Source organism: Myotis nattereri (genome assembly GCF_964212035.1).
Source record: "Myotis nattereri genome assembly, chromosome: 4".
Taxonomy (NCBI): Eukaryota; Metazoa; Chordata; class Mammalia; order Chiroptera; family Vespertilionidae; genus Myotis; species Myotis nattereri.
Genome location: NC_138079.1, coordinates 114360209 through 114504387, shown reverse-complemented (window position 1 = coordinate 114504387; position 144179 = coordinate 114360209).

Genomic DNA, 144179 nt, shown 5'->3' with positions numbered 1-144179 from the left:
GAAATTCGGCCTCAATTGTAAACATAAGCAGTATAGTCCTCACTTACAGTCTTTCTACACAAATTTTGAGCTGTATAAACATGAATTCGTAATATTTTAAAGGAAATTCAAGTGAAAACGCTCTGTAAAGTTGCTGGAGTTGTAAATATTATCAGTTTTCTGGTCATTTCCTTGCTTTCCACGGGTAATGTCAGTGATTGAAAACGGCAGGGTATGTAGTAAGAACCTACTTACTTTTATTTCAAGTGCTTATTACAAGTTTTAAATCATTTCTGGAAACTCTAAATGCGTATTTTAAGAGTTATACCACAATTAGAGAGTTTCTTACAAGTGTGTACTGGAACCGTCAGGATATTACCTGATTCACCAATAAGACGCTCGAGAAATTCCACCTCAATTATAAACATGAGCAGTATAGTCCTCACTTACAGTCTTTCTACACTAATTTTGAGCTGTATAAACATGAATTCCTAGTATTTGAAAGCAAATTCAAGTGAAAACACTCCCTAAAGTGCCCGGAGTTGTAAATATTTTCAGTTTTCTGGTCATTTCCCTGCTTTCCACGGGTAATGTCAGTGATTGAAAACGGCAGCGTATGTAGTAAGAACCTACTTACTTTTATTTCAAGTGCTTATTACAAGTTTGAAATCATTTCTGGAAACTCTACATACGTATTTTAAGAGTTATACCACAATTAGAGAGTTTCTTACAAGTATGTACTGGAACCATCAGGATATTAACTGATTCAGCAAAAAGACGCTTAAGAAATTCGGCCTCCATTGTAAACATAAGCAGTATAGTCCTCACTTACAGTCTTTCTACACTAATTTTGAGCTGTAGAAACATGAATTCCTAGTATTTGAAAGCAAATTCAAGTGAAAACACTCCCTAAAGTGCCCGGAGTTGTAAGTATTATCAGTTTTCAGGTCATTTCCCAGCTTTCCACGGGTAATGTCAGTTGTTGAATACGGCAGTGTATGTATTAAGAACCTACTTACTTTAATTTCAAGTGCTTATTACAAGTTTTAAATCATTTCTGGAAACTGTAATTGCGTATTTTAAGAGTTATACCACAATTAGAGAGTTTTCTTACAAGTATGTACTGGAACCGTCAGGATATTAACAGATTCACCAAAAAGACGCTCGAGAAATTCGGCCTCAATTGTAAACATAAGCAGTATAGTCCTCACTTACAGTCTTTCTACACAAATTTTGAGCTGTATAAACATGAATTCGTAATATTTTAAAGGAAATTCAAGTGAAAACGCTCTGTAAAGTTGCTGGAGTTGTAAATATTATCAGTTTTCTGGTCATTTCCTTGCTTTCCACGGGTAATGTCAGTGATTGAAAACGGCAGGGTATGTAGTAAGAACCTACTTACTTTTATTTCAAGTGCTTATTACAAGTTTGAAATCATTTCTGGAAACTCTAAATGCGTATTTTAAGACTTATACTGTAATTAGACAGTTTTCTTACAAGTATGACTGGAACCGTCAGGATATTAACTGATACACCAAAAAGACGATCGAGAAATTCAGCCTCAATTGTAAACTTAAGCAGTATAGTCCTCACTTACAGTCTTTCTACACTAATTTTGAGCTGTAGAAACATGAATTCCTAGTATTTGAAAGCAAATTCAAGTGAAAACACTCCCTAAAGTGCCCGGAGTTGTAAGTATTATCAGTTTTCAGGTCATTTCCCAGCTTTCCACGGGTAATGTCAGTGATTGAAAACGGCAGGGTATGTAGTAAGAACCTACTTACTTTTATTTCAAGTGCTTATTACAAGTTTGAAATCATTTCTGGAAACTGTAATTGCGTATTTTAAGAGTTATACCACAATTAGAGAGTTTTCTTACAAGTATGTACTGGAACCGTCAGGATATTAACAGATTCTCCAAAAAGACGCTTGAGAAATTCGGCCTCAATTGTAAACATAAGCAGTATAGTCCTCACTTACAGTCTTTCTACACAAATTTTGAGCTGTATAAACATGAATTCGTAATATTTTAAAGGAAATTCAAGTGAAAACGCTCTGTAAAGTTGCTGGAGTTGTAAATATTATCAGTTTTCTGGTCATTTCCTTGCTTTCCACGGGTAATGTCAGTGATTGAAAACGGCAGGGTATGTAGTAAGAACCTACTTACTTTTATTTCAAGTGCTTATTACAAGTTTGAAATCATTTCTGGAAACTCTAAATGCGTATTTTAAGAGTTATACCACAATTAGAGAGTTTCTTACAAGTGTGTACTGGAACCGTCAGGATATTACCTGATTCACCAATAAGACGCTCGAGAAATTCCGCCTCAATTATAAACATGAGCAGTATAGTCCTCACTTACAGTCTTTCTACACTAATTTTGAGCTGTATAAACATGAATTCCTAGTATTTCAAAGCAAATTCAAGTGAAAACACTCCCTAAAGTGCCCGGAGTTGTAAATATTTTCAGTTTTCTGGTCATTTCCCTGCTTTCCACGGGTAATGTCAGTGATTGAAAACGGCAGGGTATGTAGTAAGAACCTACTTACTTTTATTTCAAGTGCTTATTACAAGTTTGAAATCATTTCTGGAAACTCTACATACGTATTTTAAGAGTTATACCACAATTAGAGAGTTTCTTACAAGTATGTACTGGAACCATCAGGATATTAACTGATTCAGCAAAAAGACGCTTAAGAAATTCGGCCTCAATTGTAAACATAAGCAGTATAGTCCTCACTTACAGTCTTTCTACACTAATTTTGAGCTGTAGAAACATGAATTCCAAGTATTTGAAAGCAAATTCAAGTGAAAACACTCCCTAAAGTGCTCGGAGTTGTAAGTATTATCAGTTTTCAGGTCATTTCCCAGCTTTCCAAGGGTAATGTCAGTGATTGAACACGGCAGGGTATTTATTAAGAACCTACTTACTTTAATTTCAAGTGCTTATTACAAGTTTTAAATCATTTCTGGAAACTGTAATTGCGTATTTTAAGAGTTATACCACAATTAGAGAGTTTTCTTACAAGTATATACTGGAACCGTCAGGATATTAGCAGATTCACCAAAAAGACGCTTGAGAAATTCGGCCTCAATTGTAAACATAAGCAGTATAGTCCTCACTTACAGTCTTTCTACACAAATTTTGAGCTGTATAAACATGAATTCGTAATATTTTAAAGGAAATTCAAGTGAAAACGCTCTGTAAAGTTGCTGGAGTTGTAAATATTATCAGTTTTCTGGTCATTTCCTTGCTTTCCACGGGTAATGTCAGTGATTGAAAACGGCAGGGTATGTAGTAAGAACCTACTTACTTTTATTTCAAGTGCTTATTACAAGTTTGAAATCATTTCTGGAAACTCTAAATGCGTATTTTAAGACTTATACTGTAATTAGACTGTTTTCTTACAAGTATTACTGGAACCGTCAGGATATTAACTGATTCACCAAACAGACGATCGAGAAATTCAGCCTCAATTTTAAACATAAGCAGTATAGTCCTCACTTACAGTCTTTCTACACTAATTTTGAGCTGTATAAACATGAATTCCTAGTATTTGAAAGCAAATTCAAGTGAAAACGCTCGCTAAAGTGGCCGGAGTTGTAAATATTATCAGTTTTCTGGTCATTTCCCTGCTTTCCACGGGTAATGTCAGTGATTGAAAACGCCAGGGTATGTAGTAAGAACCTACTTACTTTTATTTCAAGTGCTTGTTACAAGTTTGAAATCATTTCTGGAAACTCTACATACGTATTTTAAGAGTTATACCACAATTAGAGAGTTTCTTACAAGTATGTACTGGAACCATCAGGATATTAACTGATTCAGCAAAAAGACGCTTATGAAATTCGGCCTCAATTGTAAACATAAGCAGTATAGTCCTCACTTACAGTCTTTCTACACTAATTTTGAGCTGTAGAAACATGAATTCCTAGTATTTGAAAGCAAATTCAAGTGAAAACACTCCCTAAACTGCCCGGAGTTGTAAGTATTATCAGTTTTCAGGTCATTTCCCAGCTTTCCACGGGTAATGTCAGTGATTGAACACGGCAGGGTATGTAGTAAGAACCTACTTACTTTTATTTCAAGTGCTTATTACAAGTTTGAAATCATTTCTGGAAACTCTACATGCATATTTTAAGAGATATACCACAATTAGAGAGTTTCTTACAAGTATGTACTGGCCCCATCAGGATATTAACTGATTCAGCAAAAAGACACTCGAGAAATTCGGCCTCAACTGTAAACATAAGCAGTATAGTCCTCACTTACAGTCTTTCTACACTAATTTTGAGCTGTATAAACTTGAATTCGTAATATTTTAAAGGAAATTCAAGTGAAAACGCTCTGTAAAGTTGCCGGAGTTCTAAATATTATCAGTTTTCTGGTCATTTCCCTGCTTTCCACGGGTAATGTCAGTGATTGAAAACGGCAGGGTATGTAGTAAGAACCTACTTACTTTTATTTCAAGTGCTTATTACAAGTTTGAAATCATTTCTGGAAACTCTAAATGCGTATTTTAAGACTTATTATGTAATTAGACAGTTTTCTTACAAGTATGACTGGAACCGTCAGGATATTAACTGATTCACCAAAAAGACGATCGAGAAATTCAGCCTCAATTGTAAACATAAGCAGTATAGTCCTCACTTACAGTCTTTCTACACTAATTTTGAGCTGTATAAACATGAATTCCTAGTATTTGAAAGCAAATTCAAGTGAAAACGCTCGCTAAAGTGGCCGGAGTTGTAAATATTATCAGTTTTCTGGTCATTTCCCTGCTTTCCACGGGTAATGTCAGTGATTGAAAACGGCAGGGTATGTAGTAAGAACCTACTTACTTTTATTTCAAGTGCTTATTACAAGTTTGAAATCATTTCTGGAAACTCTACATACGTATTTTAAGAGTTATACCACAATTAGAGAGTTTCTTACAAGTATGTACTGGAACCATCAGGATATTAACTGATTCAGCCAAAAGACGCTTAAGAAATTCGGCCTCAATTGCAAACATAAGCAGTATAGTCCTCACTTACAGTCTTTCTACACTAATTTTGAGCTGTAGAAACATGAATTCCTAGTATTTGAAAGCAAATTCAAGTGAAAACACTCCCTAAACTGCCCGGAGTTGTAAGTATTATCAGTTTTCATGTCATTTCCCAGCTTTACACGGGTAATGTCAGTGATTGAACACGGCAGGGTATGTATTAAGAACCTACTTACTTTAATTTCAAGTGCTTATTACAAGTTTTAAATCATTTCTGGAAAATGTAATTGCGTATTTTAAGAGTTATACCACAATTAGAGAGTTTTCTTACAAGTATGTACTGGAACCGTCAGGATATTAACAGATTCACCAAAAAGACGCTTGAGAAATTCAGCCTCAATTGTAAACATAAGCAGTATAGTCCTCACTTACAGTCTTTCTACACAAATTTTGAGCTGTATAAACATGAATTCGTAATATTTTAAAGGAAATTCAAGTGAAAACGCTCTGTAAAGTTGCTGGAGTTGTAAATATTATCAGTTTTCTGGTCATTTCCTTGCTTTCCACGGGTAATGTCAGTGATTGAAAACGGCAGGGTATGTAGTAAGAACCTACTTACTTTTATTTCAAGTGCTTATTACAAGTTTGAAATCATTTCTGGAAACTCTAAATGCGTATTTTAAGACTTATACTGTAATTAGACAGTTTTCTTACAAGTATGACTGGAACCGTCAGGATATTAACTGATTCACCAAAAAGACGATCGAGAAATTCAGCCTCAATTGTAAACATAAGCAGTATAGTCCTCACTTACAGTCTTTCTACACTAATTTTGAGCTGTATAAACATGAATTCCTAGTATTTGAAAGCAAATTCAAGTGAAAACGCTCGCTAAAATGGCCGGAGTTGTAAATATTATCAGTTTTCTGGTCATTTCCCTGCTTTCTACGGGTAATGTCAGTGATTGAAAACGCAGGGTATGTAGTAAGAACCTACTTACTTTTATTTCAAGTGCTTATTACAAGTTTGAAATCATTTCTGGAAACTCTAAATGCGTATTTTAAGAGTTATACCACAATTAGAGAGTTTCTTACAAGTGTGTACTGGAACCGTCAGGATATTACCTGATTCACCAATAAGACGCTCGAGAAATTCCGCCTCAATTATAAACATGAGCAGTATAGTCCTCACTTACAGTCTTTCTACACTAATTTTGAGCTGTATAAACATGAATTCCTAGTATTTGAAAGCAAATTCAAGTGAAAACACTCCCTAAAGTGCCCGGAGTTGTAAATATTTTCAGTTTTCTGGTCATTTCCCTGCTTTCCACGGGTAATGTCAGTGATTGAAAACGGCAGGGTATGTAGTAAGAACCTACTTACTTTTATTTCAAGTGCTTATTACAAGTTTGAAATCATTTCTGGAAACTCTACATACGTATTTTAAGAGTTATACCACAATTAGAGAGTTTCTTACAAGTATGTACTGGAACCATCAGGATATTAACTGATTCAGCAAAAAGACGCTTAAGAAATTCGGCCTCCATTGTAAACATAAGCAGTATAGTCCTCACTTACAGTCTTTCTACACTAATTTTGAGCTGTAGAAACATGAATTCCTAGTATTTGAAAGCAAATTCAAGTGAAAACACTCCCTAAAGTGCCCGGAGTTGTAAGTATTATCAGTTTTCAGGTCATTTCCCAGCTTTCCACGGGTAATGTCAGTTGTTGAATACGGCAGTGTATGTATTAAGAACCTACTTACTTTAATTTCAAGTGCTTATTACAAGTTTTAAATCATTTCTGGAAACTGTAATTGCGTATTTTAAGAGTTATACCACAATTAGAGAGTTTTCTTACAAGTATGTACTGGAACCGTCAGGATATTAACAGATTCACCAAAAAGACGCTCGAGAAATTCGGCCTCAATTGTAAACATAAGCAGTATAGTCCTCACTTACAGTCTTTCTACACAAATTTTGAGCTGTATAAACATGAATTCGTAATATTTTAAAGGAAATTCAAGTGAAAACGCTCTGTAAAGTTGCTGGAGTTGTAAATATTATCAGTTTTCTGGTCATTTCCTTGCTTTCCACGGGTAATGTCAGTGATTGAAAACGGCAGGGTATGTAGTAAGAACCTACTTACTTTTATTTCAAGTGCTTATTACAAGTTTGAAATCATTTCTGGAAACTCTAAATGCGTATTTTAAGACTTATACTGTAATTAGACAGTTTTCTTACAAGTATGACTGGAACCGTCAGGATATTAACTGATACACCAAAAAGACGATCGAGAAATTCAGCCTCAATTGTAAACTTAAGCAGTATAGTCCTCACTTACAGTCTTTCTACACTAATTTTGAGCTGTAGAAACATGAATTCCTAGTATTTGAAAGCAAATTCAAGTGAAAACACTCCCTAAACTGCCCGGAGTTGTAAGTATTATCAGTTTTCAGGTCATTTCCCAGCTTTCCACGGGTAATGTCAGTGATTGAACACGGCAGGGTATGTATTAAGAACCTACTTACTTTAATTTCAAGTGCTTATTACATGTTTTAAATCATTTCTGGAAACTGTAATTGCATATTTTAAGAGTTATACCACAATTAGAGAGTTTTCTTACAAGTATGTACTGGAACCGTCAGGATATTAACAGATTCACCAAAAAGACGCTTGAGAAATTCGGCCTCAATTGTAAACATAAGCAGTATAGTCCTCACTTACAGTCTTTCTACACAAATTTTGAGCTGTATAAACATGAATTCGTAATATTTTAAAGGAAATTCAAGTGAAAACGCTCTGTAAAGTTGCTGGAGTTGTAAATATTATCAGTTTTCTGGTCATTTCCTTGCTTTCCACGGGTAATGTCAGTGATTGAAAACGGCAGGGTATGTAGTAAGAACCTACTTACTTTTATTTCAAGTGCTTATTACAAGTTTTAAATCATTTCTGGAAACTCTAAATGCGTATTTTAAGAGTTATACCACAATTAGAGAGTTTCTTACAAGTGTGTACTGGAACCGTCAGGATATTACCTGATTCACCAATAAGACGCTCGAGAAATTCCGCCTCAATTATAAACATGAGCAGTATAGTCCTCACTTACAGTCTTTCTACACTAATTTTGAGCTGTATAAACATGAATTCCTAGTATTTGAAAGCAAATTCAAGTGAAAACACTCCCTAAAGTGCCCGGAGTTGTAAATATTTTCAGTTTTCTGGTCATTTCCCTGCTTTCCACGGGTAATGTCAGTGATTGAAAACGGCAGGGTATGTAGTAAGAACCTACTTACTTTTATTTCAAGTGCTTATTACAAGTTTGAAATCATTTCTGGAAACTCTACATACGTATTTTAAGAGTTATACCACAATTAGAGAGTTTCTTACAAGTATGTACTGGAACCATCAGGATATTAACTGATTCAGCAAAAAGACGCTTAAGAAATTCGGCCTCCATTGTAAACATAAGCAGTATAGTCCTCACTTACAGTCTTTCTACACTAATTTTGAGCTGTAGAAACATGAATTCCTAGTATTTGAAAGCAAATTCAAGTGAAAACACTCCCTAAAGTGCCCGGAGTTGTAAGTATTATCAGTTTTCAGGTCATTTCCCAGCTTTCCACGGGTAATGTCAGTTGTTGAATACGGCAGTGTATGTATTAAGAACCTACTTACTTTAATTTCAAGTGCTTATTACAAGTTTTAAATCATTTCTGGAAACTGTAATTGCGTATTTTAAGAGTTATACCACAATTAGAGAGTTTTCTTACAAGTATGTACTGGAACCGTCAGGATATTAACAGATTCACCAAAAAGACGCTCGAGAAATTCGGCCTCAATTGTAAACATAAGCAGTATAGTCCTCACTTACAGTCTTTCTACACAAATTTTGAGCTGTATAAACATGAATTCGTAATATTTTAAAGGAAATTCAAGTGAAAACGCTCTGTAAAGTTGCTGGAGTTGTAAATATTATCAGTTTTCTGGTCATTTCCTTGCTTTCCACGGGTAATGTCAGTGATTGAAAACGGCAGGGTATGTAGTAAGAACCTACTTACTTTTATTTCAAGTGCTTATTACAAGTTTGAAATCATTTCTGGAAACTCTAAATGCGTATTTTAAGACTTATACTGTAATTAGACAGTTTTCTTACAAGTATGACTGGAACCGTCAGGATATTAACTGATACACCAAAAAGACGATCGAGAAATTCAGCCTCAATTGTAAACTTAAGCAGTATAGTCCTCACTTACAGTCTTTCTACACTAATTTTGAGCTGTAGAAACATGAATTCCTAGTATTTGAAAGCAAATTCAAGTGAAAACACTCCCTAAACTGCCCGGAGTTGTAAGTATTATCAGTTTTCAGGTCATTTCCCAGCTTTCCACGGGTAATGTCAGTGATTGAACACGGCAGGGTATGTATTAAGAACCTACTTACTTTAATTTCAAGTGCTTATTACATGTTTTAAATCATTTCTGGAAACTGTAATTGCATATTTTAAGAGTTATACCACAATTAGAGAGTTTTCTTACAAGTATGTACTGGAACCGTCAGGATATTAACAGATTCACCAAAAAGACGCTTGAGAAATTCGGCCTCAATTGTAAACATAAGCAGTATAGTCCTCACTTACAGTCTTTCTACACAAATTTTGAGCTGTATAAACATGAATTCGTAATATTTTAAAGGAAATTCAAGTGAAAACGCTCTGTAAAGTTGCTGGAGTTGTAAATATTATCAGTTTTCTGGTCATTTCCTTGCTTTCCACGGGTAATGTCAGTGATTGAAAACGGCAGGGTATGTAGTAAGAACCTACTTACTTTTATTTCAAGTGCTTATTACAAGTTTGAAATCATTTCTGGAAACTCTAAATGCGTATTTTAAGAGTTATACCACAATTAGAGAGTTTCTTACAAGTGTGTACTGGAACCGTCAGGATATTACCTGATTCACCAATAAGACGCTCGAGAAATTCCGCCTCAATTATAAACATGAGCAGTATAGTCCTCACTTACAGTCTTTCTACACTAATTTTGAGCTGTATAAACATGAATTCCTAGTATTTGAAAGCAAATTCAAGTGAAAACACTCCCTAAAGTGCCCGGAGTTGTAAATATTTTCAGTTTTCTGGTCATTTTCCTGCTTTCCACGGGTAATGTCAGTGATTGAAAACGGCAGGGTATGTAGTAAGAACCTACTTACTTTTATTTCAAGTGCTTATTACAAGTTTGAAATCATTTCTGGAAACTCTACATACGTATTTTAAGAGTTATACCACAATTAGAGAGTTTCTTACAAGTATGTACTGGAACCATCAGGATATTAACTGATTCAGCAAAAAGACGCTTAAGAAATTCGGCCTCAATTGTAAACATAAGCAGTATAGTCCTCACTTACAGTCTTTCTACACTAATTTTGAGCTGTAGAAACATGAATTCCAAGTATTTGAAAGCAAATTCAAGTGAAAACACTCCCTAAACTGCCCGGAGTTGTAAGTATTATCAGTTTTCAGGTCATTTCCCAGCTTTCCACGGGTAATGTCAGTGATTGAACACGGCAGGGTATGTATTAAGAACCTACTTACTTTAATTTCAAGTGCTTATTACAAGTTTTAAATCATTTCTGGAAACTGTAATTGCGTATTTTAAGAGTTATACCACAATTAGAGAGTTTTCTTACAAGTATATACTGGAACCGTCAGGATATTAGCAGATTCACCAAAAAGACGCTTGAGAAATTCGGCCTCAATTGTAAACATAAGCAGTATAGTCCTCACTTACAGTCTTTCTACACAAATTTTGAGCTGTATAAACATGAATTCGTAATATTTTAAAGGAAATTCAAGTGAAAACGCTCTGTAAAGTTGCTGGAGTTGTAAATATTATCAGTTTTCTGGTCATTTCCTTGCTTTCCACGGGTAATGTCAGTGATTGAAAACGGCAGGGTATGTAGTAAGAACCTTCTTACTTTTATTTCAAGTGCTTATTACAAGTTTGAAATCATTTCTGGAAACTCTACATGCATATTTTAAGAGATATACCACAATTAGAGAGTTTCTTACAAGTATGTACTGGCCCCATCAGGATATTAACTGATTCAGCAAAAAGACACTCGAGAAATTCGGCCTCAACTGTAAACATAAGCAGTATAGTCCTCACTTACAGTCTTTCTACACTAATTTTGAGCTGTATAAACTTGAATTCGTAATATTTTAAAGGAAATTCAAGTGAAAACGCTCTGTAAAGTTGCCGGAGTTCTAAATATTATCAGTTTTCTGGTCATTTCCCTGCTTTCCACGGGTAATGTCAGTGATTGAAAACGGCAGGGTATGTAGTAAGAACCTACTTACTTTTATTTCAAGTGCTTATTACAAGTTTGAAATCATTTCTGGAAACTCTAAATGCGTATTTTAAGACTTATACTGTAATTAGACAGTTTTCTTACAAGTATGACTGGAACCGTCAGGATATTAACTGATTCACCAAAAAGACGATCGAGAAATTCAGCCTCAATTGTAAACATAAGCAGTATAGTCCTCACTTACAGTCTTTCTACACTAATTTTGAGCTGTATAAACATGAATTCCTAGTATTTGAAAGCAAATTCAAGTGAAAACGCTCGCTAAAGTGGCCGGAGTTGTAAATATTATCAGTTTTCTGGTCATTTCCCTGCTTTCCACGGGTAATGTCAGTGATTGAAAACGGCAGGGTATGTAGTAAGAACCTACTTACTTTTATTTCAAGTGCTTATTACAAGTTTGAAATCATTTCTGGAAACTCTACATACGTATTTTAAGAGTTATACCACAATTAGAGAGTTTCTTACAAGTATGTACTGGAACCATCAGGATATTAACTGATTCAGCAAAAAGACGATTAAGAAATTCGGCCTCAATTGTAAACATAAGCAGTATAGTCCTCACTTACAGTCTTTCTACACTAATTTTGAGCTGTAGAAACATGAATTCCTAGTATTTGAAAGCAAATTCAAGTGAAAACACTCCCTAAACTGCCCGGAGTTGTAAGTATTATCAGTTTTCAGGTCATTTCCCAGCTTTCCACGGGTAATGTCAGTGATTGAAAATGGCAGGGTATGTATTAAGAACCTACTTACTTTAATTTCAAGTGCTTATTACAAGTTTTAAATCATTTCTGGAAACTGTAATTGCGTATTTTAAGAGTTATACCACAATTAGAGAGTTTTCTTACAAGTATGTACTGGAACCGTCAGGATATTAACAGATTCACCAAAAAGACGCTCGAGAAATTCGGCCTCAATTGTAAACATAAGCAGTATAGTCCTCACTTACAGTCTTTCTACACAAATTTTGAGCTGTATAAACATGAATTCGTAATATTTTAAAGGAAATTCAAGTGAAAACGCTCTGTAAAGTTGCTGGAGTTGTAAATATTATCAGTTTTCTGGTCATTTCCTTGCTTTCCACGGGTAATGTCAGTGATTGAAAACGGCAGGGTATGTAGTAAGAACCTACTTACTTTTATTTCAAGTGCTTATTACAAGTTTGAAATCATTTCTGGAAACTCTAAATGCGTATTTTAAGAGTTATACCACAATTAGAGAGTTTCTTACAAGTGTGTACTGGAACCGTCAGGATATTACCTGATTCACCAATAAGACGCTCGAGAAATTCCGCCTCAATTATAAACATGAGCAGTATAGTCCTCACTTACAGTCTTTCTACACTAATTTTGAGCTGTATAAACATGAATTCCTAGTATTTGAAAGCAAATTCAAGTGAAAACACTCCCTAAAGTGCCCGGAGTTGTAAATATTTTCAGTTTTCTGGTCATTTTCCTGCTTTCCACGGGTAATGTCAGTGATTGAAAACGGCAGGGTATGTAGTAAGAACCTACTTACTTTTATTTCAAGTGCTTATTACAAGTTTGAAATCATTTCTGGAAACTCTACATACGTATTTTAAGAGTTATACCACAATTAGAGAGTTTCTTACAAGTATGTACTGGAACCATCAGGATATTAACTGATTCAGCAAAAAGACGCTTAAGAAATTCGGCCTCAATTGTAAACATAAGCAGTATAGTCCTCACTTACAGTCTTTCTACACAAATTTTGAGCTGTATAAACATGAATTCGTAATATTTTAAAGGAAATTCAAGTGAAAACGCTCTGTAAAGTTGCTGGAGTTGTAAATATTATCAGTTTTCTGGTCATTTCCTTGCTTTCCACGGGTAATGTCAGTGATTGAAAACGGCAGGGTATGTAGTAAGAACCTACTTACTTTTATTTCAAGTGCTTATTACAAGTTTGAAATCATTTCTGGAAACTCTAAATGCGTATTTTAAGACTTATACTGTAATTAGACAGTTTTCTTACAAGTATTACTGGAACCGTCAGGATATTAACTGATTCACCAAACAGACGATCGAGAAATTCAGCCTCAATTGTAAACATAAGCAGTATAGTCCTCACTTACAGTCTTTCTACACTAATTTTGAGCTGTATAAACATGAATTCCTAGTATTTGAAAGCAAATTCAAGTGAAAACGCTCGCTAAAGTGGCCGGAGTTGTAAATATTATCAGTTTTCTGGTCATTTCCCTGCTTTCCACGGGTAATATCAGTGATTGAAAACGGCAGGGTATGTAGTAAGAACCTACTTACTTTTATTTCAAGTGCTTGTTACAAGTTTGAAATCATTTCTGGAAACTCTACATACGTATTTTAAGAGTTATACCACAATTAGAGAGTTTCTTACAAGTATGTACTGGAACCATCAGGATATTAACTGATTCAGCAAAAAGACGCTTAAGAAATTCGGCCTCAATTGTAAACATAAGCAGTATAGTCCTCACTTACAGTCTTTCTACACTAATTTTGAGCTGTAGAAACATGAATTCCTAGTATTTGAAAGCAAATTCAAGTGAAAACACTCCCTAAACTGCCCGGAGTTGTAAGTATTATCAGTTTTCAGGTCATTTCCCAGCTTTCCACGGGTAATGTCAGTGATTGAACACGGCAGGGTATGTATTAAGAACCTACTTACTTTAATTTCAAGTGCTTATTACAAGTTTTAAATCATTTCTGGAAAATGTAATTGCGTATTTTAAGAGTTATACCACAATTAGAGAGTTTTCTTACAAGTATGTACTGGAACCGTCAGGATATTAACAGATTCACCAAAAAGACGCTTGAGAAATTCAGCCTCAATTTAAACATAAGCAGTATAGTCCTCACTTACAGTCTTTCTACACAAATTTTGAGCTGTATAAACATGAATTCGTAATATTTTAAAGGAAATTCAAGTGAAAACGATCTGTAAATTTGCTGGAGTTGTAAATATTATCAGTTTTCTGGTCATTTCCTTGCTTTCCACGGGTAATGTCAGTGATTGAAAACGGCAGGGTATGTAGTAAGAACCTACTTACTTTTATTTCAAGTGCTTATTACAAGTTTGAAATCATTTCTGGAAACTCTAAATGCGTATTTTAAGACTTATACTGTAATTAGACAGTTTTCTTACAAGTATTACTGGAACCGTCAGGATATTAACTGATTCACCAAAAAGACGATCGAGAAATTCAGCCTCAATTGTAAACATAAGCAGTATAGTCCTCACTTACAGTCTTTCTACACTAATTTTGAGCTGTATAAACATGAATTCCTAGTATTTGAAAGCAAATTCAAGTGAAAACGCTCGCTAAAATGGCCGGAGTTGTAAATATTATCAGTTTTCTGGTCATTTCCCTGCTTTCCACGGGTAATGTCAGTGATTGAAAACGGCAGGGTATGTAGTAAGAACCTACTTACTTTTATTTCAAGTGCTTATTACAAGTTTGAAATCATTTCTGGAAACTCTACATACGTATTTTAAGAGTTATACCACAATTAGAGAGTTTCTTACAAGTATGTACTGGAACCATCAGGATATTAACTGATTCAGCAAAAAGACGCTTAAGAAATTCGGCCTCCATTGTAAACATAAGCAGTATAGTCCTCACTTACAGTCTTTCTACACTAATTTTGAGCTGTAGAAACATGAATTCCTAGTATTTGAAAGCAAATTCAAGTGAAAACACTCCCTAAAGTGCCCGGAGTTGTAAGTATTATCAGTTTTCAGGTCATTTCCCAGCTTTCCACGGGTAATGTCAGTTGTTGAACACGGCAGGGTATGTATTAAGAACCTACTTACTTTAATTTCAAGTGCTTATTACAAGTTTTAAATCATTTCTGGAAACTGTAATTGCGTATTTTAAGAGTTATACCACAATTAGAGAGTTTTCTTACAAGTATGTACTGGAACCGTCAGGATATTAACAGATTCACCAAAAAGACGCTCGAGAAATTCGGCCTCAATTGTAAACATAAGCAGTATAGTCCTCACTTACAGTCTTTCTACACAAATTTTGAGCTGTATAAACATGAATTCGTAATATTTTAAAGGAAATTCAAGTGAAAACGCTCTGTAAAGTTGCTGGAGTTGTAAATATTATCAGTTTTCTGGTCATTTCCTTGCTTTCCACGGGTAATGTCAGTGATTGAAAACGGCAGGGTATGTAGTAAGAACCTACTTACTTTTATTTCAAGTGCTTATTACAAGTTTGAAATCATTTCTGGAAACTCTAAATGCGTATTTTAAGACTTATACTGTAATTAGACAGTTTTCTTACAAGTATGACTGGAACCGACAGCATATTAACTGATTCACCAAAAAGACGATCGAGAAATTCAGCCTCAATTGTAAACATAAGCAGTATAGTCCTCACTTACAGTCTTTCTACACTAATTTTGAGCTGTATAAACATGAATTCCTAGTATTTGAAAGCAAATTCAAGTGAAAACGCTCTCTAAAGTGGCCGGAGTTGTAAATATTATCAGTTTTCTGTTCATTTCCCTGCTTTCCATGGGTAATGTCAGTGATTGAAAACGGCAGGGTATGTAGTAAGAACCTACTTACTTTTATTTCAAGTGCTTATTACAAGTTTGAAATCATTTCTGGAAACTCTACATACGTATTTTAAGAGTTATACCACAATTAGAGAGTTTCTTACAAGTATGTACTGGAACCATCAGGATATTAACTGATTCAGCAAAAAGACGATTAAGAAATTCGGCCTCAATTGTAAACATAAGCAGTATAGTCCTCACTTACAGTCTTTCTACACTAATTTTGAGCTGTAGAAACATGAATTCCTAGTATTTGAAAGCAAATTCAAGTGAAAACACTCCCTAAACTGCCCGGAGTTGTAAGTATTATCAGTTTTCAGGTCATTTCCCAGCTTTCCACGGGTAATGTCAGTGATTGAACACGGCAGGGTATGTATTAAGAACCTACTTACTTTAATTTCAAGTGCTTATTACAAGTTTTAAATCATTTCTGGAAACTGTAATTGCGTATTTTAAGAGTTATACCACAATTAGAGAGTTTTCTTACAAGTATGTACTGGAACCGTCAGGATATTAACAGATTCACCAAAAAGACGCTTGAGAAATTCGGCCTCAATTGTAAACATAAGCAGTATAGTCCTCACTTACAGTCTTTCTACACAAATTTTGAGCTGTATAAACATGAATTCGTAATATTTTAAAGGAAATTCAAGTGAAAACGCTCTGTAAAGTTTCTGGAGTTGTAAATATTATCAGTTTTCTGCTCATTTCCTTGCTTTCCACGGGTAATGTCAGTGATTGAAAACGGCAGGGTATGTAGTAAGAACCTACTTACTTTTATTTCAAGTGCTTATTACAAGTTTGAAATCATTTCTGGAAACTCTAAATGCGTATTTTAAGAGTTATACCACAATTAGAGAGTTTCTTACAAGTGTGTACTGGAACCGTCAGGATATTACCTGATTCACCAATAAGACGCTCGAGAAATTCCGCCTCAATTATAAACATGAGCAGTATAGTCCTCACTTACAGTCTTTCTACACTAATTTTGAGCTGTATAAACATGAATTCCTAGTATTTGAAAGCAAATTCAAGTGAAAACGCTCGCTAAAGTGGCCGGAGTTGTAAATATTATCAGTTTTCTGGTCATTTCCCTGCTTTCCACGGGTAATGTCAGTGATTGAAAACGGCAGGGTATGTAGTAAGAACCTACTTACTTTTATTTCAAGTGCTTATTACAAGTTTGAAATCATTTCTGGAAACTCTACATACGTATTTTAAGAGTTATACCACAATTAGAGAGTTTCTTACAAGTATGTACTGGAACCATCAGGATATTAACTGATTCAGCAAAAAGACGCTTAAGAAATTCGGCCTCAATTGTAAACATAAGCAGTATAGTCCTCACTTACAGTCTTTCTACACTAATTTTGAGCTGTAGAAACATGAATTCCTAGTATTTGAAAGCAAATTCAAGTGAAAACACTCCCTAAACTGCCCGGAGTTGTAAGTATTATCAGTTTTCAGGTCATTTCCCAGCTTTCCACGGGTAATGTCAGTGATTGAAAACGGCAGGGTATGTATTAAGAACCTACTTACTTTAATTTCAAGTGCTTATTACAAGTTTTAAATCATTTCTGGAAACTGTAATTGCGTATTTTAAGAGTTATACCACAATTAGAGAGTTTTCTTACAAGTATGTACTGGAACCCTCAGGATATTAAGAGATTCACCAAAAAGACGCTTGAGAAATTCGGCCTCAATTGTAAACATAAGCAGTATAGTCCTCACTTACAGTCTTTCTACACAAATTTTGAGCTGTATAAACATGAATTCATAATATTTTAAAGGAAATTCAAGTGAAAACGCTCTGTAAAGTTGCTGGAGTTGTAAATATTATCAGTTTTCTGGTCATTTCCTTGCTTTCCACGGGTAATGTCAGTGATTGAAAACGGCAGGGTATGTAGTAAGAACCTACTTACTTTTATTTCAAGTGCTTATTACAAGTTTGAAATCATTTCTGGAAACTCTAAATGCGTATTTTAAGAGTTATACCACAATTAGAGAGTTTCTTACAAGTGTGTACTGGAACCGTCAGGATATTACCTGATTCACCAATAAGACGCTCGAGAAATTCCGCCTCAATTATAAACATGAGCAGTATAGTCCTCACTCACAGTCTTTCTACACTAATTTTGAGCTGTATAAACATGAATTCCTAGTATTTGAAAGCAAATTCAAGTGAAAACACTCCCTAAAGTGCCCGGAGTTGTAAATATTTTCAGTTTTCTGGTCATTTTCCTGCTTTCCACGGGTAATGTCAGTGATTGAAAACGGCAGGGTATGTAGTAAGAACCTACTTACTTTTATTTCAAGTGCTTATTACAAGTTTGAAATCATTTCTGGAAACTCTACATACGTATTTTAAGAGTTATACCACAATTAGAGAGTTTCTTACAAGTGTGTACTGGAACCATCAGGATATTAACTGATTCAGCAAAAAGACGCTTAAGAAATTCGGCCTCAATTGTAAACATAAGCAGTATAGTCCTCACTTACAGTCTTTCTACACTAATTTTGAGCTGTAGAAACATGAATTCCAAGTATTTGAAAGCAAATTCAAGTGAAAACACTCCCTAAAGTGCCCGGAGTTGTAAGTATTATCAGTTTTCAGGTCATTTCCCAGCTTTCCACGGGTAATGTCAGTGATTGAACACGGCAGGGTATGTATTAAGAACCTACTTACTTTAATTTCAAGTGCTTATTACAAGTTTTAAATCATTTCTGGAAACTGTAATTGCGTATTTTAAGAGTTATACCACAATTAGAGAGTTTTCTTACAAGTATATACTGGAACCGTCAGGATATTAGCAGATTCAACAAAAAGACGCTTGAGAAATTCGGCCTCAATTGTAAACATAAGCAGTATAGTCCTCACTTACAGTCTTTCTACACAAATTTTGAGCTGTATAAACATGAATTCGTAATATTTTAAAGGAAATTCAAGTGAAAACGCTCTGTAAAGTTGCTGGAGTTGTAAATATTATCAGTTTTCTGGTCATTTCCTTGCTTTCCACGGGTAATGTCAGTGATTGAAAACGGCAGGGTATGTAGTAAGAACCTACTTACTTTTATTTCAAGTGCTTATTACAAGTTTGAAATCATTTCTGGAAACTCTAAATGCGTATTTTAAGACTTATACTGTAATTAGACAGTTTTCTTACAAGTATGACTGGAACCGTCAGGATATTAACTGATTCACCAAAAAGACGATCGAGAAATTCAGCCTCAATTGTAAACATAAGCAGTATAGTCCTCACTTACAGTCTTTCTACACTAATTTTGAGCTGTATAAACATGAATTCCTAGTATTTGAAAGCAAATTCAAGTGAAAACGCTCGCTAAAGTGGCCGGAGTTGTAAATATTATCAGTTTTCTGGTCATTTCCCTGCTTTCCACGGGTAATGTCAGTGATTGAAAACGGCAGGGTATGTAGTAAGAACCTACTTACTTTTATTTCAAGTGCTTATTACAAGTTTGAAATCATTTCTGGAAACTCTACATACGTATTTTAAGAGTTATACCACAATTAGAGAGTTTCTTACAAGTATGTACTGGAACCATCAGGATATTAACTGATTCAGCAAAAAGACGCTTAAGAAATTCGGCCTCAATTGTAAACATAAGCAGTATAGTCCTCACTTACAGTCTTTCTACACTAATTTTGAGCTGTAGAAACATGAATTCCAAGTATTTGAAAGCAAATTCAAGTGAAAACACTCCCTAAAGTGCCCGGAGTTGTAAGTATTATCAGTTTTCAGGTCATTTCCCAGCTTTCCACGGGTAATGTCAGTGATTGAACACGGCAGGGTATGTATTAAGAACCTACTTACTTTAATTGCAAGTGCTTATTACAAGTTTTAAATCATTTCTGGAAACTGTAATTGCGTATTTTAAGAGTTATACCACAATTAGAGAGTTTTCTTACAAGTATATACTGGAACCGTCAGGATATTAGCAGATTCACCAAAAAGACGCTTGAGAAATTCGGCCTCAATTGTAAACATAAGCAGTATAGTCCTCACTTACAGTCTTTCTACACAAATTTTGAGCTGTATAAACATGAATTCGTAATATTTTAAAGGAAATTCAAGTGAAAACGCTCTGTAAAGTTGCTGGAGTTGTAAATATTATCAGTTTTCTGGTCATTTCCTTGCTTTCCACGGGTAATGTCAGTGATTGAAAACGGCAGGGTATGTAGTAAGAACCTACTTACTTTTATTTCAAGTGCTTATTACAAGTTTGAAATCATTTCTGGAAACTCTAAATGCGTATTTTAAGACTTATACTGTAATTAGACAGTTTTCTTACAAGTATTACTGGAACCGTCAGGATATTAACTGATTCACCAAACAGACGATCGAGAAATTCAGCCTCAATTGTAAACATAAGCAGTATAGTCCTCACTTACAGTCTTTCTACACTAATTTTGAGCTGTATAAACATGAATTCCTAGTATTTGAAAGCAAATTCAAGTGAAAACGCTCGCTAAAGTGGCCGGAGTTGTAAATATTATCAGTTTTCTGGTCATTTCCCTGCTTTCCACGGGTAATGTCAGTGATTGAAAACGGCAGGGTATGTAGTAAGAACCTACTTACTTTTATTTCAAGTGCTTGTTACAAGTTTGAAATCATTTCTGGAAACTCTACATACGTATTTTAAGAGTTATACCACAATTAGAGAGTTTCTTACAAGTATGTACTGGAACCATCAGGATATTAACTGATTCAGCAAAAAGACGCTTAAGAAATTCGGCCTCAATTGTAAACATAAGCAGTATAGTCCTCACTTACAGTCTTTCTACACTAATTTTGAGCTGTAGAAACATGAATTCCTAGTATTTGAAAGCAAATTCAAGTGAAAACGCTCGCTAAAGTGGCCGGAGTTATAAATATTATCAGTTTTCTGGTCATTTCCCTGCTTTCCACGGGTAATGTCAGTGATTGAAAACGGCAGGGTATGTAGTAAGAACCTACTTACTTTTATTTCAAGTGCTTATTACAAGTTTGAAATCATTTCTGGAAACTCTAAATGTATATTTTAAGAGGTATACCACAATTACAGCGTTTCTTACAAGTATGTACTGGAACCATCACGATATTAACTGATTCACCAATAAGACGCTCGAGAAATTCGGCCTCAATTGTAAACATAAGCAGTATAGTCCTCACTTACAGTCTTTCTACACTAATTTTGAGATGTAGAAACATGAATTCCTAGTATTTGAAAGCATATTCAAGTGAAAACGCTCGCTAAAGTGGCCGGAGTTGTAAATATTATCAGTTTTCTGGTCATTTCCCTGCTTTCCACGGGTAATGTCAGTGATTGAAAACGGCAGGGTATGTAGTAAGAACCTACTTACTTTTATTTCAAGTGCTTGTTACAAGTTTGAAATCATTTCTGGAAACTCTACATACGTATTTTAAGAGTTATACCACAATTAGAGAGTTTCTTACAAGTATGTACTGGAACCATCAGGATATTAACTGATTCAGCAAAAAGACGCTTAAGAAATTCGGCCTCCATTGTAAACATAAGCAGTATAGTCCTCACTTACAGTCTTTCTACACTAATTTTGAGCTGTAGAAACATGAATTCCTAGTATTTGAAAGCAAATTCAAGTGAAAACACTCCCTAAAGTGCCCGGAGTTGTAAGTATTATCAGTTTTCAGGTCATTTCCCAGCTTTCCACGGGTAATGTCAGTGATTGAACACGGCAGGGTATGTAGTAAGAACCTACTTACTTTTATTTCAAGTGCTTATTACAAGTTTGAAATCATTTCTGGAAACTCTAAATGCGTATTTTAAGACTTATACTGTAATTAGACAGTTTTCTTACAAGTATGACTGGAACCGTCAGGATATTAACTGATTCACCAAAAAGACGATCGAGAAATTCAGCCTCAATTGTAAACATAAGCAGTATAGTCCTCACTTACAGTCTTTCTACACTAATTTTGAGCTGTATAAACATGAATTCCTAGTATTTGAAAGCAAATTCAAGTGAAAACGCTCGCTAAAGTGGCCGGAGTTGTAAATATTATCAGTTTTCTGGTCATTTCCCTGCTTTCCACGGGTAATGTCAGTGATTGAAAACGGCAGGGTATGTAGTAAGAACCTACTTACTTTTATTTCAAGTGCTTATTACAAGTTTGAAATCATTTCTGGAAACTCTACATACGTATTTTAAGAGTTATACCACAATTAGAGAGTTTCTTACAAGTATGTACTGGAACCATCAGGATATTAACTGATTCAGCAAAAAGACGCTTAAGAAATTCGGCCTCAATTGTAAACATAAGCAGTATAGTCCTCACTTACAGTCTTTCTACACTAATTTTGAGCTGTAGAAACATGAATTCCTAGTATTTGAAAGCAAATTCAAGTGAAAACACTCCCTAAACTGCCCGGAGTTGTAAGTATTATCAGTTTTCAGGTCATTTCCCAGCTTTCCACGGGTAATGTCAGTGATTGAAAACGGCAGGGTATGTATTAAGAACCTACTTACTTTAATTTCAAGTGCTTATTACAAGTTTTAAATCATTTCTGGAAACTGTAATTGCGTATTTTAAGAGTTATACCACAATTAGAGAGTTTTCTTACAAGTATGTACTGGAACCGTCAGGATATTAACAGATTCACCAAAAAGACGCTTGAGAAATTCGGCCTCAATTGTAAACATAAGCAGTATAGTCCTCACTTACAGTCTTTCTACACAAATTTTGAGCTGTATAAACATGAATTCGTAATATTTTAAAGGAAATTCAAGTGAAAACGCTCTGTAAAGTTGCTGGAGTTGTAAATATTATCAGTTTTCTGGTCATTTCCTTGCTTTCCACGGGTAATGTCAGTGATTGAAAACGGCAGGGTATGTAGTAAGAACCTACTTACTTTTATTTCAAGTGCTTATTACAAGTTTGAAATCATTTCTGGAAACTCTAAATGCGTATTTTAAGAGTTATACCACAATTAGAGAGTTTCTTACAAGTGTGTACTGGAACCGTCAGGATATTACCTGATTCACCAATAAGACGCTCGAGAAATTCCGCCTCAATTATAAACATGAGCAGTATAGTCCTCACTTACAGTCTTTCTACACTAATTTTGAGCTGTATAAACATGAATTCCTAGTATTTGAAAGCAAATTCAAGTGAAAACACTCCCTAAAGTGCCCGGAGTTGTAAATATTTTCAGTTTTCTGGTCATTTTCCTGCTTTCCACGGGTAATGTCAGTGATTGAAAACGGCAGGGTATGTAGTAAGAACCTACTTACTTTTATTTCAAGTGCTTATTACAAGTTTGAAATCATTTCTGGAAACTCTACATACGTATTTTAAGAGTTATACCACAATTAGAGAGTTTCTTACAAGTATGTACTGGAACCATCAGGATATTAACTGATTCAGCAAAAAGACGCTTAAGAAATTCGGCCTCAATTGTAAACATAAGCAGTATAGTCCTCACTTACAGTCTTTCTACACTAATTTTGAGCTGTAGAAACATGAATTCCAAGTATTTGAAAGCAAATTCAAGTGAAAACACTCCCTAAAGTGCCCGGAGTTGTAAGTATTATCAGTTTTCAGGTCATTTCCCAGCTTTCCACGGGTAATGTCAGTGATTGAACACGGCAGGGTATGTATTAAGAACCTACTTACTTTAATTTCAAGTGCTTATTACAAGTTTTAAATCATTTCTGGAAACTGTAATTGCGTATTTTAAGAGTTATACCACAATTAGAGAGTTTTCTTACAAGTATATACTGGAACCGTCAGGATATTAGCAGATTCACCAAAAAGACGCTTGAGAAATTCGGCCTCAATTGTAAACATAAGCAGTATAGTCCTCACTTACAGTCTTTCTACACAAATTTTGAGCTGTATAAACATGAATTCGTAATATTTTAAAGGAAATTCAAGTGAAAACGCTCTGTAAAGTTGCTGGAGTTGTAAATATTATCAGTTTTCTGGTCATTTCCTTGCTTTCCACGGGTAATGTCAGTGATTGAAAACGGCAGGGTATGTAGTAAGAACCTACTTACTTTTATTTCAAGTGCTTATTACAAGTTTGAAATCATTTCTGGAAACTCTAAGTGCGTATTTTAAGACTTATACTGTAATTAGACAGTTTTCTTACAAGTATTAATGGAACCGTCAGGATATTAACTGATTCACCAAACAGACGATCGAGAAATTCAGCCTCAATTGTAAACATAAGCAGTATAGTCCTCACTTACAGTCTTTCTACACTAATTTTGAGCTGTATAAACATGAATTCCTAGTATTTGAAAGCAAATTCAAGTGAAAACGCTCGCTAAAGTGGCCGGAGTTGTAAATATTATCAGTTTTCTGGTCATTTCCCTGCTTTCAACGGGTAATGTCAGTGATTGAAAACGGCAGGGTATGTAGTAAAAACCTACTTACTTTTATTTCAAGTGCTTGTTACAAGTTTGAAATCATTTCTGGAAACTCTACATACGTATTTTAAGAGTTATACCACAATTAGAGAGTTTCTTACAACTATGTACTGGAACCATCAGGATATTAACTGATTCAGCAAAAAGACGCTTAAGAAATTCGGCCTCAATTGTAAACATAAGCAGTATAGTCCTCACTTACAGTCTTTCTACACTAATTTTGAGCTGTAGAAACATGAATTCCTAGTATTTAAAAGCAAATTCAAGAGAAAACACTCCCTAAACTGCCCGGAGTTGTAAGTATTATCAGTTTTCAGGTCATTTCCCAGCTTTCCACGGGTAATGTCAGTGATTGAACACGGCAGGGTATGTAGTAAGAACCTACTTACTTTTATTTCAAGTGCTTATTACAAGTTTGAAATCATTTCTGGAAACTCTACATGCATATTTTAAGAGATATACCACAATTAGAGAGTTTCTTACAAGTATGTACTGGCCCCATCAGGATATTAACTGATTCAGCAAAAAGACACTCGAGAAATTCGGCCTCAACTGTAAACATAAGCAGTATAGTCCTCACTTACAGTCTTTCTACACTAATTTTGAGCTGTATAAACTTGAATTCGTAATATTTTAAAGGAAATTCAAGTGAAAACGCTCTGTAAAGTTGCCGGAGTTGTAAATATTATCAGTTTTCTGGTCATTTCCCTGCTTTCCACGGGTAATGTCAGTGATTGAAAACGGCAGGGTATGTAGTAAGAACCTACTTACTTTTATTTCAAGTGCTTATTACAAGTTTGAAATCATTTCTGGAAACTCTAAATGCGTATTTTAAGACTTATTATGTAATTAGACAGTTTTCTTACAAGTATTACTGGAACCGTCAGGATATTAACTGATTCACCAAAAAGACGATCGAGAAATTCAGCCTCAATTGTAAACATAAGCAGTATAGTCCTCACTTACAGTCTTTCTACACTAATTTTGAGCTGTATAAACATGAATTCCTAGTATTTGAAAGCAAATTCAAGTGAAAACGCTCGCTAAAGTGGCCGGAGTTGTAAATATTATCAGTTTTCTGGTCATTTCCCTGCTTTCCACGGGTAATGTCAGTGATTGAAAACGGCAGGGTATGTAGTAAGAACCTACTTACTTTTATTTGAAGTGCTTATTACAAGTTTGAAATCATTTCTGGAAACTCTACATACGTATTTTAAGAGTTATACCACAATTAGAGAGTTTCTTACAAGTATGTACTGGAACCATCAGGATATTAACTGATTCAGCCAAAAGACGCTTAAGAAATTCGGCCTCAATTGCAAACATAAGCAGTATAGTCCTCACTTACAGTCTTTCTACACTAATTTTGAGCTGTAGAAACATGAATTCCTAGTATTTGAAAGCAAATTCAAGTGAAAACACTCCCTAAACTGCCCGGAGTTGTAAGTATTATCAGTTTTCATGTCATTTCCCAGCTTTACACGGGTAATGTCAGTGATTGAACACGGCAGGGTATGTATTAAGAACCTACTTACTTTAATTTCAAGTGCTTATTACAAGTTTTAAATCATTTCTGGAAAATGTAATTGCGTATTTTAAGAGTTATACCACAATTAGAGAGTTTTCTTACAAGTATGTACTGGAACCCTCAGGATATTAACAGATTCACCAAAAAGACGCTTGAGAAATTCAGCCTCAATTGTAAACATAAGCAGTATAGTCCTCACTTACAGTCTTTCTACACAAATTTTGAGCTGTATAAACATGAATTCGTAATATTTTAAAGGAAATTCAAGTGAAAACGCTCTGTAAAGTTGCTGGAGTTGTAAATATTATCAGTTTTCTGGTCATTTCCTTGCTTTCCACGGGTAATGTCAGTGATTGAAAACGGCAGGGTATGTAGTAAGAACCTACTTACTTTTATTTCAAGTGCTTATTACAAGTTTGAAATCATTTCTGGAAACTCTAAATGCGTATTTTAAGACTTATACTGTAATTAGACAGTTTTCTTACAAGTATTACTGGAACCGTCAGGATATTAACTGATTCACCAAACAGACGATCGAGAAATTCAGCCTCAATTGTAAACATAAGCAGTATAGTCCTCACTTACAGTCTTTCTACACTAATTTTGAGCTGTATAAACATGAATTCCTAGTATTTGAAAGCAAATTCAAGTGAAAACGCTCGCTAAAGTGGCCGGAGTTGTAAATATTATCAGTTTTCTGGTCATTTCCCTGCTTTCCACGGGTAATGTCAGTGATTGAAAACGGCAGGGTATGTAGTAAGAACCTACTTACTTTTATTTCAAGTGCTTGTTACAAGTTTGAAATCATTTCTGGAAACTCTACATACGTATTTTAAGAGTTATAACACAATTAGAGAGTTTCTTACAAGTATGTACTGGAACCATCAGGATATTAACTGATTCAGCAAAAAGACGCTTAAGAAATTCGGCCTCAATTGTAAACATAAGCAGTATAGTCCTCACTTACAGTCTTTCTACACTAATTTTGAGCTGTAGAAACATGAATTCCTAGTATTTGAAAGCAAATTCAAGTGAAAACGCTCGCTAAAGTGGCCGGAGTTATAAATATTATCAGTTTTCTGGTCATTTCCCTGCTTTCCACGGGTAATGTCAGTGATTGAAAACGGCAGGGTATGTAGTAAGAACCTACTTACTTTTATTTCAAGTGCTTATTACAAGTTTGAAATCATTTCTGGAAACTCTAAATGTATATTTTAAGAGGTATACCACAATTACAGCGTTTCTTACAAGTATGTACTGGAACCATCACGATATTAACTGATTCACCAATAAGACGCTCGAGAAATTCGGCCTCAATTGTAAACATAAGCAGTATAGTCCTCACTTACAGTCTTTCTACACTAATTTTGAGATGTAGAAACATGAATTCCTAGTATTTGAAAGCAAATTCAAGTGAAAACGCTCGCTAAAGTGGCCGGAGTTGTAAATATTATCAGTTTTCTGGTCATTTCCCTGCTTTCCACGGGTAATGTCAGTGATTGAAAACGGCAGGGTATGTAGTAAGAACCTACTTACTTTTATTTCAAGTGCTTGTTACAAGTTTGAAATCATTTCTGGAAACTCTACATACGTATTTTAAGAGTTATACCACAATTAGAGAGTTTCTTACAAGTATGTACTGGAACCATCAGGATATTAACTGATTCAGCAAAAAGACGCTTAAGAAATTCGGCCTCCATTGTAAACATAAGCAGTATAGTCCTCACTTACAGTCTTTCTACACTAATTTTGAGCTGTAGAAACATGAATTCCTAGTATTTGAAAGCAAATTCAAGTGAAAACACTCCCTAAAGTGCCCGGAGTTGTAAGTATTATCAGTTTTCAGGTCATTTCCCAGCTTTCCACGGGTAATGTCAGTGATTGAACACGGCAGGGTATGTAGTAAGAACCTACTTACTTTTATTTCAAGTGCTTATTACAAGTTTGAAATCATTTCTGGAAACTCTAAATGCGTATTTTAAGACTTATACTGTAATTAGACAGTTTTCTTACAAGTATGACTGGAACCGTCAGGATATTAACTGATTCACCAAAAAGACGATCGAGAAATTCAGCCTCAATTGTAAACATAAGCAGTATAGTCCTCACTTACAGTCTTTCTACACTAATTTTGAGCTGTATAAACATGAATTCCTAGTATTTGAAAGCAAATTCAAGTGAAAACGCTCGCTAAAGTGGCCGGAGTTGTAAATATTATCAGTTTTCTGGTCATTTCCCTGCTTTCCACGGGTAATGTCAGTGATTGAAAACGGCAGGGTATGTAGTAAGAACCTACTTACTTTTATTTCAAGTGCTTATTACAAGTTTGAAATCATTTCTGGAAACTCTACATACGTATTTTAAGAGTTATACCACAATTAGAGAGTTTCTTACAAGTATGTACTGGAACCATCAGGATATTAACTGATTCAGCAAAAAGACGCTTAAGAAATTCGGCCTCAATTGTAAACATAAGCAGTATAGTCCTCACTTACAGTCTTTCTACACTAATTTTGAGCTGTAGAAACATGAATTCCTAGTATTTGAAAGCAAATTCAAGTGAAAACACTCCCTAAACTGCCCGGAGTTGTAAGTATTATCAGTTTTCAGGTCATTTCCCAGCTTTCCACGGGTAATGTCAGTGATTGAAAACGGCAGGGTATGTATTAAGAACCTACTTACTTTAATTTCAAGTGCTTATTACAAGTTTTAAATCATTTCTGGAAACTGTAATTGCGAATTTTAAGAGTTATACCACAATTAGAGAGTTTTCTTACAAGTATGTACTGGAACCGTCAGGATATTAACAGATTCACCAAAAAGACGCTTGAGAAATTCGGCCTCAATTGTAAACATAAGCAGTATAGTCCTCACTTACAGTCTTTCTACACAAATTTTGAGCTGTATAAACATGAATTCGTAATATTTTAAAGGAAATTCAAGTGAAAACGCTCTGTAAAGTTGCTGGAGTTGTAAATATTATCAGTTTTCTGGTCATTTCCTTGCTTTCCACGGGTAATGTCAGTGATTGAAAACGGCAGGGTATGTAGTAAGAACCTACTTACTTTTATTTCAAGTGCTTATTACAAGTTTGAAATCATTTCTGGAAACTCTAAATGCGTATTTTAAGAGTTATACCACAATTAGAGAGTTTCTTACAAGTGTGTACTGGAACCGTCAGGATATTACCTGATTCACCAATAAGACGCTCGAGAAATTCCGCCTCAATTATAAACATGAGCAGTATAGTCCTCACTTACAGTCTTTCTACACTAATTTTGAGCTGTATAAACATGAATTCCTAGTATTTGAAAGCAAATTCAAGTGAAAACACTCCCTAAAGTGCCCGGAGTTGTAAATATTTTCAGTTTTCTGGTCATTTTCCTGCTTTCCACGGGTAATGTCAGTGATTGAAAACGGCAGGGTATGTAGTAAGAACCTACTTACTTTTATTTCAAGTGCTTATTACAAGTTTGAAATCATTTCTGGAAACTCTACATACGTATTTTAAGAGTTATACCACAATTAGAGAGTTTCTTACAAGTATGTACTGGAACCATCAGGATATTAACTGATTCAGCAAAAAGACGCTTAAGAAATTCGGCCTCAATTGTAAACATAAGCAGTATAGTCCTCACTTACAGTCTTTCTACACTAATTTTGAGCTGTAGAAACATGAATTCCAAGTATTTGAAAGCAAATTCAAGTGAAAACACTCCCTAAAGTGCCCGGAGTTGTAAGTATTATCAGTTTTCAGGTCATTTCCCAGCTTTCCACGGGTAATGTCAGTGATTGAACACGGCAGGGTATGTATTAAGAACCTACTTACTTTAATTTCAAGTGCTTATTACAAGTTTTAAATCATTTCTGGAAACTGTAATTGCGTATTTTAAGAGTTATACCACAATTAGAGAGTTTTCTTACAAGTATATACTGGAACCGTCAGGATATTAGCAGATTCACCAAAAAGACGCTTGAGAAATTCGGCCTCAATTGTAAACATAAGCAGTATAGTCCTCACTTACAGTCTTTCTACACAAATTTTGAGCTGTATAAACATGAATTCGTAATATTTTAAAGGAAATTCAAGTGAAAACGCTCTGTAAAGTTGCTGGAGTTGTAAATATTATCAGTTTTCTGGTCATTTCCTTGCTTTCCACGGGTAATGTCAGTGATTGAAAACGGCAGGGTATGTAGTAAGAACCTACTTACTTTTATTTCAAGTGCTTATTACAAGTTTGAAATCATTTCTGGAAACTCTAAATGCGTATTTTAAGACTTATACTGTAATTAGACAGTTTTCTTACAAGTATTAATGGAACCGTCAGGATATTAACTGATTCACCAAACAGACGATCGAGAAATTCAGCCTCAATTGTAAACATAAGCAGTATAGTCCTCACTTACAGTCTTTCTACACTAATTTTGAGCTGTATAAACATGAATTCCTAGTATTTGAAAGCAAATTCAAGTGAAAACGCTCGCTAAAGTGGCCGGAGTTGTAAATATTATCAGTTTTCTGGTCATTTCCCTGCTTTCAACGGGTAATGTCAGTGATTGAAAACGGCAGGGTATGTAGTAAAAACCTACTTACTTTTATTTCAAGTGCTTGTTACAAGTTTGAAATCATTTCTGGAAACTCTACATACGTATTTTAAGAGTTATACCACAATTAGAGAGTTTCTTACAACTATGTACTGGAACCATCAGGATATTAACTGATTCAGCAAAAAGACGCTTAAGAAATTCGGCCTCAATTGTAAACATAAGCAGTATAGTCCTCACTTACAGTCTTTCTACACTAATTTTGAGCTGTAGAAACATGAATTCCTAGTATTTAAAAGCAAATTCAAGAGAAAACACTCCCTAAACTGCCCGGAGTTGTAAGTATTATCAGTTTTCAGGTCATTTCCCAGCTTTCCACGGGTAATGTCAGTGATTGAACACGGCAGGGTATGTAGTAAGAACCTACTTACTTTTATTTCAAGTGCTTATTACAAGTTTGAAATCATTTCTGGAAACTCTACATGCATATTTTAAGAGATATACCACAATTAGAGAGTTTCTTACAAGTATGTACTGGCCCCATCAGGATATTAACTGATTCAGCAAAAAGACACTCGAGAAATTCGGCCTCAACTGTAAACATAAGCAGTATAGTCCTCACTTACAGTCTTTCTACACTAATTTTGAGCTGTATAAACTTGAATTCGTAATATTTTAAAGGAAATTCAAGTGAAAACGCTCTGTAAAGTTGCCGGAGTTGTAAATATTATCAGTTTTCTGGTCATTTCCCTGCTTTCCACGGGTAATGTCAGTGATTGAAAACGGCAGGGTATGTAGTAAGAACCTACTTACTTTTATTTCAAGTGCTTATTACAAGTTTGAAATCATTTCTGGAAACTCTAAATGCGTATTTTAAGACTTATTATGTAATTAGACAGTTTTCTTACAAGTATTACTGGAACCGTCAGGATATTAACTGATTCACCAAAAAGACGATCGAGAAATTCAGCCTCAATTGTAAACATAAGCAGTATAGTCCTCACTTACAGTCTTTCTACACTAATTTTGAGCTGTATAAACATGAATTCCTAGTATTTGAAAGCAAATTCAAGTGAAAACGCTCGCTAAAGTGGCCGGAGTTGTAAATATTATCAGTTTTCTGGTCATTTCCCTGCTTTCCACGGGTAATGTCAGTGATTGAAAACGGCAGGGTATGTAGTAAGAACCTACTTACTTTTATTTGAAGTGCTTATTACAAGTTTGAAATCATTTCTGGAAACTCTACATACGTATTTTAAGAGTTATACCACAATTAGAGAGTTTCTTACAAGTATGTACTGGAACCATCAGGATATTAACTGATTCAGCCAAAAGACGCTTAAGAAATTCGGCCTCAATTGCAAACATAAGCAGTATAGTCCTCACTTACAGTCTTTCTACACTAATTTTGAGCTGTAGAAACATGAATTCCTAGTATTTGAAAGCAAATTCAAGTGAAAACACTCCCTAAACTGCCCGGAGTTGTAAGTATTATCAGTTTTCATGTCATTTCCCAGCTTTACACGGGTAATGTCAGTGATTGAACACGGCAGGGTATGTATTAAGAACCTACTTACTTTAATTTCAAGTGCTTATTACAAGTTTTAAATCATTTCTGGAAAATGTAATTGCGTATTTTAAGAGTTATACCACAATTAGAGAGTTTTCTTACAAGTATGTACTGGAACCCTCAGGATATTAACAGATTCACCAAAAAGACGCTTGAGAAATTCAGCCTCAATTGTAAACATAAGCAGTATAGTCCTCACTTACAGTCTTTCTACACAAATTTTGAGCTGTATAAACATGAATTCGTAATATTTTAAAGGAAATTCAAGTGAAAACGCTCTGTAAAGTTGCTGGAGTTGTAAATATTATCAGTTTTCTGGTCATTTCCTTGCTTTCCACGGGTAATGTCAGTGATTGAAAACGGCAGGGTATGTAGTAAGAACCTACTTACTTTTATTTCAAGTGCTTATTACAAGTTTGAAATCATTTCTGGAAACTCTAAATGCGTATTTTAAGACTTATACTGTAATTAGACAGTTTTCTTACAAGTATTACTGGAACCGTCAGGATATTAACTGATTCACCAAAAAGTCGCTCGAGAAATTCAGCCTCAATTGTAAACATAAGCAGTATAGTCCTCACTTACAGTCTTTATACACTAATTTTGAGCTGTATAAACATGAATTCCTAGTATTTGAAAGCAAATTCAAGTGAAAACGCTCGCTAAAGTGGCCGGAGTTATAAATATTATCAGTTTTCTGGTCATTTCCCTGCTTTCCAAGGGTAATGTCAGTGATTGAAAACGGCAGGGTATGTAGTAAGAACCTACTTACTTTTATTTCAAGAGCTTATTACAAGTTTGAAATCATTTCTGGAAACTCTAAATGTATATTTTAAGAGGTATACCACAATTACAGCCTTTCTTACAAGTATGTACTGGAACCATCACGATATTAACTGATTCACCAATAAGACGCTCGAGAAATTCGGCCTCAATTGTAAACATAAGCAGTATAGTCCTCACTTACAGTCTTTCTACACTAATTTTGAGATGTAGAAACATGAATTCCTAGTATTTGAAAGCAAATTCAAGTGAAAACACTCCCTAAAGTGCCCGGAGTTGTAAGTATTATCAGTTTTCAGGTCATTTCCCAGCTTTCCACGGGTAATGTCAGTGATTGAAAACGGCAGGGTATGTAGTAAGAACCTACTTACTTTTATTTCAAGTGCTTATTACAAGTTTGAAATCATTTCTGAAAACTCTAAATGCGTATTTTAAGAGTTATAGCACAATTAGAGAGTTTCTTACAAGTGTGTACTGGAACCGTCAGGATATTACCTGATTCACCAATAAGACGCTCGAGAAATTCCGCCTCAATTATAAACATGCGCAGTATAGTCCTCACTTACAGTCTTTCTACACTAATTTTGAGCTGTATAAACATGAATTCCTAGTATTTGAAAGCAAATTCAAGTGAAAACACTCCCTAAAGTGCCCGGAGTTGTAAATATTATCAGTTTTCTGGTCATTTCCCTGCTTTCCACGGGTAATGTCAGTGATTGAAAACGGCAGGGTATGTAGTAAGAACCTACTTACTTTTATTTCAAGTGCTTATTACAAGTCTAAAATCATTTCTGGAAACTCTACATACGTATTTTAAGAGTTATACCACAATTAGAGCGTTTCTTACAAGTATGTACTGGAACCATCAGGATATTAACTGATTCAGCAAAAAGACGCTTAAGAAATTCGGCCTCCATTGTAAACATAAGCAGTATAGTCCTCACTTACAGTCTTTCTACACTAATTTTGAGCTGTAGAAACATGAATTCCTAGTATTTGAAAGCAAATTCAAGTGAAAACACTCCCTAAACTGCCCGGAGTTGTAAGTATTATCAGTTTTCATGTCATTTCCCAGCTTTACACGGGTAATGTCAGTGATTGAACACGGCAGGGTATGTATTAAGAACCTACTTACTTTAATTTCAAGTGCTTATTACAAGTTTTAAATCATTTCTGGAAAATGTAATTGCGTATTTTAAGAGTTATACCACAATTAGAGAGTTTTCTTACAAGTATGTACTGGAACCCTCAGGATATTAACAGATTCACCAAAAAGACGCTTGAGAAATTCAGCCTCAATTGTAAACATAAGCAGTATAGTCCTCACTTACAGTCTTTCTACACAAATTTTGAGCTGTATAAACATGAATTCGTAATATTTTAAAGGAAATTCAAGTGAAAACGCTCTGTAAAGTTGCTGGAGTTGTAAATATTATCAGTTTTCTGGTCATTTCCTTGCTTTCCACGGGTAATGTCAGTGATTGAAAACGGCAGGGTATGTAGTAAGAACCTACTTACTTTTATTTCAAGTGCTTATTACAAGTTTGAAATCATTTCTGGAAACTCTAAATGCGTATTTTAAGACTTATACTGTAATTAGACAGTTTTCTTACAAGTATTACTGGAACCGTCAGGATATTAACTGATTCACCAAAAAGTCGCTCGAGAAATTCAGCCTCAATTGTAAACATAAGCAGTATAGTCCTCACTTACAGTCTTTATACACTAATTTTGAGCTGTATAAACATGAATTCCTAGTATTTGAAAGCAAATTCAAGTGAAAACGCTCGCTAAAGTGGCCGGAGTTATAAATATTATCAGTTTTCTGGTCATTTCCCTGCTTTCCAAGGGTAATGTCAGTGATTGAAAACGGCAGGGTATGTAGTAAGAACCTACTTACTTTTATTTCAAGAGCTTATTACAAGTTTGAAATCATTTCTGGAAACTCTAAATGTATATTTTAAGAGGTATACCACAATTACAGCCTTTCTTACAAGTATGTACTGGAACCATCACGATATTAACTGATTCACCAATAAGACGCTCGAGAAATTCGGCCTCAATTGTAAACATAAGCAGTATAGTCCTCACTTACAGTCTTTCTACACTAATTTTGAGATGTAGAAACATGAATTCCTAGTATTTGAAAGCAAATTCAAGTGAAAACACTCCCTAAAGTGCCCGGAGTTGTAAGTATTATCAGTTTTCAGGTCATTTCCCAGCTTTCCACGGGTAATGTCAGTGATTGAAAACGGCAGGGTATGTAGTAAGAACCTACTTACTTTTATTTCAAGTGCTTATTACAAGTTTGAAATCATTTCTGAAAACTCTAAATGCGTATTTTAAGAGTTATAGCACAATTAGAGAGTTTCTTACAAGTGTGTACTGGAACCGTCAGGATATTACCTGATTCACCAATAAGACGCTCGAGAAATTCCGCCTCAATTATAAACATGAGCAGTATAGTCCTCACTTACAGTCTTTCTACACTAATTTTGAGCTGTATAAACATGAATTCCTAGTATTTGAAAGCAAATTCAAGTGAAAACACTCCCTAAAGTGCCCGGAGTTGTAAATATTATCAGTTTTCTGGTCATTTCCCTGCTTTCCACGGGTAATGTCAGTGATTGAAAACGGCAGGGTATGTAGTAAGAACCTACTTACTTTTATTTCAAGTGCTTATTACAAGTCTAAAATCATTTCTGGAAACTCTACATACGTATTTTAAGAGTTATACCACAATTAGAGCGTTTCTTACAAGTATGTACTGGAACCATCAGGATATTAACTGATTCAGCAAAAAGACGCTTAAGAAATTCGGCCTCCATTGTAAACATAAGCAGTATAGTCCTCACTTACAGTCTTTCTACACTAATTTTGAGCTGTAGAAACATGAATTCCTAGTATTTGAAAGCAAATTCAAGTGAAAACACTCCCTAAAGTGCCCGGAGTTGTAAGTATTATCAGTTTTCAGGTCATTTCCCAGCTTTCCACGGGTAATGTCAGTGATTGAACACGGCAGGGTATGTATTAAGAACCTACTTACTTTAATTTCAAGTGCTTATTACAAGTTTTAAATCATTTCTGGAAACTGTAATTGCGTATTTTAAGAGTTATACCACAATTAGAGAGTTTTCTTACAAGTATGTACTGGAACCGTCAGGATATTAATAGATTCACCAAAAAGACGCTCGAGAAATTCGGCCTCAATTGTAAACATAAGCAGTATAGTCCTCACTTACAGTCTTTCTACACAAATTTTGAGCTGTATAAACATGAATTCGTAATATTTTAAAGGAAATTCAAGTGAAAACGCTCTGTAAAGTTGCTGGAGTTGTAAATATTATCAGTTTTCTGGTCATTTCCTTGCTTTCCACGGGTAATGTCAGTGATTGAAAACGGCAGGGTATGTAGTAAGAACCTACTTACTTTTATTTCAAGTGCTTATTACAAGTTTGAAATCATTTCTGGAAACTCTAAATGCGTATTTTAAGACTTATACTGTAATTAGACAGTTTTCTTACAAGTATTACTGGAACCGTCAGGATATTAACTGATTCACCAAAAAGACGATCGAGAAATTCAGCCTCAATTGTAAACATAAGCAGTATAGTCCTCACTTACAGTCTTTCTACACTAATTTTGAGCTGTATTAACATGAATTCCTAGTATTTGAAAGCAAATTCAAGTGAAAACGCTCGCTAAAGTTGCCGGAGTTATAAATATTATCAGTTTTCTGGTCATCTTCCTGCTTTCCACGGGTAATGTCAGTGATTGAAAACGGCAGGGTATGTAGTAAGAACCTACTTACTTTTATTTCAAGTGCTTATTACAAGTTTTAAATCATTTCTGGAAACTCTACATACGTATTTTAAGAGTTATACCACAATAAGAGAGTTTCTTACAAGTATGTACTGGAACCATCAGGATATTAACTGATTCAGCAAAAAGACGCTGGACAAATTCGGCCTCAATTGTAAACATAAGCAGTATAGTCCTCACTTACAGTCTTTCTACACTAATTTTGAGCTGTAGAAACATGAATTCCTAGTATTTGAAAGCAAATTCAAGTGAAAACACTCCCTAAAGTGCCCGGAGTTGTAAGTATTATCAGTTTTCAGGTCATTTCCCAGCTTTCCACGGGTAATGTCAGTGATTGAAAACGGCAGGGTATGTAGTAAGAACCTACTTACTTTTATTTCAAGTGCTTATTACAAGTTTGAAATCATTTCTGGAAACTCTAAATGCGTATTTTAAGAGTTATACCACAATTAGAGAGTTTCTTACAAGTGTGTACTGGAACCGTCAGGATATTACCTGATTCACCAATAAGACGCTCGAGAAATTCCGCCTCAATTATAAACATGAGCAGTATAGTCCTCACTTACAGTCTTTCTACACTAATTTTGAGCTGTAGAAACATGAATTCCTAGTATTTGAAAGCAAATTCAAGTGAAAACACTCCCTAAAGTGCCCGGAGTTGTAAATATTTTCAGTTTTCTGGTCATTTCCCTGCTTTCCACGGGTAATGTTAGTGATTGAAAACGGCAGGGTATGTAGTAAGAACCTACTTACTTTTATTTCAAGTGCTTATTACAAGTTTGAAATCATTTCTTGAAACTCTAAATGCGTATTTTAAGACTTATACTGTAATTAGACAGTTTTCTTACAAGTATTACTGGAACCGTCAGGATATTAACTGATTCACCAAAAAGAGGCTCGAGAAATTCAGCCTCAATTGTAAACATAAGCAGTATAGTCCTCACTTACAGTCTTTCTACACTAATTTTGAGCTGTATAAAAAAGAATTCCTAGTATTTGAAAGCAAATTCAAGTGAAAACGCTCGCTAAAGTGGCCGGAGTTGTAAATATAATCAGTTTTCTGGTCATTTCCTTGCTTTCCACGGGTAATGTCAGTGATTGAAAACGGCAGGGTATGTAGTAAGAACCTACTTACTTTTATTTCAAGTGCTTATTACAAGTTTGAAATCATTTCTGGAAACTCTAAATGTATATTTTAAGAGGTATACCACAATTACAGCGTTTCTTACAAGTATGTACTGGAACCATCACGATATTAACTGATTCACCAATAAGACGCTCGAGAAATTCGGCCTCAATTGTAAACATAAGCAGTATAGTCCTCACTTACAGTCTTTCTACACTAATTTTGAGCTGTAGAAACATGAATTCCTAGTATTTGAAAGCAAATTCAAGTGAAAACACTCCCTAAAGTGCCCGGAGTTGTAAGTATTATCAGTTTTCAGGTCATTTCCCAGCTTTCCACGGGTAATGTCAGTGATTGAACACGGCAGGGTATGTATTCAGAACCTACTTACTTTAATTTCAAGTGCTTATTACAAGTTTTAAATCATTTCTGGAAACTGTAATTGCGTATTTTAAGAGTTATACCACAATTAGAGAGTTTTCTTACAAGTATGTACTGGAACCGTCAGGATATTAACAGATTCACCAAAAAGACGCTCGAGAAATTCGGCCTCAATTGTAAACATAAGCAGTATAGTCCTCACTTACAGTCTTTCTACACAAATTTTGAGCTGTATAAACATGAATTCGTAATATTTTAAAGGAAATTCAAGTGAAAACGCTCTGTAAAGTTGCTGGAGTTGTAAATATTATCAGTTTTCTGGTCATTTCCTTGCTTTCCACGGGTAATGTCAGTGATTGAAAACGGCAGGGTATGTAGTAAGAACCTACTTACTTTTATTTCAAGTGCTTATTACAAGTTTGAAATCATTTCTGGAAACTCTAAATGCGTATTTTAAGACTTATACTGTAATTAGACAGTTTTCTTACAAGTATTACTGGAACCGTCAGGATATTAACTGATTCACCAAAAAGACGATCGAGAAATTCAGCCTCAATTGTAAACATAAGCAGTATAGTCCTCACTTACAGTCTTTCTACACTAATTTTGAGCTGTATTAACATGAATTCCTAGTATTTGAAAGCAAATTCAAGTGAAAACGCTCGCTAAAGTTGCCGGAGTTATAAATATTATCAGTTTTCTGGTCATCTTCCTGCTTTCCACGGGTAATGTCAGTGATTGAAAACGGCAGGGTATGTAGTAAGAACCTACTTACTTTTATTTCAAGTGCTTATTACAAGTTTTAAATCATTTCTGGAAACTCTACATACGTATTTTAAGAGTTATACCACAATAAGAGAGTTTCTTACAAGTATGTACTGGAACCATCAGGATATTAACTGATTCAGCAAAAAGACGCTGGACAAATTCGGCCTCAATTGTAAACATAAGCAGTATAGTCCTCACTTACAGTCTTTCTACACTAATTTTGAGCTGTAGAAACATGAATTCCTAGTATTTGAAAGCAAATTCAAGTGAAAACACTCCCTAAAGTGCCCGGAGTTGTAAGTATTATCAGTTTTCAGGTCATTTCCCAGCTTTCCACGGGTAATGTCAGTGATTGAAAACGGCAGGGTATGTAGTAAGAACCTACTTACTTTTATTTCAAGTGCTTATTACAAGTTTGAAATCATTTCTGGAAACTCTAAATGCGTATTTTAAGAGTTATACCACAATTAGAGAGTTTCTTACAAGTGTGTACTGGAACCGTCAGGATATTACCTGATTCACCAATAAGACGCTCGAGAAATTCCGCCTCAATTATAAACATGAGCAGTATAGTCCTCACTTACAGTCTTTCTACACTAATTTTGAGCTGTAGAAACATGAATTCCTAGTATTTGAAAGCAAATTCAAGTGAAAACACTCCCTAAAGTGCCCGGAGTTGTAAATATTTTCAGTTTTCTGGTCATTTCCCTGCTTTCCACGGGTAATGTCAGTGATTGAAAACGGCAGGGTATGTAGTAAGAACCTACTTACTTTTATTTCAAGTGCTTATTACAAGTTTGAAATCATTTCTTGAAACTCTAAATGCGTATTTTAAGACTTATACTGTAATTAGACAGTTTTCTTACAAGTATTACTGGAACCGTCAGGATATTAACTGATTCACCAAAAAGAGGCTCGAGAAATTCAGCCTCAATTGTAAACATAAGCAGTATAGTCCTCACTTACAGTCTTTCTACACTAATTTTGAGCTGTATAAAAAAGAATTCCTAGTATTTGAAAGCAAATTCAAGTGAAAACGCTCGCTAAAGTGGCCGGAGTTGTAAATATAATCAGTTTTCTGGTCATTTCCTTGCTTTCCACGGGTAATGTCAGTGATTGAAAACGGCAGGGTATGTAGTAAGAACCTACTTACTTTTATTTCAAGTGCTTATTACAAGTTTGAAATCATTTCTGGAAACTCTAAATGTATATTTTAAGAGGTATACCACAATTACAGCGTTTCTTACAAGTATGTACTGGAACCATCACGATATTAACTGATTCACCAATAAGACGCTCGAGAAATTCGGCCTCAATTGTAAACATAAGCAGTATAGTCCTCACTTACAGTCTTTCTACACTAATTTTGAGCTGTAGAAACATGAATTCCTAGTATTTGAAAGCAAATTCAAGTGAAAACACTCCCTAAAGTGCCCGGAGTTGTAAGTATTATCAGTTTTCAGGTCATTTCCCAGCTTTCCACGGGTAATGTCAGTGATTGAACACGGCAGGGTATGTATTCAGAACCTACTTACTTTAATTTCAAGTGCTTATTACAAGTTTTAAATCATTTCTGGAAACTGTAATTGCGTATTTTAAGAGTTATACCACAATTAGAGAGTTTTCTTACAAGTATGTACTGGAACCGTCAGGATATTAACAGATTCACCAAAAAGACGCTCGAGAAATTCGGCCTCAATTGTAAACATAAGCAGTATAGTCCTCACTTACAGTCTTTCTACACAAATTTTGAGCTGTATAAACATGAATTCGTAATATTTTAAAGGAAATTCAAGTGAAAACGCTCTGTAAAGTTGCTGGAGTTGTAAATATTATCAGTTTTCTGGTAATTTCCTTGCTTTCCACGGGTAATATCAGTGATTGAAAACGGCAGGGTATGTAGTAAGAACCTACTTACTTTTATTTCAAGTGCTTATTACAAGTTTGAAATCATTTCTGGAAACTCTAAATGCGTATTTTAAGACTTATACTGTAATTAGACAGTTTTCTTACAAGTATTACTGGAACCGTCAGGATATTAACTGATTCACCAAAAAGTCGCTCGAGAAATTCAGCCTCAATTGTAAACATAAGCAGTATAGTCCTCACTTACAGTCTTTATACACTAATTTTGAGCTGTATAAACATGAATTCCTAGTATTTGAAAGCAAATTCAAGTGAAAACGCTCGCTAAAGTGGCCGGAGTTATAAATATTATCAGTTTTCTGGTCATTTCCCTGCTTTCCACGGGTAATGTCAGTGATTGAAAACGGCAGGGTATGTAGTAAGAACCTACTTACTTTTATTTCAAGTGCTTATTACAAGTTTGAAATCATTTCTGGAAACTCTAAATGTATATTTTAAGAGGTATACCACAATTACAGCGTTTCTTACAAGTATGTACTGGAACCATCACGATATTAACTGATTCACCAATAAGACGCTCGAGAAATTCGGCCTCAATTGTAAACATAAGCAGTATAGTCCTCACTTACAGTCTTTCTACACTAATTTTGAGCTGTAGAAACATGAATTCCTAGTATTTGAAAGCAAATTCAAGTGAAAACACTCCCTAAAGTGCCCGGAGTTGTAAGTATTATCAGTTTTCAGGTCATTTCCCAGCTTTCCACGGGTAATGTCAGTGATTGAACACGGCAGGGTATGTATTAAGAACCTACTTACTTTAATTTCAAGTGCTTATTACAAGTTTTAAATCATTTCTGGAAACTGTAATTGCGTATTTTAAGAGTTATACCACAATTAGAGAGTTTTCTTACAAGTATGTACTGGAACCGTCAGGATATTAACAGATTCACCAAAAAGACGCTCGAGATATTCGGCCTCAATTGTAAACATAAGCAGTATAGTCCTCACTTACAGTCTTTCTACACAAATTTTGAGCTGTATAAACATGAATTCGTAATATTTTAAAGGAAATTCAAGTGAAAACGCTCTGTAAAGTTGCTGGAGTTGTAAATATTATCAGTTTTCTGGTCATTTCCTTGCTTTCCACGGGTAATGTCAGTGATTGAAAACGGCAGGGTATGTAGTAAGAACCTACTTACTTTTATTTCAAGTGCTTATTACAAGTTTTAAATCATTTCTGGAAACTCTACATACGTATTTTAAGAGTTATACCACAATAAGAGAGTTTCTTACAAGTATGTACTGGAACCATCAGGATATTAACTGATTCAGCAAAAAGACGCTGGACAAATTCGGCCTCAATTGTAAACATAAGCAGTATAGTCCTCACTTACAGTCTTTCTACACTAATTTTGAGCTGTAGAAACATGAATTCCTAGTATTTGAAAGCAAATTCAAGTGAAAACACTCCCTAAAGTGCCCGGAGTTGTAAGTATTATCAGTTTTCAGGTCATTTCCCAGCTTTCCACGGGTAATGTCAGTGATTGAAAACGGCAGGGTATGTAGTAAGAACCTACTTACTTTTATTTCAAGTGCTTATTACAAGTTTGAAATCATTTCTGGAAACTCTAAATGCGTATTTTAAGAGTTATACCACAATTAGAGAGTTTCTTACAAGTGTGTACTGGAACCGTCAGGATATTACCTGATTCACCAATAAGACGCTCGAGAAATTCCGCCTCAATTATAAACATGAGCAGTATAGTCCTCACTTACAGTCTTTCTACACTAATTTTGAGCTGTAGAAACATGAATTCCTAGTATTTGAAAGCAAATTCAAGTGAAAACACTCCCTAAAGTGCCCGGAGTTGTAAATATTTTCAGTTTTCTGGTCATTTCCCTGCTTTCCACGGGTAATGTCAGTGATTGAAAACGGCAGGGTATGTAGTAAGAACCTACTTACTTTTATTTCAAGTGCTTATTACAAGTTTGAAATCATTTCTTGAAACTCTAAATGCGTATTTTAAGACTTATACTGTAATTAGACAGTTTTCTTACAAGTATTACTGGAACCGTCAGGATATTAACTGATTCACCAAAAAGAGGCTCGAGAAATTCAGCCTCAATTGTAAACATAAGCAGTATAGTCCTCACTTACAGTCTTTCTACACTAATTTTGAGCTGTATAAAAAAGAATTCCTAGTATTTGAAAGCAAATTCAAGTGAAAACGCTCGCTAAAGTGGCCGGAGTTGTAAATATAATCAGTTTTCTGGTCATTTCCTTGCTTTCCACGGGTAATGTCAGTGATTGAAAACGGCAGGGTATGTAGTAAGAACCTACTTACTTTTATTTCAAGTGCTTATTACAAGTTTGAAATCATTTCTGGAAACTCTAAATGTATATTTTAAGAGGTATACCACAATTACAGCGTTTCTTACAAGTATGTACTGGAACCATCACGATATTAACTGATTCACCAATAAGACGCTCGAGAAATTCGGCCTCAATTGTAAACATAAGCAGTATAGTCCTCACTTACAGTCTTTCTACACTAATTTTGAGCTGTAGAAACATGAATTCCTAGTATTTGAAAGCAAATTCAAGTGAAAACACTCCCTAAAGTGCCCGGAGTTGTAAGTATTATCAGTTTTCAGGTCATTTCCCAGCTTTCCACGGGTAATGTCAGTGATTGAACACGGCAGGGTATGTATTCAGAACCTACTTACTTTAATTTCAAGTGCTTATTACAAGTTTTAAATCATTTCTGGAAACTGTAATTGCGTATTTTAAGAGTTATACCACAATTAGAGAGTTTTCTTACAAGTATGTACTGGAACCGTCAGGATATTAACAGATTCACCAAAAAGACGCTCGAGAAATTCGGCCTCAATTGTAAACATAAGCAGTATAGTCCTCACTTACAGTCTTTCTACACAAATTTTGAGCTGTATAAACATGAATTCGTAATATTTTAAAGGAAATTCAAGTGAAAACGCTCTGTAAAGTTGCTGGAGTTGTAAATATTATCAGTTTTCTGGTAATTTCCTTGCTTTCCACGGGTAATATCAGTGATTGAAAACGGCAGGGTATGTAGTAAGAACCTACTTACTTTTATTTCAAGTGCTTATTACAAGTTTGAAATCATTTCTGGAAACTCTAAATGCGTATTTTAAGACTTATACTGTAATTAGACAGTTTTCTTACAAGTATTACTGGAACCGTCAGGATATTAACTGATTCACCAAAAAGTCGCTCGAGAAATTCAGCCTCAATTGTAAACATAAGCAGTATAGTCCTCACTTACAGTCTTTATACACTAATTTTGAGCTGTATAAACATGAATTCCTAGTATTTGAAAGCAAATTCAAGTGAAAACGCTCGCTAAAGTGGCCGGAGTTATAAATATTATCAGTTTTCTGGTCATTTCCCTGCTTTCCACGGGTAATGTCAGTGATTGAAAACGGCAGGGTATGTAGTAAGAACCTACTTACTTTTATTTCAAGTGCTTATTACAAGTTTGAAATCATTTCTGGAAACTCTAAATGTATATTTTAAGAGGTATACCACAATTACAGCGTTTCTTACAAGTATGTACTGGAACCATCACGATATTAACTGATTCACCAATAAGACGCTCGAGAAATTCGGCCTCAATTGTAAACATAAGCAGTATAGTCCTCACTTACAGTCTTTCTACACTAATTTTGAGCTGTAGAAACATGAATTCCTAGTATTTGAAAGCAAATTCAAGTGAAAACACTCCCTAAAGTGCCCGGAGTTGTAAGTATTATCAGTTTTCAGGTCATTTCCCAGCTTTCCACGGGTAATGTCAGTGATTGAACACGGCAGGGTATGTATTAAGAACCTACTTACTTTAATTTCAAGTGCTTATTACAAGTTTTAAATCATTTCTGGAAACTGTAATTGCGTATTTTAAGAGTTATACCACAATTAGAGAGTTTTCTTACAAGTATGTACTGGAACCGTCAGGATATTAACAGATTCACCAAAAAGACGCTCGAGAAATTCGGCCTCAATTGTAAACATAAGCAGTATAGTCCTCACTTACAGTCTTTCTACACAAATTTTGAGCTGTATAAACATGAATTCGTAATATTTTAAAGGAAATTCAAGTGAAAACGCTCTGTAAAGTTGCTGGAGTTGTAAATATTATCAGTTTTCTGGTCATTTCCTTGCTTTCCACGGGTAATGTCAGTGATTGAAAACGGCAGGGTATGTAGTAAGAACCTACTTACTTTTATTTCAAGTGCTTATTACAAGTTTGAAATCATTTCTTGAATCTCTAAATGCGTATTTTAAGACTTATACTGTAATTAGACAGTTTTCTTACAAGTATTACTGGAACCGTCAGGATATTAACTGATTCACCAAAAAGACGCTCGAGAAATTCAGCCTCAATTGTAAACATAAGCAGTATAGTCCTCACTTACAGTCTTTCTACACTAATTTTGAGCTGTATAAACATGAATTCCTAGTATTTGAAAGCAAATTCAAGTGAAAACGCTCGCTAAAGTGGCCATAGTTGTAAATATTATCAGTTTTCTGGTCATTTCCCTGCTTTCCACGGGTAATGTCAGTGATTGAAAACGGCAGGGTATGTAGTAAGAACCTACTTACTTTTATTTCAAGTGCTTATTACAAGTTTGAAATCATTTCTGGAAACTCTACATACGTATTTTAAGAGTTATACCACAATTAGAGAGTTTCTTACAAGTATGTACTGGATCCATCAGGATATTAACTGATTCAGCAAAAAGACGCTTAAGAAATTCGGCCTCAATTGTAAACATAAGCAGTATAGTCCTAACTTACAGTCTTTCTACACTAATTTTGAGCTGTAGAAACATGAATTCCTAGTATTTGAAAGCAAATTCAAGTGAAAACACTCCCTAAACTGCCCGGAGTTGTAAGTATTATCAGTTTTCAGGTCATTTCCCAGCTTTCCACGGGTAATGTCAGTGATTGAACACGGCAGGGTATGTATTAAGAACCTACTTACTTTAATTTCAAGTGCTTATTACAAGTTTTAAATCATTTCTGGAAACTGTAATTGCGTATTTTAAGAGTTATACCACAATTAGAGAGTTTTCTTACAAGTATGTACTGGAACCGTCAGGATATTAACAGATTCACCAAAAAGACGCTTGAGAAATTCGGCCTCAATTGTAAACATAAGCAGTATAGTCCTCACTTACAGTCTTTCTACACAAATTTTGAGCTGTATAAACATGAATTCGTGATATTTTAAAGGAAATTCAAGTGAAAACGCTCTGTAAAGTTGCTGGAGTTGTAAATATTATCAGTTTTCTGGTCATTTCCTTGCTTTCCACGGGTAATGTCAGTGATTGAAAACGGCAGGGTATGTAGTAAGAACCTACTTACTTTTATTTCAAGTGCTTATTACAAGTTTGAAATCATTTCTGGAAACTCTAAATGCGTATTTTAAGAGTTATACCACAATTAGAGAGTTTCTTACAAGTGTGTACTGGAACCGTCAGGATATTACCTGATTCACCAATAAGACGCTCGAGAAATTCCGCCTCAATTATAAACATGAGCAGTATAGTCCTCACTTACAGTCTTTCTACACTAATTTTGAGCTGTAGAAACATGAATTCCTAGTATTTGAAAGCAAATTCAAGTGAAAACACTCCCTAAAGTGCCCGGAGTTGTAAATATTTTCAGTTTTCTGGTCATTTTCCTGCTTTCCACGGGTAATGTCAGTGATTGAAAACGGCAGGGTATGTAGTAAGAACCTACTTACTTTTATTTCAAGTGCTTATTACAAGTTTGAAATCATTTCTGGAAACTCTACATACGTATTTTAAGAGTTATACCACAATTAGAGAGTTTCTTACAAGTATGTACTGGAACCATCAGGATATTAACTGATTCAGCAAAAAGACACTTAAGAAATTCGGCCTCAATTGTAAACATAAGCAGTATAGTCCTCACTTACAGTCTTCTCCACTAATTTTGAGCTGTAGAAACATGAATTCCTAGTATTTGAAAGCAAATTCAAGTGAAAACACTCCCTAAAGTGCCCGGAGTTGTAAGTATTATCAGTTTTCAGGTCATTTCCCAGCTTTCCACGGGTAATGTCAGTGATTGAAAACGGCAGGGTATGTAGTAAGAACCTACTTACTTTTATTTCAAGTGCTTATTACAAGTTTGAAATCATTTCTGGAAACTCTAAATGCATATTTTAAGAGTTATACCACAATTAGAGAGTTTCTTACAAGTGTGTACTGGAACCGTCAGGATATTACCTGATTCACCAATAAGACGCTCGAGAAATTCCGCCTCAATTATAAACATGAGCAGTATAGTCCTCACTTACAGTCTTTCTACACTAATTTTGAGCTGTAGAAACATGAATTCCTAGTACTTGAAAGCAAATTCAAGTGAAAACACTCCCTAAAGTGCCCGGAGTTGTAAATATTTTCAGTTTTCTGGTCATTTCCCTGCTTTCCACGGGTAATGTCAGTGATTGAAAACGGCAGGGTATGTAGTAAGAACCTACTTACTTTTATTTCAAGTGCTTATTACAAGTTTGAAATCATTTCTGGAAACTCTAAATGCGTATTTTAAGACTTATACTGTAATTAGACATTTTGCTTACAAGTATTACTGGAACCGTCAGGATATTAACTGATTCACCAAAAAGACGCTCGAGAAATTCAGCCTCAATTGTAAACATAAGCAGTATAGTCCTCACTTACAGTCTTTCTACACTAATTTTGAGCTGTATAAACATGAATTCCTAGTATTTGAAAGCAAAATCAAGTGAAAACGCTCGCTAAAGTGGCCGGAGTTGTAAATATTATCAGTTTTCTGGTCATTTCCCTGCTTTCCACGGGTAATGTCAGTGATTGAAAACGCCAGGGTATGTAGTAAGAACCTACTTACTTTTATTTCAAGTGCTTATTACAAGTTTGAAATCATTTCTGGAAACTCTAAATGTATATTTTAAGAGGTATACCACAATTACAGCGTTTCTTACAAGTATGTACTGGAACCATCACGATATTAACTGATTCACCAATAAGACGCTCGAGAAATTCGGCCTCAATTGTAAACATAAGCAGTATAGTCCTCACTTACAGTCTTTCTACACTAATTTTGAGCTGTAGAAACATGAATTCCTAGTATTTGAAAGCAAATTCAAGTGAAAACACTCCCTAAAGTGCCCGGAGTTGTAAGTATTATCAGTTTTCAGGTCATTTCCCAGCTTTCCACGGGTAATGTCAGTGATTGAACACGGCAGGGTATGTATTAAGAACCTACTTACTTTAATTTCAAGTGCTTATTACAAGTTTTAAATCATTTCTGGAAACTGTAATTGCGTATTTTAAGAGTTATACCACAATTAGAGAGTTTTCTTACAAGTATGTACTGGAACCGTCAGGATATTAACAGATTCACCAAAAAGACGCTCGAGAAATTCGGCCTCAATTGTAAACATAAGCAGTATAGTCCTCACTTACAGTCTTTCTACACAAATTTTGAGCTGTATAAACATGAATTCGTAATATTTTAAAGGAAATTCAAGTGAAAACGCTCTGTAAAGTTGCTGGAGTTGTAAATATTATCAGTTTTCTGGTCATTTCCTTGCTTTCCACGGGTAATGTCAGTGATTGAAAACGGCAGGGTATGTAGTAAGAACCTACTTACTTTTATTTCAAGTGCTTATTACAAGTTTGAAATCATTTCTTGAATCTCTAAATGCGTATTTTAAGACTTATACTGTAATTAGACAGTTTTCTTACAAGTATTACTGGAACCGTCAGGATATTAACTGATTCACCAAAAAGACGATCGAGAAATTCAGCCTCAATTGTAAACATAAGCAGTATAGTCCTCACTTACAGTCTTTCTACACTAATTTTGAGCTGTATAAACATGAATTCCTAGTATTTGAAAGCAAATTCAAGTGAAAACGCTCGCTAAAGTGGCCGGAGTTGTAAATATTATCAGTTTTCTGGTCATTTCCCTGCTTTCCACGGGTAATGTCAGTGATTGAAAACGGCAGGGTATGTAGTAAGAACCTACTTACTTTTATTTCAAGTGCTTATTACAAGTTTGAAATCATTTCTGGAAACTCTACATACGTATTTTAAGAGTTATACCACAATTAGAGAGTTTCTTACAAGTATGTACTGGATCCATCAGGATATTAACTGATTCAGCAAAAAGACGCTTAAGAAATTCGGCCTCAATTGTAAACATAAGCAGTATAGTCCTCACTTACAGTCTTTCTACACTAATTTTGAGCTGTAGAAACATGAATTCCTAGTATTTGAAAGCAAATTCAAGTGAAAACACTCCCTAAACTGCCCGGAGTTGTAAGTATTATCAGTTTTCAGGTCATTTCCCAGCTTTCCACGGGTAATGTCAGTGATTGAACACGGCAGGGTATGTATTAAGAACCTACTTACTTTAATTTCAAGTGCTTATTACAAGTTTTAAATCATTTCTGGAAACTGTAATTGCGTATTTTAAGAGTTATACCACAATTAGAGAGTTTTCTTACAAGTATGTACTGGAACCGTCAGGATATTAACTGATTCACCAAACAGACGATCGAGAAATTCAGCCTCAATTGTAAACATAAGCAGTATAGTCCTCACTTACAGTCTTTCTACACTAATTTTGAGCTGTATAAACATGAATTCCTAGTATTTGAAAGCAAATTCAAGTGAAAACGCTCGCTAAAGTGGCCGGAGTTGTAAATATTATCAGTTTTCTGGTCATTTCCCTGCTTTCCACGGGTAATGTCAGTGATTGAAAACGGCAGGGTTTGTAGTAAGAACCTACTTACTTTTATTTCAAGTGCTTGTTACAAGTTTGAAATCATTTCTGGAAACTCTACATACGTATTTTAAGAGTTATACCACAATTAGAGAGTTTCTTACAAATATGTACTGGAACCATCAGGATATTAACTGATTCAGCAAAAAGACGCTTAAGAAATTCGGCCTCAATTGTAAACATAAGCAGTATAGTCCTCACTTACAGTCTTTCTACACTAATTTTGAGCTGTAGAAACATGAATTCCTAGTATTTGAAAGCAAATTCAAGTGAAAACACTCCCTAAACTGCCCGGAGTTGTAAGTATTATCAGTTTTCAGGTCATTTCCCAGCTTTCCACGGGTAATGTCAGTGATTGAACACGGCAGGGTATGTAGTAAGAACCTACTTACTTTTATTTCAAGTGCTTATTACAAGTTTGAAATCATTTCTGGAAACTCTACATGCATATTTTAAGAGTTATACCACAATTAGAGAGTTTCTTACAAGTATGTACTGGCCCCATCAGGATATTAACTGATTCAGCAAAAAGACACTCGAGAAATTCGGCCTCAACTGTAAACATAAGCAGTATAGTCCTCACTTACAGTCTTTCTACACTAATTTTGAGCTGTATAAACTTGAATTCGTAATATTTTAAAGGAAATTCAAGTGAAAACGCTCTGTAAAGTTGCCGGAGTTGTAAATATTATCAGTTTTCTGGTCATTTCCCTGCTTTCCACGGGTAATGTCAGTGATTGAAAACGGCAGGGTATGTAGTAAGAACCTACTTACTTTTATTTCAAGTGCTTATTACAAGTTTGAAATCATTTCTGGAAACTCTAAATGCGTATTTTAAGACTTATACTGTAATTAGACAGTTTTCTTACAAGTATTACTGGAACCGTCAGGATATTAACTGATTCACCAAAAAGACGATCGAGAAATTCAGCCTCAATTGTAAACATAAGTAGTATAGTCCTCACTTACAGTCTTTCTACACTAATTTTGAGCTGTATAAACATGAATTCCTAGTATTTGAAAGCAAATTCAAGTGAAAACGCTCGCTAAAGTGGCCGGAGTTGTAAATATTATCAGTTTTCTGGTCATTTCCCTGCTTTCCACGGGTAATGTCAGTGATTGAAAACGGCAGGGTTTGTAGTAAGAACCTACTTACTTTTATTTCAAGTGCTTGTTACAAGTTTGAAATCATTTCTGGAAACTCTACATATGTATTTTAAGAGTTAAACCACAATTAGAGAGTTTCTTACAAGTATGTACTGGAACCATCAGGATATTAACTGATTCAGCAAAAAGACGCTTAAGAAATTCGGCCTCAATTGCAAACATAAGCAGTATAGTCCTCACTTACAGTCTTTCTACACTAATTTTGAGCTGTGGAAACATGAATTCCTAGTATTTGAAAGCAAATTCAAGTGAAAACACTCCCTAAAGTGCTCGGAGTTGTAAGTATTATCAGTTTTCAGGTCATTTCCCAGCTTTCCACGGGTAATGTCAGTGATTGAACACGGCAGGGTATGTATTAAGAACCTACTTACTTTAATTTCAAGTGCTTATTACAAGTTTTAAATCATTTCTGGAAACTGTAATTGCGTATTTTAAGAGTTATACCACAATTAGAGAGTTTTCTTACAAGTATGTACTGGAACCGTCAGGATATAAACAGATTCACCAAAAAGACGCTGGAGAAATTCGGCCTCAATTGTAAACATAAGCAGTATAGTCCTCACTTACAGTCTTTCTACACAAATTTTGAGCTGTATAAACATGAATTCGTAATATTTTAAAGGAAATTCAAGTGAAAACGCTCTGTAAAGTTGCTGGAGTTGTAAATATTATCAGTTTTCTGGTCATTTCCTTGCTTTCCACGGGTAATGTCAGTGATTGAAAACGGCAGGGTATGTAGTAAGAACCTACTTACTTTTATTTCAAGTGCTTATTACAAGTTTGAAATCATTTCTGGAATCTCTAAATGCGTATTTTAAGACTTATACTGTAATTAGACAGTTTTCTTACAAGTATTACTGGAACCGTCAGGATATTAACTGATTCACCAAAAAGACGATCGAGAAATTCAGCCTCAATTGTAAACATAAGCAGTATAGTCCTCACTTACAGTCTTTCTACACTAATTTTGAGCTGTATAAACATGAATTCCTAGTATTTGAAAGCAAATTCAAGTGAAAACGCTCGCTAAAGTGGCCGGAGTTGTAAATATTATCAGTTTTCTGGTCATTTCCCTGCTTTCCACGGGTAATGTCAGTGATTGAAAACGGCAGGGTATGTAGTAAGAACCTACTTACTTTTATTTCAAGTGCTTATTACAAGTTTGAAATCATTTCTGGAAACTCTACATACGTATTTTAAGAGTTATACCACAATTAGAGAGTTTCTTACAAGTATGTACTGGAACCATCAGGATATTAACTGATTCAGCAAAAAGACGCTTAAGAAATTCGGCCTCAGTTGTAAACATAAGCAGTATAGTCCTCACTTAGAGTCTTTCTACACTAATTTTGAGCTGTAGAAACATGAATTCCTAGTATTTGAAAGCAAATTCAAGTGAAAACACTCCCTAAACTGCCCGGAGTTGTAAGTATTATCAGTTTTCAGGTCATTTCCCAGCTTTCCACGGGTAATGTCAGTGATTGAACACGGCAGGGTATGTATTAAGAACCTACTTACTTTAATTTCAAGTGCTTATTACAAGTTTTAAATCATTTCTGGAAACTGTAATTGCGTATTTTAAGAGTTATACCACAATTAGAGAGTTTTCTTACAAGTATGTACTGGAACCGTCAGGATATTAACAGATTCACCAAAAAGACGCTCGAGAAATTCGGCCTCAATTGTAAACATAAGCAGTATAGTCCTCACTTACAGTCTTTCTACACAAATTTTGAGCTGTATAAACATGAATTCGTAATATTTTAAAGGAAATTCAAGTGAAAACGCTCTGTAAAGTTGCTGGAGTTGTAAATATTATCAGTTTTCTGGTCATTTCCTTGCTTTCCACGGGTAATGTCAGTGATTGAAAACGGCAGGGTATGTAGTAAGAACCTACTTACTTTTATTTCAAGTGCTTATTACAAGTTTGAAATCATTTCTTGAATCTCTAAATGCGTATTTTAAGACTTATACTGTAATTAGACAGTTTTCTTACAAGTATTACTGGAACCGTCAGGATATTAACTGATTCACCAAAAAGACGATCGAGAAATTCAGCCTCAATTGTAAACATAAGCAGTATAGTCCTCACTTACAGTCTTTCTACACTAATTTTGAGCTGTATAAACATGAATTCCTAGTATTTGAAAGCAAATTCAAGTGAAAACGCTCGCTAAAGTGGCCGGAGTTGTAAATATTATCAGTTTTCTGGTCATTTCCCTGCTTTCCACGGGTAATGTCAGTGATTGAAAACGGCAGGGTATGTAGTAAGAACCTACTTACTTTTATTTCAAGTGCTTATTACAAGTTTGAAATCATTTCTGGAAACTCTACATACGTATTTTAAGAGTTATACCACAATTAGAGAGTTTCTTACAAGTATGTACTGGATCCATCAGGATATTAACTGATTCAGCAAAAAGACGCTTAAGAAATTCGGCCTCAATTGTAAACATAAGCAGTATAGTCCTCACTTACAGTCTTTCTACACTAATTTTGAGCTGTAGAAACATGAATTCCTAGTATTTGAAAGCAAATTCAAGTGAAAACACTCCCTAAACTGCCCGGAGTTGTAAGTATTATCAGTTTTCAGGTCATTTCCCAGCTTTCCACGGGTAATGTCAGTGATTGAACACGGCAGGGTATGTATTAAGAACCTACTTACTTTAATTTCAAGTGCTTATTACAAGTTTTAAATCATTTCTGGAAACTGTAATTGCGTATTTTAAGAGTTATACCACAATTAGAGAGTTTTCTTACAAGTATGTACTGGAACCGTCAGGATATTAACTGATTCACCAAACAGACGATCGAGAAATTCAGCCTCAATTGTAAACATAAGCAGTATAGTCCTCACTTACAGTCTTTCTACACTAATTTTGAGCTGTATAAACATGAATTCCTAGTATTTGAAAGCAAATTCAAGTGAAAACGCTCGCTAAAGTGGCCGGAGTTGTAAATATTATCAGTTTTCTGGTCATTTCCCTGCTTTCCACGGGTAATGTCAGTGATTGAAAACGGCAGGGTTTGTAGTAAGAACCTACTTACTTTTATTTCAAGTGCTTGTTACAAGTTTGAAATCATTTCTGGAAACTCTACATACGTATTTTAAGAGTTATACCACAATTAGAGAGTTTCTTACAAATATGTACTGGAACCATCAGGATATTAACTGATTCAGCAAAAAGACGCTTAAGAAATTCGGCCTCAATTGTAAACATAAGCAGTATAGTCCTCACTTACAGTCTTTCTACACTAATTTTGAGCTGTAGAAACATGAATTCCTAGTATTTGAAAGCAAATTCAAGTGAAAACACTCCCTAAACTGCCCGGAGTTGTAAGTATTATCAGTTTTCAGGTCATTTCCCAGCTTTCCACGGGTAATGTCAGTGATTGAACACGGCAGGGTATGTAGTAAGAACCTACTTACTTTTATTTCAAGTGCTTATTACAAGTTTGAAATCATTTCTGGAAACTCTACATGCATATTTTAAGAGTTATACCACAATTAGAGAGTTTCTTACAAGTATGTACTGGCCCCATCAGGATATTAACTGATTCAGCAAAAAGACACTCGAGAAATTCGGCCTCAACTGTAAACATAAGCAGTATAGTCCTCACTTACAGTCTTTCTACACTAATTTTGAGCTGTATAAACTTGAATTCGTAATATTTTAAAGGAAATTCAAGTGAAAACGCTCTGTAAAGTTGCCGGAGTTGTAAATATTATCAGTTTTCTGGTCATTTCCCTGCTTTCCACGGGTAATGTCAGTGATTGAAAACGGCAGGGTATGTAGTAAGAACCTACTTACTTTTATTTCAAGTGCTTATTACAAGTTTGAAATCATTTCTGGAAACTCTAAATGCGTATTTTAAGACTTATACTGTAATTAGACAGTTTTCTTACAAGTATTACTGGAACCGTCAGGATATTAACTGATTCACCAAAAAGACGATCGAGAAATTCAGCCTCAATTGTAAACATAAGTAGTATAGTCCTCACTTACAGTCTTTCTACACTAATTTTGAGCTGTATAAACATGAATTCCTAGTATTTGAAAGCAAATTCAAGTGAAAACGCTCGCTAAAGTGGCCGGAGTTGTAAATATTATCAGTTTTCTGGTCATTTCCCTGCTTTCCACGGGTAATGTCAGTGATTGAAAACGGCAGGGTATGTAGTAAGAACCTACTTACTTTTATTTCAAGTGCTTATTACAAGTTTGAAATCATTTCTGGAAACTCTACATACGTATTTTAAGAGTTAAACCACAATTAGAGAGTTTCTTACAAGTATGTACTGGAACCATCAGGATATTAACTGATTCAGCAAAAAGACGCTTAAGAAATTCGGCCTCAATTGCAAACATAAGCAGTATAGTCCTCACTTACAGTCTTTCTACACTAATTTTGAGCTGTGGAAACATGAATTCCTAGTATTTGAAAGCAAATTCAAGTGAAAACACTCCCTAAAGTGCTCGGAGTTGTAAGTATTATCAGTTTTCAGGTCATTTCCCAGCTTTCCACGGGTAATGTCAGTGATTGAACACGGCAGGGTATGTATTAAGAACCTACTTACTTTAATTTCAAGTGCTTATTACAAGTTTTAAATCATTTCTGGAAACTGTAATTGCGTATTTTAAGAGTTATACCACAATTAGAGAGTTTTCTTACAAGTATGTACTGGAACCGTCAGGATATAAACAGATTCACCAAAAAGACGCTGGAGAAATTCGGCCTCAATTGTAAACATAAGCAGTATAGTCCTCACTTACAGTCTTTCTACACAAATTTTGAGCTGTATAAACATGAATTCGTAATATTTTAAAGGAAATTCAAGTGAAAACGCTCTGTAAAGTTGCTGGAGTTGTAAATATTATCAGTTTTCTGGTCATTTCCTTGCTTTCCACGGGTAATGTCAGTGATTGAAAACGGCAGGGTATGTAGTAAGAACCTACTTACTTTTATTTCAAGTGCTTATTACAAGTTTGAAATCATTTCTGGAATCTCTAAATGCGTATTTTAAGACTTATACTGTAATTAGACAGTTTTCTTACAAGTATTACTGGAACCGTCAGGATATTAACTGATTCACCAAAAAGACGATCGAGAAATTCAGCCTCAATTGTAAACATAAGCAGTATAGTCCTCACTTACAGTCTTTCTACACTAATTTTGAGCTGTATAAACATGAATTCCTAGTATTTGAAAGCAAATTCAAGTGAAAACGCTCGCTAAAGTGGCCGGAGTTGTAAATATTATCAGTTTTCTGGTCATTTCCCTGCTTTCCACGGGTAATGTCAGTGATTGAAAACGGCAGGGTATGTAGTAAGAACCTACTTACTTTTATTTCAAGTGCTTATTACAAGTTTGAAATCATTTCTGGAAACTCTACATACGTATTTTAAGAGTTATACCACAATTAGAGAGTTTCTTACAAGTATGTACTGGAACCATCAGGATATTAACTGATTCAGCAAAAAGACGCTTAAGAAATTCGGCCTCAGTTGTAAACATAAGCAGTATAGTCCTCACTTAGAGTCTTTCTACACTAATTTTGAGCTGTAGAAACATGAATTCCTAGTATTTGAAAGCAAATTCAAGTGAAAACACTCCCTAAACTGCCCGGAGTTGTAAGTATTATCAGTTTTCAGGTCATTTCCCAGCTTTCCACGGGTAATGTCAGTGATTGAACATGGCAGGGTATGTATTAAGAACCTACTTACTTTAATTTCAAGTGCTTATTACAAGTTTTAAATCATTTCTGGAAACTGTAATTGCGTATTTTAAGAGTTATACCACAATTAGAGAGTTTTCTTACAAGTATGTACTGGAACCGTCAGGATATTAACAGATTCACCAAAAAGACGCTTGAGAAATTCGGCCTCAATTGTAAACATAAGCAGTATAGTCCTCACTTACAGTCTTTCTACACAAATTTTGAGCTGTATAAACATGAATTCGTAATATTTTAAAGGAAATTCAAGTGAAAACGCTCTGTAAAGTTGCTGGAGTTGTAAATATTATCAGTTTTCTGGTCATTTCCTTGCTTTCCACGGGTAATGTCAGTGATTGAAAACGGCAGGGTATGTAGTAAGAACCTACTTACTTTTATTTCAAGTGCTTATTACAAGTTTGAAATCATTTCTGGAAACTCTAAATGCGTATTTTAAGAGTTATACCACAATTAGAGAGTTTCTTACAAGTGTGTACTGGAACCGTCAGGATATTACCTGATTCACCAATAAGACGCTCGAGAAATTCCGCCTCAATTATAAACATGAGCAGTATAGTCCTCACTTACAGTCTTTCTACACTAATTTTGAGCTGTATAAACATGAATTCCTAGTATTTGAAAGCAAATTCAAGTGAAAACACTCCCTAAAGTGCCCGGAGTTGTAAATATTTTCAGTTTTCTGGTCATTTTCCTGCTTTCCACGGGTAATGTCAGTGATTGAAAACGGCAGGGTATGTAGTAAGAACCTACTTACTTTTATTTCAAGTGCTTATTACAAGTTTGAAATCATTTCTGGAAACTCTAAATGCGTATTTTAAGACTTATACTGTAATTAGACAGTTTTCTTACAAGTATTACTGGAACCGTCAGGATATTAACTGATTCACCAAAAAGACGATCGAGAAATTCAGCCTCAATTGTAAACATAAGCAGTATAGTCCTCACTTACAGTCTTTCTACACTAATTTTGAGCTGTAGAAACATGAATTCCTAGTATTTGAAAGCAAATTCAAGTGAAAACACTCCCTAAAGTGCCCGGAGTTGTAAGTATTATCAGTTTTCAGGTCATTTCCCAGTTTTCCACGGGTAATGTCAGTGATTGAACACGGCAGGGTATGTAGTAAGAACCTACTTACTTTTATTTCAAGTGCTTATTACAAGTTTGAAATCATTTCTGGAAACTCTACATGCATATTTTAAGAGTTATACCACAATTAGAGAGTTTCTTACAAGTATGTACTGGAACCATCAGGATATTAACTGATTCAGCAAAAAGACGCTTAAGAAATTCGGCCTCAATTGTAAACATAAGCAGTATAGTCCTCACTTACAGTCTTTCTACACTAATTTTGAGCTGTAGAAACATGAATTCCTAGTATTTGAAAGCAAATTCAAGTGAAAACACTCCCTAAAGTGCCCGGAGTTGTAAGTATTATCAGTTTTCAGGTCATTTCCCAGTTTTCCACGGGTAATGTCAGTGATTGAACACGGCAGGGTATGTAGTAAGAACCTACTTACTTTTATTTCAAGTGCTTATTACAAGTTTGAAATCATTTCTGGAAACTCTACATGCATATTTTAAGAGTTATACCACAATTAGAGAGTTTCTTACAAGTATGTACTGGCCCCATCAGGATATTAACTGATTCAGCAAAAAGACACTCGAGAAATTCGGCCTCAACTGTAAACATAAGCAGTATAGTCCTCACTTACAGTCTTTCTACACTAATTTTGAGCTGTATAAACTTGAATTCGTAATATTTTAAAGGAAATTCAAGTGAAAACGCTCTGTAAAGTTTCCGGAGTTGTAAATATTATCAGTTTTCTGGTCATTTCCCTGCTTTCCACGGGTAATGTCAGTGATTGAAAACGGCAGGGTATGTAGTAAGAACCTACTTACTTTTATTTCAAGTGCTTATTACAAGTTTGAAATCATTTCTGGAAACTCTAAATGCGTATTTTAAGACTTATACTGTAATTAGACAGTTTTCTTACAAGTATTACTGGAACCGTCAGGATATTAACTGATTCACCAAAAAGACGCTCGAGAAATTCAGCCTCAATTGTAAACATAAGCAGTATAGTCCTCACTTACAGTCTTTCTACACTAATTTTGAGCTGTATAAACATGAATTCCTAGTATTTGAAAGCAAATTCAAGTGAAAACGCTCGCTAAAGTGGCCGGAGTTGTAAATATTATCAGTTTTCTGGTCATTTCCCTGCTTTCCACGGGTAATGTCAGTGATTGAAAACGGCAGGGTATGTAGTAAGAACCTACTTACTTTTATTTCAAGTGCTTATTACAAGTTTGAAATCATTTCTGGAAACTCTAAATGTATATTTTAAGAGGTATACCACAATTACAGCGTTTCTTACAAGTATGTACTGGAACCATCACGATATTAACTGATTCACCAATAAGACGCTCGAGAAATTCGGCCTCAATTGTAAACATAAGCAGTATAGTCCTCACTTACAGTCTTTCTACACTAATTTTGAGCTGTAGAAACATGAATTCCTAGTATTTGAAAGCAAATTCAAGTGAAAACACTCCCTAAAGTGCCCGGAGTTGTAAGTATTATCAGTTTTCAGGTCATTTCCCAGCTTTCCACGGGTAATGTCAGTGATTGAAAACGGCAGGGTATGTAGTAAGAACCTACTTACTTTTATTTCAAGTGCTTATTACAAGTTTGAAATCATTTCTTGAAACTCTAAATGCGTATTTTAAGACTTATACCGCAATTAGACAGTTTTCTTACAAGTATTACTGGAACCGTCAGGATATTAACTGATTCACCAAAAAGACGCTCGAGAAATTCAACCTCAATTGTAAACATAAGCAGTATAGTCCTCACTTACAGTCTTTCTACACTAATTTTGAGCTGTATAAACTTGAATTCGTAATATTTTAAAGGAAATTCAAGTGAAAACGCTCTGTAAAGTTGCTGGATTTGTAAATATAATCAGTTTTCTGGTCATTTCCCTGCTTTCCACGGGTAATGTCAGTGATTGAAAACGGCAGGGTATGTAGTAAGAACCTACTTACTTTTATTTCAAGTGCTTATTACAAGTTTGAAATCATTTCTGGAAACTCTACATGCATATTTTAAGAGTTATACCACAATTAGAGAGTTTCTTACAAGTATGTACTGGCCCCATCAGGATATTAACTGATTCACCAAAAAGACGCTCGAGAAATTCGGCCTCAATTGTAAACATAAGCAGTATAGTCCTCACTTACAGTCTTTCTACACTAATTTTGAGCTGTATAAACTTGAATTCGTAATATGTTAAAGGAAATTCAAGTGAAAACGCTCTGTAAAGTTGCCGGAGTTGTAAATATTATCAGTTTTCTGGTCATTTCCCTGCTTTCCACGGGTAATGTCAGTGATTGAAAACGGCAGGGTATGTAGAAAGAACCTACTTACTTTTATTTCAAGTGCTTATTACAAGTTTGAAATCATTTCTGGAAACTCTAAATGCGTATTTTAAGAGTTATACCACAATTAGAGAGTTTCTTACAAGTATGTACTGGAACCGTCAGGATATTACCTGATTCACCAACAAGACGCTCGAGAAATTCCGCCTCAATTATAAACATGAGCAGTATAGTCCTCACTTACAGTCTTTCTACACTAATTTTGAGCTGTATAAACTTGAATTCGTAATATTTTAAAGGAAATTCAAGTGAAAACGCTCTGTAAAGTTGCTGGAGTTGTAATATAATCAGTTTTCTGGTCATTTCCCTGCTTTCCACGGGTAATGTCAGTGATTGAAAACGGCAGGGTATGTAGTAAGAACCTACTTACTTTTATTTCAAGTGCTTATTACAAGTTTGAAATCATTTCTGGAAACTCTAAATGCGTATTTTAAGAGTTATACCACAATTAGAGAGTTTCTTACAAGTATGTACTGGAACCGTCAGGATATTACCTGATTCACCAACAAGACGCTCGAGAAATTCCGCCTCAATTAAAAACATGAGCAGTATAGTCCTCACTTACAGTCTTTCTACACTAATTTTGAGCTGTATAAACATGAATTCCTAGTATTTGAAAGCAAATTCAAGTGAAAACACTCCCTAAAGTGCCCGGAGTTGTAAATATTTTCAGTTTTCTGGTCATTTCCCTGCTTTCCACGGGTAATGTCAGTGATTGAAAACGGCAGGGTATGTAGTAAGAACCTACTTACTTTTATTTCAAGTGCTTATTACAAGTTTGAAATCATTTCTGGAAACTCTAAATGCGTATTTTAAGAGTTATACCACAATTAGAGAGTTTCTTACAAGTATGTACTGGAACCGTCAGGATATTACCTGATTCACCAACAAGACGCTCGAGAAATTCCGCCTCAATTATAAACATGAGCAGTATAGTCCTCACTTACAGTCTTTCTACACTAATTTTGAGCTGTATAAACATGAATTCCTAGTATTTGAAAGCAAATTCAAGTGAAAACACTCCCTAAAGTGCCCGGAGTTGTAAATATTTTCAGTTTTCTGGTCATTTCCCTGCTTTCCACGGGTAATGTCAGTGATTGAAAACAGCAGGGTATGTAGTAAGAACCTACTTACTTTTATTTCAAGTGCTTATTACAAGTTTGAAATCATTTCTGGAAACTCTACATGCATATTTTAAGAGTTATACCACAATTAGAGAGTTTCTTACAAGTATGTACTGGCCCCATCAGGATATTAACTGATTCACCAAAAAGACGCTCGAGAAATTCGGCCTCAATTGTAAACATAAGCAGTATAGTCCTCACTTACAGTCTTTCTACACTAATTTTCAGCTGTATAAACTTGAATTCGTAATATGTTAAAGGAAATTCAAGTGAAAACGCTGCCTAAAGTGCCAGGAGTTGTAAATATTACCAGTTTTCTGGTCATTTCCCTGCTTTCCACGGGTAATGTCAGTGATTGAAAACGGCAGGGTATGTAGTAAGAACCTACTTACTTTTATTTCAAGTGCTTATTACAAGTTTGAAATCATTTCTGGAAACTCTAAATGCGTATTTTAAGAGTTATACCACAATTAGAGAGTTTCTTACAAGTATGTACTGGAACCGTCAGGATATTACCTGATTCACTAACAAGACTCTCGAGAAATTCCGCCTCAATTATAAACATGAGCAGTATAGTCCTCACTTACAGTCTTTCTACACTAATTTTGAGCTGTATAAACATGAATTCCTAGTATTTGAAAGCAAATTCAAGTGAAAACGCTCGCTGAAGTGGCCGGAGTTGTAAATATTATCAGTTTTCTGGTCATTTCCCTGCTTTCCACGGGTAATGTCAGTGATTGAAAACGGCAGGGTATGTAGTAAGAACCTACTTACTTTTATTTCAAGTGCTTATTACAAGTTTGAAATCATTTCTGGAAACTCTAAATGTATATTTTAAGAGGTATACCACAATTACAGCGTTTCTTACAAGTATGTACTGGAACCATCACGATATTAACTGATTCACCAATAAGACGCTCGAGAAATTCGGCCTCAATTGTAAACATAAGCAGTATAGTCCTCACTTACAGTCTTTCTACACTAATTTTGAGCTGTAGAAACATGAATTCCTAGTATTTGAAAGCAAATTCAAGTGAAAACACTCCCTAAAGTGCCCGGAGTTGTAAGTATTATCAGTTTTCAGGTCATTTCCCAGCTTTCCACGGGTAATGTCAGTGATTGAAAACGGCAGGGTATGTAGTAAGAACCTACTTACTTTTATTTCAAGTGCTTATTACAAGTTTTAAATCATTTCTTGAAACTCTAAATGCTTATTTTAAGACTTATACCGCAATTAGACAGTTTTCTTACAAGTATTACTGGAACCGTCAGGATATTAACTGATTCACCAAAAAGACGCTGGAGAAATTCAACCTCAATTGTAAACGTAAGCAGTATAGTCCTCACTTACAGTCTTTCTACACTAATTTTGAGCTGTATAAACTTGAATTCGTAATATTTTAAAGGAAATTCAAGTGAAAACGCTCTGTAAAGTTGCTGGAGTTGTAAATATTATCAGTTTTCTGGTCATTTCCCTGCTTTCCACGGGTAATGTCAGTGATTGAAAACGGCAGGGTATGTAGTAAGAACCTACTTACTTTTATTTCACGTGCTTATTACAAGTTTGAAAATATTTCTGGAAACTCTAAATGTATATTTTAAGAGGTATACCACAATTACAGCGTTTCTTACAAGTATGTACTGGAACCATCATGATATTAACTGATTCACCAATAAGACGCTCGAGAAATTCGGCCTCAATTGTAAACATAACCAGTATAGTCCTCACTTACAGTCTTTCTACACTAATTTTGAGCTGTAGAAACATGAATTCCTAGTATTTGAAAGCAAATTCAAGTGAAAACACTCCCTAAAGTGCCCGGAGTTGTAAGTATTATCAGTTTTCAGGTCATTTCCCAGCTTTCCACGGGTAATGTCAGTGATTGAAAACGGCAGGGTATGTAGTAAGAACCTACTTACTTTTATTTCAAGTGCTTATTACAAGTTTGAAATCATTTCTGGAAACTCTAAATGTATATTTTAAGAGGTATATTAACTGATCAGGATATTAACTGATTCACCAAAAAGACGCTCGAGAAATTCGGCCTCAATTGTAAACATAAGCAGTATAGTCCTCACTTACAGTCTTTCTACACTAATTTTGAGCTGTATAAACTTGAATTCGTAATATGTTAAAGGAAATTCAAGTGAAAACTCTCTGTAAAGTTGCCGGAGTTCTAAATATTATCAGTTTTCTGGTCATTTCCCTGCTTTCCACGGGTAATGTCAGTGATTGAAAACGGCAGGGTATGTAGTAAGAACCTACTTACTTTTATTTCAAGTGCTTATTACAAGTTTGAAATCATTTCTGGAAACTCTACATCCGTATTTTAAGATATATACCGCAATTACACAGTTTTCTTACAAGTATTACTGGAACCGTCAGGATATTAACTGATTCACCAAAAAGACGCTCGAGAAATTCAGCCTCAATTGTAAACATAAGCAGTATAGTCCTCACTTACAGTCTTTCTACACTAATTGTGAGCTGTATAAACATGAATTCCTAATATTTGAAAGCAAATTCAAGTGAAAACGCTCGCTAAAGTGGCCGGAGTTGTAAATATTATCAGTTTTCTGGTCATTTCCCTGCTTTCCATGGGTAATGTCAGTGATTGAAAAAGGCAGGGTATGTAGTAAGAACCTTCTTACTTTTATTTCAAGTGCTTATTACAAGTTTGAAATCATTTCTGGAAACTCTAAATGCGTATTTTAAGACTTATACCACAATTAGAGAGTTTTCTTACAAGTATGTACTGGAACCGTCAGGATATTAACAGATTCACCAAAAAGACGCTCGAGAAATTTGGCCTCAATTGTAAACATAAGCAGTATAGTCCTTTCTTACAGTCCTTCTACACTAATTTTGAGCTGTAGAAACATGAATTCCTAGTATTTGAAAGCAAATTCAAGTGACAACACTCCCTAAAGTGCCCGGAGTTGTAAGTATTTTCAGTTTTCTGGTCATTTCCCTGCTTTCCACGGGTAAAGTCAGTGATTGAAAATGGCAGGGTATGTAGTAAGAACCTACTTACTTTTATTTCAAGTGCTTATTACAAGTTTGAAATCATTTTTGGAAACTCTAAATGTATATTTTAAGAGTTTTACCACAATTACAGCGTTTCTTACAAGCATGTTCTGGAACCATCAGGATATTAACTGATTCACCAAAAAGACTCTGCTTGAGAAATTCGGCTTCAATTGTAAACATAAGCAGTATAGTCCTCACTTACAGTCTTTCTACACTAATTTTGAGCTGTAGAAACAAGAATTCCTAGTATTTGAAAGCATATTCAAGTAAAAACACTCCCTAAAGTGCCCGGAGTTGTAAATATTTTGAGTTTTCTGGTCATTTCCCTGCTTTCCTCGGGTAATGTCAGTGATTGAAAACGGCAGGGTATGTAGTAAGAACCTACTTACTTTTATTTCAAGTGGTTATTACAAGTTTGAAATCATTTCTGGAAACTCTAAATGTATATTTTAAGACTTATACCCCAAGTACAGCGTTTCTTACAAGTATGTACTGGAACCATCAGGATATTAACTGATTCAGCAATAATACGCTGGAGAAATTCGGCCTCAATTGTAAACATAAGCAGTATAGTCCTCACTTACAGTCTTTCTACACTAATTTTGAGCTGTATAAACATGAATTCCTAATATTTGAAAGCAAATTCAAGTGAAAACGCTCGCTAAAGTGGCCGGAGTTGTAAATATTATCAGTTTTCTGGTCATTTCCCTGCTTTCCACGGGTAATGTCAGTGATTGAAAACGGCAGGGTATGTAGTACGAACCTATCTACTTTTATTTCAAGTGCTTATTACAAGTTTGAAATCATTTCTGGAAACTCTAAATGCGTATTTTAAGACTTATACCGCAATTAGACAGTTTTCTTACAAGTATTACTGGAACCTTCAGGATATTACCTGATTCACCAATAAGACGCTCGAGAAATTCCGCCTCAATTATAAACATGAGCGGTATAGTCCTCTCTTACCGTCTTTCTACACTAATTTTGAGCTGTATAAACATGAATTCCTAGTATTTGAAAGCAAATTCAAGTGAAAACACTCCCTAAAGTGCCCGGAGTTGTAAATATTTTCAGTTTTCTGGTCATTTCCCTGCTTTCCCCGGGTAATGTCAGTGATTGAAAACGGCAGGGTATGTAGTAAGAACCTACTTACTTTTATTTCAAGTGCTTATTACAAGTTTTAAATCATTTCTGGAAACTCTAAATGCGTCTTTTAAGAGTTATACCACAATTAGAGAGTTTCTTACAAGTATGTACTGGAACCATCAGGATATTAACTGATTCAGCAAAAAGACGCTGGAGAAATTCGGCCTCAATTGTAAACATAAGGAGTATAGTCCTCACTTACAGTCTTTCTACACTAATTTTGAGCTGTAGAAACATGAATTCCTAGTATTTGAAAGCAAATTCAAGTGACAACACTCCCTAAAGTGCCCGGAGTTGTAAGTATTATCAGTTTTCAGGTCATTTCCCAGCTTTCCACGGGTAATGTCAGTGATTGAAAACGGCAGGGTATGTAGTAAGAACTTACTTACTTTTATTTCAAGTGCTTATTACAAGTTTGAAATCATTTCTGGAAACTCTAAATGCGTATTTTAAGAGTTATACCACAATTAGAGAGTTTCTTACAAGTGTGTACTGGAACCGTCAGGATATTACCTGATTCACCAATAAGACGCTCGAGAAATTCCGCCTCAATTATAAACATGAGCAGAATAGTCCTCACTTACAGTCTTTCTACACTAATTTTGAGCTGTATAAACATGAATTCCTAATATTTGAAAGCAAATTCAAGTGAAAACGCTCGCTAAAGTGGCCGGAGTTGTAAATATTATCAGTTTTCTGGTCATTTCCCTGCTTTCCACGGGTAATGTCAGTGATTGAAAACGGCAGGGTATGTAGTAAGAACCTACTTACTTTTATTTCAAGTGCTTATTACAAGTTTGAAATCATTTCTGGAAACTCTAAATGCGTATTTTAAGACTTATACCACAATTAGAGAGTTTTCTTACAAGTATGTACTGGAACCATCAGGATATTACCTGATTCACCAATAAGACGCTCGAGAAATTCCGCCTCAATTATAAACATAAGCAGTATAGTCCTCTCTTACAGTCTTTCTACACTAATTTTGAGCTGTATAAACATGAATTCCTAACATCTGAAAGCAAATTCAAGTGAAAACACTCCCGAAAGTGCCCGGAGTTGTAAATATTTTCAGTTTTCTGGTCATTTCCCTGCTTTCCACGGGTAATGTCAGTGATTGAAAACAGCACGGTATGTAGTAAGAACATACTTACTTTTATTTCAAGTGCTTATTACAAGTTTGAAATCATTTCTGGAAACTCTAAATGCGTATTTTAAGAGTTATACCACAATTAGAGAGTTTCTTACAAGTATGTACTGAAACCATCAGGATATTAACTGATTCAGCAAAAAGACGCTGGAGAAATTCGGCCTCAATTGTAAACATAAGCAGGATAGTCCTCACTTACAGTCTTTCTACACTAATTTTGAGCTGTATAAACTTGAATTCGTAATATTTTAAAGGAAATTCAAGTGAAAACGCTCTGTAAAGTTGCCGGAGTTTTAAATATTATCAGTTTTCTGGTCATTTCCCTGCTTTCCACGGGTAATGTCAGTGATTGAAAACGGCAGGGTATGTAGTAAGAACCTACTTACTTTTATTTCAAGTGCTTATTACAAGTTTGAAATCATTTCTGGAAACTCTAAATGCGTATTTTAAGACTTATACCACAATTAGAGAGTTTTCTTACAAGTATGTACTGGAACCGTCAGGATATTAACTGATTCACCAATAAGACGCTCGAGAAATTCGGCCTCAATTGTAAACATAAGCAGTATAGTCCTCACTTACAGTCTTTCTACACTAATTTTGATCTGTATAAACATGAATTACTAGTATTAGAAAGCAAATTCAAGTAAAAACACTCCCTGAAGTGCCCGGAGTTGTAAATATTTTCAGTTTTCTGGTCATTTCCCTGCTTTCCACGGGTAATGTCAGTGATTGAAAACGGCAGGGTATGTAGTAAGAACCTACTTACTTTTATTTCAAGTGCTTATTACAAGTTTGAAATCATTTCTGGAAACTCTAAATGCGTATTTTAAGACTTATACCACAATTAGAGAGTTTTCTTACAAGTATGTACTGGAACCGTCAGAATATTAACAGATTCACCAAAAAGACGCTCGAGAAATTCGGCCTCAATTGTAAACATAAGCAGTATAGTCCTTTCTTACAGTCCTTCTACACTAATTTTGAGCTGTAGAAACATGAATTCCTAGAATTTGAAAGCAAATTCAAGTGACAACACTCCCTAAAGTGCCCGGAGTTGTAAATATTTTCAGTTTTCTGGTCATTTCCCTGCTTTCCACGGGTAATGTCAGTGATTGAAAACGGCAGGGTATGTAGTAAGAACCTACTTACTTTTATTTCAAGTGCTTATTACAAGTTTGAAATCATTTTTGGAAACTCTAAATGTATATTTTAAGAGTTATACCACAATTACAGCGTTTCTTACAAGCATGTTCTGGAACCATCAGGATATTAACTGATTCACCAAAAAGACTCTGCTTGAGAAATTCGGCTTCAATTGTAAACATAAGCAGTATAGTCCTCACTTACAGTCTTTCTACACTAATTTTGAGCTGTAGAAACATGAATTCCTAGTATTTGAAAGCAAATTCAAGTAAAAACACTCCCTAAAGTGCCCTGAGTTGTAAATATTTTCAGTTTTCTGGTCATTTCCCTGCTTTCCACGGGTAATGTCAGTGATTGAAAACGGCAGGGTATGTAGTAAGAACTTACTTACTTTTATTTCAAGTGCTTATTACAAGTTTGAAATCATTTCTGGAAACTCTAAATGCGTATTTTAAGAGTTATACCACAATTAGAGAGTTTCTTACAAGTGTGTACTGGAACCGTCTGGATATTACCTGATTCACCAATAAGACGCTCGAGAAATTCCGCCTCAATTATAAACATGAGCAGTATAGTCCTCACTTACAGTCTTTCTACACTAATTTTGAGCTGTATAAACATGAATTCCTAGTATTTGAAAGCAAATTCAAGTGAAAACACTCCCTAAAGTGCCCGGAGTTGTAAATATTTTCAGTTTTCTGGTCATTTCCCTGCTTTCCACGGGTAATGTCAGTGATTGAAAACGGCAGGGTAGGTAGTAAGAACCTACTTACTTTTATTTCAAGTGCTTATTACAAGTTTGAAATCATTTCTGGAAACTCTACATGCGTATTTTAATAGTTATACCACAATTAGAGAGTTTCTTACAAGTATGTACTGGAACCATCAAGATATTAACTGATTCAGCAAAAAGACGCTCGAGAAATTCGGCCTCAATAGTAAACATAAGCAGTATAGTCCTCACTTACAGTCTTTCTACACTAATTTTGAGCTGTATAAACATGAATTCCTAATATTTGAAAGCAAATTCAAGTGAAAACGCTCGCTAAAATGGCCGGATTTGTAAATATTATCAGTTTTCTGGTCATTTCCCTGCTTTCCACGGGTAATGTCAGTGATTGAAAACGGCAGGGTATGTAGTAAGAACTTACTTACTTTTATTTCAAGTGCTTATTACAAGTTTGAAATCATTTCTGGAAACTCTAAATGCGTATTTTTAGAGTTATACCACAATTAGAGAGTTTCTTACAAGTGTGTACTGGAACCGTCAGGATATTACCTGATTCACCAATAAGACGCTCGAGAAATTCCGCCTCAATTATAAACATGAGCAGTATAGTCCTCACTTACAGTCTTTCTACACTAATTTTGAGCTGTATAAACATGAATTCCTAATATTTGAAAGCAAATTCATGTGAAAACGCTCGCTAAAGTGGCCGGAGTTGTAAATATTATCAGTTTTCTGGTCATTTCCCTGCTTTCCACGGGTAATATCAGTGATTGAAAACGGCAGGGTATGTAGTAAGAACCTACTTACTTTTATTTCAAGTGCTTATTACAAGTTTGAAATCATTTCTGGAAACTCTAAATGCGTATTTTAAGACTTATACCACAATTAGAGAGTTTTCTTACAAGTATGTACTGGAATCGTCAGGATATTACCTGATTCACCAATAAGACGCTCGAGAAATTCCGCCTCAATTATAAACATAAGCAGTATAGTCCTCTCTTACAGTCTTTCTACACTAATTTTGAGCTGTATAAACATGAATTCCTAGTATTTGAAAGCAAATTCAAGTGAAAACACTCCCGAAAGTGCCCGGAGTTGTAAATATTTTCAGTTTTCTGGTCACTTCCCTGCTTTCCACCGGTAATGTCAGTGATTGAAAACAACACGGGATGTAGTAAGAACCTACTTACTTTTATTTCAAGTGCTTATTACAAGTTTGAAATCATTTCTGGAAACTCAAAATGTATATTTTAAGAGTTATACCACAATTACAGCGTTTCTTACAAGTATGTACTGGAACCATCAGGACATTAACTGATTCACCAAAAAGACTCTGCTTGAGAAATTCGGCCTCAATTGTAAACATAAGCAGTATAGTCCTCAATTACAGTCTTTCTACACTAATTTTGAGCTGTATAAACATGAATTCCTAATATTTGAAAGCAAATTCAAGTGAAAACGCTCGCTAAAGTGGCCGGAGTTGTAAATATTATCAGTTTTCTGGTCATTTCCCTGCTTTCCACGGGTAATGTCAGTGATTGAAAACGGCAGGGTATGTAGTAAGAACTTACTTACTTTCATTTCAAGTGCTTATTACAAGTTTGAAATCATTTCTGGAAACTCTAAATGCGTATTTTAAGAGTTATACCACAATTAGAGAGTTTCTTACAAGTGTGTACTGGAACCGTCAGGATATTACCTGATTCACCAATAAGACGCTCGAGAAATTCCGCCTCAATTATAAACATGAGCAGTATAGTCCTCACTTAAAGTCTTTCTACACTAATTTTGAGCTGTATAAACATGAATTCCTAATATTTGAAAGCAAATTCAAGTGAAAACACTCCCTAAAGTGCCCGGAGTTGTAAATATTTTCAGTTTTCTGGTCATTTCCCTGCTTTCCACGGGTAATGTCAGTGATTGAAAACGGCAGGGTAGGTAGTAAGAACCTACTTACTTTTATTTCAAGTGCTTATTACAAGTTTGAAATCATTTCTGGAAACTCTACATGCGTATTTTAATAGTTATACCACAATTAGAGAGTTTCTTACAAGTATGTACTGGAACCATCAAGATATTAACTGATTCAGCAAAAAGACGCTCGAGAAATTCGGCCTCAATAGTAAACATAAGCAGTATAGTCCTCACTTACAGTCTTTCTACACAAATTTTGAGCTGTATAAACATGAATTCCTAATATTTGAAAGCAAATTCAAGTGAAAACGCTCGCTAAAATGGCCGGATTTGTAAATATTATCAGTTTTCTGGTCATTTCCCTGCTTTCCACGGGTAATGTCAGTGATTGAAAACGGCAGGGTATGTAGTAAGAACTTACTTACTTTTATTTCAAGTGCTTATTACAAGTTTGAAATCATTTCTGGAAACTCTAAATGCGTATTTTAAGAGTTATACCACAATTAGAGAGTTTCTTACAAGTGTGTACTGGAACCGTCAGGATATTACCTGATTCACCAATAAGACGCTCGAGAAATTCCGCCTCAATTATAAACATGAGCAGTATAGTCCTCACTTACAGTCTTTCTACACTAATTTTGAGCTGTATAAACATGAATTCCTAATATTTGAAAGCAAATTCATGTGAAAACGCTCGCTAAAGTGGCCGGAGTTGTAAATATTATCAGTTTTCTGGTCATTTCCCTGCTTTCCACGGGTAATGTCAGTGATTGAAAACGGCAGGGTATGTAGTAAGAACCTACTTACTTTTATTTCAAGTGCTTATTACAAGTTTGAAATCATTTCTGGAAACTCTAAATGCGTATTTTAAGACTTATACCACAATTAGAGAGTTTTCTTACAAGTATGTACTGGAACCGTCAGGATATTACCTGATTCACCAATAAGACGCTCGAGAAATTCCGCCTCAATTATAAACATAAGCAGTATAGTCCTCTCTTACAGTCTTTCTACACTAATTTTGAGCTGTATAAACATGAATTCCTAGTATTTGAAAGCAAATTCAAGTGAAAACACTCCCTAAACTGCCCGGAGTTGTAAATATTTTCAGTTTTCTGGTCATTTCCCTGCTTTCCACGGGTAATGTCAGTGATTGAAAACAGCACGGTATGTAGTAAGAACCTACTTACTTTTATTTCAAGTGCTTATTACAAGTTTTAAATCATTTCTGGAAACTCTAAATGCGTATTTTAAGAGTTATACCACAATTAGAGAGTTTCTTACAAGTATGTACTGAAACCATCAGGATATTAACTGATTCAGCAAAAAGACGCTGGAGAAATTCGGCCTCAATTGTAAACATAAGCAGGATAGTCCTCACTTACAGTCTTTCTACACTAATTTTGAGCTGTATAAACTTGAATTCGTAATATTTTAAAGGAAATTCAAGTGAAAACGCTCTGTAAAGTTGCCGGAGTTTTAAATATTATCAGTTTTCTGGTCATTTCCCTGCTTTCCACGGGTAATGTCAGTGATTGAAAACGGCAGGGTATGTAGTAAGAACCTACTTACTTTTATTTCAAGTGCTTATTACAAGTTTGAAATCATTTCTGGAAACTCTAAATGCGTATTTTAAGACTTATACCACAATTAGAGAGTTTTCTTACAAGTATGTACTGGAACCGTCAGGATATTAACTGATTCACCAATAAGACGCTCGAGAAATTCGGCCTCAATTGTAAACATAAGCAGTATAGTCCTCACTTACAGTCTTTCTACACTAATTTTGATCTGTATAAACATGAATTACTAGTATTAGAAAGCAAATTCAAGTAAAAACACTCCCTAAAGTGCCCGGAGTTGTAAATATTTTCAGTTTTCTGGTCATTTCCCTGCTTTCCACGGGTAATGTCAGTGATTGAAAACGGCAGGGTATGTTGTAAGAACCTACTTACTTTTATTTCAAGTGCTTATTACAAGTTTGAAATCATTTCTGGAAACTCTACATGCGTATTTTAAGAGTTATACCACAATTAGAGAGTTTCTTACAAGTATTTACTGGAACCATCAGGATATTAACTGATTCAGCAAAAAGACGCTTTAGAAATTCGGCCTCAATTGTAAACATAAGCAGTATCGTCCTCACTTACAGTCTTTCTACACTAATTTTGAGCTGTATAAACATGAATTCCTAGTATTTGAAAGCAAATTCAAGTGAAAACACTCCCTAAAGTGCCCGGAGTTGTAAATATTTTCAGTTTTCTGGTCATTTCCCTGCTTTCCACGGGTAATGTCAGTGATTGAAAACGGCAGGGTAGGTAGTAAGAACCTACTTACTTTTATTTCAAGTGCTTATTACAAGTTTGAAATCATTTCTGGAAACTCTACATGCGTATTTTAATAGTTATACCACAATTAGAGAGTTTCTTACAAGTATGTACTGGAACCATCAAGATATTAACTGATTCAGCAAAAAGACGCTCGAGAAATTCGGCCTCAATAGTAAACATAAGCAGTATAGTCCTCACTTACAGTCTTTCTACACTAATTTTGAGCTGTATAAACATGAATTCCTAATATTTGAAAGCAAATTCAAGTGAAAACGCTCGCTAAAATGGCCGGATTTGTAAATATTATCAGTTTTCTGGTCATTTCCCTGCTTTCCACGGGTAATGTCAGTGATTGAAAACGGCAGGGTATGTAGTAAGAACTTACTTACTTTTATTTCAAGTGCTTATTACAAGTTTGAAATCATTTCTGGAAACTCTAAATGCGTATTTTTAGAGTTATACCACAATTAGAGAGTTTCTTACAAGTGTGTACTGGAACCGTCAGGATATTACCTGATTCACCAATAAGACGCTCGAGAAATTCCGCCTCAATTATAAACATGAGCAGTATAGTCCTCACTTACAGTCTTTCTACACTAATTTTGAGCTGTATAAACATGAATTCCTAATATTTGAAAGCAAATTCATGTGAAAACGCTCGCTAAAGTGGCCGGAGTTGTAAATATTATCAGTTTTCTGGTCATTTCCCTGCTTTCCACGGGTAATATCAGTGATTGAAAACGGCAGGGTATGTAGTAAGAACCTACTTACTTTTATTTCAAGTGCTTATTACAAGTTTGAAATCATTTCTGGAAACTCTAAATGCGTATTTTAAGACTTATACCACAATTAGAGAGTTTTCTTACAAGTATGTACTGGAACCGTCAGGATATTACCTGATTCACCAATAAGACGCTCGAGAAATTCCGCCTCAATTATAAACATAAGCAGTATAGTCCTCTCTTACAGTCTTTCTACACTAATTTTGAGCTGTATAAACATGAATTCCTAGTATTTGAAAGCAAATTCAAGTGAAAACACTCCCGAAAGTGCCCGGAGTTGTAAATATTTTCAGTTTTCTGGTCACTTCCCTGCTTTCCACCGGTAATGTCAGTGATTGAAAACAACACGGGATGTAGTAAGAACCTACTTACTTTTATTTCAAGTGCTTATTACAAGTTTGAAATCATTTCTGGAAACTCAAAATGTATATTTTAAGAGTTATACCACAATTACAGCGTTTCTTACAAGTATGTACTGGAACCATCAGGACATTAACTGTTTCACCAAAAAGACTCTGCTTGAGAAATTCGGCCTCAATTGTAAACATAAGCAGTATAGTCCTCACTTACAGTCTTTCTACACTAATTTTGAGCTGTATAAACATGAATTCCTAGTATTTGAAAGCAAATTCAAGTGAAAACACTCCCTAAACTGCCCGGAGTTGTAAATATTTTCAGTTTTCTGGTCATTTCCCTGCTTTCCACGGGTAATGTCAGTGATTGAAAACAGCACGGTATGTAGTAAGAACCTACTTACTTTTATTTCAAGTGCTTATTACAAGTTTTAAATCATTTCTGGAAACTCTAAATGCGTATTTTAAGAGTTATACCACAATTAGAGAGTTTCTTACAAGTATGTACTGAAACCATCAGGATATTAACTGATTCAGCAAAAAGACGCTGGAGAAATTCGGCCTCAATTGTAAACATAAGCAGGATAGTCCTCACTTACAGTCTTTCTACACTAATTTTGAGCTGTATAAACTTGAATTCGTAATATTTTAAAGGAAATTCAAGTGAAAACGCTCTGTAAAGTTGCCGGAGTTTTAAATATTATCAGTTTTCTGGTCATTTCCCTGCTTTCCACGGGTAATGTCAGTGATTGAAAACGGCAGGGTATGTAGTAAGAACCTACTTACTTTTATTTCAAGTGCTTATTACAAGTTTGAAATCATTTCTGGAAACTCTAAATGCGTATTTTAAGACTTATACCACAATTAGAGAGTTTTCTTACAAGTATGTACTGGAACCGTCAGGATATTAACTGATTCACCAATAAGACGCTCGAGAAATTCGGCCTCAATTGTAAACATAAGCAGTATAGTCCTCACTTACAGTCTTTCTACACTAATTTTGATCTGTATAAACATGAATTACTAGTATTAGAAAGCAAATTCAAGTAAAAACACTCCCTAAAGTGCCCGGAGTTGTAAATATTTTCAGTTTTCTGGTCATTTCCCTGCTTTCCACGGGTAATGTCAGTGATTGAAAACGGCAGGGTATGTTGTAAGAACCTACTTACTTTTATTTCAAGTGCTTATTACAAGTTTGAAATCATTTCTGGAAACTCTACATGCGTATTTTAAGAGTTATACCACAATTAGAGAGTTTCTTACAAGTATTTACTGGAACCATCAGGATATTAACTGATTCAGCAAAAAGACGCTTTAGAAATTCGGCCTCAATTGTAAACATAAGCAGTATCGTCCTCACTTACAGTCTTTCTACACTAATTTTGAGCTGTATAAACATGAATTCCTAGTATTTGAAAGCAAATTCAAGTGAAAACACTCCCTAAAGTGCCCGGAGTTGTAAATATTTTCAGTTTTCTGGTCATTTCCCTGCTTTCCACGGGTAATGTCAGTGATTGAAAACGGCAGGGTAGGTAGTAAGAACCTACTTACTTTTATTTCAAGTGCTTATTACAAGTTTGAAATCATTTCTGGAAACTCTACATGCGTATTTTAATAGTTATACCACAATTAGAGAGTTTCTTACAAGTATGTACTGGAACCATCAAGATATTAACTGATTCAGCAAAAAGACGCTCGAGAAATTCGGCCTCAATAGTAAACATAAGCAGTATAGTCCTCACTTACAGTCTTTCTACACTAATTTTGAGCTGTATAAACATGAATTCCTAATATTTGAAAGCAAATTCAAGTGAAAACGCTCGCTAAAATGGCCGGATTTGTAAATATTATCAGTTTTCTGGTCATTTCCCTGCTTTCCACGGGTAATGTCAGTGATTGAAAACGGCAGGGTATGTAGTAAGAACTTACTTACTTTTATTTCAAGTGCTTATTACAAGTTTGAAATCATTTCTGGAAACTCTAAATGCGTATTTTTAGAGTTATACCACAATTAGAGAGTTTCTTACAAGTGTGTACTGGAACCGTCAGGATATTACCTGATTCACCAATAAGACGCTCGAGAAATTCCGCCTCAATTATAAACATGAGCAGTATAGTCCTCACTTACAGTCTTTCTACACTAATTTTGAGCTGTATAAACATGAATTCCTAATATTTGAAAGCAAATTCATGTGAAAACGCTCGCTAAAGTGGCCGGAGTTGTAAATATTATCAGTTTTCTGGTCATTTCCCTGCTTTCCACGGGTAATATCAGTGATTGAAAACGGCAGGGTATGTAGTAAGAACCTACTTACTTTTATTTCAAGTGCTTATTACAAGTTTGAAATCATTTCTGGAAACTCTAAATGCGTATTTTAAGACTTATACCACAATTAGAGAGTTTTCTTACAAGTATGTACTGGAACCGTCAGGATATTACCTGATTCACCAATAAGACGCTCGAGAAATTCCGCCTCAATTATAAACATAAGCAGTATAGTCCTCTCTTACAGTCTTTCTACACTAATTTTGAGCTGTATAAACATGAATTCCTAGTATTTGAAAGCAAATTCAAGTGAAAACACTCCCGAAAGTGCCCGGAGTTGTAAATATTTTCAGTTTTCTGGTCACTTCCCTGCTTTCCACCGGTAATGTCAGTGATTGAAAACAACACGGGATGTAGTAAGAACCTACTTACTTTTATTTCAAGTGCTTATTACAAGTTTGAAATCATTTCTGGAAACTCAAAATGTATATTTTAAGAGTTATACCACAATTACAGCGTTTCTTACAAGTATGTACTGGAACCATCAGGACATTAACTGTTTCACCAAAAAGACTCTGCTTGAGAAATTCGGCCTCAATTGTAAACATAAGCAGTATAGTCCTCACTTACAGTCTTTCTACACAAATTTTGAGCTGTATAAACATGAATTCCTAATATTTGAAAGCAAATTCAAGTGAAAACGCTCGCTAAAATGGCCGGATTTGTAAATATTATCAGTTTTCTGGTCATTTCCCTGCTTTCCACGGGTAATGTCAGTGATTGAAAACGGCAGGGTATGTAGTAAGAACTTACTTACTTTTATTTCAAGTGCTTATTACAAGTTTGAAATCATTTCTGGAAACTCTAAATGCGTATTTTAAGAGTTATACCACAATTAGAGAGTTTCATACAAGTGTGTACTGGAACCGTCAGGATATTACCTGATTCACCAATAAGACGCTCGAGAAATTCCGCCTCAATTATAAACATGAGCAGTATAGTCCTCACTTACAGTCTTTCTACACTAATTTTGAGCTGTATAAACATGAATTCCTAATATTTGAAAGCAAATTCATGTGAAAACGCTCGCTAAAGTGGCCGGAGTTGTAAATATTATCAGTTTTCTGGTCATTTCCCTGCTTTCCACGGGTAATGTCAGTGATTGAAAACGGCAGGGTATGTAGTAAGAACCTACTTACTTTTATTTCAAGTGCTTATTACAAGTTTGAAATCATTTCTGGAAACTCTAAATGCGTATTTTAAGACTTATACCACAATTAGAGAGTTTTCTTACAAGTATGTACTGGAACCGTCAGGATATTACCTGATTCACCAATAAGACGCTCGAGAAATTCCGCCTCAATTATAAACATAAGCAGTATAGTCCTCTCTTACAGTCTTTCTACACTAATTTTGAGCTGTATAAACATGAATTCCTAGTATTTGAAAGCAAATTCAAGTGAAAACACTCCCTAAACTGCCCGGAGTTGTAAATATTTTCAGTTTTCTGGTCATTTCCCTGCTTTCCACGGGTAATGTCAGTGATTGAAAACAGCACGGTATGTAGTAAGAACCTACTTACTTTTATTTCAAGTGCTTATTACAAGTTTTAAATCATTTCTGGAAACTCTAAATGCGTATTTTAAGAGTTATACCACAATTAGAGAGTTTCTTACAAGTATGTACTGAAACCATCAGGATATTAACTGATTCAGCAAAAAGACGCTGGAGAAATTCGGCCTCAATTGTAAACATAAGCAGGATAGTCCTCACTTACAGTCTTTCTACACTAATTTTGAGCTGTATAAACTTGAATTCGTAATATTTTAAAGGAAATTCAAGTGAAAACGCTCTGTAAAGTTGCCGGAGTTTTAAATATTATCAGTTTTCTGGTCATTTCCCTGCTTTCCACGGGTAATATCAGTGATTGAAAACGGCAGGGTATGTAGTAAGAACCTACTTACTTTTATTTCAAGTGCTTATTACAAGTTTGAAATCATTTCTGGAAACTCTAAATGCGTATTTTAAGACTTATACCACAATTAGAGAGTTTTCTTACAAGTATGTACTGGAACCGTCAGGATATTACCTGATTCACCAATAAGACGCTCGAGAAATTCCGCCTCAATTATAAACATAAGCAGTATAGTCCTCTCTTACAGTCTTTCTACACTAATTTTGAGCTGTATAAACATGAATTCCTAGTATTTGAAAGCAAATTCAAGTGAAAACACTCCCGAAAGTGCCCGGAGTTGTAAATATTTTCAGTTTTCTGGTCACTTCCCTGCTTTCCACCGGTAATGTCAGTGATTGAAAACAACACGGGATGTAGTAAGAACCTACTTACTTTTATTTCAAGTGCTTATTACAAGTTTGAAATCATTTCTGGAAACTCAAAATGTATATTTTAAGAGTTATACCACAATTACAGCGTTTCTTACAAGTATGTACTGGAACCATCAGGACATTAACTGTTTCACCAAAAAGACTCTGCTTGAGAAATTCGGCCTCAATTGTAAACATAAGCAGTATAGTCCTCACTTACAGTCTTTCTACACAAATTTTGAGCTGTATAAACATGAATTCCTAATATTTGAAAGCAAATTCAAGTGAAAACGCTCGCTAAAATGGCCGGATTTGTAAATATTATCAGTTTTCTGGTCATTTCCCTGCTTTCCACGGGTAATGTCAGTGATTGAAAACGGCAGGGTATGTAGTAAGAACTTACTTACTTTTATTTCAAGTGCTTATTACAAGTTTGAAATCATTTCTGGAAACTCTAAATGCGTATTTTAAGAGTTATACCACAATTAGAGAGTTTCTTACAAGTGTGTACTGGAACCGTCAGGATATTACCTGATTCACCAATAAGACGCTCGAGAAATTCCGCCTCAATTATAAACATGAGCAGTATAGTCCTCACTTACAGTCTTTCTACACTAATTTTGAGCTGTATAAACATGAATTCCTAATATTTGAAAGCAAATTCATGTGAAAACGCTCGCTAAAGTGGCCGGAGTTGTAAATATTATCAGTTTTCTGGTCATTTCCCTGCTTTCCACGGGTAATGTCAGTGATTGAAAACGGCAGGGTATGTAGTAAGAACCTACTTACTTTTATTTCAAGTGCTTATTACAAGTTTGAAATCATTTCTGGAAACTCTAAATGCGTATTTTAAGACTTATACCACAATTAGAGAGTTTTCTTACAAGTATGTACTGGAACCGTCAGGATATTACCTGATTCACCAATAAGACGCTCGAGAAATTCCGCCTCAATTATAAACATAAGCAGTATAGTCCTCTCTTACAGTCTTTCTACACTAATTTTGAGCTGTATAAACATGAATTCCTAGTATTTGAAAGCAAATTCAAGTGAAAACACTCCCTAAACTGCCCGGAGTTGTAAATATTTTCAGTTTTCTGGTCATTTCCCTGCTTTCCACGGGTAATGTCAGTGATTGAAAACAGCACGGTATGTAGTAAGAACCTACTTACTTTTATTTCAAGTGCTTATTACAAGTTTTAAATCATTTCTGGAAACTCTAAATGCGTATTTTAAGAGTTATACCACAATTAGAGAGTTTCTTACAAGTATGTACTGAAACCATCAGGATATTAACTGATTCAGCAAAAAGACGCTGGAGAAATTCGGCCTCAATTGTAAACATAAGCAGGATAGTCCTCACTTACAGTCTTTCTACACTAATTTTGAGCTGTATAAACTTGAATTCGTAATATTTTAAAGGAAATTCAAGTGAAAACGCTCTGTAAAGTTGCCGGAGTTTTAAATATTATCAGTTTTCTGGTCATTTCCCTGCTTTCCACGGGTAATGTCAGTGATTGAAAACGGCAGGGTATGTAGTAAGAACCTACTTACTTTTATTTCAAGTGCTTATTACAAGTTTGAAATCATTTCTGGAAACTCTAAATGCGTATTTTAAGACTTATACCACAATTAGAGAGTTTTCTTACAAGTATGTACTGGAACCGTCAGGATATTAACTGATTCACCAATAAGACGCTCGAGAAATTCGGCCTCAATTGTAAACATAAGCAGTATAGTCCTCACTTACAGTCTTTCTACACTAATTTTGATCTGTATAAACATGAATTACTAGTATTAGAAAGCAAATTCAAGTAAAAACACTCCCTAAAGTGCCCGGAGTTGTAAATATTTTCAGTTTTCTGGTCATTTCCCTGCTTTCCACGGGTAATGTCAGTGATTGAAAACGGCAGGGTATGTTGTAAGAACCTACTTACTTTTATTTCAAGTGCTTATTACAAGTTTGAAATCATTTCTGGAAACTCTACATGCGTATTTTAAGAGTTATACCACAATTAGAGAGTTTCTTACAAGTATTTACTGGAACCATCAGGATATTAACTGATTCAGCAAAAAGACGCTTTAGAAATTCGGCCTCAATTGTAAACATAAGCAGTATCGTCCTCACTTACAGTCTTTCTACACTAATTTTGAGCTGTAGAAACATGAATTCCTAGTATTTGAAAGTAAATTCAAGTGAAAACACTCCCTAAAGTGCCCGGAGTTGTAAGTATTATCAGTTTTCAGGTCATTTCCCAGCTTTCCACGGGTAATGTCAGTGATTGAACACGGCAGGGTATGTATTAAGAACCTACTTACTTTTATTTCAAGTGCTTATTACAAGTTTTAAATCATTTCTGGAAACTCTAAATGCATATTTTAAGAGTTATACCACAATTAGAGAGTTTTCTTACAAGTATGTACTGGAACCGTCAGGATATTAACAGATTCACCTAAAAGACGCTCGAGAAATTCGGCCTCAATTGTAAACATAAGCAGTATAGTCCTCACTTACAGTCTTTCTACACTAATTTTGAGCTGTATAAACTTGAATTCGTAATATTTTAAAGGAAATTCAAGTGAAAACGCTCTGTAAAGTTGACGGAGTTTTAAATATTATCAGTTTTCAGGTCATTTCCCTGCTTTCCACGGGTAATGTCAGTGATTGAAAACGGCAGGGTATGTAGTAAGAACCTACTTACTTTTATTTCAAGTGCTTATTACAAGTTTGAAATCATTTCTGGAAACTCTACATCCGTATTTTAAGATATATACCGCAATTACACAGTTTTCTTACAAGTATTACTGGAACCGTCAGGATATTAACTGATTCACCAAAAAGACGCTCGAGAAATTCAGCCTCAATTGTAAACATAAGCAGTATAGTCCTCACTTACAGTCTTTCTACACTAATTGTGAGCTGTATAAACATGAATTCCTAATATTTGAAAGCAAATTCAAGTGAAAACGCTCGCTAAAGTGGCCGGAGTTGTAAATATTATCAGTTTTCTGGTCATTTCCCTGCTTTCCATGGGTAATGTCAGTGATTGAAAAAGGCAGGGTATGTAGTAAGAACCTTCTTACTTTTATTTCAAGTGCTTATTACAAGTTTGAAATCATTTCTGGAAACTCTAAATGCGTATTTTAAGACTTATACCACAATTAGAGAGTTTTCTTACAAGTATGTACTGGAACCGTCAGGATATTAACAGATTCACCAAAAAGACGCTCGAGAAATTCGGCCTCAATTGTAAACATAAGCAGTATAGTCCTTTCTTACAGTCCTTCTACACTAATTTTGAGCTGTAGAAACATGAATTCCTAGTATTTGAAAGCAAATTCAAGTGACAACACTCCCTAAAGTGCCCGGAGTTGTAAATATTTTCAGTTTTCTGGTCATTTCCCTGCTTTCCACGGGTAATGTCAGTGATTGAAAATGGCAGGGTATGTAGTAAGAACCTACTTACTTTTATTTCAAGTGCTTATTACAAGTTTGAAATCATTTTTGGAAACTCTAAATGTATATTTTAAGAGTTATACCACAATTACAGCATTTCTTACAAGCATGTTCTGGAACCATCAGGATATTAACTGATTCACCAAAAAGACTCTGCTTGAGAAATTCGGCTTCAATTGTAAACATAAGCAGTATAGTCCTCACTTACAGTCTTTCTACACTAATTTTGAGCTGTAGAAACATGAATTCCTAGTATTTGAAAGCATATTCAAGTAAAAACACTCCCTAAAGTGCCCGGAGTTGTAAATATTTTCAGTTTTCTGGTCATTTCCCTGCTTTCCACGGGTAATGTCAGTGATTGAAAACGGCAGGGTATGTAGTAAGAACCTACTTACTTTTATTTCAAGTGGTTATTACAAGTTTGAAATCATTTCTGGAAACTCTAAATGTATATTTTAAGACTTATACCACAATTAGAGCGTTTCTTACAAGTATGTACTGGAACCATCAGGATATTAACTGATTCAGCAATAATACGCTGGAGAAATTCGGCCTCAATTGTAAACATAAGCAGTATAGTCCTCACTTACAGTCTTTCTACACTAATTTTGAGCTGTATAAACATGAATTCCTAATATTTGAAAGCAAATTCAAGTGAAAACGCTCGCTAAAGTGGCCGGAGTTGTAAATATTATCAGTTTTCTGGTCATTTCCCTGCTTTTCACAGGTAATGTCAGTGATTGAAAACGGCAGGGTATGTAGTACGAACCTATCTACTTTTATTTCAAGTGCTTATTACAAGTTTGAAATCATTTCTGGAAACTCTAAATGCGTATTTTAAGACTTATACCGCAATTAGACAGTTTTCTTACAAGTATTACTGGAACCTTCAGGATATTACCTGATTCACCAATAAGACGCTCGAGAAATTCCGCCTCAATTATAAGCATGAGCGGTATAGTCCTCTCTTACCGTCTTTCTACACTAATTTTGAGCTGTATAAACATGAATTCCTAGTATTTGAAAGCAAATTCAAGTGAAAACACTCCCTAAAGTGCCCGGAGTTGTAAATATTTTCAGTTTTCTGGTCATTTCCCTGCTTTCCCCGGGTAATGTCAGTGATTGAAAACGGCAGGGTATGTAGTAAGAACCTACTTACTTTTATTTCAAGTGTTTATTACAAGTTTTAAATCATTTCTGGAAACTCTAAATGCGTCTTTTAAGAGTTATACCACAATTAGAGAGTTTCTTACAAGTATGTACTGGAACCATCAGGATATTAACTGATTCAGCAAAAAGACGCTGGAGAAATTCGGCCTCAATTGTAAACATAAGGAGTATAGTCCTCACTTACAGTCTTTCTACACTAATTTTGAGCTGTAGAAACATGAATTCCTAGTATTTGAAAGCAAATTCAAGTGACAACACTCCCTAAAGTGCCCGGAGTTGTAAGTATTATCAGTTTTCAGGTCATTTCCCAGCTTTCCACGGGTAATGTCAGTGATTGAAAACGGCAGGGTATGTATTAAGAACCTACTTACTTTTATTTCAAGTGCTTATTACAAGTTTTAAATCATTTCTGGAAACTCTAAATGCATATTTTAAGAGTTATACCACAATTAGAGAGTTTTCTTACAAGTATGTACTGGAACCGTCAGGATATTAACAGATTCACCTAAAAGACGCTCGAGAAATTCGGCCTCAATTGTAAACATAAGCAGTATAGTCCTCACTTACAGTCTTTCTACACTAATTTTGAGCTGTATAAACTTGAATTCGTAATATTTTAAAGGAAATTCAAGTGAAAACGCTCTGTAAAGTTGACGGAGTTTTAAATATTATCAGTTTTCAGGTCATTTCCCTGCTTTCCACGGGTAATGTCAGTGATTGAAAACGGCAGGGTATGTAGTAAGAACCTACTTACTTTTATTTCAAGTGCTTATTACAAGTTTGAAATCATTTCTGGAAACTCTACATCCGTATTTTAAGATATATACCGCAATTACACAGTTTTCTTACAAGTATTACTGGAACCGTCAGGATATTAACTGATTCACCAAAAAGACGCTCGAGAAATTCAGCCTCAATTGTAAACATAAGCAGTATAGTCCTCACTTACAGTCTTTCTACACTAATTTTGAGCTGTATAAACATGAATTCCTAGTATTTGAAAGCAAATTCAAGTGAAAACACTCCCTAAAGTGCCCGGAGTTGTAAATATTTTCAGTTTTCTGGTCATTTCCCTGCTTTCCCCGGGTAATGTCAGTGATTGAAAACGGCAGGGTATGTAGTAAGAACCTACTTACTTTTATTTCAAGTGCTTATTACAAGTTTTAAATCATTTCTGGAAACTCTAAATGCGTCTTTTAAGACTTATACCACAATTAGAGAGTTTCTAACAAGTATGTACTGGAACCATCAGGATATTAACTGATTCAGCAAAAAGACGCTGGAGAAATTCGGCCTCAATTGTAAACATAAGGAGTATAGTCCTCACTTACAGTCTTTCTACACTAATTTTGAGCTGTAGAAACATGAATTCCTAGTATTTGAAAGCAAATTCAAGTGAAAACACTCCCGAAAGTGCCCGGAGTTGTAAATATTTTCAGTTTTCTGGTCATTTCCCTGCTTTCCACGGGTAATGTCAGTGATTGAAAACAGCACGGTATGTAGTAAGAACCTACTTACTTTTATTTCAAGTGCTTATTACAAGTTTTAAATCATTTCTGGAAACTCTAAATGCGTATTTTAAGAGTTATACCACAATTAGAGAGTTTCTTACAAGTATGTACTGAAACCATCAGGATATTAACTGATTCAGCAAAAAGACGCTGGAGAAATTCGGCCTCAATTGTAAACATAAGCAGGATAGTCCTCACTTACAGTCTTTCTACACTAATTTTGAGCTGTATAAACTTGAATTCGTAATATTTTCAAGGAAATTCAAGTGAAAACGCTCTGTAAAGTTGCCGGAGTTTTAAATATTATCAGTTTTCTGGTCATTTCCCTGCTTTCCACGGGTAATGTCAGTGATTGAAAACGGCAGGGTATGTATTAAGAACCTACTTACTTTTATTTCAAGTGCTTATTACAAGTTTGAAATCATTTCTGGAAACTCTAAATGCGTATTTTAAGACTTATACCACAATTAGAGAGTTTTCTTACAAGTATGTACTGGAACCATCACGATATTAACTGATTCACCAATAAGACGCTCGAGAAATTCGGCCTCAATTGTAAACATAAGCAGTATAGTCCTCACTTACAGTCTTTCTACACTAATTTTGAGCTGTATAAACATGAATTACTAGTATTAGAAAGCAAATTCAAGTAAAAACACTCCCTAAAGTGCCCGGAGTTGTAAATATTTTCAGTTTTCTGGTCATTTCCCTGCTTTCCACGGGTAATGTCAGTGATTGAAAACGGCAGGGTATGTTGTAAGAACCTACTTACTTTTATTTCAAGTGCTTATTACAAGTTTGAAATCATTTCTGGAAACTCTACATGCGTATTTTAAGAGTTATACCACAATTAGAGAGTTTCTTACAAGTATTTACTGGAACCATCAGGATATTAACTGATTCAGCAAAAAGACGCTTTAGAAATTCGGCCTCAATTGTAAACATAAGCAGTATAGTCCTCACTTACAGTCTTTCTACACTAATTTTGAGCTGTAGAAACATGAATTCCTAGTATTTGAAAGCAAATTCAAGTATAAACACTCCCTAAAGTGCCCGGAGTTGTAAGTATTATCAGTTTTCAGGTCATTTCCCAGCTTTCCACGGGTAATGTCAGTGATTGAACACGGCAGGGTATGTATTAAGAACCTACTTACTTTTATTTCAAGTGCTTATTACAAGTTTTAAATCATTTCTGGAAACTCTAAATGCATATTTTAAGAGTTATACCACAATTAGAGAGTTTTCTTACAAGTATGCACTGGAACCGTCAGGATATTAACAGATTCACCTAAAAGACGCTCGAGAAATTCGGCCTCAATTGTAAACATAAGCAGTATAGTCCTCACTTACAGTCTTTCTACACTAATTTTGAGCTGTATAAACTTGAATTCGTAATATTTTAAAGGAAATTCAAGTGAAAACGCTCTGTAAAGTTGACGGAGTTTTAAATATTATCAGTTTTCAGGTCATTTCCCTGCTTTCCACGGGTAATGTCAGTGATTGAAAAAGGCAGGGTATGTAGTAAGAACCTTCTTACTTTTATTTCAAGTGCTTATTACAAGTTTGAAATCATTTCTGGAAACTCTAAATGCGTATTTTAAGAGTTATACCACAATTAGAGAGTTTTCTTACAAGTATGTACTGGAACCGTCAGAATATTAACAGATTCACCAAAAAGACGCTCGAGAAATTCGGCCTCAATTGTAAACATAAGCAGTATAGTCCTTTCTTACAGTCCTTCTACACTAATTTTGAGCTGTAGAAACATGAATTCCTAGTATTTGAAAGCAAATTCAAGTGACAACACTCCCTAAAGTGCCCGGAGTTGTAAATATTTTCAGTTTTCTGGTCATTTCCCTGCTTTCCACGGGTAATGTCAGTGCTTGAAAACGGCAGGGTATGTAGTAAGAACCTAATTACTTTTATTTCAAGTGCTTATTACAAGTTTGAAATCATTTTTGGAAACTCTAAATGTATATTTTAAGAGTTATACCACAATTACAGCGTTTCTTACAAGCATGTTCTGGAACCATCAGGATATTAACTGATTCACCAAAAAGACTCTGCTTGAGAAATTCGGCTTCAATTGTAAACATAAGCAGTATAGTCCTCACTTACAGTCTTTCTACACTAATTTTGAGCTGTAGAAACATGAATTCCTAGTATTTGAAAGCAAATTCAAGTAAAAACACTCCCTAAAGTGCCCGGAGTTGTAAATATTTTCAGTTTTCTGGTCATTTCCCTGCTTTCCACGGGTAATGTCAGTGATTGAAAACGGCAGGGTATGTAGTAAGAACCTACTTACTTTTATTTCAAGTGGTTATTACAAGTTTGAAATCATTTCTGGAAACTCTAAATGTATATTTTAAGACTTATACCACAAGTACAGCGTTTCTTACAAGTATGTACTGGAACCATCAGGATATTAACTGATTCAGCAATAATACGCTGGAGAAATTCGGCCTCAATTGTAAACATAAGCAGTATAGTCCTCACTTACAGTCTTTCTACACTAATTTTGAGCTGTATAAACATGAATTCCTAATATTTGAAAGCAAATTCAAGTGAAAACGCTCGCTAAAGTGGCCGGAGTTGTAAATATTATCAGTTTTCTGGTCATTTCCCTGCTTTTCACAGGTAATGTCAGTGATTGAAAACGGCAGGGTATGTAGTACGAACCTATCTACTTTTATTTCAAGTGCTTATTACAAGTTTGAAATCATTTCTGGAAACTCTAAATGCGTATTTTAAGACTTATACCGCAATTAGACAGTTTTCTTACAAGTATTACTGGAAACTTCAGGATATTACCTGATTCACCAATAAGACGCTCGAGAAATTCCGCCTCAATTATAAACATGAGCGGTATAGTCCTCTCTTACCGTCTTTCTACACTAATTTTGAGCTGTATAAACATGAATTCCTAGTATTTGAAAGCAAATTCAAGTGAAAACACTCCCTAAAGTGCCCGGAGTTGTAAATATTTTCAGTTTTCTGGTCATTTCCCTGGTTTCCCCGGGTAATGTCAGTGATTGAAAACGGCAGGGTATGTAGTAATAACCTACTTACTTTTATTTCAAGTGCTTATTACAAGTTTTAAATCATTTCTGGAAACTCTAAATGCGTCTTTTAAGAGTTATACCACAATTAGAGAGTTTCTTACAAGTATGTACTGGAACCATCAGGATATTAACTGATTCAGCAAAAAGACGCTGGAGAAATTCGGCCTCAATTGTAAACATAAGGAGTATAGTCCTCACTTACAGTCTTTCTACACTAATTTTGAGCTGTAGAAACATGAATTCCTAGTATTTGAAAGCAAATTCAAGTGACAACACTCCCTAAAGTGCCCGGAGTTGTAAGTATTATCAGTTTTCAGGTCATTTCCCAGCTTTCCACGGGTAATGTCAGTGATTGAAAACGGCAGGGTATGTAGTAAGAACTTACTTACTTTTATTTCAAGTGCTTATTACAAGTTTGAAATCATTTCTGGAAACTCTAAATGCGTATTTTAAGAGTTATACCACAATTAGAGAGTTTCTTACAAGTGTGTACTGGAACCGTCAGGATATTACCTGATTCACCAATAAGACGCTCGAGAAATTCCGCCTCAATTATAAACATGAGCAGAATAGTCCTCACTTACAGTCTTTCTACACTAATTTTGAGCTGTATAAACATGAATTCCTAATATTTGAAAGCAAATTCAAGTGAAAACGCTCGCTAAAGTGGCCGGAGTTGTAAATATTATCAGTTTTCTGGTCATTTCCCTGCTTTCCACGGGTAATGTCAGTGATTGAAAACGGCAGGGTATGTAGTAAGAACCTACTTACTTTTATTTCAAGTGCTTATTACAAGTTTGAAATCATTTCTGGAAACTCTAAATGCGTATTTTAAGACTTATACCACAATTAGAGAGTTTTCTTACAAGTATGTACTGGAACCGTCAGGATATTACCTGATTCACCAATAAGACGCTCGAGAAATTCCGCCTCAATTATAAACATAAGCAGTATAGTCCTCTCTTACAGTCTTTCTACACTAATTTTGAGCTGTATAAACATGAATTCCTAGTATTTGAAAGCAAATTCAAGTGAAAACACTCCCGAAAGTGCCCGGAGTTGTAAATATTTTCAGTTTTCTGGTCATTTCCCTGCTTTCCACGGGTAATGTCAGTGATTGAAAACAGCACGGTATGTAGTAAGAACCTACTTACTTTTATTTCAAGTGCTTATTACAAGTTTTAAATCATTTCTGGAAACTCTAAATGCGTATTTTAAGAGTTATACCACAATTAGAGAGTTTCTTACAAGTATGTACTGAAACCATCAGGATATTAACTGATTCAGCAAAAAGACGCTGGAGAAATTCGGCCTCAATTGTAAACATAAGCAGGATAGTCCTCACTTACAGTCTTTCTACACTAATTTTGAGCTGTATAAACTTGAATTCGTAATATTTTAAAGGAAATTCAAGTGAAAACGCTCTGTAAAGTTGCCGGAGTTTTAAATATTATCAGTTTTCTGGTCATTTCCCTGCTTTCCACGGGTAATGTCAGTGATTGAAAACGGCAGGGTATGTAGTAAGAACCTACTTACTTTTATTTCAAGTGCTTATTACAAGTTTGAAATCATTTCTGGAAACTCTAAATGCGTATTTTAAGACTTATACCACAATTAGAGAGTTTTCTTACAAGTATGTACTGGAACCGTCAGGATATTAACTGATTCACCAATAAGACGCTCGAGAAATTCGGCCTCAATTGTAAACATAAGCAGTATAGTCCTCACTTACAGTTTTTCTACACTAATTTTGAGCTGTATAAACATGAATTACTAGTATTAGAAAGCAAATTCAAGTAAAAACACTCCCTAAAGTGCCCGGAGTTGTAAATATTTTCAGTTTTCTGGTCATTTCCCTGCTTTCCACGGGTAATGTCAGTGATTGAAAACGGCAGGGTATGTTGTAAGAACCTACTTACTTTTATTTCAAGTGCTTATTACAAGTTTGAAATCATTTCTGGAAACTCTACATGCGTATTTTAAGAGTTATACCACAATTAGAGAGTTTCTTACAAGTATTTACTGGAACCATCAGGATATTAACTGATTCAGCAAAAAGACGCTTTAGAAATTCGGCCTCAATTGTAAACATAAGCAGTATAGTCCTCACTTACAGTCTTTCTACACTAATTTTGAGCTGTAGAAACATGAATTCCTAGTATTTGAAAGCAAATTCAAGTATAAACACTCCCTAAAGTGCCCGGAGTTGTAAGTATTATCAGTTTTCAGGTCATTTCCCAGCTTTCCACGGGTAATGTCAGTGATTGAACACGGCAGGGTATGTATTAAGAACCTACTTACTTTTATTTCAAGTGCTTATTACAAGTTTTAAATCATTTCTGGAAACTCTAAATGCATATTTTAAGAGTTATACCACAATTAGAGAGTTTTCTTACAAGTATGCACTGGAACCGTCAGGATATTAACAGATTCACCTAAAAGACGCTCGAGAAATTCGGCCTCAATTGTAAACATAAGCAGTATAGTCCTCACTTACAGTCTTTCTACACTAATTTTGAGCTGTATAAACTTGAATTCGTAATATTTTAAAGGAAATTCAAGTGAAAACGCTCTGTAAAGTTGACGGAGTTTTAAATATTATCAGTTTTCAGGTCATTTCCCTGCTTTCCACGGGTAATGTCAGTGATTGAAAAAGGCAGGGTATGTAGTAAGAACCTTCTTACTTTTATTTCAAGTGCTTATTACAAGTTTGAAATCATTTCTGGAAACTCTAAATGCGTATTTTAAGACTTATACCACAATTAGAGAGTTTTCTTACAAGTATGTACTGGAACCGTCAGAATATTAACAGATTCACCAAAAAGACGCTCGAGAAATTCGGCCTCAATTGTAAACATAAGCAGTATAGTCCTTTCTTACAGTCCATCTACACTAATTTTGAGCTGTAGAAACATGAATTCCTAGTATTTGAAAGCAAATTCAAGTGACAACACTCCCTAAAGTGCCCGGAGTTGTAAATATTTTCAGTTTTCTGGTCATTTCCCTGCTTTCCACGGGTAATGTCAGTGCTTGAAAACGGCAGGGTATGTAGTAAGAACCTAATTACTTTTATTTCAAGTGCTTATTACAAGTTTGAAATCATTTTTGGAAACTCTAAATGTATATTTTAAGAGTTATACCACAATTACAGCGTTTCTTACAAGCATGTTCTGGAACCATCAGGATATTAACTGATTCACCAAAAAGACTCTGCTTGAGAAATTCGGCTTCAATTGTAAACATAAGCAGTATAGTTCTCACTTACAGTCTTTCTACACTAATTTTGAGCTGTAGAAACATGAATTCCTAGTATTTGAAAGCAAATTCAAGTAAAAACACTCCCTAAAGTGCCCGGAGTTGTAAATATTTTCAGTTTTCTGGTCATTTCCCTGCTTTCCACGGGTAATGTCAGTGATTGAAAACGGCAGGGTATGTAGTAAGAACCTACTTACTTTTATTTCAAGTGGTTATTACAAGTTTGAAATCATTTCTGGAAACTCTAAATGTATATTTTAAGACTTATACCACAATTACAGCGTTTCTTACAAGTATGTACTGGAACCATCAGGATATTAACTGATTCAGCAATAATACGCTGGAGAAATTCGGCCTCAATTGTAAACATAAGCAGTATAGTCCTCACTTACAGTCTTTCTACACTAATTTTGAGCTTTATAAACATGAATTCCTAATATTTGAAAGCAAATTCAAGTGAAAACGCTCGCTAAAGTGGCCGGAGTTGTAAATATTATCAGTTTTCTGGTCATTTCCCTGCTTTCCACGGGTAATGTCAGTGATTGAAAACGGCAGGGTATGTAGTACGAACCTACTTACTTTTATTTCAAGTGCTTATTACAAGTTTGAAATCATTTCTGGAAACTCTAAATGCGTATTTTAAGACTTATACCGCAATTAGACAGTTTTCTTACAAGTATTACTGGAACCTTCAGGATATTACCTGATTCACCAATAAGACGCTCGAGAAATTCCGCCTCAATTATAAACATGAGCAGTATAGTCCTCTCTTACCGTCTTTCTACACTAATTTTGAGCTGTATAAACATGGATTCCTAGTATTTGAAAGCAAATTCAAGTGAAAACACTCCCTAAAGTGCCCGGAGTTGTAAATATTTTCAGTTTTCTGGTCATTTCCCTGCTTTCCCCGGGTAATGTCAGTGATTGAACACGGCAGGGTATGTATTAAGAACCTACTTACTTTTATTTCAAGTGCTTATTACAAGTTTGAAATCATTTCTGGAAACTCTACATGCGTATTTTAAGACTTATACCGCAATTAGACAGTTTTCTTACAAGTATTACTGGAACCGTCAGGATATTAACTGATTCACCAAAAAGACGCTCGAGAAATTCGGCCTCAATTGTAAACATAAGCAGTATAGTCCTCACTTACAGTCTTTCTACACTAATTTTGAGCTGTATAAACATGAATTCCTAATATTTGAAAGCAAATTCAAGTGAAAACGCTCGCTAAAGTGGCCGGAGTTGTAAATATTATCAGTTTTCTGGTCATTTCCCTGCTTTCCAGGTGTAATGTCAGTGATTGAAAACGGCAGGGTATGTAGTAAGAACCTACTTACTTTTATTTCAAGTGCTTATTACAAGTTTGAAATCATTTCTGGAAACTTTAAATGCATATTTTAAGAGTTATACCACAATTAGAGAGTTTTCTTACAAGTATGTACTGGAACCGTCAGGATATTAACAGATTCACCAAAAAGACGCTCGAGAAATTCGGCCTCAATTGTAAACATAAGCAGTATAGACCTCACTTAGTCTTTCTACACTAATTTTGAGCTGTATAAACTTGAATTCGTAATATTTTAAAGGAAATTCAAGTGAAAACGCTCTGTAAAGTTGCCGGAGTTGAAAATATTATCAGTTTTCTGGTCATTTCCCTGCTTTCCACGGGTAATGTCAGTGATTGAACACGGCAGGGTATGTATTAAGAACCTACTTACTTTTATTTCAAGTGCTTATTACAAGTTTGAAATCATTTCTGGAAACTCTACATGCGTATTTTAAGACTTATACCGCAATTAGACAGTTTTCTTACAAGTATTACTGGAACCGTCAGGATATTAACTGATTCACCAAAAAGACGCTAGAGAAATTCGGCCTCAATTGTAAACATAAGCAGTATAGTCCTCACTTACAGTCTTTCTACACTAATTTTGAGCTGTATAAACTTGAATTCGTAATATTTTAAAGGAAATTCAAGTGAAAACGCTCTGTAAAGTTGCCGGAGTTGTAAATATTATCAGTTTTCTGGTCATTTCCCTGCTTTCCACGGGTAATGTCAGTGATTGAAAACGGCAGGGTATGTAGTAAGAACCTACTTACTTTTATTTCAAGTGCTTATTACAAGTTTGAAATCATTTCTGGAAACTCTAAATGTATATTTTAAGACTTATACCACAATTACAGCGTTTTTTACAAGTATGTACTGGAACCATCAGGATATTAACTGATTCAGCAATAAGACGCTTGAGAAATTTGGCCTCAATTGTAAACATAAGCAGTATAGTCCTCACTTACAGTCTTTCTACACTAATTTTGAGCTGTATAAACATGAATTCCTAATATTTGAAAGCAAATTCAAGTGAAAACGCTCGCTAAAGTGGACGGAGTTGTAAATATTATCAGTTTTCTGGTCATTTCCCTGCTTTCCACGGGTAATGTCAGTGATTGAAAACGGCAGGGTATGTAGTACGAACCTACTTACTTTTATTTCAAGTGCTTATTACAAGTTTGAAATCATTTCTGGAAACTCTAAATGCGTATTTTAAGACTTATACCGCAATTAGACAGTTTTCTTACAAGTATTACTGGAACCGTCAGGATATTAACTGATTCAACAAAAAGACGCTCGAGAAATTCAGCCTCAATTGTAAACATAAGCAGTATAGTCCTCACTTACAGTCTTTCTACACTAATTTTGAGCTCTATAAACATGAATTCCTAATGTTTGAAAGCAAATTCAAGTGAAAACGCTCGCTAAAGTGGCCGGAGTTGTAAATATTATCAGTTTTCTGGTCATTTCCCTGCTTTCCAGGGGTAATGTCAGTGATTGAAAACGGCAGGGTATGTAGTAAGAACCTACTTACTTTTATTTCAAGTGCTTATTACAAGTTTGAAATCATTTCTGAAAACTCTAAATGCGTATTTTAAGAGTTATACCACAATTAGAGAGTTTCTTACAAGTGTGTACTGGAACCGTCAGGATATTACCTGATTCACCAATAAGACGCTCGAGAAATTCCGCCTCAATTATAAACATGAGCAGAATAGTCCTCACTTACAGTCTTTCTACACTAATTTTGAGCTGTATAAACATGAATTCCTAATATTTGAAAGCAAATTCAAGTGAAAACGCTCGCTAAAGTGGCCGGAGTTGTAAATATTATCAGTTTTCTGGTCATTTCCCTGCTTTCCACGGGTAATGTCAGTGATTGAAAACGGCAGGGTATGTAGTAAGAACCTACTTACTTTTATTTCAAGTGCTTATTACAAGTTTGAAATCATTTCTGGAAACTCTAAATGCGTATTTTAAGACTTATACCACAATTAGAGAGTTTTCTTACAAGTATGTACTGGAACCGTCAGGATATTACCTGATTCACCAATAAGACGCTCGAGAAATTCCGCCTCAATTATAAACATAAGCAGTATAGTCCTCTCTTACAGTCTTTCTACACTAATTTTGAGCTGTATAAACATGAATTCCTAGTATTTGAAAGCAAATTCAAGTGAAAACACTCCCGAAAGTGCCCGGAGTTGTAAATATTTTCAGTTTTCTGGTCATTTCCCTGCTTTCCACGGGTAATGTCAGTGATTGAAAACAGCACGGTATGTAGTAAGAACCTACTTACTTTTATTTCAAGTGCTTATTACAAGTTTTAAATCATTTCTGGAAACTCTAAATGCGTATTTTAAGAGTTATACCACAATTAGAGAGTTTCTTACAAGTATGTACTGAAACCATCAGGATATTAACTGATTCAGCAAAAAGACGCTGGAGAAATTCGGCCTCAATTGTAAACATAAGCAGGATAGTCCTCACTTACAGTCTTTCTACACTAATTTTGAGCTGTATAAACTTGAATTCGTAATATTTTAAAGGAAATTCAAGTGAAAACGCTCTGTAAAGTTGCCGGAGTTTTAAATATTATCAGTTTTCTGGTCATTTCCCTGCTTTCCACGGGTAATGTCAGTGATTGAAAACGGCAGGGTATGTAGTAAGAACCTACTTACTTTTATTTCAAGTGCTTATTACAAGTTTGAAATCATTTCTGGAAACTCTAAATGCGTATTTTAAGACTTATACCACAATTAGAGAGTTTTCTTACAAGTATGTACTGGAACCGTCAGGATATTAACTGATTCACCAATAAGACGCTCGAGAAATTCGGCCTCAATTGTAAACATAAGCAGTATAGTCCTCACTTACAGTTTTTCTACACTAATTTTGAGCTGTATAAACATGAATTACTAGTATTAGAAAGCAAATTCAAGTAAAAACACTCCCTAAAGTGCCCGGAGTTGTAAATATTTTCAGTTTTCTGGTCATTTCCCTGCTTTCCACGGGTAATGTCAGTGATTGAAAACGGCAGGGTATGTTGTAAGAACCTACTTACTTTTATTTCAAGTGCTTATTACAAGTTTGAAATCATTTCTGGAAACTCTACATGCGTATTTTAAGAGTTATACCACAATTAGAGAGTTTCTTACAAGTATTTACTGGAACCATCAGGATATTAACTGATTCAGCAAAAAGACGCTTTAGAAATTCGGCCTCAATTGTAAACATAAGCAGTATAGTCCTCACTTACAGTCTTTCTACACTAATTTTGAGCTGTAGAAACATGAATTCCTAGTATTTGAAAGCAAATTCAAGTATAAACACTCCCTAAAGTGCCCGGAGTTGTAAGTATTATCAGTTTTCAGGTCATTTCCCAGCTTTCCACGGGTAATGTCAGTGATTGAACACGGCAGGGTATGTATTAAGAACCTACTTACTTTTATTTCAAGTGCTTATTACAAGTTTTAAATCATTTCTGGAAACTCTAAATGCATATTTTAAGAGTTATACCACAATTAGAGAGTTTTCTTACAAGTATGCACTGGAACCGTCAGGATATTAACAGATTCACCTAAAAGACGCTCGAGAAATTCGGCCTCAATTGTAAACATAAGCAGTATAGTCCTCACTTACAGTCTTTCTACACTAATTTTGAGCTGTATAAACTTGAATTCGTAATATTTTAAAGGAAATTCAAGTGAAAACGCTCTGTAAAGTTGACGGAGTTTTAAATATTATCAGTTTTCAGGTCATTTCCCTGCTTTCCACGGGTAATGTCAGTGATTGAAAAAGGCAGGGTATGTAGTAAGAACCTTCTTACTTTTATTTCAAGTGCTTATTACAAGTTTGAAATCATTTCTGGAAACTCTAAATGCGTATTTTAAGACTTATACCACAATTAGAGAGTTTTCTTACAAGTATGTACTGGAACCGTCAGAATATTAACAGATTCACCAAAAAGACGCTCGAGAAATTCGGCCTCAATTGTAAACTTAAGCAGTATAGTCCTTTCTTACAGTCCATCTACACTAATTTTGAGCTGTAGAAACATGAATTCCTAGTATTTGAAAGCAAATTCAAGTGACAACACTCCCTAAAGTGCCCGGAGTTGTAAATATTTTCAGTTTTCTGGTCATTTCCCTGCTTTCCACGGGTAATGTCAGTGCTTGAAAACGGCAGGGTATGTAGTAAGAACCTAATTACTTTTATTTCAAGTGCTTATTACAAGTTTGAAATCATTTTTGGAAACTCTAAATGTATATTTTAAGAGTTATACCACAATTACAGCGTTTCTTACAAGCATGTTCTGGAACCATCAGGATATTAACTGATTCACCAAAAAGACTCTGCTTGAGAAATTCGGCTTCAATTGTAAACATAAGCAGTATAGTCCTCACTTACAGTCTTTCTACACTAATTTTGAGCTGTAGAAACATGAATTCCTAGTATTTGAAAGCAAATTCAAGTAAAAACACTCCCTAAAGTGCCCGGAGTTGTAAATATTTTCAGTTTTCTGGTCATTTCCCTGCTTTCCACGGGTAATGTCAGTGATTGAAAACGGCAGGGTATGTAGTAAGAACCTACTTACTTTTATTTCAAGTGCTTATTACAAGTTTGAAATCATTTCTGGAAACTCTACATGCGTATTTTAAGACTTATACCGCAATTAGACAGTTTTCTTACAAGTATTACTGGAACCGTCAGGATATTAACTGATTCACCAAAAAGACGCTAGAGAAATTCGGCCTCAATTGTAAACATAAGCAGTATAGTCCTCACTTACAGTCTTTCTACACTAATTTTGAGCTGTATAAACTTGAATTCGTAATATTTTAAAGGAAATTCAAGTGAAAACGCTCTGTAAAGTTGCCGGAGTTGTAAATATTATCAGTTTTCTGGTCATTTCCCTGCTTTCCACGGGTAATGTCAGTGATTGAAAACGGCAGGGTATGTAGTAAGAACCTACTTACTTTTATTTCAAGTGCTTATTACAAGTTTGAAATCATTTCTGGAAACTCTAAATGTATATTTTAAGACTTATACCACAATTACAGCGTTTTTTACAAGTATGTACTGGAACCATCAGGATATTAACTGATTCAGCAATAAGACGCTTGAGAAATTTGGCCTCAATTGTAAACATAAGCAGTATAGTCCTCACTTACAGTCTTTCTACACTAATTTTGAGCTGTATAAACATGAATTCCTAATATTTGAAAGCAAATTCAAGTGAAAACGCTCGCTAAAGTGGCCGGAGTTGTAAATATTATCAGTTTTCTGGTCATTTCCCTGCTTTCCACGGGTAATGTCAGTGATTGAAAACGGCAGGGTATGTAGTACGAACCTACTTACCTTTATTTCAAGTGCTTATTACAAGTTTGAAATCATTTCTGGAAACTCTAAATGCGTATTTTAAGACTTATACCGCAATTAGACAGTTTTCTTACAAGTATTACTGGAACCGTCAGGATATTAACTGATTCAACAAAAAGACGCTCGAGAAATTCAGCCTCAATTGTAAACATAAGCAGTATAGTCCTCACTTACAGTCTTTCTACACTAATTTTGAGCTCTATAAACATGAATTCCTAATGTTTGAAAGCAAATTCAAGTGAAAACGCTCGCTAAAGTGGCCGGAGTTGTAAATATTATCAGTTTTCTGGTCATTTCCCTGCTTTCCAGGGGTAATGTCAGTGATTGAAAACGGCAGGGTATGTAGTAAGAACCTACTTACTTTTATTTCAAGTGCTTATTACAAGTTTGAAATCATTTCTGAAAACTCTAAATGCGTATTTTAAGAGTTATACCACAATTAGAGAGTTTCTTACAAGTGTGTACTGGAACCGTCAGGATATTACCTGATTCACCAATAAGACGCTCGAGAAATTCCGCCTCAATTATAAACATGAGCAGAATAGTCCTCACTTACAGTCTTTCTACACTAATTTTGAGCTGTATAAACATGAATTCCTAATATTTGAAAGCAAATTCAAGTGAAAACGCTCGCTAAAGTGGCCGGAGTTGTAAATATTATCAGTTTTCTGGTCATTTCCCTGCTTTCCACGGGTAATGTCAGTGATTGAAAACGGCAGGGTATGTAGTAAGAACCTACTTACTTTTATTTCAAGTGCTTATTACAAGTTTGAAATCATTTCTGGAAACTCTAAATGCGTATTTTAAGACTTATACCACAATTAGAGAGTTTTCTTACAAGTATGTACTGGAACCGTCAGGATATTACCTGATTCACCAATAAGACGCTCGAGAAATTCCGCCTCAATTATAAACATAAGCAGTATAGTCCTCTCTTACAGTCTTTCTACACTAATTTTGAGCTGTATAAACATGAATTCCTAGTATTTGAAAGCAAATTCAAGTGAAAACACTCCCGAAAGTGCCCGGAGTTGTAAATATTTTCAGTTTTCTGGTCATTTCCCTGCTTTCCACGGGTAATGTCAGTGATTGAAAACAGCACGGTATGTAGTAAGAACCTACTTACTTTTATTTCAAGTGCTTATTACAAGTTTTAAATCATTTCTGGAAACTCTAAATGCGTATTTTAAGAGTTATACCACAATTAGAGAGTTTCTTACAAGTATGTACTGAAACCATCAGGATATTAACTGATTCAGCAAAAAGACGCTGGAGAAATTCGGCCTCAATTGTAAACATAAGCAGGATAGTCCTCACTTACAGTCTTTCTACACTAATTTTGAGCTGTATAAACTTGAATTCGTAATATTTTAAAGGAAATTCAAGTGAAAACGCTCTGTAAAGTTGCCGGAGTTTTAAATATTATCAGTTTTCTGGTCATTTCCCTGCTTTCCACGGGTAATGTCAGTGATTGAAAACGGCAGGGTATGTAGTAAGAACCTACTTACTTTTATTTCAAGTGCTTATTACAAGTTTGAAATCATTTCTGGAAACTCTAAATGCGTATTTTAAGACTTATACCACAATTAGAGAGTTTTCTTACAAGTATGTACTGGAACCGTCAGGATATTAACTGATTCACCAATAAGACGCTCGAGAAATTCGGCCTCAATTGTAAACATAAGCAGTATAGTCCTCACTTACAGTTTTTCTACACTAATTTTGAGCTGTATAAACATGAATTACTAGTATTAGAAAGCAAATTCAAGTAAAAACACTCCCTAAAGTGCCCGGAGTTGTAAATATTTTCAGTTTTCTGGTCATTTCCCTGCTTTCCACGGGTAATGTCAGTGATTGAAAACGGCAGGGTATGTTGTAAGAACCTACTTACTTTTATTTCAAGTGCTTATTACAAGTTTGAAATCATTTCTGGAAACTCTACATGCGTATTTTAAGAGTTATACCACAATTAGAGAGTTTCTTACAAGTATTTACTGGAACCATCAGGATATTAACTGATTCAGCAAAAAGACGCTTTAGAAATTCGGCCTCAATTGTAAACATAAGCAGTATAGTCCTCACTTACAGTCTTTCTACACTAATTTTGAGCTGTAGAAACATGAATTCCTAGTATTTGAAAGCAAATTCAAGTATAAACACTCCCTAAAGTGCCCGGAGTTGTAAGTATTATCAGTTTTCAGGTCATTTCCCAGCTTTCCACGGGTAATGTCAGTGATTGAACACGGCAGGGTATGTATTAAGAACCTACTTACTTTTATTTCAAGTGCTTATTACAAGTTTTAAATCATTTCTGGAAACTCTAAATGCATATTTTAAGAGTTATACCACAATTAGAGAGTTTTCTTACAAGTATGCACTGGAACCGTCAGGATATTAACAGATTCACCTAAAAGACGCTCGAGAAATTCGGCCTCAATTGTAAACATAAGCAGTATAGTCCTCACTTACAGTCTTTCTACACTAATTTTGAGCTGTATAAACTTGAATTCGTAATATTTTAAAGGAAATTCAAGTGAAAACGCTCTGTAAAGTTGACGGAGTTTTAAATATTATCAGTTTTCAGGTCATTTCCCTGCTTTCCACGGGTAATGTCAGTGATTGAAAAAGGCAGGGTATGTAGTAAGAACCTTCTTACTTTTATTTCAAGTGCTTATTACAAGTTTGAAATCATTTCTGGAAACTCTAAATGCGTATTTTAAGACTTATACCACAATTAGAGAGTTTTCTTACAAGTATGTACTGGAACCGTCAGAATATTAACAGATTCACCAAAAAGACGCTCGAGAAATTCGGCCTCAATTGTAAACATAAGCAGTATAGTCCTTTCTTACAGTCCATCTACACTAATTTTGAGCTGTAGAAACATGAATTCCTAGTATTTGAAAGCAAATTCAAGTGACAACACTCCCTAAAGTGCCCGGAGTTGTAAATATTTTCAGTTTTCTGGTCATTTCCCTGCTTTCCACGGGTAATGTCAGTGCTTGAAAACGGCAGGGTATGTAGTAAGAACCTAATTACTTTTATTTCAAGTGCTTATTACAAGTTTGAAATCATTTTTGGAAACTCTAAATGTATATTTTAAGAGTTATACCACAATTACAGCGTTTCTTACAAGCATGTTCTGGAACCATCAGGATATTAACTGATTCACCAAAAAGACTCTGCTTGAGAAATTCGGCTTCAATTGTAAACATAAGCAGTATAGTCCTCACTTACAGTCTTTCTACACTAATTTTGAGCTGTAGAAACATGAATTCCTAGTATTTGAAAGCAAATTCAAGTAAAAACACTCCCTAAAGTGCCCGGAGTTGTAAATATTTTCAGTTTTCTGGTCATTTCCCTGCTTTCCACGGGTAATGTCAGTGATTGAAAACGGCAGGGTATGTAGTAAGAACCTACTTACTTTTATTTCAAGTGGTTATTACAAGTTTGAAATCATTTCTGGAAACTCTAAATGTATATTTTAAGACTTATACCACAATTACAGCGTTTCTTACAAGTATGTACTGGAACCATCAGGATATTAACTGATTCAGCAATAATACGCTGGAGAAATTCGGCCTCAATTGTAAACATAAGCAGTATAGTCCTCACTTACAGTCTTTCTACACTAATTTTGAGCTTTATAAACATGAATTCCTAATATTTGAAAGCAAATTCAAGTGAAAACGCTCGCTAAAGTGGCCGGAGTTGTAAATATTATCAGTTTTCTGGTCATTTCCCTGCTTTCCACGGGTAATGTCAGTGATTGAAAACGGCAGGGTATGTAGTACGAACCTACTTACTTTTATTTCAAGTGCTTATTACAAGTTTGAAATCATTTCTGGAAACTCTAAATGCGTATTTTAAGACTTATACCGCAATTAGACAGTTTTCTTACAAGTATTACTGGAACCTTCAGGATATTACCTGATTCACCAATAAGACGCTCGAGAAATTCCGCCTCAATTATAAACATGAGCAGTATAGTCCTCTCTTACCGTCTTTCTACACTAATTTTGAGCTGTATAAACATGGATTCCTAGTATTTGAAAGCAAATTCAAGTGAAAACACTCCCTAAAGTGCCCGGAGTTGTAAATATTTTCAGTTTTCTGGTCATTTCCCTGCTTTCCCCGGGTAATGTCAGTGATTGAACACGGCAGGGTATGTATTAAGAACCTACTTACTTTTATTTCAAGTGCTTATTACAAGTTTTAAATCATTTCTGGAAACTCTACATGCGTATTTTAAGACTTATACCGCAATTAGACAGTTTTCTTACAAGTATTACTGGAACCGTCAGGATATTAACTGATTCACCAAAAAGACGCTCGAGAAATTCGGCCTCAATTGTAAACATAAGCAGTATAGTCCTCACTTACAGTCTTTCTACACTAATTTTGAGCTGTATAAACATGAATTCCTAGTATTTGAAAGCAAATTCAAGTGAAAACACTCCCTAAAGTGCCCGGAGTTGTAAATATTTTCAGTTTTCTGGTCATTTCCCTGCTTTCCCCGGGTAATGTCAGTGATTGAAAACGGCAGGGTATGTAGTAAGAACCTACTTACTTTTATTTCAAGTGCTTATTACAAGTTTTAAATCATTTCTGGAAACTCTAAATGCGTCTTTTAAGAGTTATACCACAATTAGAGAGTTTCTTACAAGTATGTACTGGAACCATCAGGATATTAACTGATTCAGCAAAAAGACGCTGGAGAAATTCGGCCTCAATTGTAAACATAAGGAGTATAGTCCTCACTTACAGTCTTTCTACACTAATTTTGAGCTGTAGAAACATGAATTCCTAGTATTTGAAAGCAAATTCAAGTGACAACACTCCCTAAAGTGCCCGGAGTTGTAAATATTTTCAGTTTTCTGGTCATTTCCCTGCTTTCCACGGGTAATGTCAGTTATTGAACACGGCAGGGTATGTATTAAGAACCTACTTACTTTTATTTCAAGTGCTTATTACAAGTTTGAAATCATTTCTGGAAACTCTAAATGCGTCTTTTAAGAGTTATACCACAATTAGAGAGTTTCTTACAAGTATGTACTGGAACCATCAGGATATTAACTGATTCAGCAAAAAGACGCTGGAGAAATTCGGCCTCAATTGTAAACATAAGGAGTATAGTCCTCACTTACAGTCTTTCTACACTAATTTTGAGCTGTAGAAACATGAATTCCTAGTATTTGAAAGCAAATTCAAGTGACAACACTCCCTAAAGTGCCCGGAGTTGTAAGTATTATCAGTTTTCAGGTCATTTCCCAGCTTTCCACGGGTAATGTCAGTGATTGAAAACGGCAGGGTATGTATTAAGAACCTACTTACTTTTATTTCAAGTGCTTATTACAAGTTTTAAATCATTTCTGGAAACTCTAAATGCATATTTTAAGAGTTATACCACAATTAGAGAGTTTTCTTACAAGTATGTACTGGAACCGTCAGGATATTAATAGATTCACCTAAAAGACGCTCGAGAAATTCGGCCTCAATTGTAAACATAAGCAGTATAGTCCTCACTTACAGTCTTTCTACACTAATTTTGAGCTGTATAAACTTGAATTCGTAATATTTTAAAGGAAATTCAAGTGAAAACGCTCTGTAAAGTTGACGGAGTTTTAAATATTATCAGTTTTCAGGTCATTTCCCTGCTTTCCACGGGTAATGTCAGTGATTGAAAACGGCAGGGTATGTAGTAAGAACCTACTTACTTTTATTTCAAGTGCTTATTACAAGTTTGAAATCATTTCTGGAAACTCTACATCCGTATTTTAAGATATATACCGCAATTACACAGTTTTCTTACAAGTATTACTGGAACCGTCAGGATATTAACTGATTCACCAAAAAGACGCTCGAGAAATTCAGCCTCAATTGTAAACATAAGCAGTATAGTCCTCACTTACAGTCTTTCTACACTAATTGTGAGCTGTATAAACATGAATTCCTAATATTTGAAAGCAAATTCAAGTGAAAACGCTCGCTAAAGTGGCCGGAGTTGTAAATATTATCAGTTTTCTGGTCATTTCCCTGCTTTCCATGGGTAATGTCAGTGATTGAAAAAGGCAGGGTATGTAGTAAGAACCTTCTTACTTTTATTTCAAGTGCTTATTACAAGTTTGAAATCATTTCTGGAAACTCTAAATGCGTATTTTAAGACTTATACCACAATAAGAGAGTTTTCTTACAAGTATGTACTGGAACCGTCAGGATATTAACAGATTCACCAAAAAGACGCTCGAGAAATTCGGCCTCAATTGTAAACATAAGCAGTATAGTCCTTTCTTACAGTCCTTCTACACTAATTTTGAGCTGTAGAAACATGAATTCCTAGTATTTGAAAGCATATTCAAGTAAAAACACTCCCTAAAGTGCCCGGAGTTGTAAATATTTTCAGTTTTCTGGTCATTTCCCTGCTTTCCACGGGTAATGTCAGTGATTGAAAACGGCAGGGTATGTAGTAAGAACCTACTTACTTTTATTTCAAGTGGTTATTACAAGTTTGAAATCATTTCTGGAAACTCTAAATGTATATTTTAAGACTTATACCACAAGTACAGCGTTTCTTACAAGTATGTACTGGAACCATCAGGATATTAACTGATTCAGCAATAATACGCTGGAGAAATTCGGCCTCAATTGTAAACATAAGCAGTATAGTCCTCACTTACAGTCTTTCTACACTAATTTTGAGCTGTATAAACATGAATTCCTAATATTTGAAAGCAAATTCAAGTGAAAACGCTCGCTAAAGTGGCCGGAGTTGTAAATATTATCAGTTTTCTGGTCATTTCCCTGCTTTTCACAGGTAATGTCAGTGATTGAAAACGGCAGGGTATGGAGTACGAACCTATCTACTTTTATTTCAAGTGCTTATTACAAGTTTGAAATCATTTCTGGAAACTCTAAATGCGTATTTTAAGACTTATACCGCAATTAGACAGTTTTCTTACAAGTATTACTGGAAACTTCAGGATATTACCTGATTCACCAATAAGACGCTCGAGAAATTCCGCCTCAATTATAAACATGAGCGGTATAGTCCTCTCTTACCGTCTTTCTACACTAATTTTGAGCTGTATAAACATGAATTCCTAGTATTTGAAAGCAAATTCAAGTGAAAACACTCCCTAAAGTGCCCGGAGTTGTAAATATTTTCAGTTTTCTGGTCATTTCCCTGCTTTCCCCGGGTAATGTCAGTGATTGAAAACGGCAGGGTATGTAGTAATAACCTACTTACTTTTATTTCAAGTGCTTATTACAAGTTTTAAATCATTTCTGGAAACTCTAAATGCGTCTTTTAAGAGTTATACCACAATTAGAGAGTTTCTTACAAGTATGTACTGGAACCATCAGGATATTAACTGATTCAGCAAAAAGACGCTGGAGAAATTCGGCCTCAATTGTAAACATAAGGAGTATAGTCCTCACTTACAGTCTTTCTACACTAATTTTGAGCTGTAGAAACATGAATTCCTAGTATTTGAAAGCAAATTCAAGTGACAACACTCCCTAAAGTGCCCGGAGTTGTAAGTATTATCAGTTTTCAGGTCATTTCCCAGCTTTCCACGGGTAATGTCAGTGATTGAAAACGGCAGGGTATGTAGTAAGAACTTACTTACTTTTATTTCAAGTGCTTATTACAAGTTTGAAATCATTTCTGGAAACTCTAAATGCGTATTTTAAGAGTTATACCACAATTAGAGAGTTTCTTACAAGTGTGTACTGGAACCGTCAGGATATTACCTGATTCACCAATAAGACGCTCGAGAAATTCCGCCTCAATTATAAACATGAGCAGAATAGTCCTCACTTACAGTCTTTCTACACTAATTTTGAGCTGTATAAACATGAATTCCTAATATTTGAAACAAATTCAAGTGAAAACGCTCGCTAAAGTGGCCGGAGTTGTAAATATTATCAGTTTTCTGGTCATTTCCCTGCTTTCCACGGGTAATGTCAGTGATTGAAAACGGCAGGGTATGTAGTAAGAACCTACTTACTTTTATTTCAAGTGCTTATTACAAGTTTGAAATCATTTCTGGAAACTCTAAATGCGTATTTTAAGACTTATACCACAATTAGAGAGTTTTCTTACAAGTATGTACTGGAACCGTCAGGATATTACCTGATTCACCAATAAGACGCTCGAGAAATTCCGCCTCAATTATAAACATAAGCAGTATAGTCCTCTCTTACAGTCTTTCTACACTAATTTTGAGCTGTATAAACATGAATTCCTAGTATTTGAAAGCAAATTCAAGTGAAAACACTCCCGAAAGTGCCCGGAGTTGTAAATATTTTCAGTTTTCTGGTCATTTCCCTGCTTTCCACGGGTAATGTCAGTGATTGAAAACAGCACGGTATGTAGTAAGAACCTACTTACTTTTATTTCAAGTGCTTATTACAAGTTTTAAATCATTTCTGGAAACTCTAAATGCGTATTTTAAGAGTTATACCACAATTAGAGAGTTTCTTACAAGTATGTACTGAAACCATCAGGATATTAACTGATTCAGCAAAAAGACGCTGGAGAAATTCGGCCTCAATTGTAAACATAAGCAGGATAGTCCTCACTTACAGTCTTTCTACACTAATTTTGAGCTGTATAAACTTGAATTCGTAATATTTTAAAGGAAATTCAAGTGAAAACGCTCTGTAAAGTTGCCGGAGTTTTAAATATTATCAGTTTTCTGGTCATTTCCCTGCTTTCCACGGGTAATGTCAGTGATTGAAAACGGCAGGGTATGTAGTAAGAACCTACTTACTTTTATTTCAAGTGCTTATTACAAGTTTGAAATCATTTCTGGAAACTCTAAATGCGTATTTTAAGACTTATACCACAATTAGAGAGTTTTCTTACAAGTATGTACTGGAACCGTCAGGATATTAACTGATTCACCAATAAGACGCTCGAGAAATTCGGCCTCAATTGTAAACATAAGCAGTATAGTCCTCACTTACAGTTTTTCTACACTAATTTTGAGCTGTATAAACATGAATTACTAGTATTAGAAAGCAAATTCAAGTAAAAACACTCCCTAAAGTGCCCGGAGTTGTAAATATTTTCAGTTTTCTGGTCATTTCCCTGCTTTCCACGGGTAATGTCAGTGATTGAAAACGGCAGGGTATGTTGTAAGAACCTACTTACTTTTATTTCAAGTGCTTATTACAAGTTTGAAATCATTTCTGGAAACTCTACATGCGTATTTTAAGAGTTATACCACAATTAGAGAGTTTCTTACAAGTATTTACTGGAACCATCAGGATATTAACTGATTCAGCAAAAAGACGCTTTAGAAATTCGGCCTCAATTGTAAACATAAGCAGTATAGTCCTCACTTACAGTCTTTCTACACTAATTTTGAGCTGTAGAAACATGAATTCCTAGTATTTGAAAGCAAATTAAAGTATAAACACTCCCTAAAGTGCCCGGAGTTGTAAGTATTATCAGTTTTCAGGTCATTTCCCAGCTTTCCACGGGTAATGTCAGTGATTGAACACGGCAGGGTATGTATTAAGAACCTACTTACTTTTATTTCAAGTGCTTATTACAAGTTTTAAATCATTTCTGGAAACTCTAAATGCATATTTTAAGAGTTATACCACAATTAGAGAGTTTTCTTACAAGTATGCACTGGAACCGTCAGGATATTAACAGATTCACCTAAAAGACGCTCGAGAAATTCGGCCTCAATTGTAAACATAAGCAGTATAGTCCTCACTTACAGTCTTTCTACACTAATTTTGAGCTGTATAAACTTGAATTCGTAATATTTTAAAGGAAATTCAAGTGAAAACGCTCTGTAAAGTTGACGGAGTTTTAAATATTATCAGTTTTCAGGTCATTTCCCTGCTTTCCACGGGTAATGTCAGTGATTGAAAAAGGCAGGGTATGTAGTAAGAACCTTCTTACTTTTATTTCAAGTGGTTATTACAAGTTTGAAATCATTTCTGGAAACTCTAAATGCGTATTTTAAGACTTATACCACAATTAGAGAGTTTTCTTACAAGTATGTACTGGAACCGTCAGAATATTAACAGATTCACCAAAAAGACGCTCGAGAAATTCGGCCTCAATTGTAAACATAAGCAGTATAGTCCTTTCTTACAGTCCATCTACACTAATTTTGAGCTGTAGAAACATGAATTCCTAGTATTTGAAAGCAAATTCAAGTGACAACACTCCCTAAAGTGCCCGGAGTTGTAAATATTTTCAGTTTTCTGGTCATTTCCCTGCTTTCCACGGGTAATGTCAGTGCTTGAAAACGGCAGGGTATGTAGTAAGAACCTAATTACTTTTATTTCAAGTGCTTATTACAAGTTTGAAATCATTTTTGGAAACTCTAAATGTATATTTTAAGAGTTATACCACAATTACAGCGTTTCTTACAAGCATGTTCTGGAACCATCAGGATATTAACTGATTCACCAAAAAGACTCTGCTTGAGAAATTCGGCTTCAATTGTAAACATAAGCAGTATAGTCCTCACTTACAGTCTTTCTACACTAATTTTGAGCTGTAGAAACATGAATTCCTAGTATTTGAAAGCAAATTCAAGTAAAAACACTCCCTAAAGTGCCCGGAGTTGTAAATATTTTCAGTTTTCTGGTCATTTCCCTGCTTTCCACGGGTAATGTCAGTGATTGAAAACGGCAGGGTATGTAGTAAGAACCTACTTACTTTTATTTCAAGTGGTTATTACAAGTTTGAAATCATTTCTGGAAACTCTAAATGTATATTTTAAGACTTATACCACAATTACAGCGTTTCTTACAAGTATGTACTGGAACCATCAGGATATTAACTGATTCAGCAATAATACGCTGGAGAAATTCGGCCTCAATTGTAAACATAAGCAGTATAGTCCTCACTTACAGTCTTTCTACACTAATTTTGAGCTGTATAAACATGAATTCCTAATATTTGAAAGCAAATTCAAGTGAAAACGCTCGCTAAAGTGGCCGGAGTTGTAAATATTATCAGTTTTCTGGTCATTTCCCTGCTTTCCACGGGTAATGTCAGTGATTGAAAACGGCAGGGTATGTAGTACGAACCTACTTACTTTTATTTCAAGTGCTTATTACAAGTTTGAAATCATTTCTGGAAACTCTAAATGCGTATTTTAAGACTTATACCGCAATTAGACAGTTTTCTTACAAGTATTACTGGAACCTTCAGGATATTACCTGATTCACCAATAAGACGCTCGAGAAATTCCGCCTCAATTATAAACATGAGCAGTATAGTCCTCTCTTACCGTCTTTCTACACTAATTTTGAGCTGTATAAACATGGATTCCTAGTATTTGAAAGCAAATTCAAGTGAAAACACTCCCTAAAGTGCCCGGAGTTGTAAATATTTTCAGTTTTCTGGTCATTTCCCTGCTTTCCCCGGGTAATGTCAGTGATTGAACACGGCAGGGTATGTATTAAGAACCTACTTACTTTTATTTCAAGTGCTTATTACAAGTTTTAAATCATTTCTGGAAACTCTACATGCGTATTTTAAGACTTATACCGCAATTAGACAGTTTTCTTACAAGCATTACTGGAATCGTCAGGATATTAACTGATTCACCAAAAAGACGCTCGAGAAATTCGGCCTCAATTGTAAACATAAGCAGTATAGTCCTCACTTACAGTCTTTCTACACTAATTTTGAGCTGTATAAACTTGAATTCGTAATATTTTAAAGGAAATTCAAGTGAAAACGCTCTGTAAAGTTGCCGGAGTTGTAAATATTATCAGTTTTCTGGTCATTTCCCTGCTTTCCACGGGTTATGTCAGTGATTGAAAACGGCAGGGTATGTAGTAAGAACCTACTTACTTTTATTTCAAGTGCTTATTACAAGTTTGAAATCATTTCTGGAAACTCTAAATGTATATTTTAAGACTTATAACACAATTACAGCGTTTTTTACAAGTATGTACTGGAACCATCAGGATATTAACTGATTCAGCAATAAGACGCTTGAGAAATTCGGCCTCAATTGTAAACATAAGCAGTATAGTCCTCACTTACAGTCTTTCTACACTAATTTTGAGCTGTATAAACATGAATTCCTAATATTTGAAAGCAAATTCAAGTGAAAACGCTCGCTAAAGTGGCCGGAGTTGTAAATATTATCAGTTTTCTGGTCATTTCCCTGCTTTCCAGGTGTAATGTCAGTGATTGAAAATGGCAGGGTATGTAGTAAGAACCTACTTACTTTTATTTCAAGTGCTTATTACAAGTTTGAAATCATTTCTGGAAACTTTAAATGCATATTTTAAGAGTTATACCACAATTAGAGAGTTTTCTTACAAGTATGTACTGGAACCGTCAGGATATTAACAGATTCACCAAAAAGACGCTCGAGAAATTCGGCCTCAATTGTAAACATAAGCAGTATAGACCTCACTTAGTCTTTCTACACTAATTTTGAGCTGTATAAACTTGAATTCGTAATATTTTAAAGGAAATTCAAATGAAAACGCTCTGTAAAGTTGCCGGAGTTGAAAATATTATCAGTTTTCTGGTCATTTCCCTGCTTTCCACGGGTAATGTCAGTGATTGAACACGGCAGGGTATGTATTAAGAACCTACTTACTTTTATTTCAAGTGCTTATTACAAGTTTGAAATCATTTCTGGAAACTCTACATGCGTATTTTAAGACTTATACCGCAATTAGACCGTTTTCTTACAAGTATTACTGGAACCGTCAGGATATTAACTGATTCACCAAAAAGACGCTAGAGAAATTCGGCCTCAATTGTAAACATAAGCAGTATAGTCCTCACTTACAGTCTTTCTACACTAATTTTGAGCTGTATAAACTTGAATTCGTAATATTTTAAAGGAAATTCAAGTGAAAACGCTCTGTAAAGTTGCCGGAGTTGTAAATATTATCAGTTTTCTGGTCATTTCCATGCTTTCCACGGGTAATGTCAGTGATTGAAAACGGCAGGGTATGTAGTAAGAACCTACTTACTTTTATTTCAAGTGCTTATTACAAGTTTGAAATCATTTCTGGAAACTCTAAATGTATATTTTAAGACTTATACCACAATTACAGCGTTTTTTACAAGTATGTACTGGAACCATCAGGATATTAACTGATTCAGCAATAAGACGCTTGAGAAATTTGGCCTCAATTGTAAACATAAGCAGTATAGTCCTCACTTACAGTCTTTCTACACTAATTTTGAGCTGTATAAACATGAATTCCTAATATTTGAAAGCAAATTCAAGTGAAAACGCTCGCTAAAGTGGCCGGAGTTGTAAATATTATCAGTTTTCTGGTCATTTCCCTGCTTTCCACGGGTAATGTCAGTGATTGAAAACGGCAGGGTATGTAGTACGAACCTACTTACTTTTATTTCAAGTGCTTATTACAAGTTTGAAATCATTTCTGGAAACTCTAAATGCGTATTTTAAGACTTATACCGCAATTAGACAGTTTTCTTACAAGTATTACTGGAACCGTCAGGATATTAACTGATTCAACAAAAAGACGCTCGAGAAATTCAGCCTCAATTGTAAACATAAGCAGTATAGTCCTCACTTACAGTCTTTCTACACTAATTTTGAGCTCTATAAACATGAATTCCTAATGTTTGAAAGCAAATTCAAGTGAAAACGCTCGCTAAAGTGGCCGGAGTTGTAAATATTATCAGTTTTCTGGTCATTTCCCTGCTTTCCAGGGGTAATGTCAGTGATTGAAAACGGCAGGGTATGTAGTAAGAACCTACTTACTTTTATTTCAAGTGCTTATTACAAGTTTGAAATCATTTCTGAAAACTCTAAATGCGTATTTTAAGAGTTATACCACAATTAGAGAGTTTCTTACAAGTATGTACTGGCACCGTCAGGATATTACCTGATTCACCAATAAGACGCTGGAGAAATTCCGCCTCCATTATAAACATGAGCAGTATACTCCTCAATTACAGTCTTTCTACACTAATTTTGAGCTGTATATACATGAATTCCTAGTATTTGAAAGCAAATTCAACTGAAAACACTCCCTACAGTGCCCGGAGTTGTAAGTATTATCAGTTTTCAGGTCATTTCCCAGCTTTCCACGGGTAATGTCAGTTATTGAACACGGCAGGGTATGTATTAAGAACCTACTTACTTTTATTTCAAGTGCTTATTACAAGTTTTAAATCATTTCTGGAAACTTTAAATGCATATTTTAAGAGTTATACCACAATTAGAGAGTTTTCTTACAAGTATGTACTGGAACCGTCAGGATATTAACAGAGTCACCAAAAAGACGCTCGAGAAATTCGGCCTCAATTGTAAACATAAGCAGTATAGTCCTCACTTGGTCTTTCTACACTAATTTTGAGCTGTATAAACTTGAATTCGTAATATTTTAAAGGAAATTCAAGTGAAAACGCTCTGTAAAGTTGCCGGAGTTGAAAATATTATCAGTTTTCTGGTCATTTCCCTGCTTTCCACGGGTAATGTCAGTGATTGAAAACGGCAGGGTATGTAGTAAGAACCTACTGACTTTTATTTCAAGTGCTTATTACAAATTTGAAATCATTTCTGGAAACTCTAAATGCGTATTTTAAGACTTATACCGCAATTAGACAGTTTTCTTACAAGTATTACTGGAACAGTCAGGATATTAACTGATTCACCAAAAAGACGCTCGAGAAATTCAGCCTCAATTGTAAACAGAAGCAGTATAGTCCTCACTTACAGTCTTTCTACACTAATTTTGAGCTCTATAAACATGAATTCCTAATGTTTGAAAGCAAATTCAAGTGAAAACGCTCGCTAAAGTGGCCGGAGTTGTAAATATTATCAGTTTTCTGGTCATTTCCCTGCTTTCCAGGGGTAATGTCAGTGATTGAAAACGGCAGGGTATGTAGTAAGAACCTACTTACTTTTATTTCAAGTGCTTATTACAAGTTTGAAATCATTTCTGAAAACTCTAAATGCGTATTTTAAGAGTTATACCACAATTAGAGAGTTTCTTACAAGTATGTACTGGCACCGTCAGGATATTACCTGATTCACCAATAAGACGCTGGAGAAATTCCGCCTCCATTATAAACATGAGCAGTATACTCCTCAATTACAGTCTTTCTACACTAATTTTGAGCTGTATATACATGAATTCCTAGTATTTGAAAGCAAATTCAAGTGAAAACACTCCCTACAGTGCCCGGAGTTGTAAGTATTATCAGTTTTCAGGTCATTTCCCAGCTTTCCACGGGTAATGTCAGTTATTGAACACGGCAGGGTATGTATTAAGAACCTACTTACTTTTATTTCAAGTGCTTATTACAAGTTTTAAATCATTTCTGGAAACTTTAAATGCATATTTTAAGAGTTATACCACAATTAGAGAGTTTTCTTACAAGTATGTCCTGGAACCGTCAGGATATTAACAGAGTCACCAAAAAGACGCTCGAGAAATTCGGCCTCAATTGTAAACATAAGCAGTATAGTCCTCACTTGGTCTTTCTACACTAATTTTGAGCTGTATAAACTTGAATTCGTAATATTTTAAAGGAAATTCAAGTGAAAACGGTCTGTAAAGTTGCCGGAGTTGAAAATATTATCAGTTTTCTGGTCATTTCCCTGCTTTCCACGGGTAATGTCAGTGATTGAAAACGGCAGGGTATGTAGTAAGAACCTACTGACTTTTATTTCAAGTGCTTATTACAAGTTTGAAATCATTTCTGGAAACTCTAAATGCGTATTTTAAGACTTATACCGCAATTAGACAGTTTTCTTACAAGTATTACTGGAACAGTCAGGATATTAACTGATTCACCAAAAAGACGCTCGAGAAATTCAGCCTCAATTGTAAACATAAGCAGTATAGTCCTCACTTACTGTCTTTCTACTCTAATTTTGAGCTGTATAAACATGAATTCCTAATATTTGAAAGCAAATTCATGTGAAAACGCTCGCTAAAGTGGCCGGAGTTGTAAATATTATCAGTTTTCTGGTCATTTTCCTGCTTTCCATGGGTAATGTCAGTGATTGAAAACGGCAGAGTATGTAGTAAGAACCTACTTACTTTTATTTCAAGTGCTTATTACAAGTTTGAAATCATTTCTGGAAACTCTAAATGCGTATTTTAAGACTTATACCACAATTAGAGAGTTTTCTTACAAGTATGTACTGGAACCGTCAGGATATTAACTGATTCACCAATAAGACGCTCGAGAAATTCGGCCTCAATTGTAAACATAAGCAGTATAGTCCTCACTTACAGTCTTTCTACACTAATTTTGAGCTGTATAAACATGAATTCCTAATATTTGAAAGCAAATTCAAGTGAAAACGCTCGCTAAAGTGGCCGGAGTTGTAAATATTATCAGTTTTCTGGTCATTTCCCTGCTTTCCACGGGTAATGTCAGTGATTGAAAACGGCAGGGTATGTAGTAAGAACCTACTTACTTTTATTTCAAGTGCTTATTACAAGTTTGAAATCATTTCTGGAAACTCTAAATGCGTATTTTAAGAGTTATACCACAATTAGAGAGTTTCTTACAAGTATGTACTGGAACCGTCAGGATATTACCTCATTCACCAATAAGACGCTCGAGAAATTCCGCCTCCATTATAAACATGAGCAGTATAGTCCTCAATTACAGTCTTTCTACACAAATTTTGAGCTGTATAAACATGAATTCCTAGTATTTGAAAGCAAATCCAAGTGAAAACACTCCCTAAAGTGCCCGGAGTTGTAAGTATTATCAGTTTTCAGGTCATTTCCCAGCTTTCCACGGGTAATGTCAGTGATTGAACACGGCAGGGTATGTATTAAGAACCTACTTACTTTTATTTGAAGTGCTTATTACAAGTTTTAAATCATTTCTGGAAACTTTAAATGCATATTTTAAGAGTTATACCACAATTAGAGAGTTTTCTTACAAGTATGTACTGGAACCGTCAGGATATTAACAGATTCACCAAAAAGACGCTTGAGAAATTCGGCCTCAATTGTAAACATAAGCAGTATAGTCCTCACTTAGTCTTTCTACACTAATTTTGAGCTGTATAAACATGAATTCCTAGTATTTGAAAGCAAATTCATGTAAAAACACTCCCTAAAGTGCCCGGAGTTGTAAATATTTTCAGTTTTCTGGTCATTTTCCTGCTTTCCACGGGTAATGTCAGTGAATGAAAACGGCAGGGTATGTAGTAAGAACATACTTACTTTTATTTCAAGTGCTTATTACAAGTTTGAAATCATTTCTGGAAACTCTAAATGTATATTTTAAGAGTTATACCACAATTACAGCGTTTCTTACAAGTATGTACTGGAACCATCAGGATATTAACTGATTCACCAAAAAGACGCTTGAGAAATTCCGCCTCAATTATAAACATAAGCAGTATAGTCCTCACTTACAGTCTTTCTACACTAATTTTGAGCTGTATAAACATGAATTCCAAATATTTGAAAGCAAATTCAAGTGAAAACGCTCGCTAAAGTGGCCGGAGTTGTAAATATTATCATTTTTCTGGTCATTTCCCTGCTTTCCACGGGTAATGTCAGTGATTGAAAACGGCAGGGTATGTAGTAAGAACCTACTTACTTTTATTTCAAGTGCTTATTTCAAGTTTGAAATCATTTCTGAAAACTCTAAATGCGTATTTTAAGACTTATACCGCAATTAGAGAGTTTTCTTACAAGTATGTACAGGAACCGTCAGGATATTAACAGATTCACCAAAAAGACGCTCGAGAAATTCGGCCTCAATTGTAAACATAAGCAGTATAGTCCTCACTTACAGTCTTTCTACACTAATTTTGAGCTGTAGAAACATGAATTCCTAGTATTTGAAAGCAAATTCAAGTGAAAACACTCCCTAAAGTGCCCGGAGTTGTAAATATTTTCAGTTTTCTGGTCATTTCCCTGCTTTCCACGGGTAATGTCAGTGATTGAAAACGGCAGGGTATGTAGTAAGAACCTACTTACTTTTATTTCAAGTGCTTATTACAAGTTTGAAATCATTTCTGGAAACTCTAAATGCGTATTTTAAGACTTATACCGCAATTAGACAGTTTTCTTACAAGTATTACTGGAACTGTCAGGATATTAACTGATTCACCAAAAAGACGCTTGAGAAATTCCGCCTCAATTATAAACATAAGCAGTATAGTCCTCACTTACAGTCTTTCTACACTAATTTTGAGCTGTATAAACATGAATTCCAAATATTTGAAAGCAAATTCAAGTGAAAACGCTAGCTAAAGTGGCCGGAGTTGTAAATATTATCAGTTTTCAGGTCGTTTCCCTGCTTTCCACGGGTAATGTCAGTGATTGAAAACGGCAGGGTATGTAGTAAGAACCTACTTACTTTTATTTCAAGTGCTTATTACAAGTTTGAAATCATTTCTGGAAACTCTAAATGCGTATTTTAAGACTTATACCACAATTAGAGTTTTCTTACAAGTATGTACTGGAATCGTCAGGATATTAACTGATTCACCAATAAGACGCTGGAGAAATTCGGCCTCAATTGTAAACATAAGCAGTATAGTCCTCACTTACAGTCTTTCTACACTAATTTTGAGCTGTATAAACATGAATTCCTAGTATTTGAAAGCAAATTCAAGTAAAAACACTCCCTAAAGTGGCCGGAGTTGTAAATATTTTCAGTTTTCTGGTCATTTCCCTGCTTTCCACGGGTAATGTCAGTGATTGAAAACGGCAGGGTATGTAGTAAGAACCTACTTACTTTTATTTCAAGTGCTCTTTACAAGTTTTAAATCATTTCTGGAAACTCTAAATGCATATTTTAAGAGTTATACCACAATTAGAGAGTTTTCTTAAAAGTATGTACTGGAACCGTCAGGATATTAACAGATTCACCAAAAAGACGCTCGAGAAATTCGGCCTCAATTGTAAACATAAGCAGTATAGTCCTCACTTACAGTCTTTCTACACTTTTTTTGAGCTGTATAAACTTGAATTCGTAATATTTTAAAGGAAATTCAAGTGAAAACGCTCTGTAAATTTGCCGAAGTTGTAAATATTATCAGTTTTCTGGTCATTTCCCTGCTTTCCACGGGTAATGTCAGTGATTGAAAATGGCAGGGTATGTAGTAAGAACCTACTTACTTTTATTTCAAGTGCTTATTACAAGTTTGAAATCATTTCTGGAAACTCTAAATGCGTATTTTAAGACTTATACCGCAATTAGACAGTTTTCTTACAAGTATTACTGGAACCGTCAGGATATTACCTGATTCAACAAAAAGACGCTCGAGAAATTCAGCCTCAATTGTAAACATAAGCAGTATAGTCCTCACTTACAGTCTTTCTACACTAATTTTGAGCTGTATAAACATGTATTCCTAACATTTGAAAGCAAATTCAAGTGAAAACGCTAGCTAAAGTGGCCGGAGTTGTAAATATTATCAGTTTTCAGGTCGTTTCCCTGCTTTCCACGGGTAATGTCAGTGATTGAAAACGGCAGGGTATGTAGTAAGAACCTACTTACTTTTATTTCAAGTGCTTATTACAAGTTTGAAATCATTTCTGGAAACTCTAAATGCGTATTTTAAGACTTATACCACAATTAGAGTTTTCTTACAAGTATGTACTGGAACCGTCAGGATATTAACTGATTCACCAATAAGACGCTCGAGAAATTCGGCCTCAATTGTAAACATAAGCAGTATAGTCCTCACTTACAGTCTTTCTACACTAATTTTGAGCTGTATAAACATGAATTCCTAGTATTTGAAAGCAAATTCAAGTAAAAACACTCCCTAAAGTGGCCCGAGTTGTAAATATTTTCAGTTTTCTGGTCATTTCCCTGCTTTCCACGGGTAATGTCAGTGATTGAAAACGGCAGGGTATGTAGTAAGAACCTACTTACTTTTATTTCAAGTGCTCTTTACAAGTTTTAAATCAATTCTGGAAACTCTAAATGCATATTTTAAGAGTTATACCACAATTAGAGAGTTTTCTTAAAAGTATGTAGTGGAACCGTCAGGATATTAACAGATTCACCAAAAAGACGCTCGAGAAATTCGGCCTCAATTGTAAACATAAGCAGTATAGTCCTCACTTACAGTCTTTCTACACTTTTTTTGAGCTGTATAAACTTGAATTCGTAATATTTTAAAGGAAATTCAAGTGAAAACGCTCTGTAAATTTGCCGAAGTTGTAAATATTATCAGTTTTCTGGTCATTTCCCTGCTTTCCACGGGTTATGTCAGTGATTGAAAACGGCAGGGTATGTAGTAAGAACCTACTTACTTTTATTTCAAGTGCTTATTACAAGTTTGAAATCATTTCTGGAAACTCTAAATCCGTATTTTAAGACTTATACCGCAATTAGACAGTTTTCTTACAAGTATTAATGGAACAGTCAGGATATTAACTGATTCACCAAAAAGACGCTCGAGAAATCAGCCTCAATTGTAAACATAAGCAGTATAGTCCTCACTTACAGTCTTTCTACACTAATTTTGAGCTGTATAAACATGTATTCCTAACATTTGAAAGCAAATTCAAGTGAAAACGCTATCTAAAGTGGCCGGAGTTGTAAATATTATCAGTTTTCAGGTCGTTTCCCTGCTTTCCACCGGTAATGTCAGTGATTGAAAACGGCAGGGTATGTAGTAAGAACCTACTTACTTTTATTTCAAGTGCTTATTACAAGTTTGAAATCATTTCTGGAAACTCTAAATGCGTATTTTAAGACTTATACCACAATTAGAGTTTTCTTACAAGTATGTACTGGAACCGTCAGGATATTAACTGATTCACCAATAAGACGCTCGAGAAATTCGGCCTCAATTGTAAACATAAGCAGTATAGTCCTCACTGACAGTCTTTCTACACTAATTTTGAGCTGTATAAACATGAATTCCTAGTATTTGAAAGCAAATTCAAGTAAAAACACTCCCTAAAGTGGCCGGAGTTGTAAATATTTTCAGTTTTCTGGTCATTTCCCTGCTTTCCACGGGTAATGTCAGTGATTGAAAACGGCAGGGTATGTAGTAAGAACCTACTTACTTTTATTTCAAGTGCTCTTTACAAGTTTTATATCATTTCTGGAAACTCTAAATGCATATTTTAAGAGTTATACCACAATTAGAGAGTTTTCTTAAAAGTATGTACTGGAACCGTCAGGATATTAACAGATTCACCAAAAAGACGCTCGAGAAATTCGGCCTCAATTGTAAACATAAGCAGTATAGTCCTCACTTACAGTCTTTCTACACTTTTTTTGAGCTGTATAAACTTGAATTCGTAATATTTTAAAGGAAATTCAAGTGAAAACGCTCTGTAAATTTGCCGAAGTTGTAAATATTATTAGTTTTCTGGTCATTTCCCTGCTTTCCACGGGTAATGTCAATGATTGAAAACGGCAGGGTATGTAGTAAGAACCTACTTACTTTTATTTCAAGTGCTTATTACAAGTTTGAAATCATTTCTGGAAACTCTAAATGCGTATTTTAAGACTTATACCGCAATTAGACAGTTTTCTTATTAGTATTAATGGAACAGTCAGGATATTAACTGATTCACCAAAAAGACGCTCGAGAAATTCAGCCTCAATTGTAAACATAAGCAGTATAGTCCACACTTACAGTCTTTTTACACTAATTTTGAGCTGTATAAACATGTATTCCTAACATTTGAAAGCAAATTCAAGTGAAAACGCTATCTAAAGTGGCCGGAGTTGTAAATATTATCAGTTTTCAGGTCGTTTCCCTGCTTTCCACAGGTAATGTCAGTGATTGAAAACGGCAGGGTATGTAGTAAGAACCTACTTACTTTTATTTCAAGTGCTTATTACAAGTTTGAAATCATTTCTGGAAACTCTAAATGCGTATTTTAAGACTTATACCACAATTAGAGTTTTCTTACAAGTATGTACTGGAACCGTCAGGATATTAACTGATTCACCAATAAGACGCTCGAGAAATTCGGCCTCAATTGTAAACATAAGCAGTATAGTCCTCACTGACAGTCTTTCTACACTAATTTTGAGCTGTATAAACATGAATTCCTAGTATTTGAAAGCAAATTCAAGTAAAAACACTCCCTAAAGTGGCCGGAGTTGTAAATATTTTCAGTTTTCTGGTCATTTCCCTCTTTCCACGGGTAATGTCAGTGATTGAAAACGGCAGGGTATGTAGTAAGAACCTACTTACTTTTATTTCAAGTGCTCTTTACAAGTTTTATATCATTTCTGGAAACTCTAAATGCATATTTTAAGAGTTATACCACAATTAGAGAGTTTTCTTAAAAGTATGTACTGGAACCGTCAGGATATTAACAGATTCACCAAAAAGACGCTCGAGAAATTCGGCCTCAATTGTAAACATAAGCAGTATAGTCCTCACTTACAGTCTTTCTACACTTTTTTTGAGCTGTATAAACTTGAATTCGTAATATTTTAAAGGAAATTCAAGTGAAAACGCTCTGTAAATTTGCCGAAGTTGTAAATATTATCAGTTTTCTGGTCATTTCCCTGCTTTCCACGGGTAATGTCAGTGATTGAAAACGGCAGGGTATGTAGTAAGAACCTACTTACTTTTATTTCAAGTGCTTATTACAAGTTTGAAATCATTTCTGGAAACTCTAAATGCGTATTTTAAGACTTATACCGCAATTAGACAGTTTTCTTACTAGTATTAATGGAACAGTCAGGATATTAACTGATTCACCAAAAAGACGCTCGAGAAATTCAGCCTCAATTTTAAACATAAGCAGTATAGTCCTCACTTACAGTCTTTCTACACTAATTTTGAGCTGTATAAACATGAATTCCTAACATTTGAAAGCATATTCAAGTGAAAATGCTAGCTAAAGTGGCCGGAGTTGTAAATATTATCAGTTTTCTGGTCATTTCCCTGCTTTCCACGGTAATGTCAGTTATTGAAAACGGCAGGGTATGTAGTAAGAACCTACTTACTTTTATTTCAAGTGCTTATTACAAGTTTGAAATCATTTCTGGAAACTCTAAATGCGTATTTTAAGACTTATACCGCAATTAGACAGTTTTCTTACAAGTATTACTGGAACCGTCAGGATATTAACAGATTCACCAAAAAGACGCTCGAGAAATTCGGCCTCAATTGTAAACATAAGCAGAATAGTCCTCCCAGTCTTTCTACACTAATTTTGAGCTGTATAAACTTGAATTCGTAATATTTTAAAGGAAATTCAAGTGAAAACGCTCTGTAAAGTTGCCGGAGTTATAAATATTTTCAGTTTTCTGGTCATTTCCCTGCTTTCCACGGGTAATGTCAGTGATTGAAAACGGCAGGGTATGTAGTAAGAACCTACTTACTTTTATTTCAAGTGCTCTTTACAAGTTTTAAATCATTTCTGGAAACTCTAAATGCATATTTTAAGAGTTATACCACAATTAGAGAGTTTTCTTAAAAGTATGTACTGGAACCGTCAGGATATTAACAGATTCACCAAAAAGACGCTCGAGAAATTCGGCCTCAATTGTAAACATAAGCAGTATAGTCCTCACTTACAGTCTTTCTACACTTTTTTTGAGCTGTATAAACTTGAATTCGTAATATTTTAAAGGAAATTCAAGTGAAAACGCTCTGTAAATTTGCCGAAGTTGTAAATATTATCAGTTTTCTGGTCATTTCCCTGCTTTCCACGGGTAATGTCAGTGATTGAAAACGGCAGGGTATGTAGTAAGAACCTACTTACTTTTATTTCAAGTGCTTATTACAAGTTTGAAATCATTTCTGGAAACTCTAAATGCGTATTTTAAGACTTATACCGCAATTAGACAGTTTTCTTACTAGTATTAATGGAACAGTCAGGATATTAACTGATTCACCAAAAAGACGCTCGAGAAATTCAGCCTCAATTTTAAACATAAGCAGTATAGTCCTCACTTACAGTCTTTCTACACTAATTTTGAGCTGTATAAACATGAATTCCTAACATTTGAAAGCATATTCAAGTGAAAATGCTAGCTAAAGTGGCCGGAGTTGTAAATATTATCAGTTTTCTGGTCATTTCCCTGCTTTCCACGGTAATGTCAGTTATTGAAAACGGCAGGGTATGTAGTAAGAACCTACTTACTTTTATTTCAAGTGCTTATTACAAGTTTGAAATCATTTCTGGAAACTCTAAATGCGTATTTTAAGACTTATACCGCAATTAGACAGTTTTCTTACAAGTATTACTGGAACCGTCAGGATATTAACAGATTCACCAAAAAGACGCTCGAGAAATTCGGCCTCAATTGTAAACATAAGCAGAATAGTCCTCACAGTCTTTCTACACTAATTTTGAGCTGTATAAACTTGAATTCGTAATATTTTAAAGGAAATTCAAGTGAAAACGCTCTGTAAAGTTGCCGGAGTTATAAATATTTTCAGTTTTCTGGTCATTTCCCTGCTTTCCACGGGTAATGTCAGTGATTGAAAACGGCAGGGTATGTAGTAAGAACCTACTTACTTTTATTTCAAGTGCTCTTTACAAGTTTTAAATCATTTCTGGAAACTCTAAATGCATATTTTAAGAGTTATACCACAATTAGAGAGTTTTCTTAAAAGTATGTACTGGAACCGTCAGGATATTAACAGATTCACCAAAAAGACGCTCGAGAAATTCGGCCTCAATTGTAAACATAAGCAGTATAGTCCTCACTTACAGTCTTTCTACACTTTTTTTGAGCTGTATAAACTTGAATTCGTAATATTTTAAAGGAAATTCAAGTGAAAACGCTCTGTAAATTTGCCGAAGTTGTAAATATTATCAGTTTTCTGGTCATTTCCCTGCTTTCCACGGGTAATGTCAGTGATTGAAAACGGCAGGGTATGTAGTAAGAACCTACTTACTTTTATTTCAAGTGCTTATTACAAGTTTGAAATCATTTCTGGAAACTCTAAATGCGTATTTTAAGACTTATACCGCAATTAGACAGTTTTCTTACAAGTATTAATGGAACAGTCAGGATATTAACTGATTCACCAAAAAGACGCTCGAGAAATCAGCCTCAATTGTAAACATAAGCAGTATAGTCCTCACTTACAGTCTTTCTACACTAATTTTGAGCTGTATAAACATGTATTCCTAACATTTGAAAGCAAATTCAAGTGAAAACGCTATCTAAAGTGGCCGGAGTTGTAAATATTATCAGTTTTCAGGTCGTTTCCCTGCTTTCCACAGGTAATGTCAGTGATTGAAAACGGCAGGGTATGTAGTAAGAACCTACTTACTTTTATTTCAAGTGCTTATTACAAGTTTGAAATCATTTCTGGAAACTCTAAATGCGTATTTTAAGACTTATACCACAATTAGAGTTTTCTTACAAGTATGTACTGGAACCGTCAGGATATTAACTGATTCACCAATAAGACGCTCGAGAAATTCGGCCTCAATTGTAAACATAAGCAGTATAGTCCTCACTGACAGTCTTTCTACACTAATTTTGAGCTGTATAAACATGAATTCCTAGTATTTGAAAGCAAATTCAAGTAAAAACACTCCCTAAAGTGGCCGGAGTTGTAAATATTTTCAGTTTTCTGGTCATTTCCCTCTTTCCACGGGTAATGTCAGTGATTGAAAACGGCAGGGTATGTAGTAAGAACCTACTTACTTTTATTTCAAGTGCTCTTTACAAGTTTTATATCATTTCTGGAAACTCTAAATGCATATTTTAAGAGTTATACCACAATTAGAGAGTTTTCTTAAAAGTATGTACTGGAACCGTCAGGATATTAACAGATTCACCAAAAAGACGCTCGAGAAATTCGGCCTCAATTGTAAACATAAGCAGTATAGTCCTCACTTACAGTCTTTCTACACTTTTTTTGAGCTGTATAAACTTGAATTCGTAATATTTTAAAGGAAATTCAAGTGAAAACGCTCTGTAAATTTGCCGAAGTTGTAAATATTATCAGTTTTCTGGTCATTTCCCTGCTTTCCACGGGTAATGTCAGTGATTGAAAACGGCAGGGTATGTAGTAAGAACCTACTTACTTTTATTTCAAGTGCTTATTACAAGTTTGAAATCATTTCTGGAAACTCTAAATGCGTATTTTAAGACTTATACCGCAATTAGACAGTTTTCTTACTAGTATTAATGGAACAGTCAGGATATTAACTGATTCACCAAAAAGACGCTCGAGAAATTCAGCCTCAATTTTAAACATAAGCAGTATAGTCCTCACTTACAGTCTTTCTACACTAATTTTGAGCTGTATAAACATGAATTCCTAACATTTGAAAGCATATTCAAGTGAAAATGCTAGCTAAAGTGGCCGGAGTTGTAAATATTATCAGTTTTCTGGTCATTTCCCTGCTTTCCACGGTAATGTCAGTTATTGAAAACGGCAGGGTATGTAGTAAGAACCTACTTACTTTTATTTCAAGTGCTTATTACAAGTTTGAAATCATTTCTGGAAACTCTAAATGCGTATTTTAAGACTTATACCGCAATTAGACAGTTTTCTTACAAGTATTACTGGAACCGTCAGGATATTAACAGATTCACCAAAAAGACGCTCGAGAAATTCGGCCTCAATTGTAAACATAAGCAGAATAGTCCTCACAGTCTTTCTACACTAATTTTGAGCTGTATAAACTTGAATTCGTAATATTTTAAAGGAAATTCAAGTGAAAACGCTCTGTAAAGTTGCCGGAGTTATAAATATTTTCAGTTTTCTGGTCATTTCCCTGCTTTCCACGGGTAATGTCAGTGATTGAAAACGGCAGGGTATGTAGTAAGAACCTACTTACTTTTATTTCAAGTGCTCTTTACAAGTTTTAAATCATTTCTGGAAACTCTAAATGCATATTTTAAGAGTTATACCACAATTAGAGAGTTTTCTTAAAAGTATGTACTGGAACCGTCAGGATATTAACAGATTCACCAAAAAGACGCTCGAGAAATTCGGCCTCAATTGTAAACATAAGCAGTATAGTCCTCACTTACAGTCTTTCTACACTTTTTTTGAGCTGTATAAACTTGAATTCGTAATATTTTAAAGGAAATTCAAGTGAAAACGCTCTGTAAATTTGCCGAAGTTGTAAATATTATCAGTTTTCTGGTCATTTCCCTGCTTTCCACGGGTAATGTCAGTGATTGAAAACGGCAGGGTATGTAGTAAGAACCTACTTACTTTTATTTCAAGTGCTTATTACAAGTTTGAAATCATTTCTGGAAACTCTAAATGCGTATTTTAAGACTTATACCGCAATTAGACAGTTTTCTTACTAGTATTAATGGAACAGTCAGGATATTAACTGATTCACCAAAAAGACGCTCGAGAAATTCAGCCTCAATTTTAAACATAAGCAGTATAGTCCTCACTTACAGTCTTTCTACACTAATTTTGAGCTGTATAAACATGAATTCCTAACATTTGAAAGCATATTCAAGTGAAAATGCTAGCTAAAGTGGCCGGAGTTGTAAATATTATCAGTTTTCTGGTCATTTCCCTGCTTTCCACGGTAATGTCAGTTATTGAAAACGGCAGGGTATGTAGTAAGAACCTACTTACTTTTATTTCAAGTGCTTATTACAAGTTTGAAATCATTTCTGGAAACTCTAAATGCGTATTTTAAGACTTATACCGCAATTAGACAGTTTTCTTACAAGTATTACTGGAACCGTCAGGATATTAACAGATTCACCAAAAAGACGCTCGAGAAATTCGGCCTCAATTGTAAACATAAGCAGAATAGTCCTCACAGTCTTTCTACACTAATTTTGAGCTGTATAAACTTGAATTCGTAATATTTTAAAGGAAATTCAAGTGAAAACGCTCTGTAAAGTTGCCGGAGTTATAAATATTTTCAGTTTTCTGGTCATTTCCCTGCTTTCCACGGGTAATGTCAGTGATTGAAAACGGCAGGGTATGTAGTAAGAACCTACTTACTTTTATTTCAAGTGCTCTTTACAAGTTTTAAATCATTTCTGGAAACTCTAAATGCATATTTTAAGAGTTATACCACAATTAGAGAGTTTTCTTAAAAGTATGTACTGGAACCGTCAGGATATTAACAGATTCACCAAAAAGACGCTCGAGAAATTCGGCCTCAATTGTAAACATAAGCAGTATAGTCCTCACTTACAGTCTTTCTACACTTTTTTTGAGCTGTATAAACTTGAATTCGTAATATTTTAAAGGAAATTCAAGTGAAAACGCTCTGTAAATTTGCCGAAGTTGTAAATATTATCAGTTTTCTGGTCATTTCCCTGCTTTCCACGGGTAATGTCAGTGATTGAAAACGGCAGGGTATGTAGTAAGAACCTACTTACTTTTATTTCAAGTGCTTATTACAAGTTTGAAATCATTTCTGGAAACTCTAAATGCGTATTTTAAGACTTATACCGCAATTAGACAGTTTTCTTACTAGTATTAATGGAACAGTCAGGATATTAACTGATTCACCAAAAAGACGCTCGAGAAATTCAGCCTCAATTTTAAACATAAGCAGTATAGTCCTCACTTACAGTCTTTCTACACTAATTTTGAGCTGTATAAACATGAATTCCTAACATTTGAAAGCATATTCAAGTGAAAATGCTAGCTAAAGTGGCCGGAGTTGTAAATATTATCAGTTTTCTGGTCATTTCCCTGCTTTCCACGGTAATGTCAGTTATTGAAAACGGCAGGGTATGTAGTAAGAACCTACTTACTTTTATTTCAAGTGCTTATTACAAGTTTGAAATCATTTCTGGAAACTCTAAATGCGTATTTTAAGACTTATACCGCAATTAGACAGTTTTCTTACAAGTATTACTGGAACCGTCAGGATATTAACAGATTCACCAAAAAGACGCTCGAGAAATTCGGCCTCAATTGTAAACATAAGCAGAATAGTCCTCACAGTCTTTCTACACTAATTTTGAGCTGTATAAACTTGAATTCGTAATATTTTAAAGGAAATTCAAGTGAAAACGCTCTGTAAATTTGCCGAAGTTGTAAATATTATCAGTTTTCTGGTCATTTCCCTGCTTTCCACGGGTTATGTCAGTGATTGAAAACGGCAGGGTATGTAGTAAGAACCTACTTACTTTTATTTCAAGTGCTTATTACAAGTTTGAAATCATTTCTGGAAACTCTAAATCCGTATTTTAAGACTTATACCGCAATTAGACAGTTTTCTTACAAGTATTAATGGAACAGTCAGGATATTAACTGATTCACCAAAAAGACGCTCGAGAAATCAGCCTCAATTGTAAACATAAGCAGTATAGTCCTCACTTACAGTCTTTCTACACTAATTTTGAGCTGTAAAAACATGTATTCCTAACATTTGAAAGCAAATTCAAGTGAAAACGCTATCTAAAGTGGCCGGAGTTGTAAATATTATCAGTTTTCAGGTCGTTTCCCTGCTTTCCACAGGTAATGTCAGTGATTGAAAACGGCAGGGTATGTAGTAAGAACCTACTTACTTTTATTTCAAGTGCTTATTACAAGTTTGAAATCATTTCTGGAAACTCTAAATGCTTATTTTAAGACTTATACCGCAATTAGACAGTTTTCTTACAAGTATTACTGGAACCGTCAGGATATTACCTGATTCAACAAAAAGACGCTCGAGAAATTCAGCCTCAATTGTAAACATAAGCAGTATAGTCCTCACTTACAGTCTTTCTACACTAATTTTGAGCTGTATAAACATGTATTCCTAACATTTGAAACAAATTCAAGTGAAAACGCTAGCTAAAGTGGCCGGAGTTGTAAATATTATCAGTTTTCAGGTCGTTTCCCTGCTTTCCACGGGTAATGTCAGTGATTGAAAACGGCAGGGTATGTAGTAAGAACCTACTTACTTTTATTTCAAGTGCTTATTACAAGTTTGAAATCATTTCTGGAAACTCTAAATGCGTATTTTAAGACTTATACCACAATTAGAGTTTTCTTACAAGTATGTACTGGAACCGTCAGGATATTAACTGATTCACCAATAAGACGCTCGAGAAATTCGGCCTCAATTGTAAACATAAGCAGTATAGTCCTCACTTACAGTCTTTCTACACTTTTTTTGAGCTGTATAAACTTGAATTCGTAATATTTTAAAGGAAATTCAAGTGAAAACGCTCTGTAAATTTGCCGAAGTTGTAAATATTATCAGTTTTCTGGTCATTTCCCTGCTTTCCACGGGTAATGTCAGTGATTGAAAACGGCAGGGTATGTAGTAAGAACCTACTTACTTTTATTTCAAGTGCTTATTACAAGTTTGAAATCATTTCTGGAAACTCTAAATGCGTATTTTAAGACTTATACCGCAATTAGACAGTTTTCTTATTAGTATTAATGGAACAGTCAGGATATTAACTGATTCACCAAAAAGACGCTCGAGAAATTCAGCCTCAATTTTAAACATAAGCAGTATAGTCCTCACTTACAGTCTTTCTACACTAATTTTGAGCTGTTTAAACATGAATTCCTAACATTTGAAAGCAAATTCAAGTGAAAATGCTCGCTAAAGTGGCCGGAGTTGTAAATATTATCAGTTTTCTGGACATTTCCCTGCTTTCCTCGGGTAATGTCAGTGATTGAAAACGGCAGGGTATGTAGTAAGAACCTACTTACTTTTATTTCAAGTGCTTATTACAAGTTTGAAATCATTTCTGGAAACTCTAAATGCGTATTTTAAGACTTATACCACAATTAGAGAGTTTTCTTAAAAGTATGTAGTGGAACCGTCAGGATATTAACAGATTCACCGAAAAGACGCTCGAGAAATTTGGCCTCAATTGTAAACATAAGAAGTATAGTCCTCACTTACAGTCTTTCTACACTATTTTTGAGCTGTATAAACTTGAATTCGTAATATTTTAAAGGAAATTCAAGTGAAAACGCTCTGTAAATTTGCCGAAGTTGTAAATATTATCAGTTTTCTGGTCATTTCCCTGCTTTCCACGGGTAAAGTCAGTGATTGAAAACGGCAGGGTATGTAGTAAGAACCTACTTACTTTTTTTTCAAGTGCTTATTACAAGTTTGAAATCATTTCTGGAAACTCTTAATGCGTATTTTAAGACTTATACCGCAATTAGACAGTTTTCTTACTAGTATTAATGGAACAGTCAGGATATTAACTGATTCACCAAAAAGACGCTCGAGAAATTCAGCCTCAATTTTAAACATAAGCAGTATAGTCCTCACTTACAGTCTTTCTACACTAATTTTGAGCTGTATAAACATGAATTCCTAACATTTGAAAGCAAATTCAGGTGAAAATGCTCGCTAAAGTGGCCGGAGTTGTAAATATTATCAGTTTTCTGGTCATTTCCCTGCTTTCCTCGGGTAATGTCAGTGATTGAAAACGGCAGGGTATGTAGTAAGAACCTACTTACTTTTATTTCAAGTGCTTATTACAAGTTTGAAATCATTTCTGGAAACTCTAAATGCATATTTTAAGAGTTATACCTCAATTAGAGAGTTTCTTACAAGTATGTACTGGAACCGTCAGGATATTACCTGATTCACCAATAAGACGCTCGAGAAATTCCGCCTCCATTATAAACATGAGCAATATAGTCCTCAATTACAGTCTTTCTACACTAATTTTGAGCTGTATAAACTTGAATTCCTAGTATTTGAAAGCAAATTCAAGTGAAAACACTCCCTAAAGTGCCCGGAGTTGTAAGTATTATCAGTTTTCAGGTCATTTCCCAGCTTTCCACGTGTAATGTCAGTGATTGAACACGGCAGGGTATGTATTAAGAACCTACTTACTTTTATTTCAAGTGCTTATTACAAGTTTGAAATCATTTCTGGAAACTCTAAATCCGTATTTTAAGACTTATACCGCAATTAGACAGTTTTCTTACAAGTATTAATGGAACAGTCAGGATATTAACTGATTCACCAAAAAGACGCTCGAGAAATCAGCCTCAATTGTAAACATAAGCAGTATAGTCCTCACTTACAGTCTTTCTACACTAATTTTGAGCTGTATAAACATGAATTCCTAACATTTGAAAGCAAATTCAAGTGAAAATGCTCGCTAAAGTGGCCGGAGTTGTAAATATTATCAGTTTTCTGGTCATTTCCCTTCTTTCCACGGGTAATGTCAGTGATTGAAAACGGCAGGGTATGTAGTAAGAACCTACTTACTTTTATTTCAAGTGCTTATTACAAGTTTGAAATCATTTCTGGAAACTCTAAATGCGTATTTTAAGACTTATACCGCAATTAGACAGTTTTCTTACAAGTATTACTGGAACCGTCAGGATATTACCTGATTCAACAAAAAGACGCTCGAGAAATTCAGCCTCAATTGTAAACATAAGCAGTATAGTCCTCACTTACAGTCTTTCTACACTAATTTTGAGCTGTATAAACATGTATTCCTAACATTTGAAAGCAAATTCAAGTGAAAACGCTAGCTAAAGTGGCCGGAGTTGTAAATATTATCAGTTTTCAGGTCGTTTCCCTGCTTTCCACGGGTAATGTCAGTGATTGAAAACGGCAGGGTATGTAGTAAGAACCTACTTACTTTTATTTCAAGTGCTTATTACAAGTTTGAAATCATTTCTGGAAACTCTAAATGCGTATTTTAAGACTTATACCACAATTAGAGTTTTCTTACAAGTATGTACTGGAACCGTCAGGATATTAACTGATTCACCAATAAGACGCTCGAGAAATTCGGCCTCAATTGTAAACATAAGCAGTATAGTCCTCACTTACAGTCTTTCACACTAATTTTGAGCTGTATAAACATGAATTCCTAGTATTTGAAAGCAAATTCAAGTAAAAACACTCCCTAAAGTGGCCGGAGTTGTAAATATTTTCAGTTTTCTGGTCATTTCCCTGCTTTCCAGGGGTAATGTCAGTGATTGAAAACGGCAGGGTATGTAGTAAGAACCTACTTACTTTTATTTCAAGTGCTTATTACAAGTTTTAAATCATTTCTGGAAAATCTAAATGCATATTTTAAGAGTTATACCACAATTAGAGAGTTTTCTTAAAAGTATGTACTGGAACCGTCAGGATATTACCTGATTCACCAATAAGACGCTCGAGAAATTCCGCCTCCATTATAAACATGAGCAATATAGTCCTCAATTACAGTCTTTCTACACTAATTTTGAGCTGTATAAACTTGAATTCCTAGTATTTGAAAGCAAATTCAAGTGAAAACACTCCCTAAAGTGCCCGGAGTTGTAAGTATTATCAGTTTTCAGGTCATTTCCCAGCTTTCCACGGGTAATGTCAGTGATTGAACACGGCAGGGTATGTATTAAGAACCTACTTACTTTTATTTCAAGTGCTTATTACAAGTTTGAAATCATTTCTGGAATCTCTAAATGCGTATTTTAAGACTTATACCGCAATTAGACAGTTTTCTTACAAGTATTACTGGAACCGTCAGGATATTACCTGATTCAACAAAAAGACGCTCGAGAAATCAGCCTCAATTGTAAACATAAGCAGTATAGTCCTCACTTACAGTCTTTCTACACTAATTTTGAGCTGTATAAACATGAATTCCTAACATTTGAAAGCAAATTCAAGTGAAAACGCTAGCTAAAGTGGCCGGAGTTGTAAATATTATCAGTTTTCAGGTCGTTTCCCTGCTTTCCACGGGTAATGTCAGTGATTGAAAACGGCAGGGTATGTAGTAAGAACCTACTTACTTTTATTTCAAGTGCTTATTACAAGTTTGAAATCATTTCTGGAAACTCTAAATGCGTATTTTAAGACTTATACCACAATTAGAGTTTTCTTACAAGTATGTACTGGAACCGTCAGGATATTAACTGATTCACCAATAAGACGCTCGAGAAATTCGGCCTCAATTGTAAACATAAGCAGTATAGTCCTCACTTACAGTCTTTCTACACTAATTTTGAGCTGTATAAACATGAATTCCTAGTATTTGAAAGCAAATTCAAGTAAAAACACTCCCTAAAGTGGCCGGAGTTGTAAATATTTTCAGTTTTCTGGTCATTTCCCTGCTTTCCACGGGTAATGTCAGTGATTGAAAACGGCAGGGTATGTAGTAAGAACCTACTTACTTTTATTTCAAGTGCTCTTTACAAGTTTTAAATCATTTCTGGAAACTCTAAATGCGTATTTTAAGAGTTATACCACAATTAGAGAGTTTCTTACAAGTATGTACTGGAACCGTCAGGTTATTACCTGATTCACCAATAAGACGCTCGAGAAATTCCGCCTCCATTATAAACATGAGCAATATAGTCCTCAATTACAGTCTTTCTACACTAATTTTGAGCTGTATAAACATGAATTCCTAGTATTTGAAAGCAAATTCAAGTGAAAACACTCCCTAAAGTGCCCGGAGTTGTAAGTATTATCAGTTTTCAGGTCATTTCCCAGCTTTCCACGGGTAATGTCAGTGATTGAACACGGCAGGGTATGTATTAAGAACCTACTTACTTTTATTTCAAGTGCTTATTACAAGTTTGAAATCATTTCTGGAAACTCTAAATCCGTATTTTAAGACTTATACCGCAATTAGACACTTTTCTTACAAGTATTAATGGAACAGTCAGGATATTAACTGATTCACCAAAAAGACGCTCGAGAAATTCAGCCTCAATTGTAAACATAAGCAGTATAGTCCTCACTTACAGTCTTTCTACACTAATTTTGAGCTGTATAAACATGAATTCCTAACATTTGAAAGCAAATTCAAGTGAAAATGCTAGCTAAAGTGGCCGGAGTTGTAAATATTATCAGTTTTCTGGTCATTTCCCTGCTTTCCACGGGTAATGTCAGTTATTGAAAACGGCAGGGTATGTAGTAAGAACCTACTTACTTTTATTTCAAGAGCTTATTACAAGTTTGAAATCATTTCTGGAAACTCTAAATGCGTATTTTAAGACTTATACCGCAATTAGACAGTTTTCTTACAAGTATTAATGGAACCGTCAGGATATTAACAGATTCACCAAAAAGACGCTCGAGAAATTCGGCCTCAATTGTAAACATAAGCAGAATAGTCCTCACAGTCTTTCTACACTAATTTTGAGCTGTATAAACTTGAATTCGTAATATTTTAAAGGAAATTCAAGTGAAAACGCTCTGTAAAGTTGCCGGAGTTGTAAATATTATCAGTTTTCTGGTCATTTCCCAGCTTTCCACGGGTAATGTCAGTGATTGAAAACGGCAGGGTATGTAGTAAGAACCTACTTACTTTTAATTCAAGTGCTTATTACAAGTTTGAAATCATTTCTGGAAACTCTAAATGCGTATTTTAAGACTTATACCACAATTAGAGTTTTCTTACAAGTATGTACTGGAACCGTCAGGATATTAACTGATTCACCAATAAGACGCTCGAGAAATTCGGCCTCAATTGTAAACATAAGCAGTATAGTCCTCACTTACAGTCTTTCTACACTAATTTTGAGCTGTATAAACATGAATTCCTAGTATTTGAAAGCAAATTCAAGTAAAAACACTCCCTAAAGTGGCCGGAGTTGTAAATATTTTCAGTTTTCTGGTCATTTCCCTGCTTTCCACGGGTAATGTCAGTGATTGAAAACGGCAGGGTATGTAGTAAGAACCTACTTACTTTTATTTCAAGTGCTCTTTACAAGTTTTAAATCATTTCTGGAAACTCTAAATGCATATTTTAAGAGTTATACCACAATTAGAGAGTTTTCTTAAAAGTATGTAGTGGAACCGTCAGGATATTAACAGATTCACCGAAAAGACGCTCGAGAAATTCGGCCTCAATTGTAAACATAAGCAGTATAGTCCTCACTTACAGTCTTTCTACACTATTTTTGAGCTGTATAAACTTGAATTCGTAATATTTTAAAGGAAATTCAAGTGAAAACGCTCTGTAAATTTGCCGAAGTTGTAAATATTATCAGTTTTCTGGTCATTTCCCTGCTTTCCACGGGTAAAGTCAGTGATTGAAAACGGCAGGGTATGTAGTAAGAACCTACTTACTTTTTTTTCAAGTGCTTATTACAAGTTTGAAATCATTTCTGGAAACTCTTAATGCGTATTTTAAGACTTATACCGCAATTAGACAGTTTTCTTACTAGTATTAATGGAACAGTCAGGATATTAACTGATTCACCAAAAAGACGCTCGAGAAATTCAGCCTCAATTTTAAACATAAGCAGTATAGTCCTCACTTACAGTCTTTCTACACTAATTTTGAGCTGTATAAACATGAATTCCTAACATTTGAAAGCAAATTCAAGTGAAAATGCTCGCTAAAGTGGCCGGAGTTGTAAATATTATCAGTTTTCTGGTCATTTCCCTGCTTTCCTCGGGTAATGTCAGTGATTGAAAACGGCAGGGTATGTAGTAAGAACCTACTTACTTTTATTTCAAGTGCTTATTACAAGTTTGAAATCATTTCTGGAAACTCTAAATGCATATTTTAAGAGTTATACCTCAATTAGAGAGTTTCTTACAAGTATGTACTGGAACCGTCAGGATATTACCTGATTCACCAATAAGACGCTCGAGAAATTCCGCCTCCATTATAAACATGAGCAATATAGTCCTCAATTACAGTCTTTCTACACTAATTTTGAGCTGTATAAACTTGAATTCCTAGTATTTGAAAGCAAATTCAAGTGAAAACACTCCCTAAAGTGCCCGGAGTTGTAAGTATTATCAGTTTTCAGGTCATTTCCCAGCTTTCCACGGGTAATGTCAGTGATTGAACACGGCAGGGTATGTATTAAGAACCTACTTACTTTTATTTCAAGTGCTTATTACAAGTTTGAAATCATTTCTGGAAACTCTAAATCCGTATTTTAAGACTTATACCGCAATTAGACAGTTTTCTTACAAGTATTAATGGAACAGTCAGGATATTAACTGATTCACCAAAAAGACGCTCGAGAAATCAGCCTCAATTGTAAACATAAGCAGTATAGTCCTCACTTACAGTCTTTCTACACTAATTTTGAGCTGTATAAACATGAATTCCTAACATTTGAAAGCAAATTCAAGTGAAAATGCTCGCTAAAGTGGCCGGAGTTGTAAATATTATCAGTTTTCTGGTCATTTCCCTGCTTTCCACGGGTAATGTCAGTGATTGAAAACGGCAGGGTATGTAGTAAGAACCTACTTACTTTTATTTCAAGTGCTTATTACAAGTTTGAAATCATTTCTGGAAACTCTAAATGCGTATTTTAAGACTTATACCGCAATTAGACAGTTTTCTTACAAGTATTACTGGAACCGTCAGGATATTACCTGATTCAACAAAAAGACGCTCGAGAAATTCAGCCTCAATTGTAAACATAAGCAGTATAGTCCTCACTTACAGTCTTTCTACACTAATTTTGAGCTGTATAAACATGTATTCCTAACATTTGAAAGCAAATTCAAGTGAAAACGCTAGCTAAAGTGGCCGGAGTTGTAAATATTTTCAGTTTTCAGGTCGTTTCCCTGCTTTCCACGGGTAATGTCAGTGATTGAAAACGGCAGGGTATGTAGTAAGAACCTACTTACTTTTATTTCAAGTGCTTATTACAAGTTTGAAATCATTTCTGGAAACTCTAAATGCGTATTTTAAGACTTATACCACAATTCGAGTTTTCTTACAAGTATGTACTGGAACCGTCAGGATATTAACTGATTCACCAATAAGACGCTCGAGAAATTCGGCCTCAATTGTAAACATAAGCAGTATAGTCCTCACTTACAGTCTTTCTACACTAATTTTGAGCTGTATAAACATGAATTCCTAGTATTTGAAAGCAAATTCAAGTAAAAACACTCCCTAAAGTGGCCGGAGTTGTAAATATTTTCAGTTTTCTGGTCATTTCCCTGCTTTCCAGGGGTAATGTCAGTGATTGAAAACGGCAGGGTATGTAGTAAGAACCTACTTACTTTTATTTCAAGTGCTTATTACAAGTTTTAAATCATTTCTGGAAACTCTAAATGCATATTTTAAGAGTTATACCACAATTAGAGAGTTTTCTTAAAAGTATGTACTGGAACCGTCAGGATATTACCTGATTCACCAATAAGACGCTCGAGAAATTCCGCCTCCATTATAAACATGAGCAATATAGTCCTCAATTACAGTCTTTCTACACTAATTTTGAGCTGTATAAACTTGAATTCCTAGTATTTGAAAGCAAATTCAAGTGAAAACACTCCCTAAAGTGCCCGGAGTTGTAAGTATTATCAGTTTTCAGGTCATTTCCCAGCTTTCCACGGGTAATGTCAGTGATTGAACACGGCAGGGTATGTATTAAGAACCTACTTACTTTTATTTCAAGTGCTTATTACAAGTTTGAAATCATTTCTGGAAACTCTAAATGCGTATTTTAAGACTTATACCGCAATTAGACAGTTTTCTTACAAGTATTAATGGAACAGTCAGGATATTAACTGATTCACCAAAAAGACGCTCGAGAAATTCAGCCTCAATTGTAAACATAAGCAGTATAGTCCTCACTTACAGTCTTTCTACACTAATTTTGAGCTGTATAAACATGAATTCCTAACATTTGAAAGCAAATTCAAGTGAAAATGCTAGCTAAAGTGGCCGGAGTTGTAAATATTATCAGTTTTCTGGTCATTTCCCTGCTTTCCACGGGTAATGTCAGTTATTGAAAACGGCAGGGTATGTAGTAAGAACCTACTTACTTTTATTTCAAGAGCTTATTACAAGTTTGAAATCATTTCTGGAAACTCTAAATGCGTATTTTAAGACTTATACCGCAATTAGACAGTTTTCTTACAAGTATTAATGGAACCGTCAGGATATTAACAGATTCACCAAAAAGACGCTCGAGAAATTCGGCCTCAATTGTAAACATAAGCAGAATAGTCCTCACAGTCTTTCTACACTAATTTTGAGCTGTATAAACTTGAATTCGTAATATTTTAAAGGAAATTCAAGTGAAAACGCTCTGTAAAGTTGCCGGAGTTGTAAATATTATCAGTTTTCTGGTCATTTCCCAGCTTTCCACGGGTAATGTCAGTGATTGAAAACGGCAGGGTATGTAGTAAGAACCTACTTACTTTTATTTCAAGTGCTTATTACAAGTTTGAAATCATTTCTGGAAACTCTAAATGCGTATTTTAAGACTTATACCGCAATTATACAGTTTTCTTACAAGTATTACTGGAACCGTCAGGATATTACCTGATTCAACAAAAAGACGCTCGAGAAATTCAGCCTCAATTGTAAACATAAGCAGTATAGTCCTCATTTACAGTCTTTCTACACTAATTTTGAGCTGTATAAACATGTATTCCTAACATTTGAAAGCAAATTCAAGTGAAAACGCTAGCTAAAGTGGCCGGAGTTGTAAATATTATCAGTTTTCAGGTCGTTTCCCTGCTTTCCACGGGTAATGTCAGTGATTGAAAACGGCAGGGTATGTAGTAAGAACCTACTTACTTTTATTTCAAGTGCTTATTGCAAGTTTGAAATCATTTCTGGAAACTCTAAATGCGTATTTTAAGACTTATACCACAATTAGAGTTTTCTTACAAGTATGTACTGGAACCGTCAGGATATTAACTGATTCACCAATAAGACGCTCGAGAAATTCGGCCTCAATTGTAAACATAAGCAGTATAGTCCACACTTACAGTCTTTCTACACTTTTTTTGAGCTGTATAAACTTGAATTCGTAATATTTTAAAGGAAATTCAAGTGAAAACGCTCTGTAAATTTGCCGAAGTTGTAAATATTATCAGTTTTCTGGTCATTTCCCTGCTTTCCACGGGTAATGTCAGTGATTGAAAACGGCAGGGTATGTAGTAAGAACCTACTTTCTTTTATTTCAAGTGCTTATTACAAGTTTGAAATCATTTCTGGAAACTCTAAATGCATATTTTAAGAGTTATACCTCAATTAGAGAGTTTCTTACAAGTATGTACTGGAACCGTCAGGATATTACCTGATTCACCAATAAGACGCTCGAGAAATTCCGCCTCCATTATAAACATGAGCAATATAGTCCTCAATTACAGTCTTTCTACACTAATTTTGAGCTGTATAAACTTGAATTCCTAGTATTTGAAAGCAAATTCAAGTGAAAACACTCCCTAAAGTGCCCGGAGTTGTAAGTATTATCAGTTTTCAGGTCATTTCCCAGCTTTCCACGGGTAATGTCAGTGATTGAACACGGCAGGGTATGTATTAAGAACCTACTTACTTTTATTTCAAGTGCTTATTACAAGTTTGAAATCATTTCTGGAAACTCTAAATGCGTATTTTAAGACTTATACCGCAATTAGACAGTTTTCTTACAAGTATTACTGGAACCGTCAGGATATTACCTGATTCAACAAAAAGACGCTCGAGAAATCAGCCTCAATTGTAAACATAAGCAGTATAGTCCTCACTTACAGTCTTTCTACACTAATTTTGAGCTGTATAAACATGAATTCCTAACATTTGAAAGCAAATTCAAGTGAAAACGCTAGCTAAAGTGGCCGGAGTTGTAAATATTATCAGTTTTCAGGTCGTTTCCCTGCTTTCCACGGGTAATGTCAGTGATTGAAAACGGCAGGGTATGTAGTAAGAACCTACTTACTTTTATTTCAAGTGCTTATTACAAGTTTGAAATCATTTCTGGAAACTCTAAATGCGTATTTTAAGACTTATACCACAATTAGAGTTTTCTTACAAGTATGTACTGGAACCGTCAGGATATGAACTGATTCACCAATAAGACGCTCGAGAAATTCGGCCTCAATTGTAAACATAAGCAGTATAGTCCTCACTTACAGTCTTTCTACACTAATTTTGAGCTGTATAAACATGAATTCCTAGTATTTGAAAGCAAATTCAAGTAAAAACACTCCCTAAAGTGGCCGGAGTTGTAAATATTTTCAGTTTTCTGGTCATTTCCCTGCTTTCCACGGGTAATGTCAGTGATTGAAAACGGCAGGGTATGTAGTAAGAACCTACTTACTTTTATTTCAAGTGCTCTTTACAAGTTTTAAATCATTTCTGGAAACTCTAAATGCGTATTTTAAGAGTTATACCACAATTAGAGAGTTTCTTACAAGTATGTACTGGAACCGTCAGGTTATTACCTGATTCACCAATAAGACGCTCGAGAAATTCCGCCTCCATTATAAACATGAGCAATATAGTCCTCAATTACAGTCTTTCTACACTAATTTTGAGCTGTATAAACATGAATTCCTAGTATTTGATAGCAAATTCAAGTGAAAACACTCCCTAAAGTGCCCGGAGTTGTAAGTATTATCAGTTTTCAGGTCATTTCCCAGCTTTCCACGGGTAATGTCAGTGATTGAACACGGCAGGGTATGTATTAAGAACCTACTTACTTTTATTTCAAGTGCTTATTACAAGTTTGAAATCATTTCTGGAAACTCTAAATCCGTATTTTAAGACTTATACCGCAATTAGACAGTTTTCTTACAAGTATTAATGGAACAGTCAGGATATTAACTGATTCACCAAAAAGACGCTCGAGAAATTCAGCCTCAATTGTAAACATAAGCAGTATAGTCCTCACTTACAGTCTTTCTACACTAATTTTGAGCTGTATAAACATGAATTCCTAACATTTGAAAGCAAATTCAAGTGAAAATGCTAGCTAAAGTGGCCGGAGTTGTAAATATTATCAGTTTTCTGGTCATTTCCCTGCTTTCCACGGGTAATGTCAGTGATTGAACACGGCAGGGTATGTATTAAGAACCTACTTACTTTTATTTCAAGAGCTTATTACAAGTTTGAAATCATTTCTGGAAACTCTAAATGCGTATTTTAAGACTTATACCGCAATTAGACAGTTTTCTTACAAGTATTAATGGAACCGTCAGGATATTAACAGATTCACCAAAAAGACGCTCGAGAAATTCGGCCTCAATTGTAAACATAAGCAGAATAGTCCTCACAGTCTTTCTACACTAATTTTGAGCTGTATAAACTTGAATTCGTAATATTTTAAAGGAAATTCAAGTGAAAACGCTCTGTAAAGTTGCCGGAGTTGTAAATATTATCAGTTTTCTGGTCATTTCCCAGCTTTCCACGGGTAATGTCAGTGATTGAAAACGGCAGGGTATGTAGTAAGAACCTACTTACTTTTATTTCAAGTGCTTATTACAAGTTTGAAATCATTTCTGGAAACTCTAAATGCGTATTTTAAGACTTATACCGCAATTAGACAGTTTTCTTACAAGTATTACTGGAACCGTCAGGATATTACCTGATTCAACAAAAAGACGCTCGAGAAATTCAGCCTCAATTGTAAACATAAGCAGTATAGTCCTCACTTACAGTCTTTCTACACTAATTTTGAGCTGTATAAACATGTTTTCCTAACATTTGAAAGCAAATTCAAGTGAAAACGCTAGCTAAAGTGGCCGGAGTTGTAAATATTATCAGTTTTCAGGTCGTTTCCCTGCTTTCCACGGGTAATGTCAGTGATTGAAAACGGCAGGGTATGTAGTAAGAACCTACTTACTTTTATTTCAAGTGCTTATTACAAGTTTGAAATCATTTCTGGAAACTCTAAATGCGTATTTTAAGACTTATACCACAATTAGAGTTTTCTTACAAGTATGTACTGGAACCGTCAGGATATTAACTGATTCACCAATAAGACGCTCGAGAAATTCGGCCTCAATTGTAAACATAAGCAGTATAGTCCTCACTTACAGTCTTTCTACACTAATTTTGAGCTGTATAAACATGAATTCCTAGTATTTGAAAGCAAATTCAAGTAAAAACACTCCCTAAAGTGGCCGGAGTTGTAAATATTTTCAGTTTTCTGGTCATTTCCCTGCTTTCCACGGGTAATGTCAGTGATTGAAAACGGCAGGGTATGTAGTAAGAACCTACTTACTTTTATTTCAAGTGCTCTTTACAAGTTTTAAATCATTTCTGGAAACTCTAAATGCATATTTTAAGAGTTATACCACAATTAGAGAGTTTTCTTAAAAGTATGTAGTGGAACCGTCAGGATACTAACAGATTCACCAAAAAGACGCTCGAGAAATTCGGCCTCAATTGTAAACATAAGCAGTATAGTCCTCACTTACAGTCTTTCTACACTTTTTTTGAGCTGTATAAACTTGAATTCGTAATATTTTAAAGGAAATTCAAGTGAAAACGCTCTGTAAATTTGCCGAAGTTGTAAATATTATCAGTTTTCTGGTCATTTCCCTGCTTTCCACGGGTAATGTCAGTGATTGAAAACGGCAGGGTATGTAGTAAGAACCTACTTACTTTTATTTCAAGTGCTTATTACAAGTTTGAAATCATTTCTGGAAACTCTAAATGCGTATTTTAAGACTTATACCGCAATTAGACAGTTTTCTTACTAGTATTAATGGAACAGTCAGGATATTAACTGATTCACCAAAAAGACGCTCGAGAAATTCAGCCTCAATTTTAAACATAAGCAGTATAGTCCTCACTTACAGTCTTTCTACACTAATTTTGAGCTGTATAAACATGAATTCCTAACATTTGAAAGCAAATTCAAGTGAAAATGCTCGCTAAAGTGGCCGGAGTTGTAAATATTATCAGTTTTCTGGTCATTTCCCTGCTTTCCTCGGGTAATGTCAGTGATTGAAAACGGCAGGGTATGTAGTAAGAACCTACTTACTTTTATTTCAAGTGCTTATTACAAGTTTGAAATCATTTCTGGAAACTCTAAATGCGTATTTTAAGAGTTATATCACAATTAGAGAGTTTCTTACAAGTATGTAATGGAACCGTCAGGATATTACCTGATTCACCAATAAGACGCTCGAGAAATTCCGCCTCCATTATAAACATGAGCAATATAGTCCTCAATTACAGTCTTTCTACACTAATTTTGAGCTGTATAAACATGAATTCCTAGTATTTGAAAGCAAATTCAAGTGAAAACACTCCCTAAAGTGCCCGGAGTTGTAAGTATTATCAGTTTTCAGGTCATTTCCCAGCTTTCCACGGGTAATGTCAGTGATTTAAAACGGCAGGGTATGTAGTAAGAACCTACTTACTTTTATTTCAAGTGCTTATTACAAGTTTGAAATCATTTTTGGAAACTCCAAATGCATATTTTAAGAGTTATACCTCAATTAGAGAGTTTCTTACAAGTATGTACTGGAACCGTCAGGATATTACCTGATTCACCAATAAGACGCTCCAGAAATTCCGCCTCCATTATAAACATGAGCAATATAGTCCTCAATTACAGTCTTTCTACACTAATTTTGAGCTGTATAAACTTGAATTCCTAGTATTTGAAAGCAAATTCAAGTGAAAACACTCCCTAAAGTGCCCGGAGTTGTAAGTATTATCAGTTTTCAGGTCATTTCCCAGCTTTCCACGGGTAATGTCAGTGATTGAACACGGCAGGGTATGTATTAAGAACCTACTTACTTTTATTTCAAGTGCTTATTACAAGTTTGAAATCATTTCTGGAAACTCTAAATCCGTATTTTAAGACTTATACCGCAATTAGACAGTTTTCTTACAAGTATTAATGGAACAGTCAGGATATTAACTGATTCCCCAAAAAGACGCTCGAGAAATCAGCCTCAATTGTAAACATAAGCAGTATAGTCCTCACTTACAGTCTTTCTACACTAATTTTGAGCTGTATAAACATGAATTCCTAACATTTGAAAGCAAATTCAAGTGAAAACGCTCGCTAAAGTGGCCGGAGTTGTAAATATTATCAGTTTTCAGGTCGTTTCCCTGCTTTCCACGGGTAATGTCAGTGATTGAAAACGGCAGGGTATGTAGTAAGAACCTACTTACTTTTATTTCAAGTGCTTATTACAAGTTTGAAATCATTTCTGGAAACTCTAAATGCGTATTTTAAGACTTATACCACAATTAGAGTTTTCTTACAAGTATGTACTGGAACCGTCAGGATATTAACTGATTCACCAATAAGACGCTCGAGAAATTCGGCCTCAATTGTAAACATAAGCAGTATAGTCCTCACTTACAGTCTTTCTACACTAATTTTGAGCTGTATAAACATGAATTCCTAGTATTTGAAAGCAAATTCAAGTAAAAACACTCCCTAAAGTGGCCGGAGTTGTAAATATTTTCAGTTTTCTGGTCATTTCCCTGCTTTCCACGGGTAATGTCAGTGATTGAAAACGGCAGGGTATGTAGTAAGAACCTACTTACTTTTATTTCAAGTGCTCTTTACAAGTTTTAAATCATTTCTGGAAACTCTAAATGCATATTTTAAGAGTTATACCACAATTTGAGAGTTTTCTTAAAAGTATGTACTGGAACCGTCAGGATATTAACAGATTCACCAATAAGACGCTCGAGAAATTCAGCCTCAATTGTAAACATAAGCAGTATAGTCCTCACTTACAGTCTTTCTACACTTTTTTTGAGCTGTATAAACTTGAATTCGTAATATTTTTAAGGAAATTCAAGTGAAAACGCTCTGTAAATTTGCCGAAGTTGTAAATATTATCAGTTTTCTGGTCATTTCCCTGCTTTCCACGGGTAATGTCAGTGATTGAAAACGGCAGGGTATGTAGTAAGAACCTACTTACTTTTATTTCAAGTGCTTATTACAAGTTTGAAATCATTTCTGGAAACTCTAAATGCGTATTTTAAGACTTATACCGCAATTAGACAGTTTTCTTACTAGTATTAATGGAACAGTCAGGATATTAACTGATTCACCAAAAAGACGCTCGAGAAATTCAGCCTCAATTTTAAACATAAGCAGTATAGTCCTCACTTACAGTCTTTCTACACTAATTTTGAGCTGTATAAACATGAATTCCTAACATTTGAAAGCAAATTCAAGTGAAAATGCTCGCTAAAGTGGCCGGAGTTGTAAATATTATCAGTTTTCTGGTCATTTCCCTGCTTTCCTCGGGTAATGTCAGTGATTGAAAACGGCAGGGTATGTAGTAAGAACCTACTTACTTTTATTTCAAGTGCTTATTACAAGTTTGAAATCATTTCTGGAAACTCTAAATGCGTATTTTAAGAGTTATACCACAATTAGAGAGTTTTCTTAAAAGTATGTACTGGAACCGTCAGGATATTAACAGATTAACCAAAAAGACGCTCGAGAAATTCAGCCTCAATTGTAAACATAAGCAGTATAGTCCTCACTTACAGTCTTTCTACACTATTTTTGAGCTGTATAAACTTGAATTCCTAGTATTTGAAAGCAAATTCAAGTAAAAACACTCCCTAAAGTGCCCGGAGTTGTAAATATTTTCAGTTTTCTGGTCATTTCCCTGCTTTCCACGGGTAATGTCAGTGATTGAAAACCGCAGGGTATGTAGTAAGAACCTACTTACATTTATTTCAAGTGCTTATTACAAGTTTGAAATCATTTCTGGAAACTCTAAATGCGTATTTTAAGACTTATACCGCAATTAGACAGTTTTCTTACAAGTATTAATGGAACAGTCAGGATATTAACTGATTCACTAAAAAGACGCTCGAGAAATTCAGCCTCAATTGTAAACATAAGCAGTATAGTCCTCACTTACAGTATTTCTACACTAATTTTGAGCTGTATAAACATGAATTCCTAACATTTGAAAGCAAATTCAATGAAAATGCTCGCTAAAGTGGCCGGAGTTGTAAATATTATCAGTTTTCTGGTCATTTCCCTGCTTTCCATGGGTAATGTCAGTGATTGAAAACGGCAGGGTATGTAGTAAGAACCTACTTACTTTTATTTCAAGTGCTTATTACAAGTTTGAAATCATTTCTGGAAACTCTAAATGCGTATTTTAAGACTTATACCGCAATTAGACAGTTTTCTTACAAGTATTACTGGAACCGTCAGGATATTAACTGATTCACCAAAAAGACGCTCGAGAAATTCAGCCTCAATTGTAAACATAAGCAGTAGAGTCCTCACTTACAGTCTTTCTACACTAATTTTGACCTGTATAAACATGGATTCCTAATATTTGAAAGCAAAATGAAGTGAAAACGCTCGCTAAAGTAGCCGGAGTTG